The sequence below is a fragment of the Neopsephotus bourkii genome, unplaced genomic scaffold (genome assembly GCF_033783945.1).
Source record: "Neopsephotus bourkii isolate Nb327-2 ecotype Australia unplaced genomic scaffold, CSIRO-AGI_Nbou_v1 NB_53, whole genome shotgun sequence".
Lineage (NCBI taxonomy): Eukaryota > Metazoa > Chordata > Aves > Psittaciformes > Psittacidae > Neopsephotus > Neopsephotus bourkii.
The window spans coordinates 10,013,943-10,128,172 of record NW_026900570.1 but is presented as its reverse complement, the minus strand read 5'-3'; the positions used below and the strand labels follow the sequence as shown (position 1 = coordinate 10,128,172).

The 114,230-nt window shown below is 40.1% G+C and overlaps 1 protein-coding gene and 1 long non-coding RNA gene across 10 annotated transcripts; both read right to left on the bottom strand.

Moving 5' to 3' along the window:
* Positions 1-6,846: 6,846 nt before the first annotated feature.
* Positions 6,847-82,149, bottom strand: ARHGAP12 (Rho GTPase activating protein 12). 9 transcript variants are annotated; one of them, XM_061350282.1, is made up of 19 exons: positions 82,003-82,149; positions 76,269-77,017; positions 48,076-48,339; positions 44,502-44,642; positions 42,853-42,933; positions 34,397-34,522; positions 30,835-30,909; positions 28,316-28,377; positions 26,640-26,721; positions 24,947-25,069; positions 20,810-20,914; positions 19,920-20,018; positions 17,330-17,432; positions 16,188-16,307; positions 13,437-13,535; positions 11,276-11,353; positions 10,128-10,262; positions 9,750-9,852; positions 6,847-9,321 (listed from the first exon to the last, which is right to left on the bottom strand). In XM_061350282.1, exons 2-19 carry the CDS (start codon positions 76,929-76,931, stop codon positions 9,147-9,149), a joined length of 2,634 nt encoding a protein of 877 aa, XP_061206266.1. In that variant the 5' UTR covers positions 76,932-77,017; positions 82,003-82,149; the 3' UTR covers positions 6,847-9,146. The 9 variants fall into 9 exon arrangements, 7 of the variants coding, with proteins under 7 accessions (XP_061206266.1, XP_061206276.1, XP_061206286.1 ...); XM_061350292.1 differs by having other exon boundaries at positions 16,188-16,304; XM_061350302.1 differs by lacking the exon at positions 24,947-25,069.
* Positions 82,150-106,092: 23,943 nt separating this feature from the next.
* LOC133209646 (uncharacterized) lies at positions 106,093-109,284 on the bottom strand. The gene is made up of 2 exons (XR_009724714.1): positions 109,073-109,284; positions 106,093-107,753 (listed from the first exon to the last, which is right to left on the bottom strand). It is a non-coding gene; the product is annotated as an uncharacterized LOC133209646 (long non-coding RNA).
* Between the last annotated feature and the right edge of the window lie 4,946 nt (positions 109,285-114,230).

Sequence of the window (114,230 nt, the reverse complement as noted above, 5' to 3'; positions counted from 1 at the left end):
AGGAGCAGTAACTCAATCACTGTGACTCCACCATCTGCTCTGCCCTGGATTGTAATTTCCAGCTCTTCCAACTTCACCCAGAGTTCTGTGGCTTGACTGGAGAAACACTGTATGAATAAGGAGGGAATTGCTTCGCAGACCTTGAGCTATCTGTCAGGAAGGGGACTTGGGCATATCTTCCACTCAGCAATGCATTGAGGTAAATCATTACTAGTGTCCAAACTATCACTGCATGGTTTTACAATATTTTCTTCTCAGGGTTTAAATCACAGCTTTTCGGTAGTGTGCAGCCTTTTCATGGGTGTCTGGAAACAAAAGGAAATTCAGGCTTTGCCATGTTCTTCTCAGTGATGCAGCTGAACACCAGCTCAGGTGAAATAGTAATAGACAGGTATGTGCTTTTAATTTGTCAGACAAATCTGCTAGACTAACCCAAATCTGCTAGTATCTTCTTTTTTCTTTAACCTTGGTTTTTAATGTGCAGAGCCTTGATTTTTTGTACATAATTATAAGATGCTCAGAACCTCTCCAAGTTAAATAATTCATTGTCACAACAAGCTTTGTCTTGAAAATTATAATCAAGCTAAGTGTGTTCGCTACTTCCGTCTCGAAAAACCTGTTCCAGGTGCCACAACATAACTAACTGTCCTTCAAGTGTTGGCTTTCCTGCCCTGAGTAGAAATGTAATTCCAGCTTTTCCTTGTCTCCCTGGTGCACAGCTGGCAGGGCAGCTCTTGCACAGACAACCTGACTCATGGAAGCTATAGGTTAGGGCAGGACAGCATGGCAGCAGCCGTGGATACTACAGAGGCACAGAGGGATGGGGTAATGGCAGCAAGCCATGGAGGGAAACCCCAGGGTCTGCCCCAGTTGGTCGCACTGATCCTATCTGGGATGTTGCTTTGCAGGCTCTAGGGAGACAGCAGCAGGTTGTGCTGGGGCTGCTGTTTGTGGTGACAACTTCTGAAAGCAATTCTTCTTCTTCCCTCTCCAAAGTCTGTATTCTGGGGGTCAGCGCGGTCCCTTTGCAGTGCCCTGGGGACAGCCAGGGAGGCAGCTTCTAAGTCTTGCTTTAAGCTACATGGCCCTTGCACACAGCCCAGACCTGGAGCAGTGCTTTCTACCAGTGCTGTGGTCCCTGGCACTTCAGCAAAGCTTTTGTTCACACAGACAGCAAGAGTTGCAGTTACCTGGGTATTGATATCGCCCAAACCTGTCGTTCTGGAAAGGAGTAAGAGTAAACACCTCAGCTGCATAATCCTAATGTTGCTGCCCATGATGGTTTTCACTTTCCTCCCTGTTACTTAACTAAGGCCAGTTTTATTTGCCAGCACTTCTGAGCAGATGTGTAAATTTTGGAGCACTTTGAATTATCAGCTCTTAATCAGAGATTTTGCTTCTCCCGGCGGCGTGTCCCTGCAGATGTCAGGCAGATTGATCTGCACACCTCTCTCCCTCAAAACCCCACCAGGGCAGGCGTGGACTTCCATCCTGGGGCATAGTAGCTACAGCATTTGCCCTTGAGCCACTCTGCTTTGTCTAAAACAGGGCATAGGGGCCTACTTCCTGGCTAATTGCTTCGGGAAGCAAAACGTGCCTCCAATATTGCATAGCTTCAGGGCCTGTAAAGTCTCTAGTTCCATAAGTAGCTGGAAATCAGGGATTCAGGGGTGGATCCAGGGACACCCAGACCAGAGCTTCTGAGTCAGCCAGCAGTGGGAGTTCTGAGGACACAGCAGTGGGCTTGGATAAGCACATGAAGCAAAGGCTGGGGCTGACCTGGAGGGTAGGTATCAAAGAGTGAAGAAGTGAAGAGCATTCTGCAACTTATTTTTATTTAATAGGTGGATGCTGAAGGCTTCTCCTTGAGGGGACGTGAACTCACAGCTCCCTGTGCCACGCAGGAAGCAGCCGGCTGCTTGACATCCAAGGAAAGATTAGGAGGATTGAGTTTGCTTAGTCTGGAGAAGGGAGAAGTGAGACACAGTAACCTTTTATAGTTTAGTGGACTGCTATTGCCTACATACTGATGCAAGGAAAAGTAACTTGCAGAATGGGATATAAGCAATAGATAAGGACAGAGTACGGAAAAAGATGAAAGTAAACTGCAGCAAGGGCTACTTAGATGTGCAAAAAGAAAAACTTTCTGAGTGAGATGAAGATTACATGCTAGATAAGACTCTCTGGGAGACTCTACCCTCTCCATCAGCAGAGGTCTTTAAGAGCAGCCCAAACTGCTGTTGGGCCTGGGAGAAATACAGCTCTTTGTCTCAAAGCCCTGACTTCTCTCTCTGCAGTCACCTTTGGTGCCCATGCCTGTGGCCTGGGACTGCTGCATGCTGGCTGTGTCCAGGTAGGGATAGGCAGGAGTGCTGGGTGCTCTGCAGGCTGCCTTCTGGCACATTCTGCCTATTTATTCCCAGAGAGGCATCCATTGCTGGGCTGAGGGAGAAACTGCAGTGCTGGTGCCACATTCCATGGCAGGACTGTGCTGGTCGGGGCTGCCAGGGTTCATAGCTTTGAGGATTTCTTTGTATCTGGTGTGAAGCACTTACAAGACTGAAGCCTTGGTGGCTGCGAGCACCCAGCTGGTATTTCAGGCTGTGGTAAAGAAAGAGTAACTTTAACAGGGCTTTACTGAGTTCACGGTCACTAGTTGGGACTGTGGCAGTAGCTGGTACCACCACAGCCATCCCAGTCCCCAGGAATGCTCCAGCACAGTGAGGCTGCCAGTGCTGCAGTGGGTGATGAGACAGGCTTGCTCCATTGAGCAGCATCACATTAAGAGAGAAATGGGAATGAAGCTTTGGCCAGGAAAAGCGCTTTCGTTTGATATAGGTTGTGAATGGCCAAGTAGGAACAAGGAAACCAATGGCTAAATGGAAGGCTACGCGCCAGCTTCATTCATAGATCCTTTAAAACTGGAGAGGACCATTATAGTTGTGCTGTCTGGCCTGCAACATGCCACAAGCCTTAGCTCATAACTGAGTAAATTAGAAAGGCAGCAGGAAGGAAGGAAAGGCGCGAGTCCCCACCTCTGGCTTGCACAGCCCAGGCATCGCTTCTAAGACTTGATGATGGCAAAACGGAGTTTGCCTTGACAGCAACAGCAGCGCTCAACCTTTCATTGTGCAGCATTCTGCCCTCACGTGCTCAGGCTTTCCTTTTATCTCAGGGATGCAAAGAGCCCAGAACACATTAGGACAACCACCTGGGGAGTTAGTTGTGATATTTAAGAGCTAATGATGCTGCCCACTGTTCAATGTTTATAATAAACTGTCTTCTCCCCCTCTTAACTAAATGGTGTATACACAGGGTAAGAAGCTGTACCCACATTCACCCTGAGCACTTGGCTCGCTGGACACAGCTTCTGTAATCCACAAACAGGAAAGGTTGAGAGAAAGTTACTTGTTTTCATGCATTTAAATAGGGGAGGCTGGGAAGCTCAGGCAAGAGAAAGGGACAAGTATGATCCTAGCCTATAGCCGCAGTGTTTTAATGCAAACCTGAAGACAGTGCCATCTTCTTGGCAGGTGGCTCACAGCTCAGCCTACACAAGTGATACGGATGGTGGAGGCTGCATGGAATTACATTGCTTTCCCTTGCTCTCGTGCCAAATATAATACCTCATTGCTAGGCTTATATACATTGCTGCAACACACAAGAAGAATGGGCACTCTGGGAAGCGGGGGAGCAGCACTCAGCCAGCTTTGTTACCTTGAAAGGACCATTCTTTTATTCTTCTAGTTTGTGAGGGTTTTTTTCCTTTTTTAATTTCTTTTCCCCTATTTACATCACCATTTAGCGTTAACGCTGCTAACTGTGCCTTAATGAAGTGTCTATGGCAGAATGGCTGCTACCTCAGCCTCCGTAGGCGAAGCGGCACTCTGGGCAGAGCACAGCGCATTCCAGTCCCCAGGCTTCAGGCTGTTGTACAAATAAGGAAGTAAATGATCCAAGTCGGATTGACTTTCAGTGCAGCAGGAATAGCAGGTGGGTGGATGAGGAGAAAGGGAGACATTAATAGGAAAAGGAGTTTTCTCCTCAACACTTCAAAGAGACAACTTAGAGCAGGATTGGTATATTGATGAGAACAGTACCTCAGCTATGAACCAGCCATTACATAGCAGGGAACATGGTGGCACCCTTTGCTGTACATTATGCTTTAAGGGCATGCCAGAGGACCTCTTGCACAGCCATGTTTCCATTTTGTTTCACAGAAGCAAACACAAAGTTGAGCACGTCACATATGTTGGCAGAAGGCTTGCCAAAGCCAGCACCCACAGGGAAGATACTCATTTAGCCCCAGGGAGAGGACCCCTGCAGCAGGAAGGTGAACCCTCTTGGTAAAGAAAAGGCAGAGGGCACTGGCACATCAGTGGCCAGGTAACACACCAATCGGGCTTTGATTCAGCCATTGGGATTCAGCACATGATGAACAGGAGATTTATGTGAGGGCGGTGAGGCACTAGAACAGCCTGCACAAGATGTGGCTGCCCCATCCCTGGCAGTGTCCAAGGCCAGGCTGGACAGGGCTTTGAGCAACCTGGTGTAGTGGAAGATGTCCCTGCCCGTGGCAGGGAAGTTGGAGCTCCATGATCTTAAGGTCCTTTCCAACCCAACCCATTCTATGATTCTATGACAACTAGACAAGCTGATCAACATTTAACAGTTATCTTCCAGTGCCAGATATAAAAAATGACAACTTCTAATTATAGTTTTGTTTTGTGAGGACAGCTGTTTCTCAGACACTATGAATTTTCAAACTATTCTGAGCAGATCGATACCATACATGCAAATCTAAACTCGTTGTGGGGATAGTTTAGCTTTGGGTTTTATTTTTTCTGCACACTCCCACTGTTCAGCTTCATACATTTCTTTCTTCCTGTGTGCTGAGTTTGTAACAGACAAACTGGTGCTCCTCAGGACCTGGTTTTGATCTTGGGTGGGGCATCCAGTGCCACCAGCACAATGCTGCCAAACTGAGAACAAGTTTATTTTTGTATCACACAGATGCTAGTTGTGCATTCATGATTACATTGAAGCAACATACCTCTTGAACCCCATTAGCACTCAGGTGTTTCTGTCAACTGAACCTGAACAGAGAAGCACATCAGCTAGCACAGAAGCTGCTATGGAAAAGTCTAGAGAAGGGTGGGCATTGCTGTTTTGCAATGTCACTTGAACTCCACCTGTTTACAGAGCAACTTACCCCTATAAAACATAGCCAGGCCTTCATCTGCATTGTGTGAAGTGGAAAAGGAAGGGAAAAAAGAAAAAACCCAAACCCACTCTCTTGGCAGCCTGGCTTTTTCCCAGGTCTCTGGCTTAGATTCCTGCAGATTTTCTAAGTGAGTGTTTCTTTGCCATCTTGCTTGTCCATCACACCTGCTTTGTCTGCTTGCCTTCAGTGCTTTGCATTTACTTATTCCCACACTAAGGGGCCACTCTCCACTTCTGTAGCCAGCTACATTTCAGTGCAATAAGCTGCAAGATGGGCTTCTATGAGAAATAAACCCTGCATGTTCCAGTTTTCAGTTTGAGGTTGCTGAATGCAACACAGGATTTCTTCTTCTGAAAGATATTAGCGAAATTCCTTCACAAACGCAAATCCAGTTGTGGAAGTTGTAGGGAACTCTAATATTAGAGTGCTATTTAATTCTCAAGGCAGTAAAAAGGACCAAGGGGCCGGCTCGCCTCTGAATGTCTTTCATGTTGGTCTGTTACACAGTGTGATCTTGTTTTACAAGTGCTCTGTTTACAAGAATGCTGGGGGGGGGATGCTCATTTAAGTCCCACACTCACATAGGGCTACTTTTGTAAAGGTCTGATCCAGTCCTACCAGCTGCTTGCCCACAAAACTTTGCAATTGTGGAGGCTAATTAAGATTCTTCAGAGAAGCTCTCCTCTCCCCAGCGGCTGCAGAAGGCCTCATTAGACATGCTGTACCTCCCCCTTTGCCCAGCAGAATGCCCCACTGTGCTTGGTTTACATTATGCCTTATGAATTAACCAATTGATTCAGAAAATATCATTACTTTGGGGCTAAAAAAAGCTGTTCTTCACTACAGGGAAAAAGTCAGGCTCCGCACTGGAGTAAACTGATGCTGTTTCACCTACAAACTCCCTTCTCTCTCTCACTCTGCAAGCCAAGGACTCCCTTGCCAGGACAAAATGGGTTCAGTACAAAGGGAATTTATCATACCTTTCTGTGAAGATGGAAAGTCTGGGCCTAGGTGATCAGCGTGACCAATCCACTTGCACACAGGAAGCCTCACTTACATGCAACTCTGATTTAAAAAAAATAGTTTATACAAAATGACTCTATTTGCCTTATCCTTTTTGTGCCCATTTTTGTACTAACATTGTGTAGCTGATCTACAGAGATGAACACAGCTAGAAGAGAGTTGGCTGGCACTGATACATAACATTGGACCTCAGGAATCTTTGAGTGGTTATGGCTGCAAAAGTTTATATTTACTATACGTTGGTTTTAAAGCAGAACCAAACCTGATTTCAAACAAACTTGAGGAATATATAATTATGTTTCATTTAATACAAAGAGTTTTCCCCTCCTATCTTTGTGCAAAAATCTGGGTTTGAATTTTAAAAGACAGCTATTGCAGGAACAAGCAAGGTATTTTGAGTAGCAAATAAACCCAATGTGCTGATACACACAGTTTCAAGTTGGTCACAACAAGCATACCATCAGCTTGGACAGCCTCCTGTTCCTGACTGCCTCGAATGTTTAGCTACACCTTTCAACTAAAAAATACTCTCCCCTCCCCAAACTAAAAATGAGAACATTAAAACATGACAACTTCACTGCACAAAACCATACCATAAATTGTAGTAACAGAATGCTTTATTTGGGGGGAATACAAGGAAAAGTGTGACATCCTCATTATCAAATTGTTCTAAAAAGGCATTCTTTCTTTGAAAAACATAGCACTCATACAGAAAAGGTGACCTGTGGATAAGCCCTCTCATTCAGCAGTGGGAATTCTTTTTCATTTCACAGCTGAAGCTGGGATTTGAATAATCCGCAGCAACAGACTTCAGCTTTGCTGATACTTTCTGGTAGCCTGAGGCACACCTGCCACTCGGCACTGCTCCAGTTTGACAGCCTACCAGGAGCTGACAACGCAATGGGAGACAGAGCTTTCACAATTCTCACCCAGGTCGCTTTGCAACAAACCACAAGACTTCACCATTACCACAAGAAGACAGTGAGAAAGCCACAAGGTAACTCGTCTTCTCTTTAATCTCTGAAGACTTCTCATGCAAGCCCTACGCTCATGAAATTCTCATACCATTCAACTGGTTACACCTCAGTACTTCACTGCACATCCCCTCTGCTGTAAGACAGAACTGTGTTGTGAAAGGAATGCAACAGATCAAAGGCAAAATACAATTATTTCCCCAATGTACCTGCTTTCTGTACTTGGAACCTACTGTAAGCTGGGATATGTTTTAAAGAATTTATATCAATAAATTACTTCTGCCCTCTCTGAACCTTATGTTAGGATTTAAGTTGTTAAAGAAAGGGACTGGGAAGTTCCTAAACTGTCAGGCTACAAAATAAGCATTCATCTTTTAATCCAGCAATACAACCCTTTGTCACAAGTAGTATCCATGCCAAGCAGTAAGATAGATTGGTCTTACTGTTTAAAGGGGTTCATGTTGTCTGAAGCGGGAATGGCAAACTCTAAAAGAACTAATGGTTTTCTTTATTCAGGTTAGACATAACAAATATGTCAGATACAGCAGTTAGTCTAGAAAAATACATTTAAAAAAAATCTTCAGCAGACCATGCTCCCTGTAACAAAATCTTTCAAAACCAATTTTACAAATTATTCTACATTAATGTAAAAAGAAAATCTTAAATTTAGCATCGTGGAGTCCATCAAACATCTATCTATCAAAACATGAGTTTCACTATTTGTCAATGTTAAAATTCATAATACATTTCTCTAACATATCCTGTACATATTAAATAACCTAAAAGGCTCCTCTTGTAGTGCATTAACAATGTAGCAAGCACACTCAGTATTTCTCCAGTACCATTTGCATTACAGTTATTTGCCCGCAAATGTAATTAACATCTAAAAGTGCACACAGTTAGCCCCCTCCCTCCCTCCCCAAAACCTGTTTCCCTGCTGAAACCCAGACATCCACTGGTAACATTATGCTACTGTAGCTAATCTATCCATGATTAGAAATGTGTGACTAAAGTGTTCTTAAACTATACAGGACCTGAATTATATACAAGAATCAAAAGGAAAGCCTGTATTTACATCAAGAAACTTCCACTACCACAGCATTATACCAAGAACTCAACACTGTTACAGCCCGTATTTACTTAGGATTTTAGCTTTAAATCAGTGTAACACAAAACTAAGCTCAGGAAACACCCTGAAAAAAATGAACATGTTTATTAAATATGACTTCTATTATGCCACAAAACAAATATCCATTGCTGGATATTCTTACAAGTTCAGTGTTTGAAATAGTGTGCTGTTTTATAAAGAAACTAAGAAGTTTCAGAAAGTTTGCTGGGAAATAAAAGGAAGAAAAGAAAAATGGTGGGTGGGGGAAGACAGCAGATATCAAGTGAAGAATTAGATTTCAATAACTAAACCAAACTGTTAGCACAAGTTTAAGACAGTCACTGCATGCAGAAACCCTTTGGAAAGTGTTATGCAGATCTGAGTAGGTTGTAATACACAAGGTTAAGATGTAACTTTACTGAATTCTTCCATACCAGTTGGTAGGAATTTTCCATATAAAGTGGAAGAATTTTAAGATTAAATTCCAGATTATCCAGTTTGAGATTAATAGCTTTACTCTCCAAGAAATCCAGTGTATGAACCTATATTACATTTTTCCAATGCTACTGTAAAAAAGGCAAACTATAAACTTTTCTATTCACTTTTTACATTGAACTTTTCAAAGAAAACCAAAGTGATGTCTTTAATTCGCATTAAAGTGGTCAAACATTTCTCCTGTTTCTCCCCTCCCAAAAGTGCAAAAAACAAGTTGCTGCTTGGTCCACAAACATAATACATCATGTACAGCAAGAGATTTTCCTTCTGATGGAGTACTGCTGCCAATCCATCACTTCCACTTTCTACTCCAAGAAAAATGTCAGCGTCCAAAGATGGAATTCAATTCCAGCAGAATTAACTCTACAATCTGATTCTGGTATACTGTGTGGACTGCTATGTTACCAGTCTCTTTCTCTGGTTTTAATAAGGTTGGACCAAAAACTATTGCTACACTTTGATATGTCATTCGGTTCTTTTCTCCATTTTCTACAACTCTGAAAGAGAAAAAAAGATACATAAAGGGGGTTTATCAGTGCTAGTGTGAAAGGATAATAGAAAAAGACACAGTCTTAAGCAAATGAATATTTACAGTATTTATTTAAGGAGTAGTCTTGTTATCAGGACCTACAGCTGCTGTGATTTCCTCTATGGAAACGTTTTATTTTGAAATGCTATTCCTGATCCTCTCACAATCCCTCAAACACAAGGGCTTGGCAGTGAACACCACAACTATGACATTTTCTCTAAAGTCTGTTTGGGGCTCTGCAAGCTTGTATAAATACAGACTGATATACTGGTTTCATCAAATCAAATATAGGTAAGAAATATGCAGTAGGAACAGTCACTTAATACTTTTAATTGGACTAGTTAGCTTTAAGAGATGCTCCACAACACAAAGTCTTTCCTTCTATCTGCTACTTACCTCTTCAGATGTCTAAAGAGTACCTGCATAGTGTCCTGATTTGGTTTTGGCAACTGTTTGATTAAATCTTTAACAGCATGGACACGCTGCCTTGGTTCTTGCTCTGCAAAAGGATGAGGTGCAGAAACAAAAATTCATTTTTTTTGTTTAAAACTTCAGCATAAAATTTAACAGACGGAGAATAAAAGCAAAGGTTTTGCAGTGCTAATATGAGATAAAATACTGACACCTCCTGGCAGGACCGTGCACTACTGACAGGCAATTTTAGGGAAACCTGACACATGTTCATAACCAAAACATTCTTTTTACTGTTGAAAATTACATGTATTGAGAGGAACTTATATAGAAACCAAGCACACACAGGTTTTCCAGACTTACTAATTGCATTGACAAAGTCGTTGAAGTGATTGTAAGTGAACAGTGGCTCCGGCAATTCTCTGAAAAACATCTTTAGAGCTCCTGTGATGACATGTATGTCTTCCCATTTACTGTCATTCAAGTCTAACTTCTCATCTGAAAGAGAAAACATGAATAGTGTTAACGTTAACAATTTAGCTACAAAAAAGCTTTTTTACAAATAAACTGAAATACTCTTCTGTTCTTACAGTAGTGAAGACTCACAGTCCTGCTTCAGTGTAAAAGGGGATACAAAAGCTGAACCACTACAGACATAGATGGCCAAACTCTGCCTACTGCACTGCACGCAGCTCCCCTACACAAATGGCATTTTTCAGACGGGAACAGATGCTGCTGATGCAACACAAAATTTACTGTTAGATCCTGTTAATCAGGAAGTGAGAGGTCAGATTGTAGATGGGCTACTTCCTCTTCCTAATCGCAAGCTGCCTATTGATTCTCACCAAACACTGAAATACAGCCATATGAAAGGGTTTTATACAGAGTATGGCAGAGGAGCTAAACACCCACATACTAAAAAGGAGTAGCAAACCTTGCTACAAAGCATTAACTTAAAATTTTAATGCTAGCGGAGGTTTAATATGCTTACTGTTTTTCCAGTCACTTAAAAATAACCCCCTCCCTTCAAATTCAAATATTAGGAAGAAGTTCTTCACTGTGAGAGGGTGGTGAGGCACTGGAACAGGTTGCCCAGAGAAGCTGTGGCTGCCCCATCCCTGGCAGTGTTCAACATCAGGCTGGAAGCAGCTTTGAGCAACCTGGTCTAGTGAACGGTGTTCATGCCCACAGAAGGGGGTTGGAATTAGGTGGTCTTCAACATCCCTTCCAACTCAAACCATTCTGATTCGAGTTCTGTTAGCATCTTTGTTTAGAATTGTGTTCTAGAAATGCCTCTACGCTCCACAGAACACTAAACCTCCATGATGCAAGGTTTTTCAAATGATGTGTATTACACACTAAATTCTGCAATTCTGAAGTCATTTTAAAGATGACAATCACTCCTCATGAAAGACTGCAGTTACACATTAAGAAAACTTTTTCCTGAACTTTCTATGAACTTCAATAATCCAAAAGCATATGCAATTGTAATGTAGTTGAAGGAAACTTACCATGATTGACTGCAAATCTTAGCTTCTGTATCACTGCAAGATTGCCACTAACTCGGTATAAGCCATCAACATCTAATCCTAAAACAAAGGGATTAAATCTGTTTTAATACCTTGCCCATGCATGAACTCTGGAATCATTATGCTGCTTCTTTATAGGTGTACCCATTAAAATTAAAAGAAACCCATCTTGTAACAAAGAACTCTCAGTTCAACAACAAAAAAAATAAACTAGCTTTTTTAATGGGGAGGGCATATCAAAGGAGGTTTAGTTTGCCTGCACAGGTCTGGCAGCATGAAGCTCAAAGTAATTTCTAAACTTCCTACACAGTAGAACAGTAGTAATGAGGCAACAGCTCAAAGTTTCCACAATGAGACTAGGGGTCTCTAAGATGCTCTTGGTGGGTCGGGAGGGAGGATATGGGGCTCCAACATGCAAGAACCAAGTATTTTGTGGATGTTCAATTTTTTAATGTATGGTTAAGAAAAATCAAGTCATGCATAGAGAGCATCTCAAAGTTGCCAAGTGACGGGTCTGCATGGAAAAGTAATGATGTGCATGCATACTCATCAATACCCATCAGCCTACAAAATAAAATGGGTAGTCCTTTGCTTTTACAGTATTGCACACTCTACCAGAAAAGAAAACTGTGTCTGTGGTTGCTACTGCAGTTACTCAGAAGTGATTAGGAGGTAAAGAATTTAATTGAAACGCCACTTGAATGCAGCATGTGAGTCAGTGCCACTGAAAGGGTGAGTGTTGCCAGAATACCTGCAAGTCCCTGTAGCTCCTCAAGGAGTTGTCTGATGCAACACAGCACAGTTACCAGCACCATCTGACATATCCCTTTTCCCCATAATCCACTAGTCATTCCTTTACAGAAAGAACTGATTTGAAGTGTATTGGCAGTAGGAAGAAGAGTTGGAGAAGCAGGGGGGTAAAGCTGTTCATTTCTGTCAGCTTCCCCTCAGGTATTTAAAAAAGGAAAACTTCACCACTATCTTCACTGCAGTCCTGCCTTTAAAATAAAAAAGAAATAAAAAAAGAACAAAGCAAAATAACCCCTTTCTCACAAACTGCAGATCACAAATGGAATAAAACCTGCTGTTACAAACAAGGGGGCAGTCTGTTGAACTGGGGCATGGCAACAGAAGCAGTTATTTTTCCCTCCCAGGCCATAAGACAGCAGCATTGAGAAAGAGGACTACGGGCTACACAAAATCCTAAATGAAGTTCCCATGGAAGATGCCTTAAAATTCTCATGTAGTATTCCCCTGCAACACTTACCCTGATTCTCAAGACAATGTTTTCAGATTAAAAGACTGGTATATATCTGAATGATGATTATGGAGATTCCATAATCGCCTCTCAGTCATCTTTTCCAAGAGATAGGGCAATGACAACAGCAAGAAAGAAGCAAGAAAACCAGCACAGAGTACAGCCATGTCAGGAGCCATAACCAACATATTTTCAACAAAAATGTGGCAATGTCGCTTGTATCAGACAACCCCGAAAATCACATGTAAGCTTCGAACAATTTTCTCAGTTATTAAGTAGGAGTGACTTACTTTCAATAAAAGCAAACAAAAATTGAGTACATATGTGGATACTGATAATGTCCAGAATTGCACAAAACTTCACATAGCAATCGGTGTAACTGGCTGAAGGGCATCAAATCGATAGATTTGTCTTCTTCAGGGCATATACAGAACAGGAATACAACTTTTTCCTGTAAGTTTGTTTCAAGGAAGTTTTCATATAAACGACTGTTAGTGTGATTAAACCTTCCAAAAATGAATGGTTGTGTTCTGACAGTCTCTCTCTCTTTGCCATCTGGAAAAACACCTTGATGGGCTGAGCTCTTCTATTACTTCTTGTAATCCCTCTTTCCTTAGATCCTTGCTGCCAGGAGGCTGTCCTGCCTTCTCCTGAGCTTGAATTATACTGAAGAGGATCAAATTCTCCAAAATAAGATTTCCTTCCCTCCCTCAGTTTTGGATCACACAGACACCACCCCCCCCTTGTAAACTCATTGCTACCTACAGATGCAGATTTCAGATTATTTTTCCCAAATAAATCTACAGCATTTTAAGGATTGAAGCATTCAAAATTAGATCGTGTGGTTAGCAAGAGAGATTTGGAAACAAAAAACTTCAGCCATACCATGCTCCTCAACATGCTCAATGCACAGCTTCACGAACTTTGGCACCGTGCTGTTTTCTCTTTGACACAAGCTGGTGAGATTGGAACCAAACACTTGATCTGGAACCAAGTAAAGAGACTGATTTACAGTGGAACAGGACTCAAGTGACAGAACTAGTTCAGATTAAAACAAACCTCTACACAGGGCAAAGACTACTGGATACAATCGTCGCAGTATTAGAGTGAAAATAGGAAAGTTCTGAAAAGAGCTCCCAGCAGTTCCCAGCAAGAAAAAGCTCCCAGTAAGAAATAGTGTCAGCAGTTACACAAACATGAGCCTCTGAGTAAGGAACTTCTGCTACTGAAATTATTTTTATCCAGCAGAAGACACCTGTAAGAGTCATACAGTCATTACAGTAATAAGAAATATAATGGATTCAAAAGCCTTGTTACACTCCATTCCTGTTCCAAGTTCAAAATATATTTACTGTAACCTTTGTTCAAAATCTGAACAGAGACAATAAACTTTAACCAAAGAGAAAGCTGTTGGCATTGTTTGGTGGAAAACCCTGTAAAATTGCATCTTTCATTGCACCTGCTGTTTAACCCAGCATTACATATTTACTTCAACATAGTGTTTAACTAATGGAAGTTCTGACCTGGATTTGTAAATGACAGACCTTTGTATCAAAGAGCTCTGAATGGATGAAAGTATGACTATGCATAGGCAACCTGGCCTCAAGGTTGGAATGTCAACACAGATATTTATGGACAAAAGTAGCTTTGAGTCTTGTTTGCAAAACTACACAATCCAGTGGGAGTCTTTTCCATCATAAAGTAGAGCAAATGTAAAAATCAGCTTGGGCAGAGAACAGATTCTTGCAACATTTCAGTGTATTTCAGTAACATGTTAACTTCTCATGTTCACATTTTGTTATTACCAAAGTCCTTCCAAGACCCATTTCTATGGTTTTCATCAAAGAGGACCAAATAATAGATGGCCTCCCCTGTTCAGATGCATGAGACTGAAATAGCTCACATTCCTAAATGGAAGAAAGTTTTTACCTTATTTTAATAGGTTAAATAAGGTAGCAGGTAATAAGTGGCAGTCTTCACGGTATCTAGTAGATCTTACTTCAGAGCTTATGCAAGATAGAAACTGCTCTTGCATTTGCATCATGCATAGCATCTAGCCCATTTTTCAAGTTTAGTAATCCAAGTAGATTCATTAACAACACTTGCATCTGACTACTGCTTTGGGAAATGCAAGCAGCACACCAAACCAATTACACAGTATGAAAACTGGCACAATGGCATTATTAACTGTATGCGTACAAGGCTGGTGACCCAAAACACCTCAGTCCTGCTGTTGCTACTCCAGCAGAATCAGTAGCAAAGGACTGAAAAAGCCTACACAGTAGAAAGCAAGGCTAGCATGAAGCTACAGCAGATAAAGCAAGGCAGATTAGACAGCACAAGAAAATATTAGGTAGTAGCAAACTGATTTGCTACAGTTACTTCCGACTTTAAATTTCCACATAAGGAATCATACTTTTACCCCTCATTTTGAAGTAACCGTTGTAATTTTGTTTTTCCACAAAACTTCACCACAGTTACTTCTCTGCTTAGTGCATGCTGTTTCAAGTGGGGCTTTATTTCATTATTTTTTTCTGCTCAGACTGGGTTTGCCAAGTTTTATGTGTGCTAAGCTTTTTCTGCAGCAGCCACAAAAGTACAATGGGCTTCTAAATAAATACTTCTGAATGAATTTTTCATTCATATAGTAAATGTAAAACTGTACAGCACAGATTCAACTTTTAAAATTTATACCATGCTTTTAAATAAAAACAAACTCTTAATTCCTTAATGTCTTTATTTAAAAAATCCAATCATCAGCATGCATGTATACAAATTAAATTTGGCTTTGTGTTCACTGTTGCTTATGTCAGAAGTTGTCACTGAGCAATGACATGAATATTAAGCTGTAAGGCAGAGCAAAACAAAGTCTTGAAATAATACTTCCTTATCCAAAACAAAAATTCCATAATTTACAGTTAAATTATATTTGCAGATACACAAATATATCAAATGCCACATGCAACAGAAGCACAACTGTTAAAGTATGTAGCTAGGCAAATCACAGTAGGATTTGGTCTGATATTTGCCCACCAACACACTATTCTGCCCTAGTAGAGCACCACCTACAACTTCTGCCAAAGCATACAAATAAATAAATAAAGCTTTACAATGAGTACCAAGCCAGTAATTTACACAAATACATTAATTTAAACCTCTGCATACTGTTCTCTCAAAACTTTGACAAGTGTGACAAATGGAAATCAATTCTTTCATAAGTTTGATTCAAGAATATCTCTAAGACTCATTGTGAAACAATTAAAAAAAGGTATACATTCAGAAAAGGTTAGGGGAGAAAGATGTTCAAGTTAAGACTCTTTTACCCTCATCCTGGTTTGCCTAACTATTTCCTTTCTTATGAGATGGCACATTATTGTCCGGTTCCACTCAGACAAAAACATCCTTGTGAAGCAGGTGAGCACATTCAGCTTTGTACCCAAAGGACTGTGCTTTCCCTTGTATGGCCACGATTATCACAATAAAACACCAGTTCCACTATACATCCAAGATTTTCGTTAAACCAGCTATGTACATGTGTTTTACTCTAAAACTAGACCATTTTCAGCCCCATTCTACACTGACATTCCTAAATCCAGTTTTCCAATTTTTTTTCCTTTGTTAAAAAGGTTCATTTACCCTTAATGTAGCCTTTTTCACGGACAGCTTGTAAGGTAGGGCGCCGTGTAAGGAACTTCTTGAGCTTCGTTTTAGTCTTTTTCTGATCTGTGGAATCTATATTGCTAGGTGCTTTCACTGCTGAAAAGAGAAACACATTTAGCATGAATATCCAAAGAATCAACACTGCATTTATCTGCCAGGGAACCAACATCAAAAAATTAAGCTCAAAACTACATAAAAAACTCTATTCAAATTTGCAATACATCCACTTTTTTCCTTTTGGAACTCCAAGTAAATAGCAACCATTTTTCAAACCACCAAAAGACAAATCTCTCACAAAGAAACCTGAAAACCCAAGTGCTGCCTATGAAACTAAGTAAATGGTAGCTGACATCCGGAATTGATGTGGAATTTTTAAAACATAGCTGTTTCAAATCCAGTCCTGCCTTTCCTTAACTTAGCTATTTTGGAAGAAATAAACACTTTCTTGCAAACTACATATGAGGCCTGGAAGTAAAAGACGGAAAATGGTCTGATTAATATATTTCTGTGCATAGGAAGAAATTTCTGCAGGTAAGTTAAAGTAAGCTCTCAAACTCTGAAGGTGCAATTAAAAATGCTTAGCTTCTTTGAGTAAGCCAATATAACATCATGAGCAATTTAGCAAAACTGCAGTTCATGTTAATAGTGCAAACATTGTACATTACAGACATTATACCTCAGACAAAACCCAAGTAATCCTTTCACATGTTCCATTTTGGACATGCAAAAGGGCTGAACAATTCTTAATCAAAACCACAGAAGTCAGAAAACCCAAATGTCTGATTACTTCTGTGCACTTGACAACCCCTCAAAAATAATCTATTTCACCACTGCCTATTTTCTCCTATTTTTCATGAGTCTTGCAGTAGGAGCTAAAGACATGTGTACATTTTTTTCCTTTCTATTTCCTTTTTTTTTCATATGATTATTAAAACATGGAAGAAAACCTACCAAGTGGCATCAGGATCTAGAGTAAACCATACAAACCCCTGTCCCAAAACTGGAGTAATTTCATTTCTAGCTGTCTTTTTGAATTCTCTACTGACACATAATACTGAAGATGCAAAAAAATGAAAGTGGGCATTGCTAAAACAATTCATGGAAAATTTTCAACTCACAACGAAGTTTCTTAGAGTCTTTATTCTCTTTCTCTTTGTCTTGTTTTTCCACCCCTGGGGAATCTGGAATCTCATCTTCTAATGCTTCATCAGACTCCACTACCTATTAGATTTAAGGAGATGCAGAGTGATCAGTTTCTCAATTCACAAAATAGAGCATTAACAAACATTTCCTGTAGGCAGTTCTAAAATATATTTTTTACCCTATAATTCTATTCAGCTGATTCTTTCCTGAACTCTAGATGGCTAAAAATATCTTCAGAAATTATACCAATTCTCACTGGCAGAGTAAATAACTTTGACGAACACTATTTGATCATAGGACCAAAGTGAGGTTTTCTAGATACTGAACAACGTACAATCAGCCTTTTGAAATATCACTTAATTACATCAACCAATAAAAAACAGATTTTTTTTTTCCTAAATCCGGAGTTTGCTACAGAATCACCTGATTGGTAACAATCTAAAAAAACCCCCACAACATTTCTAGAGCATTTACGCTATTTCTGATCTCTGCAATTCAAATTTTCTTAATAGGAAATAGAACCACCAGCTGGAAAATTTCACCACTGTCAAGACATACAATGAATTCAGATACACTATCTATCACCTGAAATGTGTAATTGCTGTCAGCATACTGTCATTAGATGCAGTCAAGTGAAAATGTAGATCATATGGTAGTGTGGGGGCAGCTATCAGAGACTGTTAGAACTCCCCACCTGCAGGCTCATACCTGTGCTACACACATGACTGCAGGCATATCAGAAAATAGGAAAAGAAACTTATTCTGGTCTCACTGCAACATATTCCCTTCCAAAAACTGCATATTTCTTACTTCACTTCTTCTAAAGCAAACTTGACTTTATGCAGTTACAATAATCTGACTATGCAAGTGTCTTCTGTTACAAGGAAGACATTTTAAAGACAAGGCAAGGTTGTGTATTCCAGAGCACTGAACAAGCAGAAACATGACTTCATCAACTCATTCTCTGTTGCTTTTCAAATGCACTGGACAGCCTTTTTACACACTGAAGATCAATATATTCAACTGCCCAGTTAACATCCCCTCTAAGGATCCCTCTGCAGACGAGACCATTTGGACAGTGCTCTCTTAAGAGGCCTCAAAGCTTTTTCAGACTGATAAATTTCAAAATCATTCACTGCTTTGGAAAAAAAATAATCTGGAATCTAGTTTGCATCACAGAACAAGTCTAATCTAGTAACTTGGACCTCCTGTATGTAAAAAAGAGCAGCCACATCCTTCTCAGATAGCTATTCCCCTTGTACAGCATATTGCCACAAGCGCAGCCTGAAGGAACAGAGATCAGAATCTAATCTGTACATTCTTTTGAGGAAGATCTCATAACACTACAACTACTGTCTCTGTCCTGGAGAAGAGATTCATATCCCCTGTTACCACAAAGATCCCAAAATTAAAAGCTTGCTTCAGTCTGATAGGCTTTCCTACCCAAAGCTTCAGTGCTCCAGCTTATCAGATGGTCTGATAATGTACTTATTGAACATTTTCCTTGTCATCTTGGGTCTCTTGGCTATCAGCTTCCAGCAGCAATATCACTTCCTCCAGAGTGTTTACAAACTCTCCCTACTCCACCATTTACTTTCTCAACCTAACATGTAATGCCTCATTTTCATCTCAACATATCTCAACCTTTCTAACTTCATTTGTATTTAAGCAGGGAATAAGTGGCCTCAGTTGCCTTACACAGCACAGACAGCAGGAGGGTACTGCTGAGTCACTGCCTTGCCTGGTTATTAAGGGTCATGACATTTTCATACCAGGAAAAGGCAGAAGATTGGGAGCCTAAACCATGAGCACTCAAACAAACCAAAACATTCATATTAGCTGCCTGCGTTTGGGTGGAAAACACTATCAGAGCCAACAGAAACAAAGGTCACTACATCAAAAGCAACATAAATGCAGCATATGAGCAGTAACCAGGCTTGTGACTATAAAAATTAAGAATATACATGAAGCCAATTTGGTATGACACGAATATTTTTCTCCAAGATCTCCTCCTTCTGAATTTGAAGATGGTAAATCCTGTTTGGCAATATCAAAAGCAAATGCCTGAACAATTTTCTGTTGATTAAACAGTTGGCATTATACTGCCTGATAAGAAGAGATAATAGTGTTTTGCCAGGGCTTCTAATTTGCACTTCAGTGCAGCCTTATTAAGTGAACAGCAGTATTAAAAGCTGATTAATACATGTCATGAAGCACTCCCTTGGCCATCCTCCCCCCCCCCCCCCCTTTGTCAGAGAGAGAGAGGATCCTCCCTCTCTCTTTCAAGTCACTGAGACAGAACAAATATTTGGCCACAGAAGGAAACTCATTTCCAAGCTGGAGGTCAGCCCACATCTCCTGGTTCTTAATCCAGTGCACCATCCTTTTTCCTTTGACATTAATTATATTTCACTTGTCACCATCAGAAAGTCATATCCTCAACCCCCTGCTGCACTCAAGAAAATCAGAAAATTAAGATGTCTGCAAAGCACTAGGAGTTGTTACACAATTATTTTACTAATAACATTACCATTAAAATAGAGCCTTCACTGGTCAAACACATACCTGATTGTTGATGGTATAGTTAAGAACTTTATACCATTCATTAATAAAGCTGTCATTATCAGATTGAATTAAGAGCTCAGTTCCTTGGCGGGTTTTTAGCTTTAAAGAAATAAAAACAGAGGATCATCAGAATTAATAAATGCACTAGAATTCAAAAACTTAAATTACTTAAATCAAATTAAATTTCTCCCTGGCATAACTTTTAGGTAATATACAGCCACTCAAGAACACTTCTCAGTGAAAACAGTAACTAACAGTCTGCTTAAAATTTAAAAACATATCCAAAGCAGACATAATAAAAATGGACATTTCTTGCAGGTACTAAGATACATCTACATTTCAGCAGGAAGAAATGTAGACAACTCAAAAGTTTTTAGATAGATTATATATATATATATATACATACATACATTTATAGAGAGAGAGAGAAAGAGTGCCAGAAGGCGGGAGAGAGAGAGAAAGAGTGCCAGAAGGCGGGAGAGAGAGAGAAAGAGTGCCAGAAGGCGGGAGAGAGAGGGAGAGAGAGGGAGAGAGAGGGAGACGACAGAGGGAGACGACAGAGGGAGACGACAGAGGGAGAGAGAGGGAGAGAGAGGGAGAGAGAGGGAGAGAGAGGGAGAGAAGAGGGAGACAGAGGGAGACAGAGGGAGAGACGGGCAGGCAGAGAGAGAGAGAGAGAGGGCAGGCAGAGAGAGAGAGAGAGAGGGCAGGCAGAGAGAGAGAGAGGGGCAGAGAGAGAGAGAGAGAGACGGGCAGGCAGAGAGAGAGAGACGGGCAGGCAGAGAGAGAGAGACGGGCAGGCAGAGAGAGAGAGAGAGACGGGCAGGCAGAGAGAGAGAGAGAGACGGGCAGGCAGAGAGGCAATTCTGCATGTAAAGCACATAATTCACCTCAATAACATTCTTTTTGCTGGATTTGTCCTTTGAGGCCCAGTCAATGAGTGCTCCTTTGAGATCCACTGTAAATTCTGGCTTAGACTGATTGACACCAAACTTCTGGAAAAAAAGGCACAATGATGACAAACTTAAGCAAAGAAACCCCTAACAGGTACAGAAGTCTTGCAGTCCTCTAGTTATAACAGACATTATCTACAGTCCATACAACTTAACCCAAATACAATAAATACTTCACCACAAATCAACAGGCGTGATACCAGGAAAACAAAATCCAAACAGAAACCACAAAAAACACCCTTTAAGCATGCCTATTAAAACCTGCACAGCTTAAAGCCCTTAAAAATCCATGACATTATATGCCAAGTTGCAGCAAAGCTTTTTTTCTATCATGAATGGTAGAAGTCCATACAGCATTTGACTATAGCTTGACTTTAGTCAAGATAGTCCCAAGCTTTAAACAAAACTGGCTCATAAGTACCTGTACAAAACAACCCCATTCTGTCAGTTAATCAATGGTTCCATAGAAAGAAAAAAAAAAAAAAGAAAAAGAGGAAAAAAAAAAATCAAACCAGAAATAGTATCTTTGCTAGAGACGAACCACATCCCTCCTGCACTGGAAGAACACTTTCAGGTTTTACATTTTTGTAATATCTATATATTTTTTGCATGTATATGTTTTTCCGATAATGCTTTCCATGTTATTTCATACTTTTCTGTGGTTCTTCTACTGCAATACTGGAGCACAGCCTACCAAGTAAGCAGAACTCAATTTCAGTCTAGCTACTAAATGAAAAAGCACATAACTAAATAAAATAAAGCATCTAGCCCAGAAGTAACCCTTCAAACAATGTGGAGGAAGACACCTGGGAGCTATTTTTACCTATTACTTTTACATTTACACTAGGTATCACAAAGGATTTGTATTAGGGTTTCTACCTACACCGCAGAGCTCTGAAATCATTCCTCAAGGAAACCAGTGCAGTGACCCATACAAACAAAAAGCTGTAATTGTGAGTAAAATGAGTAAAACATGAAATGGGGAAAGCCTAAGTCACTTGGATGTAGGCACAGAAATGTAATGCTGTAGTTCTAGGGGAAGCTTGTAGCATCAGATCCACCAGAAAAGTTCTTTTATATTTCTTTAAAGTATCTTCGATGTGCAAATGCTGTTCATGTGACAGCTCTGGGGGACATGAGCCCCAGGACATGCTCCTTGCTGCAAACACAAGTTTCCAGCCTGTACAAGAACAGCCACATCCAAGGGGAGAAAAAACAGTTCAGAAAACAGAACTAATCTGCTGCTTCTGATTAAATTCCCAGCATGTATGTTAATTAATGCTAATTGTGCTTTAGAAAGGCTGTTTACCACTGGAAAATCTTCCTGTCTTGAGTCTAAGGGCAATTAAATGCTGAATGGAAAGTAGCATCTTAAGTTCTTTATTTTGCCCACAAAATATCAGAACTGGGTAATATTTCTAATTTACCTAATGCCAACTAGCACTTGGGGGGCCGGGGGATGGGGAAGAGATGAAAAAAAAAACAAATCCCACAAAACCAAAAACCAAACAACCACCACCAAAACCAAAACCCCACAACCTTCTGGCTTTCTAACTTAATTCTCAGATATCTCACCCAAGAACATTTCCTATTAATTATAGCAGAGCTTTTGAGAGGCCCAGCTCAGCAGTGGAGACACCACAGGAACAATCTCTGGGCCACTATGGCTCTTACAGTTGTAGGTGGCATTGCCTATTTAAGAGAGATTCACATAACTACTTCACATACAGCCAAAGCGCCCCAGCCACACACTTCCTGACAGCCTGGGTCAATCTTGCTGCATGTTGGGAAGAGGAAAAAAGATGAAAAATAAATAAATTTACAAAAGAATTAAATAACCCCCCCATGTTTCTAGAGTTTGGCACTGGAGAGAGTTGCGAGACTAGTGCCAAAATCAAGTCCTTTAAGTCCTCTGCAGGATCCAGGGAGATTCATTAAAAACATCACTCAGATGATGCTGAGAAGGACAGAAGACCTGCTACTGGTGAAATCAGCTAACAATGACCCCAAAAAAAAACATTAAATCTAACAGTAACTGCTGTTCTGAGCAAAAGGGAAGTCCTCCAACACATTAGCTTGTTGAATTCTCCACCTTACAGATCACAGAACTACCCCAAACACCTCTGCACCCTACCCATCTTTTTGGCCTGACTCCCTTCAGCATTTCAGAGAAGCACAGAACAAACAAGAAACTAAAAGCTAAATTCTTCAGAACGGAAAACATCTTCTTTAGCTCCTTCACACAAACAGAGCCCAAGTTTCTGTGCCAGATCCAAGGATGGGGAAACTCACACTAATAATCCAGACTCTCTGTAAAGCTTCTCTGAGATACCAATATGCTCATCACAAACTTAATTTCTTTATTCAAGGAAAATCTAAGCTTAGCATGCCTGCTGTCCTATAAACTTTCCTGTAAAGGTTCTTTTTTGCTCCTGAAAGAAAGATGTATGAAACAAGATGCCAGCAGCCAGGAGCAAGTCCCGTAAAGGGCTGCTGAGACACTGCATACAAAGGTTAGCTAAAGGCCATCAAACCCTCCTGAAGCAAGCAGATTCTGTTGAGAGCAGCAAAAGGAAAACCTTTCGCTTTGGCAGTGTCTGCTTTCTCCAAACAAGAGTGAGCTACAAAGTCAACACTAGTCAGGTTAATTTTAGGTCTCAGTGAGTACACCTTACTGGATTTCTCTTCTGAGCTGTCTGGGAAGTTTGAAAAGGGCAGCAGAGTGAGACAGAAAGAAGGAAAAGTCTATACATGGTGCTGCCAGCTGCCCTAGATACAAAGCTGTCCTATCACTGTTTGCTGTATTTTATGAAGCCCTGCAGCTTAAATTTGGTAATCGCTCTTGCAACTCATTCATATCGAGAAGCACCTTCTTTGAAACAGTCAAAAATCAATTTTTTTGTGAAAATGGATATTAAAAAAAATATATCTATATTTCCTTACAGAAAGTAGCCCTGTAAAGGTGACCGAACTGTGTATAAATTGTCTGGTTTAGGCTTCCACATACATAGCAATGAATTTGACAAAGAAAAGGCAGTTGCATCACTTTTAGCACAAGGTTAACTGAATAAACATACAATTACTTCCCTTGCAAGAAAAAAAAATAAAGTACTGGTCATCAAAACAGTCATTCTGGAAGTCTTGGGAACCATAACTAAACTCAAAACACACAGCTCTCCCACCACTCTTCAGGAAATACAAGCCAAGACACCAACATAGTTTTAAACATCACCAACACACTAAAATCCTCAAAAAGTTAAATTATTGAAACACTGCTTTTAATATCTTCAGCATATGATTTTTTTCCCATGAAATCTTTAGTTTGATTCTGACAAGAGTGCCCAAAAAGCACTATTAAAAACCAGACAACTGGTGAAGCCTGTTTGTTTCTTCTAACACTAGTATCATGATCTGAATTCCTCCTCATCCACCTTGAGCAACAAGCTACCATATTAGCTGCTAACGTTTTTATCAGTTTCTGATAAGTAGCACTTCCATGCTTGGCCTCTACATTTCAAAACATGACTAACAACAGACACTTAAATTATTTACAAAGAGTCCTACAAAGTTACATCAGCTTTCTGTTTATGGCATACAGCCAGAACATCCTGAAGCTCTTTTCCTTTCAGCTTTTTATGCATAACATTTACATTTTTTAGATATTCAAATTATAGCTAGAATTAACAACATGTACATCATTGTATCAAAAGGATCATGTGCACCAAATTAGTTGTGTTAGAAAGAATTAGACATAAATATCTGTTAAAAACCCGACCATATCATACTCTTTATTAGTCAAGTCACTAGTAGCTCAAATAGAAGGCAAATTTGGGATTATAAATCTGGCACTGATGAACCAGATACTCTTTCTGCTTTGTTCCATTAGAACAATTACACAATCATTCCACTACACTTATGTTAATCTGCATCTTGGATGACTTCAAACAGCAAACAGGATACGCAAGTTGTTATAGAAAATGACAAAACATGAACCTTGGAAAAATTCAAATTGACTTTGAAGATTAGTGGCAAATAGCCTTACAGTAACAAGAGGCATGCAACAAGAACACATACAGTGATAGCTGAAACTTGGTCAGAGTTTACATAGGTGACAGCAGGTCGACGACTGAGAGCATTTTTCCAAGAAGAAAGCAGCGAGAGCAAGAGCTCAGGAATTGAGCTCCCTTGGCAAAATGACTTGATGAGAAAAAGGAAAAGAAGTGATGAAGTCACAAAACAATGCACAAAAATAAAGAAGATATGGTTATACCAATCACTAGACAAATGCTAACCACATTCTTCTCTTAAGATGAAGGAATGTGATGCTTACCACATGTCAAACTGTTAAGACTTGACAAAATATTGACACAGATCAATGTTTGAGGTGAAGTGGAATTTTTGAGACCTACTGCCCCCCCCCAGAAAAAAAGGTCCTATACAGACAGCAAGAAGAGTGTGTGCTAGATATATAATTATGTATTTCCAAAGCCAACTGCAAGTATGCAGGTTTACAACAAAAATCCTTGAAAGAGATTCTCCTTTAGTATATCCAGCTTCACTGTATTCTGTCCATATTGTCGACATTTTTCTGACCCTCCTCCAGTTCTCCACAGTACTTATGCCTATAAAACTGAAGTACGTTTTGGACCCACAGCTATGAAAGTAAATAGCAGAAGTCATCAAGTCAGTTTCCTACCAGACAGTTTAATTTACCTTATCTCACACCTTTGATCTTTATTCTTTTTCCTTCCCTTCTCTTTTCCTTCTGCTTGGCCATTTTGCCCAACTTCACTCTTTCATTCTCTTCTACCCCAAATGTTACCCATCCTCATCCATGTTTTTCCCAACCACCCCTTCTACAGCAACAGTAAGGAAAAAAAAATTTGTTTACAGCTCTGAAATAGACTCAATGCTTTAGAGAAAAAATTGTCAATCCCAATTTACTAACCAAAAAGAAGCACAGCAGGAAAAAGTGAGCCAAGTAGAAAGACCAGCAAAGCAAAGCAGGATAGCATATATAAGTAAGATGCAATTTTGCTGGAATTCACATGATAATACACTGGAATAATGAATACCAATTTTGATCTCTCCAATTATTATAGAAGATCAACACAGTTTAAAGTCAGACCTCCAAAATTAAGCAAGCAGTAGATAAAGAGCCATTTCTATACCTATTAATGTATAAATAGCTGGATAAATATAGCGCATTTAGTTATAGAGCTATTAAACTAGAGGTGATATAAAAATTGAACAGTCATTATCTTCAGTGTGATGCTTCCCTTGAGAGTTTCATTAGGCACCAAAATAGATACAAAATACTTGTCAAGCACTACGCAGACATAAAACAAAGGAATCCACCAAGGCAAAGACTAAGACAATAATATTAGATTATTCAAATAGTCTAATGCAACCAGGCAAGTGTCAGGCTGTTTTCTTCATTATATGTACTACGTTCAAAATTACCTGGAGTGTATGAAAAGAATTAAAAAATAAAAAATGCAAGAACAGTGAAAAAAATGTTTTAGACAAAAATACTAGTGAGGAACAGAAATATTCATCTTGGAGCAAAAACTTAAAACTTACAGGGCTTCTTCTCATTGTACATCATAACTGTTACATTAAACTTTTTCCTTGATAACTTACACTTATTTTTTCTAAATTATGCATGCATATCAATATTTATGCCCTATAAATAAAAGGACTTCATTTTATTGTATTTTATGTGCTTAACACTTAAATGAGGATGGAGACTTGCTCCTGTGCTTACCCAGCCAGTTCCGCTTCCTTGGGTTTTAGTGAACAGCAGTGATGAACCTTGTAACACTGCCCATGATGACATCCAATTCTTTCTGTTAATATTGGTAAATAAAAATAAGATAAATTGACTTTGAAAGTAGATATTTAAACTGTCAATCACTGTTCCCCAGCTGACCTGTATGTTAATATACTTAGCCACATATACAGTCATTTGTGCCATCAGTAAGTCTTAATTGCTATTATATTTGTAGAAGAGACACGTGTTACCAGTCCCAGCCTGACCATCAAAGTCTAAATCAAACAAAGCTAATTAGTAGTGGAAGCCGTTCAGAAGGAGAAACATACAATTACAATTTCAAAGCGGCTAATCTGGAATGCTCAGCCTACTGTGTACTTAGTAAATTATGCTAAAGTACTGCATAATTCTAAAACTGATTGTTCACATCTAGCTGGGATGCAAGTGTCCCACATTTATGGAATAAGCTCATTTACACTGGCAATAAAATATTTGCTAAACATCAAAAATTTGCAGAAAGAACAAACAAGCTGTTCCAGATGTATGAGTATTTGATTTTATGCCTGAGTACCTGTCCTCCTGAGGTTAAAAACATAAGTCTTGACAAGCTCTGACAATTTCCATTGCCCAAACATGAATTATTATTCAACAGGTCTAAAAGTGACAGGATGGTCATGTTGCATCTTTCTGTACAGCAGCGCAGTAATCCAGATCAGCGATTCCAACAGATGCAACATAAATGGTGAGAGCATACTGTACCAGCAGCAGCTTGCATGAGCCACTGTCTACCCTTTCCTAACAAGCTCTTAGAAGCAGCAATGAGAAACCAAGCTGGTGGTCAGATGTGCTGCCCAGCTGCACTGGCCTAGGTCAAGGGTGTCTGGAGTATCAGCTAGGTGTCAACTATTAAAGCCTCAGGGAAAGTGCTTCATATATGGGAAACACTGAACTAGATAAATGTAACACAGTATTAGATCCAAAATATTAAATCTTTAAAAAGTAAAAAACCTAAATTAAATCTGAGGATATGCCACTCTTGCACAGTATTTAACATCGACTCTGCAAAATACCTCAAATCTAAGTTAGACATCATTCCTTGATTATATGTTACAATATATAATGTAAATGCCTGCCTGTGAAGCAGAGAAAGGAAAAGTCAGAAATAAGGTCACCCATCACCTATAGGGAGACCCAGACTGGTCAATACATTCTGCTTTAAACCTTTCACAAGCAGAGTGAAGGGAGAACTAGAGAGTATGTGACACGCACACTCCTTGAAAATCAAAGGAGATCAAATGAGAGCCCCTCCTACACTGATTCTATCCAAGGAACAAGACAAGCTATCACCTATACAGATCTTCTCTTCAATAAATCAGTCAATCCCATTTTTAAAAGCTGCCTCTCACCAGTATACCTTCATGAAATCATTACCCTGTGTTGAACCCTGGCATACATGAGACTTTGGCCTTCTGAAGTCCCATTATCTTTTGCTCACCAGGAGAGACACATACTTTGGGATAAGGAAACATTATGCCCTACAGGAAAACCTTTAAGGCAAATTAAGACAAAAAGTAAGAAACTGCAAGACCCAGTATGCTAACCTAATACAGAAGTCAGATACCTTACACAAACCCTTATGCGCACATGTATTTCTAGAAGTCCAGACTTACCGAACTTTCTTCCCATTTTCTGTAATTTTTGTCACATTCAATAGCCCATACTTCTCTTGACCCTGTAAGGTAAGAGTAAGACATGGCAAATATAAAAGAAAATCTGGCAATAAGACGTCTTTGTCTGTTATAACTTCAAGACATTGTCTTACGTATATTTAAATATGCAGACATTAGCAAAATTCCTCTGGGGAAGCACCATTACCATTCAGAGGGTAAAAAGCTTTCCTTCAAGGCCTAGTTTATTTGGACAAGCCTAACTAAATCATCTGTGATACTAGACAGTGGAAATTTCACAACATAAATTATACTGATTTGTGTAATAGCACATTTATGTTTGTGTCTTTCACTGAAAAAGGAGATGGCTGACAAATAAACAGCCCAAATTATCTGACAAAATTCTTCCAAGTTATTTTAACATAATTGCATGCTTAAAATAAAACATGGTTGAAATGCATAAAAATATTAACATATTCATTTTAAAAACAGATGAGTGAAATGTTTCTCTGATCTCCTATGTTTTTCTATCCCCAAGTAAAATGCTAGAATTTTAAACTACTTCATTATGTCCTGTTGATGAAAATCATTTATATTGGTGTGCCTCTGTACAAATTCAGTGATCAGCCAGTGAACAGTGGTAAAAGACAACTGACGAACAAGGTGGTTATTTGCCAGTTTCAGATATTGAAAAATCATCAATTTATACATTTGTGGCTCTGAAGATGAGGTAACAAATTCTATCATTTGCTCCTGTCACCTCAGCCTTGCCATACCAACGAATAGTGTTGAAAGAATATTAAGTTATTTTCCAATCAATTCATTTTCAGTAACAGCTTGTAACAGAACTCCCAATTTAAGAACTAAGCCATTACTTGAAACAATCAACTAGGGAAAGGAGCTAAATTAGTTTTATCATAACAAAAATGTCCTCAATTCTAGATCCAATGAAAATAGAAGATACATTCTCTTCAGCATTCTCCTCAATCTTAAATTTAACTGGATCATAACTACAGAATACAATATCAAAGAGCATTTTTTCTGGAATCCTGTGACAAGATTCTTACCAAAGACATAGATCTGGTTTTCATGAACTTTAAGAGTTTTGCCCACATGTTTCAAGCACAACACAAAATACAAAAAAGACAAACATGCTTCAAGGATAATAGTGTTAACTGGTGATTCAGGTGTTATTTCACTCCAGTAGTAACTGCTGCACTTACTTCATCTAGTATCTCCACTGGGCTGTCATACTTTCCCAAAGCCAGCAATATATATATGTATATCATTTTCCCAAAATGATACTTTTAATAGAAGAAATTAGTCACTTTCGTCCCCCACACCCCAAAAACCCCTAGCCTATTCTTTTTATTACTTTATCTGTGATCCATACAGATCACCACTAACAATCCTATGCACTGCAGCCTTCCAACAACCTTTGGCTTTAGTAAGTGGAACAGCCTGTCACCATCTTTCACAGTGACTGAGCAACCCACGCCACTTTCTCAAATAAATTACGGTTTTAATAAATTACTCATGATGGAAACTGTGGGAATGCTCCAATAAAGAATTATGCAGAAAAAGTATCATAATGCCCTACTTCGCAGCGACACTAGGGGGTACTAATGGGAAAATTACTGTAATCCGGGAAATAGAAGTAGAGAGCAAGTTAAGGATCAAAAAGACACAACAATTCACCAGCTTGCTTTGTAGTATTTAAATCCCAGGGGACAGCTAAAGAAAACACAGATTTTTTTTTTTTCTATTATCAAAAGCAGCAGTGATTTCTTCTGAAAAAAATACTATTTTAATAATTCCAAGGTCTGAACCATATTTAAAGAGATTAGAATATATGCAGCAATAATTGCTTGTGTATAAGCCTATCAACTATGCTTGCTTAATAAACAATGTTTGTTTTATTGTGGAAAACTGTTTGAAGTGCTGTAAAGATGGATTAGCATGAATAAGCCAGACAAAGATTCCTCTGCGTGCAGAGTAAGCATGAAACGGAAGTTGTGCCTTTAATGCCCTGAGCTACCTACTAAAGGGTTGCTAAAATTGATCAAGGCACATATTTCAATGCTACTGTAGCATTGTACAGTTCCAAATTTTGAAACATAAGAGAAAAATAGAGATATCAAGTCCTAGAAACTATTACTGATTACTGACAGTGAGAGATTCTATAGAAATGGGGAGTTTATTTCTGCTTTGACCTTCCAAGTCACTAGATGAGAAAACATGGCTGTTGGAAGAAGCAAACTGAGTTCTAAATAATGTGACACAACTTTATCCTACAATGAATTTTTACTTAATTTCCTATCACCAAGCTGTATCTAAACCAAAGACATTTTTTCTGAAAGCACAGTTGGATGCAATGCATTCCTTTTAAAACGGAAAGCCTTCAAATAGCTTTATCCCATTATTTTTCTCAATACTGAGCAGGCTTACCCTCAATTCTCTGATCATGAATAGCCTAGTTTCTACAACACCTACTTATCTATTGAAACACTTTGCACACTGACCGTGGCTTGATGCTTTGGTGAAGAAGGAGAGGTCTCATTTTCAGGAAAACTGGCCTTAGAAGCAGTTGATGATTCCTGTAAAATCCAAATAGGCAACATAAGTTATTGTCTTTCTTACAATTATTTTTTTAACCCCAAAGATATTTCTCTTTATACGCACTCACATATTACAATAATAACATACTACTTTTATCAAGCATTTGTTGTATTCTTAGATAGTTGTATTATAAACCTGCTTACTAAACAGTGGTTTTATGCATTAATGTAAGATGATTACCTTTATTAAGGGGCAGATTTTTTTATGCCGTTGCTAGCAAATTACAAAAAACATAGCTAATACTAACTTAATACAGGGCACCATACAAGAAATACTAAAAAAACCCAAGAAATTTTAAAAGTAGATTATATTTCTGTGTGGTTAGTAAATAAGATTAGTACAACAAATTGATTTATATGTAGAAAAACATATACCAGCTCTATTAATTTTTGTGAGTCATGACCATTAATTTCCTTATGATTAAGCACTGAACATTTCTAGAGACTCAGGTATTTCTTTTAAACTAGACTAACTACAGACCAAAAAAAAAAAAAAAAAGGCACTAAGTCTCTGAAAACTAGGAAAAATTGCCCATCTGGAACAAAAAAAGGCACATGCATTTCCTCTCAAGTAACAATTGCTTTGCACAAATACACCGCTTGAAAATCTGGTAAAGAATTTAAAGTAGAATAAAAACATTACTTGTTCTCTGTTACTGTTAAAACATTTCTCTCCCTCTTTCTTTTAAATTCCCTTTGTAGCTATCCCAAATTCAGTTGCTTTTCCATCATTACATGACACTGCACATCCATGCTTCAACATACACTTTTAAATCTCCCTACAGGAGTGGCCCAATAGTTCCTTTTAGTAGCATAATAACAAGAGAACATTAGCAGTCCTAAGAACAGCCTAAATGCTTCATATGTCTGTAATAATTTAAAAAGTTCAAATTAAGGAAATCAACATTGTCCTCCCAGGAAGGATTTTTTCTTTTCAAAATTTTTAGCTGACAGCTATGTACAGCCACAGCCAATAAAGAGTTAACAAGTACACTTGGTATCATCAAATTCTCACCAGCAATGGAAGCTCATAGTTTTACCCTGACACATTTCAAGCACTCTTTTGACTGGCCTGTTTTCACAGAACAGTGTTCATTTTCCAGGAAAAATAAACAAGTAAATCTAAACAAAATAGCTTTCCTAGGAGCCAGCTAAAAAACTAACTTGGGGCTGATGTACCTATCCTGAGAACCATGCTTGTTTTTCGTTCTGTCTCATTCTCAATTTGAGACAGCTTTCATACACTGAGCAGCTCTGAAACAAGAAGTCGAGTATTTCTGGTCATGAATTATTCCCTTTCCACATACTAATTTAAAGCAGGATGTATAACAGTGTGCCTGTCAGTGGTAATAAAACAGGTGTATCAACGCACTAAACAAATCCTATCTTCCCACAGAACACCAGTTTATTGTTCCACTACACATTTTTATTAGTTTTTCAAAGCATTAACATTATGCTGTTATATGAACTATATATAGTCTCTTTACCATTCAAAAAAAATGCATGCTGCAACTTTAAGCTACTGACTTAGAATTAACAAATATGGCTCATATATAAGTTTGCTTTGGTTATTACACTAGGCATTTCTACACTTCCATGTTTGCTTCACTAGGTTTAAGGTGTCAGTGTCTGAACATTGAGTCTTGGAGAAAAGTAAACCAACATAATCAGTGTTTTAAAAGACCTTCTTCATTCACTGCAGCACTACATAAAGGTCATTCCCGAACAGAAGTAAACTTAATGCCAAAAAATAAAAAGGTAAGTCTTTAGAAGTGAGGCCAAAACTTTAAGCCATCTCCAAAATAGAATTGTTCATTCTCTTTCTTACTTACTCCTCATACCTATGAAGAGTGAACTGCACCAGGCTGGAAGTGTTCACCCAGCTTTGATTTATCAGGACTCCTCCATCTAGACTGTCTCTCATGCAATATCACAACACACTTGATACAGGATACATAAGGAGGAGGAGGGAGGGGAAAGGAGCTGTATGGGGTTCTCAGAATCACTCAAGTTAAACTAATTTGTACAGGTGCAAAGCCCAAGACAAGCATGGTCCACTGCTCCTCAACATCATATCTGATATCTTCTAAACAGCTCAAAAGCTTAAGATCAAATCCAGTAAATCTCATTCTAGGAATTAAGTCAGCTCATGACAACCCGCTCTCCTATACTCTACTTCAGCAAGGAAAGCCACTGAAACAGGCCAGAAGCAACAGGTCAAGCAAGTAATATCCTGGGCAGATCCATTTTCATTACAAGTACTGTGTTTTGCCCATTTAAGTTTTCTTTGACATCTGCGATTATACTGTTCAACTTCTAGGCTTTTCTTCATACTCCCAAATCTACATTCATCCCATTTTCCCCTGTATCTTTAGAAAAGGGGAGCTGCAATGCTGTTTCCTGGTATCTCATTCTGAGTAGTCTGTGATATGATTTCAGTATTACAAAGTATTTGTTTCCAAGAAACTTGGGATGGATTGCTGAGAAGTCACAGAAGCCAGCAAGTTACCACCCTACAATAACCCATCTCAGGTCCTCCCCACTCACCTCACATTGACCCTCCCCACCCCCACGATGAATGTCTCTGCAGAAGCAGGAACAGCTGGGACAAAAATCAAACTGGAGAGAAACAGGCAGAGAGAAAGCAAGGGAGAGGCTCTGTCTTCTTGTTGGCCTAAACAGTATCTATTACTGTGCAGACTATCAAGAACATGCCCTAAGAACGGGCAGAAAGCAGCTTTTGTTTTTACTAACCAACAGCTCTTTTCAGACTAAACTCCCAGCTCAGCTCTGGACAGGACCAAAGCCAAGTGTTTCAGCACTTTCTGTACTCTTGTCTGTCCTTCAAAAACAATATTATAACTCTGCTGTAACCACACAGAGCTTTTCTTCTTAAGATATTACAGTGGAGGTCAATGAAACGGTCATTAATGGGATAAATCCAGTATGTAAAACTAATACTTACATCTTTTAGGCATAGTTTTTAGCTTAGCAAGTGCAACTTTTATTTCAATTCTATGAATATTTCAGTTATTCATCTGCAATCTTTCAAGTGTATTCCTACTTGGTGTTTCCTATAATTGAAACATCGAGGCATGACATTTCAACATACTTTAGATGAGCACCTCACCCACATCCATAACTCTTGAATTCAAATACTAATTACACTCCATAGCCTAAACTTAATTAGGAAATTCCAAATTATAAGTAAAACAGCTGTACGCACCAAACCCTGGACTAACACCACTTAACATACTTGAAGAATAACAAGAAAAGAGCTACTATTCACAAAGTAATAGTAGCAAAGTTGTTGAACAGCACTTGATTGCAGTGAATATTATACATAATGATACAACAGAAGGAAAATTGTATTTCAGAAATTCATGCATACTTATTGCTGTTACATTAAATATTTCACACATCAAAAGCAGTTGGTATTCCAGGATGCTGTTTAACTTGCTCCTACCTTATCATTGGTATCCAACACAATTGTGCTGTGCCTCCATTTTGTTAAAACTATTGGTTCTTGTAGCCTCCTGTCCAGACTCCTACTCTTTATTATATCTCTTTGCTGCTGTGGTGAAGCATTATACTAAATAAGAGAAAAAAGAAAAATCAAACTATAAGTAGAATCTAATTCACATAAATACGACTTGAACATACCATTCATACATCTTAACACTGCAAACTTTCAGATTCGTGATGTCATTCAAGGCTGTGAAAATGGCCTTGGTTTGAAGGCCACTGAATTTTGCATTTAGTCTTCAAGAACTGTTCTTTCTGCTGTAGTCCTCTCCAATGCAGTAACCAAGACTGGCTTATTGGGATAATACTGTCCACTGGCAGATGGAAGTTTGATTTCTTGTGTGACAGCTTACTGCTGGATTTGAAACCAACCAGTGTATTAAGAACTACCAAGGAGTTAGAATAAATAAAAGATTTTAATACTCATTCTTCCTGTTGCACTGACAGTACCATACGACCTGTCTAGCTCTTGTGCAAGAAAAGGAAAACCCTACTATCCTGCAGCTAGGTGTTTAGGTCAAGTTTAAGACTCAGCAGAGCTGTAATAGCCAAGGAGAGAACGGATTTATCATAACATAGGTTTTCTAATAACAGAGGAGCATACAAAGCACAGGCTGAGAAAATGTGAAGGAGGTCACAAGAAGGCCCCAGCATTTGATTAGATACCAGCATTGCAGCACACTTAGCAGCATTGCCATTCTAAATTATATACAATTACAATGAATTACACAATAAAAGAATTAATTTTTAACAACTCTTTGCTAACAAAGTTTAATACTAAAAGTACAAACAAGAAAAGCCAGTATCAGTATATGGCTTTTTCAAGTCATCACAAATTCTTTCTACTCGGTAACAGAAAACTAAAATCTGCACAAAAAGAGAAACAAAAGGCAGCATTTGCAGAGGCATGTAAAGGACGAGAATCCACTGGGTGAGAAGTAACAAAGGGAAGTCAAGTGTCCTTTTTACTTAAAAAGGTTAAAGCAACAAATCTTCGCAAACACACTGAACTCCACAGTTTTGTTGCTGATTCCTACCATATGCTCAGAGCCTCAGGTCTTTAAAGACAACCCTAGCCTATACCTACACATGCCAACAAAGCACGGCAAGGTTTAACCTGATTAACAAAAAAGCTAAACTTAAGCTAATTTGCAGAACACAGTTATGTTTATTGCCCAAATAAAGAACCAGCATTACTACCATGGCAGTAGTACACTTGTACTACTAACTAACTATGCTTGTGTTAGGCTTGTACTTTGCTGTGAACAAAGTTAATGCTCCAGTACATCAATAGGATGCTGAAAAGGTAAGTAACTTTAGCATTTCATTGAATTATTTCAATATGCAGAAGAGAAGTAAAATAGTCCTAGGTGAATGAATCAAGCAGTACTGAGAATAAAACCTGGTAGTTCTTATATATACAGAAATGTATTGGTTACCACTGCAGAAATTCACTTCTGAGATTGTATTGACTTTGTATTGGGCTCAGCACATCTACACCCACATGACAACTGCTTCCTTACAGTGGTGAGGATTAGTAGCTCTCTCTTTGTCCCCTTCTTACATCAAAAGCAGAACCATCATTCATGCTGCAAGCAATCTAATACTAGCTTACTTTCTTGTTACAGAAACATTCACTCTGCAGATGCTCCTACAACTCAAAACTGGCAGAAACCTAAGCAATATGCAGCAGAACTGCCCACTGGTATTGCAATTTTCAGTGAAACTGTATCTGAATCAGAGAAGGTTGCCACAGTGTTCTTGCAGCAGTTCTAACATATTTAAGTGGACCTTTAAAACCTATTTCTTGCTATGAAATAGAACCACTTAGTTCAGAAATAGACTGACACTTTAGTGACACCAGTGAATATTATTTATGAAAATCCTCTATGCACTTTTCATTTGAGTAACTGGAGGAACTGAAGTTTAAATAGTCAAAGACTGTTGTCTTGAATTTAAATTATGTTAAGAGTTAGGATATTGACACAGGCCTAATTACAGGTGATCGCTATTTAAAAGGTGCCTGTGATACCACCACAAGCTGTCAGTGAACTTATCTAATAGGCAACCCCATCTTGAAGGGGAAAAGACCTATAAAGTAATACAAAATTCTAGTTTTACGAAGCATATTTAAGAAGAAAGCAAAGCAACAGTGTAAGGGGCTAATTAACAAAGCACTGCTAACAACTCAGGAGCACTGAGATATATATATCTTAGCAGTTTAAATAATTTGCATTGGCAATATAGTTAGTAAACTGATGAGTCTTTAAAGGGAACATTTGACATTTTTGCCCCATTTTTCACCACAGAGGTGAATCTTTCACTCGGGTGTTTATGAGGGGTTTTGGGGGGATTTGGTTTTATTCATTACAAACTGTATTAAGCGGGGGTGAAATACAGATACTGTTGCAGGCTCCGCATTATCCAACTGAACTAGCCATCCTCTAGATCAGGTAGAGTCTGCTGGCTAATGAGAAGCAGCCAGTACCAGTAGCGCAGCCAAGTCAGATGACTCCACCTCTGCTACTCCTCGGCCTGTCGCCACCCAATCATCTTGGTTCAAAAAGCCTTTCAGAACAGTTTCAAATCAGGTTGACTTATTGATACTCTATATGACTCCACCTGCAGAGCTGTTGCCTCTGCTACAGGCATTTGCAATATTTCCCACTGTTTATCAGTAACGATAAACAACTAGGTTGGGCTCTTCTTCCCTCACACAAAGATCTTGTTTTCCATAACTCTGAGCAGGCTTTCTGTGCCTAAGCCTTGGTGTCATCCTGAAAACAGAGATCAGGCAAGGGCTGTACAATGCAATAAAACCGACCCGTTCAAGATTACCCACTGCCTGATAGAGCAACCTCTACTACACCACGTACCTTAACATCACATCTGCTACACCATGAACATTAACAGCACCTTCTAAGGGTATGGTGTTGTTTTCTTAATTCTAAAGCTTTTGATACTGCAGCACAAAACTCCAAACATACACACTACCACTCCTTGAAAATCCTCCACAAACTCAAATTTGTCCCATTACATGAACCCATTACTGCCACATCCCTTCAGTTTGTTTCCTATTTCACTGGGAGCATCTCCTGTCAGGGAGGGAGGACACAAGCCAGTTGTTCATACCCTGACTGTATACATCAAGTTACAGAGAATTCTTGGTACAACAGCTCTTGGTGTAGGGTAAGGACACCAGTGGGATAAATTTAGGTTACACAGGGTTATTTTCATTGCTGAATTTGTCCAATGCCTTCACCAGCTACTTAAATCTTTCTTTGTCTTGGTATAAAATTTTCTAACCCTCTCAACTGGCCGAGTGATTTATATTTAATTTTAACCTCATTTCTGAATGGCTCAAGGCTCTGTCCTAGCCCAATTGTGTCTGAAATAAATGTAACAGCCCCAAGTTATTTGTAGCAGCTGTCCCCATTTTTGCAGAGATGACACAGATCTGTCAGCTTTAAGAAACAGAAAAAGATTCTTCTTGGTTTGCATTAACAACATCCTCAACCAGATGAAAGGAAATGGGTGGGTGAAGGGAGAAAAGAGTGGGAAGCAATAGATACACAGTGAAAGTTTGTAAAAAGCATTTTACGCTCTTGCGATCAAAGACCAAAAGAGCAGCATTTAAAAATACTCTGGTACCCTAGTACCTTTAGCACCTTGTACACTCTAACATATTATTTGCAGCTGTCCCAACAAACTGCTTGAAATCAAAAGATTTAGAAGGGAAAAAAAAAATTTACATGTTCCTTCAAAACAAAACCACTCTTTAGTGCTACTGCTGTTACTGGCTTTGAATAAACTTACTTGGTGCTGTGATGGACCTAACACCGATGTTACAGCTTCTGCTTTTCTTACCAACTAAATCCATAACACTTTTCTTACACCTACATAAACAAACAACATCAATAAAACAGTAATTTCTGTCTTTCTAAGGACTTCATTCCCCTTTTTCTCTACGGAAAGAAAATTCCTCATTCTCTGCCACGGGATGTCTGCTGGCAGCAGCTGGAGAAGTCAGCTGCGCTGAAGGAACAGATCCTAAACAGAACGCATGCAGAATGAGGAGACCACTGGGACAAGCAGGTTTGTCATATCACTAGCACTTTTGTCCTTAAAAACCATCTAGATCCTCACATTGGCTGAAACTGTCTCAACTTTCACCAAGCAATCCCAAAGTTTATGACAAAAATGTGAACAGGATTCACTATTGCTAATGATACTATTTAGTGCATAGACTTACAGTGGATATGAATGCCAACACACAGTATGTTACCTCCAAACCAAGTAGCGCAGCTCAGAACAAGACAAATTTACTGTAAGACAACTTGGCCCCATTTACATGTTTTCATCTTTATTTTCTTTTCCCATTTGATTGTATGATATCTTCCTGGTATTATCTGCATCATGTTTTCATGTTTTATTGAGATTTTTTATATAGCATGTTCTGTTTGATAGCATTCAGGTCTCCAGCAGGAAGATCATTCACCTGAATATCAGAACTGAGGCCCTGAGGTCATACTTAATATTGATAGTGCAGAGCAAATTAACAGACTGCAAGTCTATTAGGACTGCCAAAAATTAAGCTCTTCTATCTTTCTCTGTAGATACAGCAAGGAGAGCTAATGCCACAGGAACTTCTGAGAAGAGAAAGTGTAATTGCAATATAACACTATTTAAATATTAACACCAAAACTATGGGTTCAGTCCAGAGGCTTAGAATATATGCATTTTCTTTCAAACTCTCCTCTTCAATCAGAGAGCTCAGCCCAGTGATGGCCAAACATCATGCTAGATATCAGCCTAGGAACACATTTTGAAAAACTGAGATACTTAATTTCTATTTTTTATTAGCTTGTCCTCTTTATCTCCCCTTTGAGCTATTTCATTCAATACTTATTACATAGTTTTCCTCACTTTTTTGGTCATCTTGATATATTACCTTCTTTAGATGTTAGAGAGGTCTCATTCCTGAGATCAATTTAACTTTCTTCCCACCCCTTAATAAGGATTCCTCATTCGTTTAAATTATACAACTCTCATTAGAAAAAAGTAGGTTTCTAGAATAGGGTTGTAGCCTTTCTCAACATGACTTAGGTATTATTAATTCACTAAACAGGAAATAAATATATTTTATCATAGTAATCTATGCAGGAATGAACTTCTATTTGCTATTTTTTTTCTTTTTTACATAATTGGCAATAACCAACAACTGAATGTAGCAGAATGCACAGACATAGGAGAAAACTCAAAGTCTTTTGCAAGATATAGTACAAATTATGGTTAAAGCTTATTATCCATTTTAAAGAATAATTCAGTATGTTGTTCTCTGTGTCACACTCCTTATGAGCCTTAATAGGCTTTCCAGCAGTTGTTAAAGCTATTCCATCTGAGACATTATTTTTAGGCAGAAGCATTCAGCTATCCCTAGATGTTACTTAAATATACATGACTAGAGAGTTTTCTATGAGACTGTCTACAATAATTTGTTTTGCAACAGTGCCCAATGCCCAGTATATCACCTCACCATTTTTAACACACGTTCAGGAATACCAGAAATGTTTTTCCAAAGCATGTTTATATTTACAGTTAATGCTGCTACAATAAAAAACATTAATGTTTTAGTATTAGCTCAGTTAACATGCTACTTCAAATTTTTAGTTCTAACAAAGTCTAAATTATTAAGAATCATCTAACAAAATTATTATCTTCTTTTTCCGGTTTAGCAGCACTGCACAACCATGCTATTCCATCACTTCATTTCACAACAAGTTTTGGAAGGCAATTTGAACTAAATCACTGGGGAGCAAACTGACCAAAAGTAAGAGTTTTTCTCTAACATCCTCTCTTAGACTCAGCTGGTAACTCAGCATCATGCAGCCATTTGCTTACCTACCTCACACACCACCCCTCCTCCATGCAGGGTGGGGAGGAGAATTAAAAGAATGTAAAACCCCACGGATTGAGGTAAGAGCTGTTTAGTATCTAAAGTACAAACTACTACTACTACTACTACTAATAATAATAGAAATGACATGGAGAGAGAATATAGAACTAAAAGAGGAAAGGAAAAACCCCAATAAACACAAGTGATGCACAATACAATTGCTTACCACCGGCCAGCCGACACCCAGCCTGACTTGAGCAGCCCAACCTAAGCAGCTATCTGCCCTTCTGAGTGACTCTCCTCGGTTTATATACTGGGCATGGCGTGCTGTGGTATGGAATACCCCTTTGGCTAGTTTGGGTCAGGTGTCCTGTCTCTGCTTCCTCCCACCTTCCTGTGCCCCTCCTCACTGGCAGAGCATGAGACTGAAAAGTCCTTGATCAGGGTAAGCATTACTTAGCAACAATTAAAACACTGGTGTGTTATCAGCATTGCTCTCAGACTAAAGTCAAAACACAGCACTGCATCAGCTGCTGGGGGGGGGAAACCCCAAACCAACACAAAACCCCAAACAACAAAACCAACACCGCCCCCCCCCAAAAAAAAAAAAAGAAAAAAACCCCAACAAAACAAACAAAAAACACAAACCACAAAACTGCTACATCTGAAACCAGGACACTTAGTAACTTCATTTTCATTTAAACAAGAGCTGAAGTCTTCCTGCAGTTTTCTTTCACCACTCATGAGTTTTCAATACAGATTATTTTTTCTTAATAACTTTTCTGTGGTCTACATTGTCTTTTCAATTCACTTGTTCCTAAGGACTTTTGGAACCAGCTTCAGCAAGATTTGAGACACTAATCTTCAATCATGCTTCAGTTAGAACTGCAACAGTTCTGCTGGATGTCCTTCAGATACAGATACTTTTATTAATGTTGTATTTGTTGCCACAGAAGATTTACTCCTTTCAAGAAGTACATTCTGTCCAAATAGCTCATGAGTAGCAATTTTCAATGAAAATTTGTAACAGCAATATGTGATGATTTTCATATAAGCAAGAACTAAATCAGAACTCCAAAACAGATGTTATGCTTCATTCTGTAAGTAGCTATTAATACAGTGGAGCTCAGATGTTTGTTTAGAACTACTGTTTAGTTAGAATTTCATGTACTAACACACAAATACTAGACCCCCCCAATGCCTTTATGCTAATATGCCTCAAGTAGCAGTTCTGGATTACCTTTATGTCTTGCTGTAATTTGCTGTTTAGTTCAAGTCCAATCTATTTTCATGGAAAGCAACTTCACAGTCAAAATTTTCTGCATTGCAGAAGTCACAGAATGAAGTAGCCAAAACATTATTCCCCAAAATTAACTGCAGTTATACAGACAGAACAAACAATTGCTTCCGGTAAAACCTGGTCTAGCAGATTTTTCAGACTTTTTAATCTAATAGCTAATCAATAAGTAAGGAGCTTTTAAAACCAATAGTTATAGACTAAATTGTTAGGTTTATGTATCTTACAAAAGTATCTTACAAAACTTGTTACTTAACACATCAGATGAACACAGGAGAATTCACAAACCTAACTCAACTCTTCAGTGACTCCAATACAAATTCTCTTACTGACATAATAAAACAGTCTAGCATACAGCTTCATTCATAAATTTCAATTGTAAGTATTTTCTCAAAAATATTATAAAAGCACTGTCTATTGAGATGGATCCTTTCTAAGTGAAAGCCACTTAGGACACCAACTCTTGGACTGAAGGAGCAGTAATTGAGAAACATGCTCTTTTGTATACTTTGACACACATTGTGCATGAAGCTTTCTTAACAGCCATCTTACTACGTAGGATTGAACTAACACCCTAGTGACCGGAAAGACATACACAGTTACATCATTATGAAAAACATCCAGTAGTTTTTCAAAGTCAAAATGAGAACTAAACCGTATTAGGTACATCCTCACATACTACGTGTCCCTAGCTCTTATTTTCCTACAAATTCCTGGTTTACTTACATAATTAATAAACACGAGAACACATTTCTGGTGAAACTGTGTCATCCTCAAAAATACCACAAAACTCTACTGAAAGTTTTGGTTTTCAACACCTGTCTGTATAAACATAAATAAAAATAGACTACAGTTTCTCAGGAACATTTTGTATAAAAAAAAATAATAATCTTTTTTCCTACAGAACTTTATTTATCACAGCAAGATCACATACATCATTTTGCAGCCTTGCACGAAAAGCTCAGTTCAGCAAAGATAAGATCTTCTTTGACATCTGAATATTTACATACATCCATTTTTCATGGTCCTTGAGAGTATTTTCTTCTCTCTTGATCAGAAATTCCACAAATAATGCAAGAAATAACCAAGTGCAATATGTAAGACCTCTTCTTGTGAATAACTCACATTAAAGGCCCTATAGAGCATTTACTGAAGAGGAGCTGAAAGTCCCAAGTTGTCAAAGTTCTTTTTTTAAGTCACTCACCTTAGGTAATTCCCATTCTGATCGGGAACCATCAGCACTGTAGTAGTACGGTCTACCTTGTTCATCTGCATGCTTTATCCACTGTAGAAAAAAAAGAAGAAAATGTACAACAGGAAATGTAATCAGGATGACAGTCGTAACACAGTAAGTATCTGACACTTGGGATTTAAAGTTAATTTTCAATGAAGTGCCATCCACTTCAGCAGCATCTAGTCCACAACCTCCATTAGCTAACCAAGGCTAGTTAGCAGTGACAGCAACACAATTTTCAGCTTCCTGAATTGGTTTCACTAATACTTTATAACTCTTCAGAAAATAGTCCTGCAGTATCACCCAAGAGATTGTGATAAATAGGTATTTTTGAAGATGCCATATCTCACTCTTACACAGAGGCACAATCTTTGCATCAGATCTGCATAAGGATTTTATGCATCAAATTACAGAATTACAAGAAGCTCAGCCAGCAACTGCTGATAATTTAAGAAAATTTAAGTTGTTCACTTTGTGAACAACTCAATTTTTAATATATCAACAGGAACATGAGATACAGTTCCTAGATACATCATGAAAAAGATATTTACTTAAGCTCTATATGCAGCTCCCACAATTAGAGAGTTAAAACTATGAAAACTGTGACTAGTTATGCAGAAAGGGAAAAACTGTAATGAGCAAACATCTACAAGAAGACTACACAAAAATATGCATAGAAACACAACAAGGCTGTTGGGTCATGCAGATTTCACAAGACTGTCTTCCAATAAGCTGTGATGGGAAACACTTTTCTATCAATCCCAGTGCAATTTAAAAAAAGAAAAGTTTGCATGCTTGCTAAAACATAGGAAAGTGCAGTAGATTAAGCAGGATAAGATTCCCAAATGGACATAAAACTCAGTTCTTTAAAGACTTCAAAACAAACGTGCATACATCAATTGCAGAAGAGGTGGTGCTATAATACAATAAACTACTGTTACCGTGACCACTTTTTGAAGTGAAAAAACAAAACAAAATGCAACTTTGGTGAACAGTTACAAAAAAACTGACTGCTTACAAATATAAACAAGGAGTCACCTATCCTATGCTAAACAGATTTTTATGCCATACCGAAAATCGCACTAAGTTGTCAGCGGCAATTAGACAATTAGAACAGAACATAAATCTGCTGATACAGCTGTAGTTCGATTAAGAAGTTTGCCTACATCTGAAAGCAGTACTGAAAATCTTTGGTAAAGGATGAAACTGATAAAGCAGTATTATTTTCAGCTCGAAACCATCCTAACTGCGAGGCCTATGTAGACAAGAACAATTTTTTATAAGACAGTAAGAAAAACATTATATTGATATGAAGTTCATTCCTGAAGTGTAACTAAGAAGATGAGGGAGGGCAGGAATTTAAAAAAAAAAATATATATACATAATATGTTCACTTAATGTAATCTAATACCCAGCCGAAAATAAGAAAACTTTTTCCAAGCAGTAAAGAACATACATTAAAAAAAAAAAAGCCAGTTCAATTGCTAAAGTTTCATGCATTTTTAAAAAAAACAAGAGGATACTGCTGAGGTATGCACTTCTGGAAAAGAAATCTGTATTTCTAACAGTGAATTAGTGGAAAAGATTTAGAACACATGATGAGAAGAAGGAAATAGTACCTTTTCATTAGTATAGTCATTGGTATATAAGGTTTGACCATGTTCATCCAACTCTTCTGACCAACCCTTTGGAGGAGAACCATACTGACTATCTGACTGGCTGTAACAAGAACTGTGGTCGTTTTCTTCTGATGAAAGATGCTACAAGTAGTTGGAAACATACAAGGCAATTTTGAGAATGAAAGTGCTTAAAATCTGAAAGATCAAAGGTTATTTGACTAGAAAGAGAATAGTAATAAATTCAGGGAGTTCACATTTTTATACCTTACATCAGGGAGCAAGAGATGCATTTTTACAGTACAGAAATATTTGATAATTGCTGGGCAATTCAAAGTATTTTCAGAACAACTGATTTATACTGATATAATTTTTAATTCTATACCAGATTTCAGCTACTCAATTTTAAACTCTGATCTCAATTTTATTCCCACAAATTTGCATTACTGAATGAAGAGACTTGGCTTTAGTAATCTGGATTGCCTCAAAAATCTTGGGAGACATGCTACCTTGGTTTTCCACCAACATCATAACTTTATACCAAAACCCTTTTCTTCCATTCCCAAACAGTATCTGGCAACACAATAATCATTAAGGACAACTTGAAACTCCAATTGCACCTTTGTAGAGGCCAGTATTTATACAACAGGTTTTGTACAACAGGGACTGTAGTGATAGGACAAGGGGTAATGGTCTTAAACTTACACAGGGGAAGTTCAGATTAGATTCAAGGAAGTTCTTTACTGTGGGGGTGGTGAGGCACTGGAACAGGCTGCCCAAGGAAGTTGTAATGCTCCATCCCTGGCAGTGCTCAAGACCAGGTTGGACGAGACCTTCAGCAACACTGCCTAGTGTAAGGCATCCCTGCCCATGCCCAGGGGTTAGAACTAGATGATCTTACGGTCCTTTCCAACCCAAACCATTCTATAATTCTCTGAATGCCTCCTGAAATATTACAAATTTCCACTTGCTCTCGTCCATCTAACTCTGATGCATGTCACAACAAGCAATGCAAAAGCAAGGCTTTCTACCAGGCACAGCTAGCTGAGGTTTAAGATTATTTTCTGAAAGTAGAAGTGAATTATAATATAAGGAACAACTTTGGTGTGTAGAGTAGAAAAGATTTTTGCACAGACATGTCAAACAATTTGTTTCCTTGTACACCTTGTTCATCTCCTTGCTGACATTGTAGTATTATTCAAAGCATCAATTCCATGCACCAAAGAGAAAAAAAGCCACACAAAAAACAAACAAAAAAATCAATCCCCCTGCATTCACTTCCCAAAACAATATCTATGCCACAGAGTCCTGAGGAATTCTGTGCACATTGACTTTCACGCTATCTTGGATCCTTGGCTGGTAGAAGGCATAACATTTCAGATAGAACACATCCTGCTATTCAGAAATCACAGTACTTAAATTTCGAAGTTATGGTATTGATGTATGAGTACAAGTTGGAGGGATCATCTGCAGAGGAGGAAGATTTACTGGAAGTCCTTCCATGAAAAGGAGGAAGAATGATAACAACAGAAAGCCAGTTACTACAAGGAGAGTAACTACTCAAAAAAGCAATCACCTTATCCATACTAAAAACAGGAGTCTTATCCAGCAAAAGGACAGCCAGTGATAAATTAACAGACCATCGTCAGAGATACCAAAGTAACAGCCACAAACATTTTATCAGTTTACCTGTGGCAAGAGAATTTGGCTGCTCAAATACTTGCAGATGTAAGGGCTGCTATGAAGGGCATTGCCAAAGGCAATAAAAGGGTCCCTTTTTCCTTTCTCTCCTGTTTCTGGCACTACCATTCCAGAGGTAAACACCTACAACAGAGCTTCCAGCAATCTAAAATCTTTGAGCATTCCACAATTAAATTTTAAAACTAAATACTACAATAGGCTCCAGAGGAAATTGACCTAAACTATTCATATTTGAAAAAGTATGTAAAAGTGAAACATGTAGAAGATTTCTTGATGTTTGCTTTTTCTTTCAATCAGAAAACTGATTAACCTAAGTACTGTTTAAACACAAGAGCACAATTTTAAGCATATTTGAATAGTTATATCCATCTCCCAGCTATTCCTTTGCTTTATCTGAACCACTGTAGTTCAGATAAAACACACCAATCAATGCCTGGCTCTCCCTAGCAACTGGCTGCACTGAATATATCTGCACCTCAAATATTAGCCGAAATATGCTTTTAACATAAATAACTTCATGGTACACTTCAACTCTCTTAAGCAAGGTCTGTGGCAAAGCTTTGCCCAAAGGCTTTGCAAAAGGTTTGCATAATTAAAAAAAAAACCCAAAACATTGATACATCTACAGAATATGTCCATGGCCTGAACATAATATAATCAAAAGCTTCTATGGCTAATTTCCAAAAGCTGGGGTGGATATCCTCCCCCCCACCAGCATTTGCTACCTTGGACCTAGACACTTGGCTAGGCAGAGCTTCTAGCACAGTAATTTTAATGATCTTGTCTTCTGTTCTCTAGGGGGTCATTCACAGAATGAAGAAAGGCATTTTCTCAGAGTTAACACAATTTGACAACAAAATATTGCTCCTTTAACTGCCCTTTCTCCCAGTTTGGTCTACAGCTATCCAAGGCAGAAATCACTGACAAGTGAATAAATTCAAATCTCCTAAGCAAATGGTCAAATAAAAAGCTACAACAAGGTATCCAATTAAACCTATTTTATATTCATTATTATTCCACCTTTTTAATAATTCATTAAATAGAATTTGAGTTTGAAGTCATATTTAAAAAATGTTTTAAAAGCATTATAGAACATATTATTAAAATATGTATAAATCTAAGTACAAAAATAAAAATCAATCTATTTTATTTTGATAGAAGCTTCAATTATGTCTTTTTTTATATGTAGGAGAAAAGTGCTGTCAAACTCTATTAAGTCTGGTTTTTACTCCAGAACTCTCAAGTTCTCTACATCTATCTTGATCTCTAAATCCATCTTAATTCCCCTCTACAAAAATACTTTCCTCTAAGAAAAATATGTCATACTTAACTGTCACAGCAATAACCCAGTAGTAGCCAACACCTGTATATCCTTGCCTTTGTTTTACCATTTATTTGACTGGTCTTGATAAAAAATAAATAATTTCCCCTTGCCTTTTTCAACATGTCCCTATAAATCCTGCTCTAGAAGCACTGTCACATTTCCCCTCCTCCCCCCCAAAATGTGCCAAATACATTGGGAAAGAGAACACATTCTCTGTCAGAGAAGTTACAAAGGTTGTCTTATTCTACTGTCATTTATAGTCCTATTAAGTTTCAAAATATATTAGTTTTCCTTTGTTTTCCATTACCTTTAAAGGAAAAGCTGCAGTACCTGTTTACTACTTATTACTCTCTTAAACAGCTCATGTACTCATTCTTGCACACAAAAGCAATTAAAGAGCTAAACTGTTTACAACTTCATACCAAGACACATGACCAAGAAGACAAATGAACACATTCCTTCACACCCCAAAACTCAGCAGTCCCAAATTCCACAGCAAAACAGCATTCACGTGCATTACAATCTCACTGCTTGTGGTCTCAGAACAACTACCTCATGATCTGCATGGCTCTGGGTATCCCCTTTATTAATGCTTGCATCTCGGCCCCACCGTGGAGGTTTCCAGGTTCGTTCCTGTGATCCTCTGTTGTAGTAATAACAGCGTCCAGTTGTATCTTTATGGGTTTCCCATTCCCCATTTATTTGGACCGGAGCACTTGTAGGTAGTGGTGGAAGTGCAGACTGAGATATTTTCAGTTCTTGTAAATTAGCATAAACTGGTGAATCAGGCCTCCCTTGGCTTGGTGGAGTAGTTGGCTATTGAGAGAAAATATGTATTGTTAAAGAGCAAACAATTTTAGAATGCTCCCTTACAAATCAGAATATACTACAGTAGTAAAACAAACCAACAAACTCCCTTTTTTGTTGTTAGGTACAAAAGCACAAAGGACAGCCACGAGATGCTGGGGCATGAAAAACATTCAATTATTAACTGTAAGGTAGATATCACAAGACATTTATTTATTACTGAAACAATTTTTCATCATCTCTCAAGATGACAGCTGATTACTGTGTCTTACAGTGGACTTGAAATACACTGGAATCATTGTTTAAAAAAATTATATGCTTGCCTTGTTGAAAAACTTCAGCTTTACAATGCAAATATTGCTCAGGAACCGTAAACAATGTGATCTTGTTCAAGACAAGACACAGTGTTTCTGAGATGCCACTTCTTAGCCAAAGATAACACGCTTGTAAGGTGGGCTGATGCCAGCCTCATGAAGTTTAACCATGCCAAGTGCAAGGTCCTACACCTGGGTCGAAGCAATCCCAGGCACAGCTACAGGTTGGGCAAAGAAGAGATTCGGAGCAGCCCTACAGAGAAGGACTTGGGGGTGCTGGTCGATGAGAAAATGAACATGAGCCGGCTTCAGTGTGCACTCACAGCCCAGAAAGCCAACCATATCCTGGGCTACATCAAAAGGAGCATGACCAGCAGGTCGAAGGCTGCCCCTCTACTTTGCTCTTGTGAGACCTCATCTGGGGTATTGTGTGCAGTTCTGGGGTCCTCAACATAATAAGGACATGGATCTGTTGGAACAAGTCCAGAGGAGGGCCACGAGGATGATCAGGGGATTAGAGCACCTCCAGTATGAAGTTGGGGCTGTTCAGCCTGGAGAAGAAAAGGCTGCGTGGAGACCTCATAGCAGCCTTCCAGTATCTGAAGGGGGCTTACAAGGATGCTGGGGAGGGACTCTTCATTAGGGACTGTAGTGACAGGACAAGGGGTAATGGGTTCAAATTTAAACAGGAGAAGTTTAGATTGGATATAAGGAGGAAATTCTTTCCTGTTAGGGTGGTGAGGCACTGAACTGGGTTACCCAGGGAGGTTGTGAATGCTCCATCCCTGGCAGTGTTCAAGGCCAGGCTGGACAGAGCCTTGGGTGGCATGGTTTAGTGTGAGGTGTCCCTGTCCATGGCAGGAGGGTTGGAACGAGATGATCTTAAGGTCCTTTCCAACCCCTAACTATTCTAGGATTCTATGGTTCTCCAACCTTTCCCCCTCACTTCTAGTACAGATGCAGAATGTAAAGCAGCACTTCTTCTCAGCAAGACCTAAGTAGACGGTTCAGCTGGAAAGATGAGCACAGTGGTGGGACCGTGGAAAACACCTGGATGGTTTACCTGTAAGCTTTTCCAAACAGATGCTTGTTTAAAAATATTTTAGGCAATGGCACCGATTGTTCTGATTACCACTCCTCTAACAGAAGTGGGCAATCGTTTTCACTTAATTTTATCTATATGCATCCAAGCAGAACAACAAATAATAAAGACACCAATGACAATTTCTTGTTAATAAATAGTTTGCTAACATAGAGGCCGGCAGAAAGCATAGTTAAAAGTCCATGGCACTCACTGAAACCATGAGTACTTTCAAATAAGCCACTAATATGTTTAAGAGACAGATATACTTTCAGATGTTCAGTTTTTGAAGCATAATACACATATACAAAACACACCATGCAGAATTGCAAGAGATCATGAAAGCAGCTTATTATTAAACCAAATTGAATAATTTCCTGGTAATGCACTGCCATCTCTATTTTAGGCCATATTATTTAGGCACTCTAAAGGAAGGAACTGTAGTTTATACCATCCCTTCCCCCTGCTTGGTTTTAATTCAGCAGCTTTGCTGCAGGCAAGTCCTTGTGCCTCTTGTTGCATTTTTCACAGGAAAAAAAATAACGTATTGCATTACATAAAAGATCTTTTATAATGTACTTTTAAACATTAAAATCAAAAGCTGCTAATCTAGGCCACATCTATTCATAAATTAGACCAGGGTTTGCTCAGGCAAGGCAGCATACCATACCACACAATCAGATATAAACTGATTGCACCAGAGCTAGAACCAAATATGGGCAATATCCCCAACCAAAAGGGGAAACAGCTAGAGGGGAACTTAATAAGATTAAAACAGGCACAGACTTGTTTTCTATGCCTTTGAAAGAGAAAACCCAGCTTACTAGATATAGCAAGTACAGTACGTTTAAGGCAAACCACAAAGGAAAACAAGAAAGCTTCAGCGCTGACAAAATCATAGAGCCAAAACCAATTAGTATCCTCCTCTACCTCATTTAAAGAAATAAAAACCTGTTACAAAGCTTGATGAGCAGTAAAAGACTGTTTTTCTACTACCCAAGCCTTCTCCCCCTCACCCCTCCCTGGTTTTTTTTTTGATGAGGGTAGAATGGCTGCCCTTGAGAGAATTCTACTATGAACAAAACATGATTTCACTGTCTTTGAGGATGAATAACAATTTCCCGGGAAGCAAGGAAAGTTACTTTGAGGTCTCCCCATTCGGGATCACAGTTTCTGCCTTGGTTGCCTGATCACAGAATCATAAAAAGGTTTGAGTTATAAGGGACCTTAAAGATCATGCAGTTCCAACCCCCTGCCATAGGCAGGGACACCTCCCGCTAGACCAAGCTGCTCAAAGCCCCATCGAACCTGGCTTGGACACTGCCAGGGATGGGGCAGCCACAGCTTCTCAGGGCAGCCCTTTCCAGTGCCTCACCACCCTCACAGTAAAGATTTTCTTCTTAATATCTAATCTAAATCTACCCCCTTTCAGTTTAAAGCCATTCCCCTTTGTCCCATCAGCCTGCAGAACTGCATTTCCCACACAAATCATCCTACCATTAAACCACTGGGCTTGTAATTTGAATCTACAACATACACCTGCACTGGGGAATGCACAAAGCCTCAAGTTCTTCCTCTATTTCAAGGAAGTGTCAAAAGCAGCTCCATCAAGAGCCTGGCTGCTGCAGCAGGAAGCTGGTGGTTTGCACAACACTCCTGTTCTCCTAAAGCTGCTCTTCCCCAAAAGACAGTAAGAATGCTTTGCTATCTGGCCTACATCTGCCAATTGTTTTTTTAAGACAGACAATGAGGTGCCATTATTAAAATCTGTGTATTGATAAGTGTTTTCCAAATAGAAAGCCTATGAAAAAGAATACTCAATACAGTTCTTTGAACATTTTCTTAAACCTTAAACACATAGGAATATGGCTCAGAGGTTTCACACTGTGTTTTTCAACGCTTTCAGCATTATAACCAGAACAACTTCAGATAAAACTGCAGGACATGTATGTACTAAGCCAATACTGGAAGCCCACAGCCAAGATACTACCATGATAACTCATACTAATTAAGTTTTAAACAATAATATGTGATGAGGGGTTTTCTTCTGAATGCTTTTTACTTCCAAACTCAATATACTGATTTGTGGTTTTCAAGAGAAAGCCAGAACTTTTGTCCTCAACAGCAAAGAAGACAGCTAACTGTCCTGCCAACCGAGCCTCCAGCTACTCAATCCCTGTTGCTCTCTCTTCTGACAGACTTTTCAGGGAGAATTACAGTATGTCCGAAAGGCACCTGTAGGTTACTGCTTTCAGCAAAGCATAAAAAAATGCATAGCCATTTATCTACAACACCCATTTTAGCTCATAAGTACATCTTTGAGGGATACAACTTTCTTATCAGGCACAGTTTTAAATAACCACAGCGCACACAGTAATACTTCCTCATACCTCAAGCTGCACAACTAAGTTACATTATTGTGTCTATAATCATGCTCAGTTCAAAAGCACCCAACCTTATCAAGGCTAATTTTGAAGAATTTCTCATTTACAGATGAGGAAACCAGCTTTTAGAAAGCTCAAAGTTTCCTGAAATTAACTTCGGTGTACTTTTTACATCAGTGTTGGCAGGAAGGTCAGTAGTCTCTCCCCCAACCTGAGAAGGAGAACCCTGCAAAGGCAGGTCACACCAGATGTCCCTGTAGAGCTCCCAGGCCCTGCAATGCCTCACTGTTTCATTTCAAATGTCTGTTTTAAATTCAAGACTTTGCTCTGCAAAACCCTTTAATAGTTTCAAGCCAAAAGCATTGAACTACATTCCTTTCATTTACCAAACACATTACTCATTACCAAGGTATAAATCCGAGTATGTAAAGCATTATCTATACCAAAGTAGCTTCTGACTACTTCCATGGCTGTTTTCCCAAAACCAGACATATGCAGTTAAGGGAAACTTAAATATATGCTAATCACTAAACAGCTATTATGCACATAAGGATTTTCATCTAGAACTTCATTCCCTGAGTTTTGTTTTGCACTAACAAGCTCCGGATGCTCATAAACATGGAAATAAATCTACTAAAAGAGACTCTGTCTTCTTACTATCAGAATCACAAGAACACATCCTTCAACATGCCTATGCATGCGCACATAAAATGCCTTATACTCATAACATTTCAACATTCATTTGTTATTTGATATGCTTTTCAGACTTTTTCATGTTGCTTTCTCCTGCTAAGAACAGGGAAGGGCTCTTACTAAAAGTGATAAACTAGAAAGAAATACTTCTATGGTGTTGCAACTTGAATGAAAATTGTACAGGCATCAAGCATTATGACAGCTTTATTAACGTAAGGACCTCTTTCTGAGCTCAACAATGTCCTGTATTAACACTTTAGTAACCTGCCCTATTTAAGTTCACTCTCACAGAAAAGTTTGCTAGCTCTAAATCCTTGCAAATCGACCAGGAAAAGTTTCCTGCAGGCAGGGCAAAGTTTTCTGGATGAACACACAGCATTCTTCAAATAGGGACTGTACACACAGCTTTTTCAGAAGCTAGTTTCTACACTGGCACAGGAGGAAACAGGTACGTGCCTTTAAATAAAACAGCCTGTTAATCATTCATGAATGAACAGTCAACGTTTTCAACAAAGGCTGCAAATACTCTATCAGGCCTCTTAACACTTGAGCTCAGTGCAATGAAAAGCAAACTTAGGATACTTCACAAGGCACTTTTCACCATCAAAATGCATATCAGCTTCTCAGAGGATACCTTAAATTTCACTGTTACCTTACACAAATTGCCTTTTCCAGATGGCAGTATTTGTTTAAGCATTCAAAACCAAAGCAAACTTTAAAAAGGTTCAGCACATTGAACATTTTGTTCTGGGAGAAACAAAGACAACAGATCTCTTCCCTATCCACCACCTAAAAATGACTTTGGTTTAGTTTCATGCAATGAGAACATACTGCATTGAGGATGCCAGCAATTAAAAGACAGAAAACAAAGTTTCCTTGAAACTGACAATTACTTTTTCCTTTTACAGCACTTAAATCCAAGACAAAAAATTCTGTTTAAGGGACTGCAGTGCTAGCCTGCAAAACATCACCTACCACCTCCTTCACAAAAAAATTGCTTTAGTTGTTGTGCCTCTGTTTGCAGCTTTTCTTAGTGTAATGAATTTGAAATTAAAAGCTTCCATTACAGTAGCAGCCTTTGGATTGCTGAAACTAGCTGCTAAAAATGGGGAAAGAAAAAGAAAAAAAAAAAAAAACAACAAAAAAACCACCACCACAAATCTCATCTTAATACTCTTATGTACAAGAAACAGATTGTCCACATACATGTGAAGGAACAGAATTACACCGAAGGAAAAGGAGGGAACACTAGCTCTTTGCACCAGCAAACCTAAGAAAGGCATACAGGCACATCCCACAGCATCCCAAGACGGAATGAAGCATCCCAGTTCCCTCAACAACCAAGCTTCTTGCCAAGGAATTGGCACTGTCCTTTTAGGAAGGCCTGGGACTTCAATACCAGCTTTATTCAACAGGAATGATCTAAAAGAAACCTCAAAAAATCTACAGTTTCATTTTCACTAAGTGACAGCTTCAAGTGGAAGAATTAGCTCATCCCCTCCTTCCTCTTTCTGCTGCTGGCTTATGTTTTTACAAATATGTTCTGAACCCTACTTTCTTTCTAACATATTCAGGCACATTTAAAATATTCTGTAATATCCAAATATCCATGAGAGGGATTTTTCAGCAAGTCCTCTACTACCTCAAAGGTGAAGACAGCAACTAATTTAACAAGCCAAACTGAAACAGGAACCCAAACAAGTTTTTATGCACTAACCTTTTCCAGCCTTAACTGGATAACTCACTAAGCCTAAGGAGTACATAAAAAAATGACAGTGAATATTATATACCTGTTAATATTTGATTATAAATGTCAGACAAGCCATAAATATTATTTAGCTGCACCAAAGTTCTCATATTCAGTTGTTATATCATTACAAAGTGAGAACTAAAAAAAAGGCATTGCAAAGCAATGCAGAATTTAAAACATCCTGTACAAATCATTCAAATACGGTTTCATAAAGGCTGTTCACCAGTTAAGTATTTAAAATGCCACATTTAAAAATTAAGCAGACACATTCAAAATAACTTTTTTTAAATGGCTAGCTAGTAACTTTGTTACATTGAAAACAGTAAAATTAGGCATCTGATCTAGTTTTTTAGTTCTAACTTCAGTCAGTTTTTACTTAGACTGAATTACAGGCTGAGCTATTACTTCTATTTCTGGATACATTTGCATATAATTCTTTTAAATATAAATACATCTATTAATACTTTGTTTTATGAAACAAAGAGTCTTCGTACATAGGACATCGTGTTCTGCCAGAACGCGCTTGTGTTATTTCAGCCATTTAAGTTCCCTTCTGCTCCAGCTCTCCTGTAACACAGGCAAAAAATAAGATTCCCAGAGTTGCCAAAAATATAAATGTTTATCTGGTGATACTGTAAACACTATCAATTTAAAAAAAAAAAAAAGACAAAAATTCTAGATGTGTAGCAAAAAGCCTCAAACTAAATACATTCCCTATTCTTGGCAGCCCAAAGGGAGTGAGTTTAATTACTTTCATACTCATCAAGACAATGATTTACTAAATGACACTGCAAAAATCCTATAGCATGGAAAGCCAAGAGGTGGCTTCCCTGATCACATTCACGAGCTCTTATGAACAGAAGGGGAAAGTGGCTGTGGCAGCAGGGCTCTCTGGTACGCCTTTGCCTGCTACAGAGGGGAGTAACTGGCTGGGTCTCTGAGGAGCAGAGATCATCCATCGTAAGTGACCGATCAAAGAAAACTGACGGAAAACCTTTTTTCCCCTGTACAGTCTACAGATTTCCCATTCACACTTTTGCAGTGCTCATGACCATCTCAGTGAGCAAAACTATGGCATATGAACTTAAGCAGTTTATAGCAAGAAAAGAAAGTATATGATTGATTGAAGAATTGTACCAGTAATGTCAAGTATTTTAAAAAGTGGAAATAAGATCTTACAATGGGATCCTTTGTAAAACATGCACAAAGATGACAGTGTTTACCGTACTTGTACTTTGCCACTTGCACAATCTAGCTTCTCTCTTCCATAAAAAAGCTTTTGTCCAAGGATACAGACAAAGCTGCTTTTCCTATAGTAGAAAATCTAAATACCATATGAAACACTTTACTTCATAAATGCTCACACAGCAAGCTTACTTCAATTAGGTAAAAGTGGCCAAATTTAATAATATTGAAAAGTCAGCCAGTAAAAGTCCTTCACTCCTTTTTAACCCTGTCCACCATGAAAGCTATCGATATGTTCAACATACAGAAATTTAGCCGACATCTTGAACAACCTGGACATGTCATGCAGTAGTAGATTTACACATTTATATTTTTTCTCCATCTTCAGTATGAAGCTGATTCTGTAATAAAGGATGTTTCAACAATACTAGTGAAAACACCAAGTTTATTCTGTATTTTAGTTTAACTGTTGTCAATTCTTGACCTCTGGGGAATGCACAGTACATGTTCAAATGCAGATTTATGAAGAACAAAGCTGTTGGAATTGTTATGTCTCTCAGTGATTATTTTCTATAAAAAACTAAGTACACTAAGAAAACATCAGAAAAACCTAGGTTGCTTTCCCCAGTAGAAAACTGTCCTGTAATATGCCAACAATTACTGCTTTTAAGAACAGCAGTATCACAAAAGCATAAGTCCCTTTTTGGAAGTGTGGCAGCAGAATAACCAATACAGGAGGGCTAGAGACCCCTCACTTAATGAGCCATTCACTATTTTAAAGTATAGCTAAACATCTCATTTGCTTCATAAAGGACAAAGTTTTTAAGACAGATTGTTAGCATCTTCTGTGCTCTCACCATTACAGCACCATAGCACATCTAAAACACTAGCTCCTATGAAGCGTAAGTGGGAGGTAAAACAGTGCTACTTGAACTCCTAATAACTTAAGGGTCAAGAAGAAGTTTCCATTAGCATAAGTCACTTCAAACCGAATAGCCATTTTTCCTACACTTTGCATTTTCTAAAGTACAGGTCCCACAGCATGTAAGCATACTTGGTGAGGGTCCAGTGCTTACACAAAGCAGTGCAAATCTGGGCAATCATGGAAAGTGCAGATGGGGAAGTAAGCATCACCTCTGATAAGATTCCCAAGCTACACAAGTTACTGGATTTGTATTACCAGGCAAGCTCAAAAGCCTAAAAAAACCCAACTTGAGTTCCATTTGATCAAACAGAACGTAATCGAATTACTACTGTGCAAGTTAGCAAAAAATGATACTCAGTAGAGCAAAAATTGTAATATCCTAGTCTTTGAAAGAGAAGGAAAAATCCAGAGCCATTAAGAATTTAAAACCTATATATGTGCATATTAGTGGCTCACTTTATAAAGTTGAGGGGGGTAAATAGAGAAAAGAACAATTTGCAAGAGAAAGTTCTAAAATACAGCAGTCATCAACTCTGCATTCTGTCAGAAAGGTTATTTAATTCCAAACACTTGACAAGAAAATGCATAACTCCCACACCATTTACAGCTGTTGTCCTTTTACTCTGCTGTAAAAGCAGATTTCACTTGTGTGAAACTCCGCTTCACTAAATGTTGCTTGTGGCAGCAAATTCTGCAAGCATTTGTTATGCTAGTATTTCTTTGTTAGGTAACAGAATAATTCCAAAATATCTTCTTGAGCTTATGAACTGCAACACTTAACGGATTTTAACAACATATACAGCTGCAGAGCTTTACCAGCATTCTAACAGTATGCACAAAACTAAAGTATCGTCACGCTTACTGGTATACTGGAAGTATAATATGGAATAAATAAAGGTGGCAAACTCTCATGAATAACACAGCTAAGTGGCCTAGGAAGAAACCACAGTATAGTATGAAATCGGATATTAGAATAATTTCTGTTGGCTTGCCTTACCAATTTATTAGTAAGGATATATACCCCTGTGCAACTGCTAGGCTCTATCCTTTCCTGAGAATCCACCATGCACTACATTACCCGCCTCATCTGCTTCTCAGAGCTTTCCCCTAGTTTATTACTGCGCTACTAGAATGTCCCACTTGGGAATAAACAGGCAACCCCTTCAGAAAGCAGCCAGTGTAGCTACTGACATAACCTTCCATAAACATTATATTAAAAACCTGAGAAACAAATCTCAATACTGCCCAGTTTATAACCGGAAAGCAACATCTGAAAAGTACATTCTAGGGATCCTGACTGGCCACAAAATTCAAAATACACAATTTTGGCTCTATACCTCTACAAATAAAAAAATCAAATTATATGCCCAAAGTCTGGAAAAATTATGACTAAATCTGTCCAAGAGTAATTTATTTATACTCTAAACCAAAACCAGACCTAAGGTAGGGAAACACAAATGTTGGGATGTTCTTAAGTCTGTTTCCATATTTCAAAATTTCAAGAATATTTTTCAACAGCTATCCTTTTTAACACATCATAATAAAAATCTATCTTTTTTGCTCTTTTCCTTTTGGAAAAACTGATTTGCTCATCTTAGCAGAAAGGAAAGCCAAAAGTAATCTTCCATATTAAATGAGTTAGTTACCCTAACTCCCCATGCACACAAGGGAAGAATTCCCTTTGTGCATAAAGGCAGAAGCCACACTGACACTTCTGCTTACACGAGAAGCCCAGCAAATGCTTTTGCTAACTCTGTTCATATCACCAAATTAATGAAGCACACAGTTCAAAGGACTTGGCCAACACTCAATGTTTATAAAACAAGAACTGCCACAAATTTATTTCAGAAAATAAAAGACTACAGATACAGTTTTAAGATGTAGCTAAGCTGGTCTGCTGGCCACCCACTACTAATGGGAACAACCCCATCTCCTTCCCCCCTACCTCTGGTGCTGATGTGACCCTGTAGCAGCTTATGAAAACAAAAACAAAAACAAAAAACACCTAGAATAGCAGTAAATTAACCCCATTGAGATTTTAAAACAAAGAAAAAAAAACAAACAAAAAAACCCCAAACAAACAAACAAAAAAATCCACCATATTTAGACCCTTTAGGTGTTTGCAGGTAGCTGTAAGGTTAGTCAGAAATGCCTTTAAAGTGTCTGACAGGAGACAGAGAAGAAGGACCTTAAGACCTGTTAGCTCTGAAGGAGGTTTAGCTGCTTCACTAAACCCCGTAGGTGGCTGGGAGGAAGGAATTATCTTCAAGCATAGAATCACAGAATGGTTAGGTTGGAAAACCTTAAACAGACTCCAGAAAATAGAGAACTTTCCTAGCAGGCTTAAGTGAAGGTTAATCAAGAACTTTCAATTGCACTTTTGGCATTCTTGCTTCTGTCCCTGTGCAGTGAGAAAGAGCCACGTTGGGATTTCTCTCTGGGTATATTACTCTCACAAGGTTTTATATAGTTGCACACATTTGTAACCCTCATCCTGAAAGGCAGCACACTCACATCTGAAGTTAGAAACAAAGAGAGCAAACTACTAAAAATGTGCAGTTAGAAGTTGTTTTATTGTACAAGTATGAATGAACATCTAGAATGTTCAACTGAAGTCCCTTTTCCTAAGAAAAATCAAGAGCCTATATGAACAAATATAGTACCACAGGGATCCAAGCATTAAAGAACATACCTAAAGTAGAAGAGGCCTCATGCCATTGTCAGAGGAAGAAATAAGGACCCAAAGTAGCTCAGACAAGGAATAACAAAGATTTTTAAGCTGATTAAGGACAGCTCTTCCGGTCACCTCAGAGTACAGAACACAGTAGTATGAGTAAGAATGAAGAGAGAACTACAGATCTGCTCACTAGCTTAAGTCCTCCACTTGTAGTGGGGAAAAAAAAATAAAAAAAAAAAATCTCTAAAGAAAGTGTTTTTGTTCGTATTTTGAGAAAAACCTATTTTAACAGAAAATATCACACACAATAATTTATACATGCAGCATAAAATAAAGTCTTTTTCTCGCAGTCACCCAAGCCCTTCCAACCACAGGGAAAAGGGTATCACATACTGACGATTCATGTGCCTGTAAGACAAAACCTGATGATAAGCTTTACTTGTTATGACTGTCTCAGGCAACAAGTAAACCAAGGCACTTGCACATACTAGTGTTGCTCACTGACCAGTGAGGCATTCACCCAGTCTGGCAATGCTAAAGGTCTTCCACCAGTTTGCGTGAACAAGCCCAACAAAATGCCTATTACACTGTCATCTAATGAACTACCTCACAGAATTAGACAGAAAAGATACTCTCACCACAGCTGTCATCAAATGAGATGGAATGGAAAGCGTAGTGAAGCAAAGAACTAGTATATAGTCTTAAATACGCTGGACTGCTGTCTGTCAATTCTCATTTTATTTTATTTTTTAAGAAGAACAGTACATTGTCCAGAGTACTTACAGTCATAGCCACTTCTTGCAAAATTTAAAAAAAAAAATAAATTACTAATACTAATTTTTAATAGAAAAACCTAGGTCAGGCATAACGGGAATATCTTAATTTAAGCAAGAAAAGATGCTATGTTTTCCTCTCCTCTGCAAGCCTTCAGAGTATATCAATATCCAAAATAAGTTACAGCCCAGAAGTTACAAAACATTCAGAAACACACCAGTAATGAAAGGGAGAAACACCACCACCCTATCACTTAGGGAAGAAAAGGCAGCTGAGGACAATTTTCTTCAGCCTGTAGCAAAAATGACATGGATAAAGAAGTTTCCACCAGCTCTAGACATGCTTCTGATTTCAGACATTCTCACAGATACGAGAGATGAGTTCCGGAGAATCAAGCACCTCAAATTTCAGAAAAATAAGGACATGCACCCATTCACTCACAGTCATGTCAATCCCACAGTGGCTCCTGTCCTGTTCTCTTAACATGGTTAGCCCAAAATTTTAGTAAGATGCAAATCAAACCAGACAGGAAACACATACACAGTGCCTTACTTTGTGGGATTAATACCTGCTCTGAAAAACCTATATAAGTTCCATAATGACAAACCCACTTCTGTGTTTAGAGATAACCACAAAGGCAATAAAATCATATGTATACCAAGCAGCTTTCCAGTACAGATTTTAAGTCATCTGAAACAATATCCTGAAATGAGCCTGATGACTGGAAAGTCTTCCTTGACTGTGAATTATCACTTCACTGCCCTCGGAAATGGAGTGGGCAAGTCAATTCCCAGCTATAACTTGCAGGAAAAAAGACCCCAAATGTTACTATTTAGATGGCAAACTCCACACATTTAATGAAGGGCAGTTTTATTGAGACCTGTGGCCATTTCCCCTGGTTTGCTTTCACAGCTGCAGCACTGACAGGAAACTTCAAGTCACTTCTCTTGCCTGAGAAGTTACAAATAAGCAAATGACAAAACAAGCTGCATTTTGTAATACAAAGTACAGGTCTTGTAAACTAAGTGAACTGGGCATAGGAGCTTTTGCTCAGCACTAAGCTTCTGAGTAACTGTAGTGTAATCTAAGCTTCAATATTCATCCGTTTGAAAGCAGTTAGTTGAAACTGTTGCAGTTCAAATATGATCTCAATGTGGCCACTAGGATAAAAAGAAACTCAGTAGATCGCATGCTACCATAATGGATAGAGAACCACAAAATAGCATCAGTGCACACAGCCTCACATATATCTATCGTATCTTCAATGAAAGAATTGATGAAGGAACCATAGCAGTGTCATATGGTCTAGAAATGCACTTTTAAGTGCATGCTAGGGTATTCAAATGATAATCTGCTCCTCAGCAACAGACTAAGCCTATCTCCAGAAGCTTGGCAGAGCCACCCACCCTCAAGAGCCAAAACTAAATCTGAGCATCTTGCGTCCTCCAACAATCTTCCTTAAATGTAACAGCTCCAAGGTGTCACACAAAAAATTATTGTATTACATTTGCTGGTGTTACAAAAGAGGTGTCAGAACAGGTTCTAATTGTCCCTTATGCCCTAACATGAACTACTGAGCAATTCAAGTAAAATAAATAAATAAAACCAAATCAAACCTTAATTTTCAACTGAAGACAAAGGATTCAAATATATGACAAAGGAAAAAAATCGGTTAAAAAACCCACTGAAAGTATCTCCACTTCCAGGCTTGTACGACTACTGTTGGATAGAAAGCCATAGTGGATCAGTGGTCAAGCACCATGAGAATCAAGAGGTTAAAGGCCCTCTCCATAGACAAACTACCTGATTTTAAATACGAAATTAGGTATTTCAAGAATTAGCGTCTCATCAGCTTTTCAGTAACCAAATCAAAATACATTTTTTATTTTCTGCCTCTTCCAATCTACTTAATAGGAAGCAGCTCCACTTCAGTGCTTCTAACTGTACAGTGGAAGGAAAACTGAACCGAACGAAAGTTAAACAGTACAGCATATCAGCCAAGCTTCCCATAACACAGATCGGGATATTATTATTTTTAAACACCCATTTTAGGGAGGTTATATTGAGGTGAAAACATTTATAGATTGGATAGATCACTATAAATTGGACTGACAGTTAACATGGTACACAGGCACATTTCCTCTGTTTCACCATACTTTTTTCTACTAGTTTTGGTACATATCAGACTATGAAGTCACCACAATTATCCCTGACTGCTGCAGCCAAGTCCTTTGATAACTAATGAAGAAAAGGAAATCAACTTTTCCTGCTACTGAACTTTTCACATCCTATGTTGAAAATTCTCAATTAAAGGCCTGGAAAGATCTGTTCAACGTAAAATGCCGTGTTTGCTGTAGAAGCAAACTGTGTAAGTAACAGTGCCCACATACACAAACTACCTTATTCCAGCTTTCTGCAACAATTTCATTCCTTCAGACAAGCATCAACAACAAACTGTAATTACCCGTTTAACAGAAATCACTGCTTGTTTGCAGTCCTTCTCAAACACAGCTTTCCTAGGATGAAAGACATCTTATGTGAGGAGTTAAAACACAAAAGGTACAGCTTGCCACAAATAAGGGGGGAGAGCAAGTATTTTGGTGTTTCAGGTACAGCCTCCATCTCCAAAAGCCTGCTGTCACAGTTCCAGACAGGGCCTGCTAAAGACGCACTTAACATAAAGATGGCATCTGGTCCTCCCACATATGGTACTACATTCAAACTAGAGCCATTCTTACTACAAGAAGAGCTGCTGGATTAAGACTGTAAAAAATGCTCTTGAAGTCAGGCTCCAGGAGTGAGATAAGACTCTTAGATGTAAGAGAAAAATGAGTGAAAGAGGCTGGAAATGAACCAGACCCTGCAATAAACACAGGAAGCTGCGTTCTTCTCTACATGCGTGCCCGCACACACTGCCCATGCTGTCTGCCTAGTACCAAGGTGGGAAGTGGGGAAACAGCAATCCTTCCCACTTCTTCCATGATTGTAAGACATTCACAGATTATTAAAAGCAGTAAAATAAATGTACATACTTGAATGGGCTTTCTGCCATGCAACACCATTTTTTCACTGCTGACAACCAAAAATTAAAATTGCTGTAATTCCTAGATATCAGACATCCATCCCAATTTATCAGTGAAATGAAGAAGTTATTAAACTGCCACTAAAAAAAATAAATTAATCCTGTCTCTAAAGCAAAAGGTGGAGAGGAAAAAGAAAACGACAGACTCGGGTATCTGCCACTAGCCCCCTCTGGAACTTGCTGCTTACGGTCTGAATGAGAGAGACCACATTAACCCCCGTGCACTGTGTACCTCAGAATCCATGTTACAAAACACATTCTAAAATACTGGGGTTGAGGGGTAATTTAAAAAATAAAAAAGTAAAAAAAAAAAAAAAATAACATCACAAAAGTTGTTTGGGTTTTTCTTTTTTGACCGAAGTTTTACAAAATCATCTGACAGATATAAAACTGACAAAATTAAGAGAGCACATTAAAATGGTTAATTATACAGGTACTTTTGCTGCTAGAAATCTATTTTATATAGCACATTTGAATTTAAAATTATAACAAAAAATTCACATAAGAAAACTTTCATTAGGAAAATACACAGATAAGTACCAGCACTTAGTATACAGGAATGAATTTATAGTACTCATTATATAGTGTGAGGGAGTTTTGAAAATGCTGTCATACTTCATTAAGAGAAACGTTATGCTACTTCAAAACTACTAAAATATTCCAGGCTTTTTTGGCTATCCTATGCAGTAAAGCAAACCTATTAGCAGCAGGTTACAGCTGAGCTGGCAAGAACTTGCTAATAGCTTCAGGCTGATTAAGCAACATTCAGTAAGCAGTGCCCTGAGCTCGCTACGGCCCTCCCCCATGCAGCTGAATTACAATTCCGTGCTCAGCACTCAGCGGATCAGCTGGAGCCACCAGCCTTTAGAGAATATTCTCATTCAAACTACAAGTATAACAAAGTATTGCAGCACCATCTGACAAGCTACTGGGGAGGAGGAAAATTAAAAAATGCTTTTAATGACACGTAAGCATTAAAAGTCCCTATGCTGAAGTCTATAGCAAGGTTCAGCACATAAAGCTGTTCTTGAAAGCTGACAGAAAGCAGCTGCTCAACTGCAGAAAACAGGTTGAATGGAAGCTGAACTTCCTGGGAGTCTCAAAGAAAAACATACACTGGGGGAAAAGGCGTGCTATTTTTCTACTATGGTCATCAGTAAATCATGCACCTCTAGATGTATGTTGCATTTGTTTGACTATTTAGCTAAAGCAGACTATCACAAACTAGTGACAGTTAAACCACTACTATTTCTGGGGGAAAAAAAAAAAAAAAGCTTGTCACAATAATTTGCCACGAATAAAGCAAGCAGAAAAACAAGCGTATTTAAAACTAAAGTATGTAAGAATACTTTGCCATCAATTTCTATGCTGTTTTCTAGAGACATTTCCATTGAGCTTCTATTAAAAGGTGCAGGCATTGTAGGAGCTCCAGGTTTCAGGTCTCACATGGTCTGTACAGTTACACTGCTGGAAGCTGACCAGCCCACTGCCCAGATAGCTTTCTGCAACACCACTGTCAATAAATAGCTCATTCTGCTTGATGACTGTTAAGACTTTGTTGTTCAGTCACATCTCGTACAACAGCTGTATTAAAAATACTTACTGGAAAAACTAAAAAATTTGAATACCTGAACAGGTTTTAATAACATTACTCAAAATGTTTTTGTGTTCACAACTAAGTACGTAGGGTGATTAACTACATCTTCTAAGTAACACTTACTGGAAGTATTAAGAGCTGTGCTTTTTGGACTGCCACTGAAATGGGGGATTAGAGGATGGGCAAGCAATATGGCACTCACAGTACAGCAATCGTAAAACCTGCAACAAAGCCTCAAGGTACAATGAGCCTCACAGCCATCATTCTCTCAGAAGGAATACAGGGTAAGCGTTACAGGAAGATATTAAACTGATAAACTCTGCTAAAACCACATGGGTATACTGTACATTTTAACACAGAGTCATCTGTATTGAGCAAAACCTGACATTTTAGACCAGCTTTTGCAAAAGGCAGCACAAAGCTTTTGGCCATGTTGGCATATCATAACAAAATGGATCTAGTAGCTGGAAGAAGTTACAAATATTAATTAAAAAAAAAAAAAAAAGGCCCTTGTCCTAAAGCATGCCTCTATTGAGATGCTTAGTGTAAGAAATTAATATGAAAAGATCCTGCAGCTTGAAAAGTATTTGGAACAAGAAGCTGTTTGGTATGTTTTGATAGATTGCTTCTGTAGGCTTTTCTCCACGTAAGTATCAAGCATCACCGAAGCCATTTTCGCATACATAAACATGATTTCAACTAACAAGTAATCTTTTAAATATATGTTAAGCTCTTATTTAATTCACCATTAAAATAGATTATTTACAATTTTGTTATTTTAACAACAAAACTCATATTAACCTGGCAAGTTTCAAACAGAGTGGTGAACAGATCAGACTTCCCCATCTTTAAAAAACATGAGTCCCTGTAGTGGATTATCCTTTACTAAATCTGCATTCAGATCCAGTATTTTCTCACGTTTAATGTGTAACACTGCATGTAATTAGTAGGCTCCATGACAGACAGCAAGATTTTGTATGAGGTGCAAGACAAAGTCACCCTACAACAACTTCGAGCAGACTGCAATTTCATTTTGAAAGGAGTCTTTGCTATTTTACAATACTGCATTTCTTTGACATCCTTGATGTCTCCCAGTATGTTGAAATGGGATATTCACCAGCCTGACTGGAGCAAACAAACCTTAGAGCAAAAAGCAAAAGAGGGAAAAACAAATGTGTGGCATTAAAATGAATGTATTTGTTTTATCAACATTTTTTATGTGTTTTGTGCTTGTAAACCCCTCTTACTAGGAAAAAAACTTTCTGATTCTGTCACTTAGGAAATGAAGGTCCCAGCTCCACTGGAAAAGTATTCTAAGATCAAATTCCCGTTATAAGTTGGGCTCTTAACCGGTCCGGAAGCTGTCTATGTATTGTCACATCCACTATACCTATCTACTCAGCTGTTTAGTTTGTGTGTTAAAATTTCCAAATAACCCATAAAATTCCCACATATATTAACATCCACCATTTACATTGGAGGGAGAGACATGAAGAATTAAGACAAAATGTCACAAATACTTCTAAATTCAGAAGACACTGCCTCTCATGATACATATGCTTCAGCACACCACCATCAGAATTTGAGGTTTTGTTAGGGCTGCTTGAACCCCCTCAAACTCATGTATTTTAATGACTAAGACAAAGAACATCTACTACTACATTATGCATCATGGGTTTTTTTCCCTGGTAATGAAGGATAAAGGAGAAATCCAAATCTCATGCCAGACAAGATATACACACAGCAATTTAATTCAAGACTTTGGGTTTAAATTCTGGTTTAAAAAGCATAATAAGATGAACAGAAAACATTAGTAGCTTCCATATTTATACAAGAGTTATTTCAACTTTTGAGCAAAGTGGAAATATTGCCTTTAGTAGCTCTTCAAGACCACACACACAAAAAAAAACAAACAAAAAAAACCCTGAAAGTAATTATGTCATGGTGCTTCTAAGGTCTTTTTTAATTCTCAACTTTTATCTGAGCTGCAATAGGCTGCAATAGGCTGCAATCACTCCAGTTTTAATATCAGGATTCCATTTTGCAGAAGCGTACCAAATACTAGGATGAATGTTTTTAGAAACAGACCCAACCCCCCCAATTCAAAAGTGCTCTTAAAAAAAAGAAAAAAAATTAACTTCTTAAATTATTCTTTTAAATGCTAAAAGTATACAACTGTACTGTTAACGACAGCCTTAAAACCCCAGAAATACTCAGCAATAGGCTACACATACTGCTTCCAGCAGAACTAAGCAAAGCAGTAAAATTCTCACAGGAATATCAAACAGGTTGCATCTTTCCCCTCCCTCTTCCCCTCCCCCAACTAAAAATAGATATATTTGTCCTCTGACTGTATTTCTAGCCTGTTTCTCTCTACTTGGAGACAGTTCGTTGGCATTCAGTTTCAGGGCAGAAAGCATGAAACACTCAGCCATGCATTTCTGCACCCTTTCTTCCCATTTATTTCCCTTACACTGGCAAGAATTGCTTTCATTTTTAAGAACAACTATTTCTGCAATTCAGTATCCAGAATTAATAGGTCTACTTCTGTCACTTAATGCACTTTAACATTAAAACAGATGTTAAAATAAAGTAAGTTTGTAACTATCACTTTGATAAAAATAGGTATTAAACAAGTTTGGGGTTTTTCAGATGACTTAAGACAAAAGCCAGGTTAAGGTTTTACATATAGGTGGAAGGGATATAAATCAATAAATATAATTGAGCACAAGCACATACCCAAGTTCTGCTCAACCAATGGTTACTATAGGAACTTTGGAGTAGGAAAAGGCAAAAAAGGATTAATAGTTTTTATACATACTATTAACAAAAAGTAAACAAGCTTAAAGGAAAATTTGCACCTTGGTACATCACAACCCACAGCTTGCTCTAGGAACAAGTCATCTCAAACCCGGAAAAAGAACTGAGAGAGGTCTTTCCTTGTGAGAGCAGCATGGAAGAACAAGCAAAAATCTCTTAAAATTTTACTTCCCCCACCCTAAATCTCCTCCCATCTCAGGCGATCACATGAACATAACCCTTCAACGCTGGCAAAGGCAAGAGGAAGGAAAGCAGGCAAAGCTGAAGGCTGTAGCTTGCTACTGTGAAGGCTGCTGTGGATAGCAGATTAGGATCTCCCACAGGCACGAGCACAAGCAAGAAGCTGAGCTCAGCGAGTGAAATGAGCAATGAGTGAAGGGTCTGAAGGACTAGGAGGGCCACACTGCATCTTCTCTAAGAGTTCTGGCTCCACCTCCCAACTTAAAGCAAGGCAGCCACAGAGCCCAGCTGTGAAACCATGCCTGGGAGGAAGCAATTAAGTCCTCTAGCATAGCTTCTAGGCATGAGCACTAAGGTGTAACACACATCATGGTATGGAAAGTTCAGGGCCTTGGGGTAGCATGAAGATGCTATTAAAAGTTAGAATGCAGCACCTCAGAGGGAGAATAAGGACAAAGTCACAGCCAGGATAAAGGGACTCGTTTGGAGGATTTAACACACACACATACACACACACACACACACACACACACACACACACACACACACAAAAGTAAAAACACACACACAAAACAACACCACACTACCCACACAATAAACCCACTAGATGATCTTTAAGGTCCCTTTCAAACCCAAACCATTCTATGACATGCATAGTGTCAAGCATGTTGACAGACCACAAGCAGGCAGGAAAGCACCTTTATCCAAGTTCAACAGGAAAAGCAGTCAAACCAAAGTCACTCAAGAACCTTAGTGTCACAACACTGTACCACAGGGTAAAATTTCTTTTAAATACTTAAAGAGCAAACAATGATAATGTGCAACATGATACAAAGCTTCTGTTGTAGCATGAATCATTTCTAAACAATATCCTGGCAATCTGCTAAACTGTCTAGAAAGTAAATGTGTATGCAACACTACTAGAGTAGTTAACACTCAGTTGAGAGTCCAGAAAGTTTGTTAACAGCATTTTTGTGTTTATCAGACATAATATTACAATATTTATTTACATTAGCAAATTTGTTGCACAAGTCCCATCACATGGTTAGCACTAAATAGGCACGTGTGTCCTTCTATCCAGCAGATTTGCAGACTTTGCACTAGACTATTTATGACTACTCAAGTTGCAATAACGGCTATTGACCGTACTGGCTATTGACAGACTTCATCCCAAAACCACTTAAGACAACACCGTTCCATCTAAGTGCTGTACTGACAATAAATTTGTCAAGCCAGGTGGCAACTAGAGCAAAGTGATTCAACTGAATGATAATCTACAAAGGCACAAGATGGCAAGCGCGTACGCTAGACAGAGCCGGAAAACACAGAACTCTGCTCTTCGGCACTGCATCAAAACAGAACACAGGAAAGTTACTCAATTTAACTGGATGAACCAAAGATTATCCAGATACACCAAGCAAAGCATTAAAAAAAGGAAACAACACTATGTTAATTAAATTCAGAAATTAATATGTAATTTGAGATTTAAGATAGGAGCCAGTAAGTTCTAATGATTAATTTGATTACAAATAGAACGTGAAGCCATATAATGCAACATTAAAACTTAACATAGGCAATAAGCTCAAGTCATTCAGACAGCTCAACTTTTAGTTTTCATTTACAAAACTTCTAGCAGACAGAGAATTAGAATTAACTGAAATATATACTCCAAACACCTATGCCAGTCTTCAGAGCATCACTGTACAGAAGCACTAAGTCTCTGTCGAAAGACTTCATAAAAATAAAGGCAGGAGAAGCAGATAAAAACTAGGGGAGGAATTAAGGTTATTTTACTTCTCAACAAGCTCTCAGTCATTTCAGCATCTTAATTACAACAGTAACTTAAAAATCAGGAGTCTTCTGCATGCAGTACTAAATGTGCATCCACTAGCATGTAAGGTTTGTGCAAAGCCTTCACACAGGAATTATTCCATGTCTCTGCTCATACTTTTCATCTCTTCTATGCTACTTTGAGCACTATTACCTCCTTTTCAAGACAAGAGGCCAGCAACCGCACGCTACTTAAAAATACAGAAATACAATGGGCTTGAAGCTCTGCATTTTTGTTTTGCTCCATTTCCTACTAATATCCTCTATTCTTGATTGATTCTCTGCATTAACCTGGCACTTTCACAAAACAATCAACTAAAAAGTTACTGTCTATCCCAAGAACTAGCTCAGAAGCCGTATTAAGATAAATTAAAAATTGATAAATGTAATCTAACACTATATTGCCCAATTACTCACCATCACGAAGCTTTTTGAATATCACCAATTCTTATTATCTTGAGAGATCATTTTGTCCAAAAAATACTGTCCTTTAGTATTGGAACAAACCCCCACATAAGGGCAAAACCCATTTCTCTCGGGTTTTTAAATCAAACGTATCTGGTGAGGCACGTCAGAGAATTATCAGCTGTTTGGGTGCTAGATACACATAGATTTTGCTTTCATTTTTTAAGAACAAATGTCTACTATTCCAGAGAAAGCTGCCTAAAAAAACCAACAAAACAAAGTGTTCTGCATTTTATTCTACCGAGTCATACGTTCCCTACTGTTTCGTCACACTGCTGTGAAACAAATGATACTTTCTTTAGAATTCTACAAAAGAACAGCGCATTTATTCCATAGGCAAGCACTGCAGTGTTAAACAACTGCCTAGATAGTAACTAAGTAAAGACATACCAAATGCAATTGTTTGTATTCAGAGCTATGTGCAAGAACAAGATATGATCAAATATTCTCAAATTTATTATTACAAAGCAATTTAAGTTTGTTCTATGTCTGGAGGTTCCAGACTTAAAACCAACAAAAGCACTGCCAATACAGAACAAGCAAGCCCCAGTATCTCCAGCTGCTTTCAGTTTAGGCAGCAGTCAGACAAAACACCCATTCCTTTTCCAACTGCTGCTCTTCCATTTAAGCATTCACTCCACCATCCCTAAAGATTCTGCTAAGGGTGGTATTTTATACTACTTCAGAAGAAAATGCAGGTGGAACAGCAGACCTCAAAAATCATATTGCACATTAGAAATTATATTTTTCTAGATGAAAAGAAAGAATAAACAATTCCATATTATGACTGTTATTCCTTAAGAACTAAGCTTGAGCTTTGCTTGAGATAGTAAGAGGTTCTACCAGGATGAAAGACACAGGTTCGTTGGGCAAATGAATGAAAAGGAAAGGGGGGGGGGGGGGGGGGGATACGAAAAAAAAAAAAGAAAAAAGAAAAGAAAGCATGAAATTTTTTATAATAGAAGCAATGTAAAAGCCATTTATTTTAGAAGTTTAATGTTTGACCAGCAAGAAGGCAGTCTAACACTAATGATTTGGCACCAGTCCTTCACCTAAGTGATAGTGTCAAGAGCACCAAGACCTCCACAAGACATGCTCTCACATCTTCTACAGAAAGGCAAAGTAAAAAGAGTTTACTCAGTTAAGGTTATAGCAATCCCACAGAAACTACAGAGGTAAAGGCAGAAAGATCTCTCTGCAAGATCTCTACTCCTCAATTAATCAAAGCAAAACACCCGTCCTAGCGATAATCCCCTTTAGTGCTTCACAGTTTATGCAATAGTCAATTACTAAAGAGGATGAAAGATAGAACAATCTTTGCAAATAGGTCACTGTCTATATTTATGATGATTCAAACTAGCCTGCTATTAAAAGTAACTTTTCATAAGCATAAATAGTAACATTAAAACAGTTCATGTATTTTATTCTTAAACACATTCCCTGTCTGCAATGACAGAACAAGTTACACTCAACAGAAACAAAGTTACTTCACATAGGTGAAATACATTAGCATTGCTGAAAGCTGATTTCAATTTCTGTCTGTAACAACTTCATTCCAAAGCACCATATTTTGTAAAGGTGACACCTAACCATTCTTGATGTGATCTCTGAACTTACCCAAATCTTGCTCCATCTGTACACCTTCTTTCTCAAAACTCAGATTTTACCTGCAAACACTGCCCAAAGCTCCTTTTCAAGACCACTTTTAATGTCTTCCACTTTTGCTTCAACTTTTCTTTCCTGTTCACGTAACTCTTAACGCCCAGCTGAGCACTCCTGAACATTCAATTCCAATTCTACATGCAGTTACTGTCTCCACCAGAGACTGAAATTCAGTTAAATTGGACCTTGTTTCCTCTCAAGCCCTACTTTCCCTAATTACCTCCAACCTTCCTACAGTTCAAGTCCATAAACTGTCACCTGATTCTTACAATGCCTTACGCACAAGAGCTGCACCCAGTAGTTGGAATAGTTTTGCGTTAAATGTCAACAATACTCATTACTCAGTCCTGACCTTTCCCTTGACCAGATCATTTGTTTACATCTTCACTCACAAATTCTTCATCTCACACTGTCACATTTTTCCTTTCATATAATATTTCAGCTGCTACAAAAATTCTTCCTTTATGCAGCACTTTGAAAGCTCTGGATCTTCCAGTATTTCCACAGACAGTGAGCCTGAGCCAGAGATTGTACAGCTGCAGAACCTGCACTTCATTACCGGAAAGGAGAAGGAAGATAATCTTCAGAGAATAAATAATGTAACTTCCTCGTATAAGTACCTCATCACAGAAAAACTTCATCTCATATATTTCTATTCAGGATACTGAAAATACACTGAAGGTTGGGCTAAGGCTGAATACTAGCAGCTCTAAACCCCCCTTCCCAAAATCACATACACAAAGACATTATTATTAACGTTATCCTAGCTGCTAATCTTACAAATTTAAGGGAAAACACCTGTAGCTTAGAGTTTATTATAATGCAGAGTGCATAAACTGATCTCCACAGCAGGCAGGGGAGGGAGAACCACAGTCAGCCTTGTGAAGTGAAATCCTTTTTATGCGTGAAAGCCAGGAACTTGATGTTCTCGCTACAGACTAAGAGCAATAAAAAACAGCTTTCTGAGCCATTAATTTCTGCACAGCTGATTTCTACTAAACAATGCTCATTATTGAAAGAATTCTAAAAAGCCCACAAGGCTGTTCCAGTGAGAAGGCTAGCACTCCAAATATCTAGACTGAGCTAACGGTGACATCAGTGCTACTACAGCTCTAATCCCTATGGTTACTAAATGTCAAACATTCTCATTGTATTTAAAGAGCCTATGATTGTGCACGATGGCATTAAGTTACTTCACAGTTTTAAAATCAGACAACTGCAAGGCACAGTGAGCACCCGCACTCTTGTCACCCAAGACCACAATAATGGCAAATTATTCAGTGACATCAGCCAAACTGCCATGCTTTTTCCACAGCCAAAATGTAGCATTTTTAGGACCTGAAATTTTTAAGCACTGTGAAAACTCCCATCTTCAGACCTTCCATAACCCAGTGAAGCCTACAGATATGTGCATGGCTGTCCCACACAAATACAAACTTATTTGTGAACTGTAGCAATGAGTCAAATATATTTGTGAGGGTGGGAGGAAAGAGAAAAGTGAAGAGTACATGTGACTGTGACAGCAGTCACAAAGTCCAGTGGAAACTGAGCAGCAAGCCATCTAGTTCTTCCTGTTTGACAAAAGACACCCATGTAACATTAATTTCATCTGCTTTACAGAAGGAGATGCATTAACCTATAGTGAACACAACAGAAGGAATCATCTTAACATACAATATAAACTCTAGTGTGGTGAACTGTTTAAAGTAGGATATATTCTAAACATTTCCTAGTATTTTCATGCTTTCCATGGCAATTGATTAGTATGGCATAGATGGACTACTACACATGCTACTGAAAAAAAGAAACCCTAATAATGATTTTATCCTTTCAAGTTTCAAGTGGCTCATATCTACTACAGTGAGATAAGACACTACTGTACAGAAGATGCAAGAAAATTGATTAATCTTTATACTGCATAAGAAACAAATTATAAAAATAAATTCAGTAATCCTATTTATTCCTTAGTATTTGGGAGTGTTGTTAAAATTGACATAAAAATACAAATAGTAGACACATGAGAGAGTCAGCGTTCAACACTGTCCCACACAACATCCTTGTCTCTAAATTGGAAAGACATCAATTTGATAGGTGGACCACTCGGTGGGTAACGAGCTAGCTGGATGGCCATACACAGAGTTGTGGTCAATGGCTCCGTGTCCAGCTGGAGACCTGTAACAAGTGGTGTCCCTCAGGGATCAGTGTTGGGGCCGGTCTTGTTCAACCTCTTTGTCAATGACATGGACAGTGGGATTGAGCTGTGACTAAGCTGTGTGGTTCAGTTAATATGCTGGAGGGAAGGAATGCCATCCAGAGGGACCTTGACACGCTCATAAGGTGGGCTGATGTCAACCTCATGAAGTTTAACCACGACAAGTGCAAGGTCCTACACCTGAGTCGGAGCAATCCCAGGCACAGCTACAGGTTGGGCAGGGAAGAGATTCAGAGCAGCCCTGCGGGGAAGGACTTGGGGGTGCTGGTCGATGAGAAAATGAATATGAGCCAGCTTCAGTGTGCGCTTGCAGCCCAGAAAGCCAACTGTATCCTGGGCTGCATCAAAAGGAGCGTGACCAGCAGGTCAAAGGAGGTGATCCTGCCCTTCTACTCTGCTCTCATGGGAGTATCGTGTACAGTTCTGGTGTCCTCAACATAAAAAGGACATGGAACTGATGGAACAAGTCCAGAGGAGGGCCACGAGAATGATCAGGGGACTGGAGCACCTCCCGTATAAAGATAGGCTGAGAAAGTTGGGACTGTTCAGCCTGAAGAAGAAAAGGCTGTATAGAGACCTCATAGCAGCCTTCCAGTATCTGAAGGGGGCCTCTAAGGATGCTGGGGAGGGACTCTTCATTAGGGACTGTAGTGGTAGGACAAGGGGTAATGGGTTCAAATTTAAACAGGGGAAGTTCAGGTTGGATATAAGGAAGAAATTCTTTCCTGTTAGGGTGGTGAGGCACTGGAATAGGTTGCCCAGGGAAGCTGTGAATGCTCCATCCCTGGCAGCATTCAAAGCCAGGCGGGATAGAGCCTTGGGTGGCATGGTTTAGTGTGAGGTGTCCCTGTCCATGGCAGGGGAGTTGGAACTAGATGATCTTAAGGTCCTTTCCAACTCTAACTATTCTATGGTTTTATTCTATGATTCTATGAAGTCCCATAGCTAAAGAAACTCTGAATTTCCAGAATAAGGCCAAGAGTAGAGCAGAATATCGAAAAAACTACTGATTCTGAGTATTTCAATAAAAATACATGAGCTCATACAATTCAAGACTACGTAAATCACCCAATCAATACTGTATCTTTAAGATCTTCCCACAATCACTCATTAACTAAGCAGCCTTGTCTTAATTGTGCCTTATAAGCAAAGTACTGATTCACAGGTCTCCATGATATGTTTTATTTCTAAAGTTAGCATCAACTTTTATTTGAATATCACACTCGAGTGAGTGCCTTTGACACTCTGAATACATGCTGCAAGTGGGATTTTACTATAAGGATCAGTTTGTACCCAAGCAACAACAGTTTCACATTACAGAGTAAAAAAGTTCAAGGCTAGGGAGCTTTTAACCTTAGAATTTAACTAATTTAGTATCTCCCTAGACAAAGATGGCAAGTGGGGGTGTCTCAGTGGGGGACATTATCTGTATACAGACACACAGTACTATTATGTGTATGTACACATACATTACTGGTTCAAGAACCAACCTGGATTACAATAGACTAATTACCAGAAATGACCTGATTATCTAAGGCAGAGTGCTAATCTTTCATTGGGGGTGGGGAGGCCTGTAAAAGAACAAGAAAAAAAATTAAAGAAGTGAGAGAAATCTCCTTACTATGTAAAAGGGCCATCAATGCTCAGTTTGAGCCTAACGTGGGAGTACATCATTCCTGAGATTTTTCCATATTAATTAACAAACTCACATGTTTTGAGTTTTAATCCAGAGTAAAATCATGAGAAGCAGCACTGGCAAGGCTGACTGATTATAAGAAGAGTTTACAAATAAAATACCCAAGCCAGAAATTAAACTCCATATAAATCTTAAGTACCATTTTTAAACTATTAAACCTACTAATACACCAATTTACAACTCTCAAGCTATCTATACACATATGTACAAAAAGATGACAATAACTAGCACTATTATCTCAACAAGCAGAAAGTGAGGAGTTATAGAAGTAGGCTCCCTTCCTCTGGAAAAAAAAAATATAACCCAAATTCAGTGCCATCTCAAAACAATAAAGAATGAACAAAAGTATTTCTGTAACATTCAATCACAGGATAACGTAAACAGAATTAATCTCCAAGCAAAGTATTTCTGCAAGAAATAGTTACGAACATCAACTATTTAGACTTTTTATAACCAGTTCATGCTGATAAGAAATTTTTACTTAAACTGATTTTATTAGGAATAATTCTGAAAACAGTAGCAAGCAATTATGGCAATAAGGACACAAAAGGAAAACAAAAAAAAACACACACACACAAATTTGCAGGGACTATTTTGGCTTTTCAGCTTACCTGCACTTGCTCTGTGGAGCTACTACTGAGTTCATCTCCAGACTCTGAATCTTGGTGAATTTTTTCTGAGCCTTCTCCTGCTGAATCACAAGACTGTTCATGCAAAAAGCTGGTCTTCTCTATTTCCAAAAACTCTGGACATGGGAAATGACCCATGGAGATGGTTCTAAACTGATTAGAAACCTTGGGAGACTGCAACTCATTGTTAGGTTTTCCATTGTTTTGGGTAAGGTCCAGACTCAAACCAGGAGTTTGACTATTGTTTGGTCCCAGATTTTGATTGGCATCTCGAACTAAGCAAGACACTTGAACTGGAGAAGATTTTCCAAAACTAGAAAGCTCTGGTGACTTATTCACATTTTCTGTTGATCTCTGTAATCCATGTGTCAACTTCAAAGTGTTATTTGGCAGAATGCTTGCCTGTTTAACTGGTGGCATCAGTGCTTTCCGTGGTATTTCCTTCACATACTGTGCTGGCACATAAAAGGGTTTGGAATTTTCATCTCTTTTGACTTGCCACCAATCATCATTAGTCTTTTTCACCAAGATGTATTTCTCCCCTTGCTTAATCACAATTTTCTTGTCCTTGGCCTCATACTCATAGTCGTACTCCACTTCAATGTACAACTGTCCTGGAAGGATCTTCCCACCTTTATCAGCCATTTCTATTTGACAAGATTTCACCTTCTCAGGCAAAAGGTAAGCCACATTCTGTTTCTGAAGCGTTATTTTGCTGTTAACAATCAGAGCTGTAAGAAAAAAAAAAGAAAAACACATACCTATATATGTAATAAAGTAATTGTTTAAGAGCCCTTTAGATGAAAATAATTTAAAAAATAAACCTGTAACCTTGGCTATTCAATTTAGGCCAACATGGGACTAATTAATCAATGGGAATTGCAAGATTTTCAGATACTTTTCTCATCAATGAAACAGAAAGTCAGTAGAACAATTCAGTCACTGATTTAACCCTCCTTTTCACACATTTTTCCTGCTATCCAGTGGCTCATTAAGCCTGTTTCTGCTACTAAATAAGGTTGATTGATCATCAGGGGCCTTGAGGGGGGGGTTGACTAGTCTGAGTATATCTCCTACTTACCCACAGGCTTAATTTCCACACAGAACTGTGTTACTACTTTGGTTTTAATCAAAATATTCACAAGAAGAGTATTATTACTTGCTTATTTTGATTCTTCTTTCAATTAATTAAAGAGTCCCTTCAGAGTGCTCAGAATTCCATGCAAAATCCTTTAAATCTTCCTCCAGTGCTACACCACAATAATCAGGTTTAGCACAGGCTGACAGTCTTTGGCCCAGGTGCACGTGCTGCACACCCTATAGGGCCTGCTAACCTTCACCGAGCCAGAGAAGGTACCTGACCCACGTTGTCAGAGGCTGCAGATCATGTTGCCTCTGCATCTAGCTGTTGTCTACTAAATAGGTGGTATAATAACTTTCTAATTTATTTCTTTAAATTGCTAGTATAACACAGACACAGAATTTTATCTATAACCATAGTAGCATGAGATAAAAGAACTCAATGCTTCCAAGATACTTTGGTTTCAGTGATTTAAATACTGCATATTTACTTTGCTCTTAAATGAGCTTTTGGGGGTATTTACCTTACAGAAAACCTGAATTAACCAAGACTTTAAGGGCTACAACAGAAGCACACACCCAAAAAAAAAAAAGAAACAGAACTATGAACCAAACCAAAATTGATTAATAAATACTACATTAACATTTTGAAATACAATTTAAGCATTTTATAATCCAGACAACCACCACTGTATCTGCACCTGTGGACTACAAATTCTCTCTAACCATACATCAATGTCCCAATTCATGAGTGTGTAAGCGCTAGTCTTGCCAACTTACACTAAACACAACAGTACATTACCATGAAAGATAGGATTTCTTGATCTTGAAAAAGCATGCAAGTAAAGGGAAAAATCTCTAGCATTCAAACAGAACCTGGGAGAATTCAAGTAAAATGCTGCCACATTTAATCTATTATAAAGATCAACAATTTTTTTTTTAATGCATGTTTCATGAATGAGAAAAAAAATATGTAGGAACTTGCAGCTCTGCAAGTTAAGACTTTGTGATGAGATCTGTAGCATTTACCCTGCCACAGAGTGGAACTAATGCAATTCCATGCAGGCACACACATGCAAGTGAACTCAGCTACCCTCAACAGGGCTAGGGACAGAAACCACAACAAAAAAGGACTTCTGGGGAGAGCTGAAGCAGAAAGCCTAACAGTTTTTCAGTTTTTCCTTCACTATTTCTGCTCTTTGGTTTGAGTCTTATAAAAAAAAAAAAAAATGCATTTCCTACATAACTTGTTAGAAAAAGAAGCTAAAGAGCTCAAGTATGATGCCAAGACAGAAGTCCTCATCTTAAAACTGTCTCTCTCCCACAGTCTCATCTTCTTTTCCTTCCAAGAAGCATTTCCTACAGGTAACTTGAAAGCTACCCTCATTTACAAGATTCTAAATGCAATCACAAGGTCAGACTTACAATTTTATCAAGGACTTGTCAGGAGGAATGATGATACCACATTCAACAAAGCTGACAGTAGGAAGACAAAGCAGCAGAAAAGAATTCTGGTGCTCCTTTCTGGTGTTTACTCCCTCTGTCATGAAATGGCACATCAAAATTCACAGCATTATAGTCTATTTACAGCCTCAGTACAAAACAACTTGCTTGCCTACTGTTCTACATAAATAGGTATTTTAAGCATAGCCCTGCAGTTGTTTAGCAATTGTCACAGAAGGTAAACATGAACAAATGGCAGCTATTCCCACTCTCTTCCTAGTTTTGGAACCTCTGCCATGCGAATGTTATTTTTTTCCTTGTTACTAAAGCGGACTCCTTCCAACAAGTCTTCAAAAGCTGCTACCAGCCCCTTTCACAGCTTCAAGGTCATATACGGGAAAAATGTAAGCGTTTCCAAGTTTCAGTATACCTCTAAGGTTTGCTACCTTGGAAGCTGAAATGTAGGACCCATTTACACTCTTTTTTTTCCTTCTCCCATACAGAAACCAAAAAGAGCAAAAGCCTGTGGTTTCCCACAGGGATACCAAGTGTTTAAAAGCTTGGCTTTTTCATTTCTCTTTTGCCAATTCCATATAACTATTTGTTGAGAATGCATGTTTAACATAGCTTTAAGACAGATTCTGTAAATTGCATTTTATGCTTAAAAAAAAAACAAACAGAATTTTGATAAATACAAGTCAAATAACAGTAGATACAAAAAAATGCCTCTATCCACTTCTGAAGTCAGTTTTGCAACCTCATCCCTTTCCAAAACAAAATGAAAGAATGAAACAACAAAAATAAGCTGCATGATTTTTGTTCTTTCATCCAAGCTGCAAAATTATCAAGTCAATAGCAAACATTTGGTAATGTTGAGCATACGATCAAAAAGAGACAGGCTGTGTTCTGTATTTGGCCTGAACACTAAAACAGTTTTGTAAACAGATCACATCATCAGGATCAAGCAAGGCTGTAATTCCCTGCCTCAGCAGAGAGAACCAAAGATACCTATGGTATAGGTGGGAAACCTTTCTCAGCAAGTCAACATTAACCCTGCAGGTCTGCAAATAGCTACCCCTGCCTTGATTCCACAGATCCAAACCTATTAAGTTTTAGTTGGTTTGAATTCTTTTAATTCAGCCATTGTGCTACAGAAGGTAGACTGCCTGTACCCTAAGCACAGCCCACAGGGCAGCTAATTGTGATGTCCTCCAGCAGCACATCACCGCCTGGCAGCACTCACCTGAACTGCATAGCCATATGCTGAACTGACCCTAAAACGGTCTTCCAGAAGCATGTCCCTAGCACATACAAGCATCGAATCACAAGTATGGCCAAAGGTGATACAGAACCACAGAGTAGTTACAGCTGGAAAGGATCATCTAGTTCCAGCCCCCTGCCATGGACACCTTCCTCTAGACCAGGTTGCTCAAAGACCCGTCCAACCTGGCCTTGAACACTGCCAGGGATGGGGCAGCCACAGCTTCTCTGGGCTACCTGTGCCAGTGTCTCACCACCCTCATAGTAAAATATTTCTTCCTAATAGCTAATCTAATACATACATGTCATATTAGATAAAATCACCCCTAGCTTCAACTTCAACATTATCCTAGAACTCAAGACCAAAAATAGGCATCAGGAGGCACACAATAAGTGCTTGGTATCTCTGTTTTGAAACTATCAGAAACTGTTATCTTCTGATCTAGAACCAGGTAACTGAGACTTGAGATGTACTAAAAAGGCATTTTGCTATTTCTTTTATTTTCTTCTCAGAAAAATCCTTACCATGGCTATAAAATTGTTACTTGTTTTATAATACAAACAGATGATAAGATACTAAAAATGCCACCAAGGATATTAACCAATCGCCTTAAAATTCTTCGTGTGACCTTGTTCACGGTGTCCTACAAAGCAGCAGCAGTTGACTTGTGTAATCTTTTTCCATTTTCAGCATCAAACTTCACCCACCACTGAAATGAACCCTTCCGCAGTGCTGATACAGAAATAAACTCTATTACAGAAGCTAAATGAGGATAAATTCTTAACAGTTCAGGCCAGATGAGACACCCTGACTGCAGCTCACTGCGTTCTGTGATTCTGCTTCTCCCTGGGCAGTCTTAGGGGCTCGAGCTGCACTGCATGACCACTAACTGAGAGAGTGGTCCCACCATAACCTTGCCAAAATTCGACTTTGTTCCTACCTTCCTGCATGAGGAGCACCCCTCTTCATTCATCACAACTAACTTCTCAGCTAATACTTTCACGCAGACAACCAACCCTCACCGCTGTCTGCAAATCATGCATCTAAAGCATGCAAAAGTTGTGTAAAAATAGATGCAAATGCAAACAACAGATAGAGACAAAGCGCAACGCCTCAGCTTAATACTTTACTGCTTCCTCAGAAATTACTAACACGGGTTAGAAATCGAGCACCAGTTCCAAATAAACTGGCTTCCCCCGGATCACACGTCCTTTAAAAATTAAAGGCATAATAAGTAACCACTTAATAATTGCCTATGACTCAGAGCACTGAACAAGCTATGCCTTTCAAACACAGCTGTCGGGACAACTTCTCCAGCCACCGCCGCAGCTCCCGCACCTTGTCGCGCCCTCGGCACATCACCACCCCACCTGCTCCCCGCTGCGGGCTTCTACCGAGTCCTGGGCTCCACGGAGGGCAGCAAACCCGTGCCACCCACCGCAGCCAAACCTCCCCACGATAACCCACGGCTGCCCCCCCACCGGTCACCGGGGCCGCCCGGGGAAGGCCGCGCCGCCCCCCTTTGTTCCCCACCGGCCCCACAGGTGAGCGGCGCTGCGCACACACGGCAGGTCGGGCGGCGCGGCCCGGCCCCGGCAGCGCCCAGGTGCAGACCTGCCTCCCGGCGCCGCCGCCAGCCCGGCGCTCCCGACGGCGACTGTGGAGCGAAACCGCCGCGGGGGGCGTCGCGGGGCGGCACCGCCCAGACCCCCACCAGAGGCGCGGCGCGAGGGACGATCCCCGGGAGAGGGCGGGCGGGCAGTGCTGGGGTGGGGTGGGCCAGGGCCGCTGGGAGCCGGCGAGGTCGTGCCCTCCGCAGAGACTCCCTGTGCTGCCCGATTGTCCCAGCGCCGCCGCCGCCACGCTCCTCCCCGCGCCCGCCGACTTCCTCCTCCCCGCCGCGGAGCCAAGAGACACGGCACTGCCCCTCACCTGCTCCGACGCCCCAGCCAGGCCCGGGGCCCGCTCCAGTTCGCGCTTGCTGCTGCGACTGCTCCCACTCCCCGCCCGCCCCGCGCCGAGTGTCAGCTCCGGGGCACGGCGGCGTCACCGCTCCCCCGTCACGTGCCGGGGGCGGGGCGCGACGGAGGTGGGGGGTGTGGCAGGGGGAGGCGGGCGCCGCTCACACCGAGCCCCGCCGGTCCGGTCCGCCCCGCCCCGCGCAGCGCTGCTGCCGCGGTGGGTGGTGTACCCGGGGCTGATGGTGCTTAGCGGCCCCTGAGGCTGCTATGGGGAAAGGATCGGCGGGTGGCTGAGCCCCGGCCCCTCGCCGGCTCCAGAGTTGAGTTTTGGGGCCCCAGGCAGCGCTGGGCATGGCGGGGGTCGGGGGCTGGTGCTGCCGCCCTCTCACCGAAACAAGAGCTCAAGGAGAGGCTAGTGCTGGTCCTGGCCCCCAGAGAGCGGGTTGCTCATAATTTCAGGTCGGTGAGCGTGACCCAGGTTAGTCGTCTGTTGTGCTGTCCGTCTTTGTTAGAGCCTGCTAAAGTAATCCAGTGCCAGAGTGATAAGATCACTTTCTAATTCACATGGTAATGTGGAATATCTAGGCCTTTCTGCCGTAATAAAAAGAACAGATGGAAAGCAAAAACCACAACACTTTCTCGTTGCAAACGGGGGTTTGAGTGTTGAATAGTTGAAAACTGAAGAAACCACAATTCCTAAATAGTCTGACCAAAAAGAAACAGTAAGAGATAGTCCTATCCGGCTGTTCTAATTTGCTTGCTATCTCATATTAGTAAAAGTAGCCAAGAATCCAGTTTAGACATACTTATGTGGCCTTCACAGCATTTCCGCATTGTAAGTAATCTTTCTCTTTTAAAAAACAAAAATGGTATCTAGTCCTCGTAGTTGCAAAGATAATTTTGAATGCATAAAGTAACTGTAACTGATAGAGTGGTATCTGAATGAATCTGCAAACATCCTGACACAATGGCGCTGAGATGTGTAAACTGTCCGTGCTCCATTAATCTAATCAAGACTAATGTTGGTCCTAACTCTTTCTTTGATTATTTTAACACACAGAAGAAGGAAGAAGACGGTAAAATCCTCAAAAAGTGGGAAGAACAGGTTTGCTGAAGGGAAAGAAAGGCAATGGAAAGAGACCTGAGGAGTGCAAGGAACAGAAAGAGAGAAACGAAACTGAGACTCTATTTGAGGAAGGGATAGAAATTGATAGATGCTGAACACGTGGACACATTCATATTGAATGATATTTGCAACATCAGTATTTCCTTGATGGCTTGTATTAGGAGGCATATGACAACATGCAAGACAAGTACTAAACACTGCAAATGCCTTAAAGCTTTGCTTCGGTGTGTCTTAGCCTGAATAGGTTATGAAAATACCCCCTCAACACCAAGATAGTTAGACCTTGGGCTGTCTGTCCACAAAACACATTATTAAAATTCTGTTGATGTGGTGAGGCTGATACCCCTGTCACACCTTTGTGTTCAGCAGCTTTTCACAGTCAGGAAAAATAGACCAGAGGCTAGTATTTCTGTTATAAGCGAATTCTCTATATAGCTCTCCACTATTTATCATTGAAAGGCAAAAGAAACATGTGAAAGGACAGTAGTTTTATAGTCATACTTATTATTTTGTAAATTATATGTATGGGGAAAAGAGATAAATTGAAGGTATGGGTTTTGTCTAACAGAATTTAGCTCTATGCCCGATTTTGTGGTAGAAGATAGTATATTTGGGACACTTGGGTATTTCTAAGCAAGCTGACTGCATTTTACCTACTGACATGCCTGAGGTATACATAAAACCATCTTAAAAATCAGTCATAGTAACCACACTGTAATTATCCTTCCTCACTGCCAAGGCTTCACTGGAGTGCTGCAGGACATGGCATTAGTGATTCAGACTGAGGCACTCTTCCTTCTGAGTCAGTGTTGAACCAATGGGCCCACATAATATCAACATGCATAATAGAGAAGTAGGTGCCAGAAGATATGTAATGTTGAGTCCCTGCCCAAATGCAGTCATGAAAGATTCCTCATTACAAATAAACTGTCCAGCCCAAGTTCCAATTTTAGCATCTGTTGCATATTCTGCCTGTGGAAGATTTCTCTACCATTTCACTGGAGTAGAAAGCGCTAGAGTTTACAACCCTTACTCACCATGACTTGGTTTTCCTGGAGATGTAGGATGACTGTCACACTGACAACTCAGATGGGACCATATGTTATATGGAAAGATCTAGTACATGTAGTAACCTCACAAATTTCATGTTGAAAGTATTGCCAACTACAATTGCTTTATGTGGTATTTGTGAACTATGGTAGAAACTACAGGACTCTTAAGTCATGTATCTATTGTGTTTGAACGCTTTATATCATAACTCACATGCACACACACATCAGTCTCTGTAAGCTGATTCCTTATGAAAAGCCAGTGTTTGGACTGTGTCCGTCTGTCCTGTTACGCCTAACTTTCAAAACCTTTGTCCAGATTTAACTATGTTTGCCAAAAGGGAGTTGTCTCCAAGTAATTAAGCTCCCACAAGTTTTCTGAAAGTAGGCAGCTGTATAGAGGGGCAGGAAAAGCCACTTAGGAAACTGACAGTGAAAATAACACGGCTGTGGAGAAAAGCTTGACCCAATACTTACAGTCTGTCAGAAAACACAAATCCACGGAAAACAAGTTTCATAGTTCTGAAAATCCAGTCTTGGAAGAATCCATTTTTGGTGTTTGAATTAGACATAGAAAGGATGCTTCCTTTCTGTAGATACAAAGTTCTGAAATACCAAGGTCATGGGTATAAATTCTGAGCCTATTAAATTTGAATGGCAAACTCCCATTTTACTTTTTTGCTATTTTTTTTTCCCAAGGCCTCTATTTCAAACCTCTAAAAGTTCAGCTGTCCCTTGTTTTGTGCCTCAATTGCAGTAATTCTAGATGCACGTCATGTTTTAATGTAATTTGAAATGTGTATCTGAGCTTGGACATTGCTGTCCTGTTACTCATAATACCAGGACTGATGTTAGGTAACCAACAGAAATGTGCTGCTTAAAGCAGGATCGGCATTAAATCCGGGTTGTTTATTCACTGTTTGCCACACACCCCACCCCCACCCCCCCTTACCAAACGGACTAATCTCATTATGAACTATGTTGATTCTTTCTTTCGGAAATGACTGAGAAGGTAAATACAAAAAGCTCTCTCACATCTCACAGGCAGATACTGCAGATACCTTGCTCATTTTGCTGTTTCCTTGTGTCTTCATTATTTCAGAGGCTTTGTCTCTCTGTTTGGTCTTACATAACTTCAGTAGTGATATGCACTAGAGAAACCTAAACTTAGTCAAAGAAATGCACTTAATTAAGCAAATGGTTCTGATATATTGGTTCTAGAAAATATTTTTGGTTTACTACTTACAAGTGTATTTTATAAATTGGTTCAAATTGCCTTGATACCTGGCGTATCTCCTGTCTAATCTGCTCCTACTCTCAGTTTTATGACAGCTTCTAGCCTCTCACCTCTGTCTAAAAATACTTTTCCCACCTACACATCTAAACACAATCAATTCCTCCTTTCTGTTCTTTCTCGCTACTACAAAAGCACTTTGAGAAAAGTGCAGATACTGTGGGCTTTCTGCATGAACTTGTCAGTTTACACCCCATCTCCTGAATCAAGTAACAGATGAGCCACCTTTATTTATATAACTGTTCACTATAAGGCAAGTCAATTGACAAGGGAACAATGAAAATAAAGAACAGAGAAATAGGAACCCAGATTTCTCAGAAGTTCAGCGAAGAACTTCTTTCACCATGACACTGCAAAGGAATGTTCTCTGCCCTAAGGAGGAACTTTTATTCACAGTTCTGAGAAGATTATTTGGTTTACGTGAAAAAAGCAGAGAGGAATTTGTAAGGTTTTGCTATCTTGCCAGCAGATTATTTTTGTAAATCCTATTAGCCAGAATGGCCTGGCGTCAGTGCATGGTTTTTTACTCCTCTCTGTTCATTTGCCACATGGTCACTGTGGTGGTGTTCAGTATTTATCTCTCCCTGAGATCATCCAACAGAATCTGTGACAAAAATTCGACTGTGCTTATTGTTTGTATTATCGGTCTCAGTTTGCAGGCAAAGAACCATTTTTTACAACTATCTGATTGTCAGTATTACTAACGAACAAAGCGAGGTTTGTTTTGGCCCAACTGATCCTTTAATTCTGCTCTTGCCAAGACCAGGCTCACTACTTACCTGAGTAGTTAAACTGTTTATCACATTTGTCTTCTTAAGAATAGCATTCCAAACTGTGTCTCTTCTGTGTTGAGCATGAAAATACACCTCTGAGTCACAGCACAGAATTAAAAGCAGAGAAAGGTATTTCTGACAGGATTGCTAAAGCAGACAGTGGGTGAAGGAGGACATTTCTTTGTTCTACCTTGACTTAAGACCTTTGGCTAAGCTAAATCTTAGTCAGCTCTGCACTAATCATGTCTTGATCTAGCCATAGTATGAGCTAACAAGCAAAATATAGAGAAAGTACAATCAATCCTTTAAATAGTAGTTATCACTTTTGTGGGACAAACCCATAATGAAAGACACTGATATTCAAAAAGCACAATGTAAATGTGCATTTGTACCTTGGAGAATTAAGGATAGTCCTGCACCGATGTCTTTTATTTCTAAGTAGGTTATTTTTTGTCTAATGAAAAGAGGGAATTGTGTTTATGAACCACTGATAAGCTGAATCAAAATAAAGATATTACAGAAATAAAATCTTGTATGTTAAATGTTTTATTTGTATTGAAGTTCTTTTTATTATTGCACAAAATTCAGACTTCGAGGAGACACACAAGGGAGTTTCAGGTTCCCCAAATGACACAAATTCAGAACTCGCTCCAGTGCAAGGGCCTGGCATGGCCCAGCAAGCAGCACACTCCCTTCTGGGTGCTCTGGAACTGGAAGTTCAAACTTGTACTGCACATCGCTAATCCCACAGAGGCTTCTCAAGGTCCAGTGAAGTTCCCAGTGGATGGTCAAAGTGGAGTTATACCGCGCTGTCCAGTATATACTGAATGCTGTTTCTGAGGAACAGCAGAAATCCATAGACCAGATGGGATTCAATCTCAGCTTAACGGGCATATTGTAAAGCCAGGGGAGTGGGTTTGGTATCTACTAGTCTGTACATCAAAGTTAGGTGTCTAAACTCCCATGAGAATCAGTGGGGTTGTATTTGTTACCATCAAAGGAGTCTGGAGAATAATTAGTCTCATCCTAAAGTAGGTGCCTGTATGTGATCAGAACAACTGCACTCTAAAGTCTGTTGATGTAGCTAAACAGTGGAAATCATTGCTACTGGAACTGGTGAATGGCAAAATTTTGCCATGTTCAAAAATAATTACACAGAGAAAAAATATTAATTAAAATTTTAAATTTCAGCTGTCTGAAGTGAATTTAGTCCTACCTGTCCTCAGAAAAATATACATGTATGTGTTATATTTCAGATTTTCTCTGAAATCTTTTGTTCCATAAACAAGATATTTTCTTTTAAAGATGTTTCTTGGTCACCATGGGGTTGGTCTTGAAGAAAACTGCTAGAGCAGGCGAGCAGTCCTGATGGAAGAGGTTTCACTCTATGGATCCCAGTGACACAGAAAAATATTTCATCTGGTAACTGTGATGTTCAACTCAGTAAACATTCTTTCAAATCACAGTCCAAGGCTATGGCTGTGCTGGTAAACAAATGAGGCCACCCACAGTGTTCAATTGTTAGCATGCTCCCTGGCATGGTTTTGGTCTAACTGCATCTTTCCATGTTCAAGCAGTTTGAGAAATAACACAGACCAGAGACTGTGGAAAGGGAATCAGGCATTTTGGATGTACCTACCCTGTTTCTGAGGGTGAAAGAGTTTAGCTGATGGATGGTGCCAGCTCACCAGTTCCAAAGGACATCCATAGCCTGTTTTCTTTACTAGCACAGACACAGCTGCATCATCCAGGGCTGTTTGTGTGACTGGGCAAACTGCTGCTGCACGAAATGCTGTATGTGCAGGGTGTCTTTCCTGTTCAAGCTGTGAAGATACGTAAGTTGGAAATTAGGAGGTGCTTTCTACACATGAGAGAAATGAGAACTTGAATAGCCAATAGTAGGAAAGAAAAAAATACTTTTCTATCATTTAGCATGGAAGAGACTATTTGAAATATTTGAACAGGGCGCTCCATCTTTTGTGAGGTCTCTAACCATTTCCATGCTCTCTAGTTGATCACAACAAAGGTGAAGAGGGATTTTGATTTCTCTCTGAAAACATGTCATGGGAAACACCAACAGAAGCTAAACCAAATGGATGCAAAATGGCTTTTTTATTGCTATTTACTTTAAAAGCTCTTTGTCATCAGGAGGGTGGAGATTTTGAATTACTTCAGAGAGTGCACTAGAATCAGGAAAAATCATAACTCCTTTAAAGATGCTGTTAGATACATTTAGAGAAAAGATTTGACTTTGTTGCTTATGTCAAAGGAAGAAGAATGTGAAGGGCCCTGAATTCTCTGTGGCTGTGCCTACACCAGTGAGTTCAGCAGGCCCAAGCAGCCCTCAGATGGTGAGGCCCCACAGCCATAGAGCTCTGACTGTTCAAAATCCGGAATTTGTATGTAGACTACCCGTTGGGAAAGGTCTAATTGCAGGACACACATGGGAGATGGCAAGCTAGCGTCTGCCCCAAACCATGGGAAGGACTGTTCTAACAATTTCACAGTATTGATGATCAAGTTCTAGTGCTGTGACCATGTTTAATTTACTAGAGCAGATGCCACTTTTTATTCTTCCTACTTCAGTTCCTCTGTTGATTATATCCCCTGCACCAAATCTTTTCTATTTAATTCTGCTTCGTAACAGAGAAAACAAAACTGTGCCAACAGCTACTGCAGAAAGAATCAGGTAGAAGGTTATGACATTTACATGACATGCTGTGTTTCTTTCTTTCAGTTCTGTGCTTTGCTTCTGACAAAAACATTATTTCAAGTCCCTGAGTGGGCTGGTATGAAGGAAACTATGTGCTGGCTCAGAGCTCTTAGTAATTTCAGCATATCATAGCCATCCCCAAGGAGTCACTGGAGTTCAGAGACCAAACCCTTTCCAATCCTGTTGCTCCTTCTTCAAATAAAGATATCTTCAGAAACTCAAGCCCACATTTGGTCTTATGTTTGCTTTCCTGCAAGTTTCTCTGCTGTTTTCCTTGCTCTTCCTGTTTGCCTAATCATCTTCCATTGAAAAAGGAGAATAAACCCTTGCGAAGTATTTCATTGCTCTAAGGCTGGCATAGCAATAATGTTGTAGGTAATGCAGTCAGTGCTGCTGTTAGTTCTGCTGCCTCAGCTGTTTCTAGCCAGGAAGGAGTCACTCAAGTTTTTCACTAGAGAACAAACCATGAGAGAAACTAATCAAAAGCAATTGGCCAGGTCTTTGTGTCTTTTAAATAGTGAAAATGATGTGTCATTAGAAATAATGGAAATTTGTACTGTTTTAGCTGGACCAGCATGGGTTTACACCCCAAGCTGACGTGAAGGATCCTGTGGCACATGTTGGGTAGATTGCAGCTTGTCTTTACAATTGCTCCTTTTTTTTATAAAGGGGGTAAGAAAGAGGATGTTAGCTGTGACTCTACATTGCACCTCTTCACCATAGCTGTTGTCCAGTGCCTTTACCCACAACCTCAGCCACTCACTGTGCTGGAATGCCCTAAAGCATTCAAATAAACTTCTTACCTGTACCACTGTCATTAGGCCAATCCCCAGACTCTCTTATTTTCATCAAAATCATTGATTCATGTAGTCACAGACTCCATTTGGAAAGTCAGGTTTCAACTTAATAAATGCTAAACATCTTAATGAAAATATTGATGGCAAATACAAAGATTTTTGAAAGGGGGAAAGTCTCGTTTGAACCTTGTGAAATAAAACCATGGATATATTAGCAGGTTCTAATTAGCTTATTTTGTAATTGTAAAGTCTAGAAGCCTTGTACATACTAGGTCGTGGCTTTGGCAGCACATGATATGTATGATCCATCCACTGTTTTACATAACTGAGATCATGATCTCTTCCTGCAGAGTGGGAAGAAAAATGGTGCAGCACCTGTCTGCTCTAGTGACAGAGTGAACACTGTGTAGGATGCTGGTTTCGGTCAGGATGAAACTATGTCCTGCAAGGGAGGGGCCCCAGAGCTCCTGCAACCAGCTGAGCCAAGATAAAAGCTGTCAACGCTAAGGCAGCTTCACAAGGAAGTAGTAAGCAGAGCTGTAAGAATCTATTATACTACTGATAAAAGAATACCTAGAAGGTGCTTCCAATTACAAAATAATAGCTATACCTTAGGGATGAATAAACTCCAAAGCCAAGTGAGAGGTGTTCATTGGCTCAGAGTTCTGTTATCATTATGTTTGCAACTAATGAAAGGGGAGTGAGAGTTCTCAAGCTTCCTGCTGAGACAAAAAAGCAAAGGGGGGAGGAGGAATTAAAACCAGGGCCTGACTTGGGTCAAAACAAATTTAAATGTGCTAAGTTTTAGAGTAAAACAAAGAGCTTGTAGTTTAGTGCAAATGAAGCAGAAACTGGATTTAAAGTCATGTTTACCATCTCTTCTAGATTAGCATCCTTACCATGAGACAGTCACTCTAATGTGGGCCACTTTCAGTCCCTCTGCCTGGCACAGTCTTAGTGTGTGGAAAATATATGAGTAGTCATTTCAACAAAGGATGTGAATGTTTCTCAGCCTGGAGCACTCCTCAAGGATGGAAGATATCTGAAGCTCAGTCCAGATTTAATTATTAATGCTAAATGGAACAGCAGCAACAAGATTGTAGGCACCCCAGAATATTCAATGGCATGGCAGTTAGCAATGAAGAACTAAGAAAGAAGTGGTGGAGGGGGCTTAAATCCCCTCAAGCAGACACTGAACCTGCGTTTTTCATGCTGAGAGTGAATGTTCAAAGAGAGACAGCCCCTTCCCCCAGCTCCGTGATGGGAATACAGTGACATCGCTCTTCCTTTGCTCTCCCTAGGCAGCATGGTTCAAACGAATTCAGATCAAACCTATGAAGTTTTTGAATGAATGAGACTCTATTTGTTTTTTTCCAGTGAATTTACTATTTACTGGAAAATATATCATCCATTCCTACTCTTGGTTGATGGAAATTGTTTAGTGCATCAATAACCACAAGTTATCACTAAAAGAAACACAGTGTCTGTAGGCATCTTGTCTCTTGGTCAGAAAATAAAGCACATGACAATTGCTTCTGAGCAGGTCTCTCGAATTGCAGCTTTCTGTGCTAGTCCCTCTGGCACTGAATGATAATGCTGGCATTCACCTCCCTGCATCAGCTTTGTCATAGTAGAACAGTAAAATAAACACGGAGCTGGTGATCTGGACCACGTACTCCATGCAAGCCACAAACTGAATGTCTCATTAGGTGCTGAACGAATAATAATTCAAAAATAGGCATGAAACAGGTTGTGGTGGAGGCTGACAAGCTGTCTTGCCCGCAGAAGTTAGAACAGGTCTGCTGATACAGTGGCAAGTAAATAATAAACAGTTACAAGTTTCTAACATATAAAGCCTGTAACTGTTGCCCTTGCAATTACGTGATTAGAATCTCAATCAAATACCCATCCAAAACAGTTATCTTACTCATCCCTTCTAGTTTCCATCTTGGAAAAGGGCAAGGGAGACATCAAAATGAAAAAATTGACTTCTCTCATGAGAGTAGCTCAGTATTTTTCTGCATGAGTGGTCATTACCCATTCTTCCCACTTTATTATGCCTTTTTTTATCAGATTGAAAATGAATTATCTTTGGAAGAGACTAGCACAAAGAAACACTGTAAGAGAAATATAACATCCCAGCAAGGAGAAAGTAGATTAACAGTTTCTGAAGTTTCTTTTATAAAAACAAAAGAAAAAAGAAGGGAACATTCATTCAGTGATACTGAAATGTTGCAGAGTAGAAACTGAGAAAGATTTTCACACAAATTGGAACACGGAACTTGTTGCCAAAGTCTTTCATTCAGGCCAAGAGTATAGCAAGACGAGAAAACAAAGGGAGCTTTACGCAGGTAGCGGTGGAAAGGCAGCAGTTATAAATGAGCAGGTTTTACAGCATGGGCCAGACTTTTGTACTTCCCCCAGTGAATAGGAAACCAGGGCAGGTTGTCGCATTTGCTATTCCTCCAGAAGAGCTTGACATTTTTGACTTGCAGGGACGAGATGCTGGCACAAGCAGAGCTGTGAGCTGAGAGCATAGGTCTGTGTGTTGCTTTCTGTAACACCGGTTTTTGAGACATTTGAAACTGACAAATGCAAGTAAGTTTATTGCACAAAATCATCACTTCTAGACACAAACCTGCTAAATTCCCAAGGAAATCTACTTTATAGACTCCAGGTTAGCCAACCTGTGTTGTTCTTTCTTGTTCCCTCATTTATTCTGGAGAAGCACAAGAAAGCTAAATGGTTTCCATTTGCTGTGACAAAATCAAACTTCACATAATTTTGATGGTTTAAAAAGTGAGCAGGATGATTCACAGTGAATCACAAGATAAAAAATCCTCATAAGTATTTTCAGGAGCTATCAAATAGCCATCAGCAAGATAGTATCAGGATTTTGTCCCTGTCTTTTTAAGATGCATGTTCTATGCTCACCACTTTTTGCCTGCAGTATTACAGACAACAGTCATGTTTAGGTCATGCTTCAGACATGCCTTGGCACCCTGTATGTGACCAGCAGTGTCACCTGACATGGCAGGACAGTAGCTGGGTCACCTTTGAGCCCTAAGGCGGTGAATAAAAACACATTTCCACCACTGGAAAACTTAAGAAACAAAGGGAATGTGCAACCCATCTCTATATCTTAAATCCCCTCCTCAAGCAATTATAGATGAATTATGCACTCTTTCCCTCTCCTGTGTATGCACTTTCTAGCTGGCTAGATTTTAGTAATCTATTATTCATCGGCTTGCTCTCTCTTCCCTGCATTTCCCCTCTCACAGTCGACCGGGATTTGGCAGGGCTGCTCCTGCTCTCCCATTATGGGTTATTGCCATCTGCTGGAAAACTAGGCTGGACTGCCCTAGAAACTCATCCCAGTTCCTGGAAGTCATCAGGCCCCTTAAACTAAGTGACTGAGCTGTGCACTGGGGTTCGCTGCAGCTCAAGTTGCATCTTTGGAGGCATTGGGGGAACCCCAAAACCAGCCACCATGCAGCAGCAACAGGATTATTGCATAGAAATATGCTGTCATGCCATTGGTAGGCTTCCTTTTAAATACAGATGTTTTCAGGTTATTGTATTAGATATGCAGGCAGAGTTTCTTCTCCCAAGGGCTAATGAATCCCAAACACAAGTGAGGAGGCTCACATTTAAAAATCCCTTAAGCAAGCAGATGTTTTAGGAGCAGTAAGACCTTCAACGCCTTGAAAAACAAAACCCACTCTGGAAATAGGGATTCACTCTGATTTCAGGAACTCCTGAGCCATTCTGCAGCCTCTGATGAATCACTTAACAGTCCTGCTGGGTCAAATGTGGGGGAAAAAACTCCTATGGTACTTTGTAGGATCCCAGGCAGATGACTATCAATATGCTCTTATAAAAGAAGCTTTGATGCTTTTGTATCATGTGTCATTATGTTTAGGCTCAACTGCTATCACTGTCAAAGGAAAAATAATTAATCTCTTAATGGGAGATGAAATGACAGTTCCAGTTTTCTGTGGTACGTTTTATTCCTGACTATACATTGCAGTCATTTAATGTTCCCCAGATGGGTGCTTTTATAGAAATATTCAGATTACTTTTTATAGTTCTAAATATTCTACTTCTTTATTTACAGCTTCAAATAACTTTTTAATTGGCTTGTCAGATAGCAAAAGGCTAAGTAAGGTACTCAAGGGGGATAATAATCTTGACCAAGGAAAATGCAATGTAGAGGGGAGACAGTTACATTTACTAGACAAGCCTATGGTGTATCACAAAGATTTAGTTCGTATTATAGACATAATTGCAAATCAATTCCAAATAACTCCCTAAAAGAGGGCATATCTGAGAAGTCAAACACTTGTTCTGGGACTTTTTTAATTAAAATCACATGTTTAAATATTTTCATTTTAGTAATCTGAACATTTGGCTTGGTGTGAGCGCTGGGAAGTTCAGCAAAATCACTAGACCACAGACAGTGCTCAGATTAACTTCTTAGGCTGAGAAAGCAGGACAGTTATTTGTCTCCAGACAAATTGTCTGACAAGATGATGTGCTGATGGCTCTCTCTGTAAATTCTGCTATTTTTCATTCTGTGATTGAACAGAAAGAGAAAGACAAATGACCTTGTTAAAATCAGTGCTCCCCAAAGTAAAAGTAGCCTTTGATTTAGTCAAGATCTTCCCTAGTTACCTGGCATTTACATGTGAAGGCTGCCATTTATTGTACATCAATTTTTGAGCAGCAGAAAGAGAAACAGGAAAAGGATCTGTGGAGGCTGCAAGGCCTTCTCACACCAGTCTTTCATCACATGCATTTCTTCCACAGATCCATTCTTGTTAATTAAATTTAATCTTGTTAATAATAAGTTTCAGATTATTATGATCTAATTATCCAGCTGTGTGCTGGGGAGTATATAATGAGGAAAGTGTAGTACTCAGTTTTGCTCACATTCACAACCTATACTGCTGTGAGCAAGTAATAGATCTAACACATTAAAAATGTGGCTTCTGTGCTGGAGAATTAATACTAGATAAAAGAAAAAAGTGGTACAGGGAGAGAAGAAGATGCTGTGGGAAGTGAGCAGCCTTGCTGCTGCAACCACAGTGTGTGACGAAGAAACTCATGGCAAAGTGCTGGAGCTGTGGGAGGGCACTACACTTCCTCACTGCCCTCTTCAAGGAATCTATAGCTTTAGGACCACAGAAAATACTGCAGTTGAATGTCAGTGTTGGTCGTACTGCTTGATTTGGGGGATGCTTCACTGGAGTGTTTTATTGGCTTTTAGCAAGAATTAATCAAGTAATGTGCCAAGAGCACACCAAGCCTATCCTGCTGGTGGTCCATGTAGGGGTGATTTCTTGTCTTTTTTTTTAGTTACTGATTTTAGGACTGCTTTAGGGTAGGAGGTAAGGGAATGTAATCTGTGCAGCTGATTCTCACAGTTATATTTGTCTTCATTTGATTTAGGGGCTGGCTTGGCTGATGCAGAACTCTGTGACAGGAGGGTTTCTCTCTCTCTCCCTGCCCACTGACCTATAGGGTGCCTTCCCTGGCAGCCCTTACCACATCAGGGAATGGTTCTCTCTTCCCACGTGATGCCCAGGGCTGGGTGGATGGTGGGTGCTCTTCAAGCCTCTTCCCAAACCCTAAGGGAAAGCCTCTTCCCAAACACCAACAGGAACCTGACCAGAAGCCAGAGCAGGATGTGCTCAAGCCCACTGCCCCATGCTGCTTACACCCAGGAGGGTGCAGAGAAAGGCTTGGCTGGGAGGGCTGGGTACACCAGAGGAGGCTGAAATGGGACCAGTTTCCATGAGCAGAAATGCTGGGCATCACCTGTCACGGGTTTCTGTACCTCTGACCCAGGAGACCACACAAGTTTCCATTCACTCCTCAATATGCGAGACTTAACAGCGTGAGGCTGCAGGACAAGGGTTTAAGACAGTGAAGACCTATTTTTTTACAGGCTTCCATTTCAAAACTTGTAAGGTTTTATATAGCAGGGTAGAGTTTTTCTGTCAAGACTAATCCAGGGCAATGCCACGCCATAATCTCCTAATTATACTATGCAGTAGGATCAGTCTTTCTAATCTCTAATTATATCTTTGCTTGGAAAATGTTTTGTCTCACTTCTGTCTCTTCTATACAATCTCCACCTGCCAGAAGGATCCTCAGAGCTGCTAGTAGTAATTAACAGGTAGATCTCAGCAGTTTCTCGGAAGGAAATTGCAAATTGTCCTCTAAAAGTAATCCAGTCACCTTAAAACTGTTCATAAATATAACCCAGAAAGTTATTTCTAGGAAAAAAAAAACAACCAAACAAATCCATGATTAAGTGTTAGTGACAATTCTCCCCACTGCAGAGGGGACCTAGCTCTTAAATCCGCTCTTCCAGTTTGCACCACTGAAAACCACTCACCTCCAGGCACTCACAGCTACTCCAAAAGAAACCTCACCCACTAAGGAGCGTTTAGCCAAGGAGCAGTGATTACCCCACTGTTCAGGAAGTCATCCCGGAACAAGACATGATTTATTGGTCAATTAGACACAGCCGCAACATTTTGGGTCAACGTGACAGCCTTACAGAGCCTTGTCATTCACCCAGCACAATGGGGGCACAGCTGCTTTCTGAGGGAGGGCTTGGCTGGTATCCTTCTCTCCAGCTTCTCTCCATGACCCTCTCTCCTTTATCCTCACAAAGGCTTTTATTCACATGATTTTCTGGGTTTCTTCATGGAGGGGAGAAGAACTGGAGGAACAACTGTCTCTCCCAAGGCGTTTGGCCAATATATATTGGCATATATGTCTGCCTAAAAGCCCCTGGGCCAGCCCACTCCAGGGAAGTTTCCACTGATCCTAAATGGCAGATATAGGCTTAAATTTCCTTTATTTTACCATCTTTTCCACCTGCTATGTGAAGTATTATTGGTAAAATATAAATTTGGATGTGTAGGAACAGATCTATGTATAGACCCTCTCCTTATTTTTGTTATTATAAATGCAAGGAAAAAAAACCCACAACATTTTGCTTTGGGTCAGATGGGATGGTTTATGCAGACAAAGCTTTTTCAACCTAAAGAAACACCTGCAAAATTTACTTATTGCCCACTCCTTTGATCTTTGTTTCTTTTATTAACATTTTGGTTCAGCTGATGAACTGAAAAGATAATGACTAATTTTCTCAGCTAGTTCATAACGCTGGGATGGGGCTGCCTCCCTGTTCAGAATAATAATGGCAGTGCAGGGATTGGTTTAATGACCTGTGAAAGGTCTGCAGTGACAATAGTACCTGATCCTTCTTAAGTCCTGTATGGTTTTCACAAAATGAAAGAAATCAGTGGTCTGCAGATCCAGCCCTACCATTCTAGCAGCTGGTAGAAGCTGCCTGATAATACTGCATCAGGATTCAGAGATTTAATAACAACTGCTATGTGGAAAAGATGCAGAATGAATCTCCCATTATTCAAAGTGGAAGCAGTACATATTGTAAGAGGACCATTAAAGGGTGAAAGGTTAAAAAAGCTGATCCAGTATGGTACCAGTAGGGCTTGGGGACAGATCTGAAAGCAGCATTAGTTCAAAATGCTTTAGAAAAACAGAAACAGACCATGAAGAGTTTGGGGTATAGAGGTGGGAGGCATTTGGTGAGAAAAACCAAGTTAGGTTTCTTGGAAATCAAAAAGAAGGAGCCGCAGTGGAGCTAATGAGGAAACTGGGAGCTCAGTGTTCCTTGTCTCTCCTCCCTCTGACAGGCACAGGGTGCTGAGCTGTCTGCACAGTCACTAAGCTCCCTCTTTTATTAACTAAGTGCCTTAGCACATTAAAAACAGTGTGATTTAAATTTTAGCCTCAGCTGAGTTTGTTCCTGTGTTGTTCAGTAGGCAGTTAGTCCATCCTTTCCCTTTTGGAGGTGACCATGAAAATGCAACAATGCTCACCATGACTGAGAAAACCCAAACACTGGAAAAGCCCAAGTTGGGTCCCCAAACCAAACAAATCTGGCAGTGCCACAGTGATACTGGAGAGAACAAACAGAGTGGCATCAGACAGGAAGGGCTGTCCTTCCAGATGTCTTTTACAAGGGCAAATGTTCATGAGAAGTGACTCATGAGTTTAGTCATTGCAAACATATCTCAGATCTGTGACAGGTATTTTGGATACCCACAGCCAAACTGCATAATCTGATGGTTTCAGTGGAATGTATTGTTGAGCCACAGGCACCAAGGCAGGCACGGATCCTTTTATTCACACATCTCCGATGGCATGGGCAAGTTTGAGATCTCTTCCCCAAACTGGTAGGCAGCAGACAAGGGCTGCTGGCAATTGTAAAACTGGCATGCTTGCATCCAAGAGCAGGAAAACATGATTTTGTAAAGCTCTCAGGCTTTAAGTCCCTTCGGCAGAGCACAAGACTCGTGGTGCTTTCCACGCGCCGTGCTCTATGTTTGTAGGACAGGTGAGGAGGTCCTTTCCCAAGTGCCATCAGAGAGAAACAGTCACTATCAGTCTTGTGTGAGCAATACCCACATAAGCTGGTGGCGTCTGTGGCGGAGGGAAGTGTTGCTCCAGCACTGCCATCACTGTGTCACTGCTCTTTAATGGGTCAGCCTCTTGCATGTCCACTCTTCACTCTCTGTGGAATGCAAGAAACTCATGAGGGAGGATGGCAGCTCTTGAAGCTTGTAAAGACTTCAAGGAAAGAAAGGTAAACAGGAAGACATGTCACAGAGGAACTGCCATCTCTTTGGAGGCAGGGTTGCAATAGTTACTCTAAGATGCAAACAGCCCCTCTGCTTGATGCTACAAAATGAATTAATACTGCTGTCCTGGTTTTGGCTGGGATAGTTAATTTCCTTCCTATTAGCTGGTGCAGTGCTTTGTTTTGGCTTCAGTCTGAGAACAACGCTGATAACACACCAATGTTTTAGTTGTTGCTAAGTAATGCTTACCCTGATCAAGGACTTTTCAGTCTCATGCTCTGCCAATGAGCAGGGGCACAAGAAGCTGAGAGGAAGCAGAGACAGGACACCTGACCCAAACTAGCCAAAGGGGTATTCCATACCACAGCACGTCATGCCCAGTATATAAACTGAGGGGAGTCATCCAGAAGGGCAGATTGCTGCTTAGGTTGGGCTGGGTATCCGTCAGTGAGTTGTGAGTAATTTTATTGTGCATCACTTGTGTTTATTGTTTTTCTCCCTTTCCCCTTTTGGTTTTTCTACTCTCCCCTGTTGTTATTTCCATTAGTAGTAGTAGTAGTAGTATACTGTACTTTAGTTATTAAACTGTTCTTATCTAAACCTGTGGGTTTTACATTCTTTTAATTCTTCTCCCCACTCCTGGGGAGGGGGGAAGGAAGAGTGTGAGCGAATTGCTGTGTGGTGCTGAGTTACCAGCTGGGCTTAAACGACAACTGCCTAGGACAGTTTGTACAAGCAGAGCAGGATTTCTGGCACAACAATTGCCCTAAAACTCTGGAATATCTAATTACCATCACAACCCTCTCATTGCATGACTGATACTTGGTATATGACACTGTATTAGTTATGTGGTTATGTGTTTCAGTTCGGAAGTTGCAACTAATTACTGTTGTCCTGACAAGTGCTTCTGTGCTTCCTTCTGTTCACACACACACAGGGTTAGTAGGAACATATCAAAGACCTATTCAAGACAGTCATTCAAGAAGTATAAAATTGCAATGAATCTTAGGCAGGTGGTTGCAACAAAAGGCTGAGGGCCAGCTGGAAGTACATCCCCGTGTCACAGTGCGAGAATGAAATTCATACATGCTTTTGTCAGGTAAGAAGAGCAGATTTCAGCACCCTGACTAGTTAACCTTGCACCTTCCCTGGCATCACACTCGCCTTGGAGGCTTACCTAATGAAATATGACTATGAATAATAGTCCTTCCAACCAGCTAATTTGATCACTTTTAAAGAGGAACAGCAACAGAGGCTCCTTCAGGAAGGAGCGTGGCAGCTGGTACACGCCCGCATGCAGCAGCTCAGTGATGGCCAGAGATGTCAGCACTCTGCTCTGAGTCACTGTTCCTGGCAGCACCCCACTGTCACAGGCTCCTCCATGCTGAATACTGCCTCACACACCCCTGGAGTTACCCAGCCGTCAGGCAACTAAGGTTATGGACCTCTTGATGCTGTGGTCACTGTCAGCAACAGCAAGGAGCACTACTCAAGAGGTGCCTGAAAAGCAAACAGCATTCCTGTCGAGTACCTGGTACTTGTTGAGTCTGGCACATGCCTGTTTTGCTGCAGGAATGGTGATGTGTGCCATAGCCTCGCTACTTGAGACCCAAACCTCCCATTTAGTCTAAACATGTCCACAGCTGCCCATGGCATCCACCAATATCCTGCTTCAGGTTCATGCCAGGAATGCTGCTCACAGCCACCAAGGTCATGAGTCACTGTGAGTGAGCAGGCTGGCTCCCTTCAAAGCACAGTACCAGCTCCTGAGGTTTGGGGGTTGTGTTGTTTTCCTTTTAGTATTCCTTTTCCTGTGGACAAAGGCCTGCTCCCCTTGCAAGGGGACAGAGGGAGGACCAGGGCACAGCTCAGCTAATGCAGCTGAACAGGCTGTACAGGCAGAGGCAAGATGTTGTATAAATCTGTTTCAGGGCAGTTTAAGGGGCAGAGTAACAGCAAGGTGCTTTAGTCGGAACATAGCCCTACCACCCCCTTCCCTCCATCAGCCTCTTAGTTGTTAACATTAATTATTTAATGCTTAATTAATAATTGATATTCTACCTCTGCAGGTAACAGACTGTGAGACTTTCAGAAAATCATTCTGTACCCCCATGTGCGATCTTTACAAAGGAAAGAAGTCTGACCTCCTTTAAGTGTTTCATAAACTAAGAGCAATAAGAATGATTTTCCCTGTCTCAAGAAAGACTTTCCCAATATTTGTTTCTGCTTTTCATCTTTAAAAAATAATTCAAAATGCTAGCAGTAAGAATTGCCATTGTAGAAACAAATGGTACATAGTCTCCAACTTGTGACAGTCTGGGGTAATCTCACTGACAGTATTGCACATGCATTAGTACACACATAAAATACAAATAATATTTGAGGAGAACATATTCCATGTCACTCCCCCACAAGAATATTTCCGAGGATAAGAGAGACCTGCAGCTGTCTGGAAAGTATTAGTTGCATTGCAGCCAATATGAAGTGACATATATTTTTCCAAGTAAATCTGAGTACAGGACAAGATCTTGCACTTTACTGATGCTCTGGGGATACTTGTGCAGAAAGTGAGATGACAGCAAGCAGCTTCCTACACCATCTGCCCTGGTGCAGAAGTGGCAGCACCCACTGATGTTATCTGACAGCAAAGTGCCTGAACCACTGGCTGCCCCTTTGCTCTGATGTCATGAGCAGCCAGTGCGTTGCTGCTGCGAGCAACACCGTATGATCAGCCACAGTGTTAGAATCATAGAATCACAGAATAGTTTGGGTTGGAAGAGACCTTACAGATCATCCAGTTCCAACCCCCCTGACACGGGCAGGGACACCTCCCACTAGACCAGATTGCTCAAAGCCCCATGAGCCTGGCCTTGAACACTGCCATGGATGGAGCTGCTACGGCTTCTCTGGGCAACCTGTTCCAGTGCCTCATCACCCTCATAGTAAATAATTTCTTATGAATATCTAATCTAAATCTATTCTCTTTCAATTTAAAGTCATTCTCCTTTTCCTATCACTACATGCCTCTGTAAAAAGTCCCTCTCCAGATTTTATGTAGGCCCCCCTTTAGGTACTGGAAGACTGTCATAAGGTCTCCCCTGAGCCTTCTCTTCTCCAGGCTGAAAAAGACCAACTCTCTCATACTCCGAACCTCTAATAATCTTTATGGCCCTCCTCTGCACTCCCTCAAGCAGGCCCATGTCCCTCTTGTACTGGGGGCCCCAGAGCTGAATGCAGTACTCCAGGTGGGGTCTCATGAGAGCAGAGTGGAAGAGAATCCCCTCCTTCAACCTGCTGGCCATGCTGCATTTGATGCATCAAAAGGATGACGCTCTGCATTTTCAGGGTGCTGTGTGCTCCTTAACGAATGTTCACTACGCTCCATGGAGTGGGCAGCAAGTTCACAGCAAGGAGCCCACAGCACAGGACTCAGGCTCTGCTTAAGAAGCAGCTGTATTAAATAAACCATGAGCTTGTCTGACACTTGGCACCAGGCCTGATACACATGGAGCTGGTTTATGCAGCTAATGCCCTCCTGGGGCAGAGTAGCTGCTCCTTGCCCTCTGGCCAGAGGGATGCTCACTTGCAGCTGCTCTGCTCTTTGGAGCAGGATGAACTCTAGATGCAGCCTCCCAAGCACTGGTGGGGCTGCCACTGACCTCAGGCTGTGTGGGTTTGGGCTGCACACACAGCACGGAACAGCCCTGCCTAACCCCACACTCACAGCGTAAACTGAATTAGGTCATTTCAGCTGGAGAGCATCCACAAGGCTGCCTCTGTATCAAAGGATCAGCAGAACATTAAGTGTCTTGGGGAATAAGAAATCCAAACATACATACATATCTACATGCATACATTCACACATGTATGTGTAAATACATATGGTGGGGTTTTTTGTATATATGTATATACTTGAATATATATTATATAATATATATATGCCTAAATACTGCGGACATCGGATAGTGATGTGAGTAGCCTGAAGTTTTTGGTCTATTAGGCAGTAGGCAGCCTGTATCTGACTTTAATGAGTGTCTGTTAATACATGTGTACTAAATGAATGCTGAGTCAAATACAAATGATCATATCAGTAATATATTCAGCAGATAAACCAAACTCCTCAGCTAAATACACCACTCTCCTCTAGCTGGCATTTTCACCCTCCAAGCCTAGAAAACAATCCTGCTACAATCATCACAGATTACTAGCTAGAAACAGGGACTGGAGTCACAGGGATGATTTAGGCTGCAGTTACACCCTGTTACTTATTTAACTTTTCAGCTAGCATTTATAACACCTCAGTTACACAGGGGACCTAGAAGAAGCAGGAACCTCCCTGCAAGATGAAAAGCCAGTACAGGGAGTGGAGCCTGCCCCAGGCAGCTGTTGGCAAAACTGATGGGGAGGGCAGAGCGCAGGCCCACTTCCGTGAGGGCTTAAACAGTCTTTGAAAATATTCTTTCTAATCTCATCTTAAAAAAATAAAAAAAACCAACCACACACACACAAAAAAAAACCCACACCAAAACCAACCCCCCCCCCAAAGAAAAAAAAAACCCAATGTGAGTTTTTTTTAGTTCTTTGAAGGTATACAGGAAGTGGGAGTAGGGAATCCTCTCTGTAGACCGATATATGAATCATGACTTTCTCTTTTGGTTCATTAAGGTGTTGGGTTTGGTTTTCATTGCTGCTACTTTCACCCACTGGTTCAGTGGTTAAAATAGTCAGCCAAGATGTGGGAAGCCCTGATCCAGCGCCTACCAATGCCTAGGGGCAGCTGCAGGTTCTTGCTGCCCTCTCACCTCCACATGTGAAAACTCTCCCTTTTTTTGTACCGAGTCCATAAACACTTCTTGGGTCAAATCAGCAAGAGCCTCTGGCCTCAGGTCACTGTGTATCAGCAAAGGTCAAAAAGGCCTTTCCCATCCTCACGCCAATAATTATTGAATATCAAATGCCAAAACATTCCCTGCAGCACATTCACTGCCACCAAGACTTCTTAATCTGAGTGAACAAGTTGTCAGCACCTCCCTTTTCCCTGGCTGCAGTGGCCTGGCAGGTGACAGACATGTAGGGACTTTAATGACTGGGGGTGTGGAAAAGCAGGAGGCAACAGAACTAGATCCTTACAGGGTCAGGGCAGGTTGCTGTGACTACATGTAAATGCTGGGTTACGGTGTTGTCTGAGGCTTCTCTTAGATATGTGTGGTGGTGTGTAATCTTCTGCACTGCTATAAAGATACAACAGGGATTAAAATTAAAGGCAGCCTCATTAATCTTTTCTGAGGTCTGTATTAGTTCAGAATTTCCCAGTAGATGCTGAATTTTGTTTTGATGATCCTATCAATGACATTGCCTGTTGTTAGCAGCAGTACCAGGCAAACTCTTTCAGCTTTGCTCTGTTAAGAGGCCTTAACATGTGCTAATACAATAAAATATATGCTTAAGGTGAAAGTCTTTTCCTGAAATAGCATTCAGGAAAGTAGGAGCAGGGAAGAAACGGAATGGAGGAAAGAAAAGCTAGGTACACATTTGGTCTTTTCCAGACCAACACAACACCCACTTCTCTGAAGAAGTCCCTTGAGACTCCCCCAACCACAGGAGATCTTTTGTCTTTGACATTCTTTTGGGGCACATTTGTTTTGCCTGCTCTTAGGGTTGTACTTTCCTATTTCTGCTCTCACCATATAAAATTGCAAACTCTTTACAGCAATGCACTTGACCAGCTTACCTCGAAGCAAAGCACCATGGATCCCATCCTTAACCACATGGCAGACTGCTCCTTCCCACTGATGTCATCTCCTGAATTTCTAAGGATTAAAGCAACAAGGGACCTGAACAGCAGGGAGGTACACTTCAACCAGCAGAATCCAGTAACAGCAGAAGTATTTTTGCTGCATTAAATCCCTGGCAACACCATAGCTATATATTTTCCTGATAGTTATCTCCTTTCCCAGGGTGCTCTCTGGGTGCAGCACAGGGAAACACGTTTCACCAAGTCAGCGCCAACCTGTGCCAACTCACACTTTTACTCAGCAGCAACAAGCATCTCTTCCAGCAATCAGACCTTGGTATCACCCACAGTAAAACGGAGATACAACACACCCTGTGCTGCTGTCTGGGATGGGACGGTGCATATTTCCTCTCTCCTCCTTGAGCCTTGTGTTCCAGCTTTCCCCCGGATCCTGGAGGAACAATCCTTGCCTTGTTCCCGCTCAGTGACCTAGCACTGGCATTAACACGCATGAGCGGCTGCATCAGCTGCACAGGGAAAAAATGCCAGGGCTGCAGCCAGGCATAAGTGGCCACTTGCACCCAGCCACAGCCATCCACTGGGATGGATGGACATTTAACATAACCCAGGGAAGACGCTGGAAAAAAACCACCAACCCAGCCTGGGTTTTGAGCAGGATAAAGAGGTTGTTCTATGGGGCTTCTTGGGTGGAAAGGGCATCTGCAGGGAAAGCCTTGCACCACATTGCTGTGGGGCTGTGAGGAGGAGGACTACATAGAAGTAGGGGTCAAATAGGTGATATTTAGAGCATCAAAGCCCTCAGGTGACTTGTCCTCCAGCTGCAAGCTTGATTTCAATAACAATAAAAAATATAGGCCTTTTGCTGGGTGCTGCCAAGAGCTTCAGCCCTGCCCTAGGCTGCATGCTCCAGGGACACCTCCCATGCCCGGAATGGGACCTCAGTGCCATCTGGGGGAGCATGTTAAGGCTACCAAAGCATATTACACTGATCACCAACTGAGGAGCTGATGGTAACAGTTTCTAGCCCCTATCTGGGGAGCGCTGGCAGGCCCCAGGGAAGGAACCCTTTGCCTTCTGCCATTTTCTCAGTGATGGCTGTGCTCTCCAGCACTTCCAAAGGGCCAAATTTTTTTTTAGCTGCTGAAGAGATGATGCCAAAGATTGAAACTCTGGAAATTTTTTAGAAATACTGTTTCCAGCCATATGTAGTTTCTTGCAGACCTGAAAAAGGCAGGCAGCTGCAGCTGGATCTGACGTTCTGCTCTGGCTGGAGGCTCAGGGTGGTTCTCAGCTTGCCTTGCTGGAAAGCCCTAAGGGAAAGCAAGGGAGGCAACAGCATCCACCCACTGCTTCATTTGACTGTCCCAGCATCACCATTTTCAAGTGCTAGCAGGATGCCGCTATTATGCATGATGAAGAAACACTGACCCAAATGCTCTCAGAGCTGTACAGGGGAGCTGGAAGCAGAGAGAAGAGCAGTCTTGTAATGCAGGCCAGGTTTTCTGCAGGCCTCCTGGTTCAGAGGTGACTTGTGCCTGAGAAAATCGCTGATAAGAACAACATGTTGGTGCCAACCTCCATAAAGGAGTCTTTAGGTATCAGAATGCACTTACAGAAAGTTATAATTTCTGTCTATATCACTTCACCTTAACCCTTAGGCACATTCTGGGAATGCCTTTAGCCCCCAAGAGCTGCCATGGGCAGTGTTTCAGACCCCTGCCTGGCTTCTTGTCTAGCAGAGTGAGGGCTGCAAATACATGCTCCCAGGTCCCCTTCTCTGGGGTTCATGCCCTGGTCTGCCTGTGACGCCTGCAACCCACTGGAGTGTGACAGCAGTGCATGGCCAGCAAAAAGGACTCTCAAGACACCATTTTCATCCACGTCATTCTCTTTCACGAGCTTCCATAGCAGATACAACTGTCAAAAGATTTTGTTCCTATCCATTGTTTTCTGTATCAAAGTAGTAAACTCAGAATTGGTTACAGAAAAAAGGGTATTGGCTACATGGTAATTTAAATTATCTGCTCCTCCTTATTACAGTTTTGGTGGAGTTTTGTTGGCATTTGAAGAAAAAAAACATAAAAAATTCTGTTGCTATAGTTACCAAGATGAGTTTCCAGCCATGAGATTATGATCAATAAGATATGCCAGATGTGGCTCCAAGAGCTTTCATTAAGAAAAAATAAACAAGTGTAATGAGAATCTTTAGAATAATTCTAGGGGACATGAATGAGAGGCTTTTAAATAACTAATCTGATGAAAAGAAAAAAGCAACTAGCACACATGAGATTTTATCCCAAGCTCACACATGCAGCAAAATAGGCATTCAGAAACATGCAGCACATACAGCTAAACACAAGCAAAAGGGGAACCCTCTGCTGCTGGTCCTTCCTCTCATGCAGAACTGCTGATGTGCAGAACATAACCCTGGGGCAAGTCATAATAATGAAGTCTGAATTCCTTGTCCTTGCAAAATCTCTCCTTCTTTACAAGTTGCCTCAAAGAGCTCAGTGTCTTGTTCCCTGCAGAGTATCTACCCATGTGTATTATAAATTCAAAAGAAAGATGCATTTGCTCTTGAGCCTAATGAAAGCCCATCAGCTACGCATCCAGCAAAAGGGGACAAAAGCAGCAGAGGAGAAGAGAGAGGAACGCCAGAGCTAGGTCTTGCCTGAGGGCCAGAAGCTCCCTTCACAGTAGCACGGCAGAGTGCTGGAAGGCTCTGGTCACTCTTCAGCCTTCAACAGCCTTTAGAGTCTCTCTGCTGTGGATCTGCTTGTCTGTTGGAGCTCCTTCATTTAACAGTTCCCAAATACCTCTGGGGCTGGTTCTCTGCAGCTTTTACACGTGGCCAAACTCTGCCCAAAGAGCACGACAAAGCCTAACTGCACCATTTTCCTCTCTGGCAGCCTGATCTCTACCAGCTTTGTTAGCCAAGCATACAAAACAAGGATCCTCTTCTTCATCTCCACACGTACTTACACTCCTGCATGCAGGTGTGGATGCAGGTCTCCTCCACTGACAGCTCCTGCACAGGTTTCAGTTAGAGCTGGGTGAAGAGTAGAAGGAAAATTTTCATTAAAACTGACTCACACATTTATGCTTATTTTTATGTGCTTTGGCTCTTTTTTATGCATATTATCTCATTTCCAGGTTCCTAGCTCATTTTCACCAGTATGTCTCCAGGTTAATAAACTCACTCCAAGCTACGTGGATGCTTTGAGTCAAATTCAAACAGCCTGCATTTCTGATTAGCCCATAACAGGCAAGGTAGTTGTTTGTGGCCATACTGTCATTGAATTATCCTGTGCTGTAACTGGATGCCACTCTTTGTCACCATGGGAATGAAACATTAATTTAATGCTATCTGCATTTATTAGAGAGCAAGCCCATTGTACAGGCTGCCAAGGGAAACTGACAGTCCTCTACAATAATGAGCGTGGGGGGAAAAAATCCATTTCTCATCAGGAATGACTCTTCCCGCCTCTCCGGTGCTTCTCAAGTGTCTGTAGATCAATGGAGACAAGTCAGCTGGAAATAAGAGAAAAATACAAAAATGTCTCAAAGCTTCACCAAAGAATGGATTTGATAATGATTCACCCACTGCACAGGTCTGACTTTTTGCATCTTATATCACTATTTTGCAGTTCAAATGAAGATATTGAATTTTGTGACATTTCCATGTACCTCCCTGCAAAAAAATATGCTTAAATGAAAGAGTAGAAAATGCCTAGGAGAATATTTTTGTACTTATTCAGAAATACACAGCTTTTCACAATATTTTTATGTCATTATTCAATTACATGCAGCTCAATGGAATAGAAATTTTATAGTCACCGCTTTACATATCATGATATAGAAGGATGCACAGAGGATCTGTACTTGTCTGTGACAAATGGCTCTTGCTCTGCATGATCAGCTGTATCCTGGGCAGCATCAAAAGGAGTGTGACCAGCAGGTTGGAGGAGGTAATCCTCCCTTTCTGCTCTCGTGAGACCTCACTTGGAGTATTGTGTGCAGTTCTGGTGTCCTCAACATAAAAAGGACATGGAACTGTTGGAACAAGTCCAGAGGAGGGCCATGAGGGTGTTCAGGGGGCTGGAGCACCTCCTGTATGAAGATAGGCTGTAAAGGCTGGGGCTGTTCAGCCTGGAGAAGAGAAGGCTGCGTGGAGACCTCATAGCAGCCTTCCAGTATCTGAAGGGGGCCTATAGGGATGCTGGGGAGGGACTCTTCATTAGGGATTGTAGTGATAGGACAAGGGGTAATGGGTTAAAACTTAAACAGGGGAAATTTAGGTTGGATATAAGGAGGAAATTTTTTCCTGTTATGGTGGTGAGGCACTGGAATAGGTTACCCAGGGAAGTTGTGAATGCTCCATCTCTGGCAGTGTTCAAGGCCGGGTTGGATGGGGCTTTGAGCAACCTGGTTGAGTGGCGGGGGTTGGAACTAGATGATATTAAGGTCCTTTTCAACCCTTACCATTCTGTGATTCTATGATTCTATGGTGGCAGTGGAGCTGATTGTGTGTTTAGCATAAGTATGAATTCCACAGTTTTTACTTAAGTGACTTCATGAAGGTTACACATCAGGGAGTCCTCAGTGGCACTGCACCTGAAGGAAATCCATCCGGTTTCTCCTTACAGGTAGGCAGGTGGCTGTACAAGGACAGGCTCTGAGCCTCTGCACTGAGCTCTGCAACAAAGGACATCAGGGCTCCAGAGGGCACAAAGCTCTGTACAGGCCAAAAACACAAGGAAAAGGCTAATGGCCCACTGAGGTACACCAGGAGAGCAGGAACAGCCGGCCCAGAGCCATTAGTGTTCTTACGTACTTGGCTTTTCTGTTACCCGTGGAAGTGTCCCCTCCAAGATCAGAGATGGGGAAGAGGTCTGTGGGGTGGGAAGGGCCTGTACAGAACACAAACACGTTTAAAGGAAGAAAACCACACGGCAGCTTGAAGGAAGCCAGCAAAGCTCCAGCCCTCTGAGGAGATAGCTACCTGCAGCCCGGCAGCCGCCTGCCCTGCTAGGTGGTCGGTGCGAGGAACCGCAGCTCTCTGGCGGGGCAGAGGGGCACAGGAGCACAAAAGGCAACGCGCCGCGCACAGAGCCCCGAACTGCTCAGCGCCAACGGCGCGGTCGCCCATGGAGGTGACTGAGGCCGTGGGTCCACACAACGGCCCCTGGCGGGACCCTGACCCCGAGCCCGCTCGCTAGCACACGGTGCCCCCTAGCGGCGTCTGCCCGCCTTGGCGGCCCGTGAGGAGGGGACGGAAGCTCTCCCCGGCAGCGGGGCGCTCACAGCGCAGCCGGCTGCTCCCTCTGCGTCTGCCACAGCGCTGCAGGGTTAGAATTGCGGATCGAAGGCAGAAAGGAGGCGCAGACCAAGGGAGAGAGCAGGGGCTTGATGATCCGTCAGCTTCAACCACTGGATTCCTTCTCCCCCAGCAGCCCTGCCCTCTGTGTCACATCCGTGAGGTCCAGAGTTAATGAAGCACCCACAGAAGGGGTTTGCTTGGGGCAGGTTGGCTTCTGGTTGTTAATAACTAGCTCTGCGTACCTTAAATAGTTATTTAACCCCAGCTGAACAATCCTGGTTTTACCGCCCCAAGTAGTGACACAGCAAGCGTGGCTCACCCTTTTTCATGGCCTTGTAGGGTCACCAGGCCTTGAACCCTGCCAGGGCTGGGGCATCCACAGCTTCTCTGGGCAACCTGTGCCAGTGTCTCACCACCCTTACAGTAAAGAATTTCTTTCTTATGTTGAACCTTAGCCTACCCTCTTCCAGTTTAAAGCCATTGTCCTGTCACTGCATGCCCTTGTAAATAATCCCTTCCCAGATTTCTTGTAGTCTCCCTTTAGGCACTGGAAGCTGCTCTAAGGTATCCCCAGGGCCTTCTCCAGGCTGAACAACCTCAACTCCCTCAGCCTGTCTTCACAGGAGAAGTTCTCCAGCCCCGCTGATCATCTTCATGGCCCTGCTCTGGAATCCCTCAAGCAGGCCCACTTCCCTCTTGTGTTGAGGGCCCCAGACCAGAACACCATACTCCCAGCAGGGTCTCATGAGAGCAGAGTAGAGGGGGATAGTCACCTCCCTCGACCTGCTGGTCATGCTTCTTTCGACACAACCCAGCATACAGTTGGTTGGCAAATCCCCAGTACAAATCAGGCCCTTGAAACCAGGCTGCTGCACATGGCTGACACTAAAACAGGCCCTGCAGTAAGCTGTGGTTGAAACCAGCTTTCCTAAGCAGCAGATTAAGATCTGTCATGGTTTCTTGCAGTAAAAGCATTTAAAGGATCATTTACACCCCCTCAGAAAAGAATGGGCACAAAATACTCTGCAAATACCTGTTAATAGGATGCTGATTGATCACATAAAACACCTGCCTTGGCAGCACAACTCCCAGGGGCTGGTCGGAACTGGCCATGTTGATGGAGGTGATAAACTGGCAGGGTAACATCACTTTGCTGAGCTAATTTACTTTTTAACAAACTTTTTCAATTGGCTGAAAGTTTTTTTGGCTGAGAAAAGCCAAATCAGGCATCCACTGAACAGCAAGTGGCTTCTTAGGTATCTCTCACATGGTGCTATCAGCTGTGAAGCTATGTCTCCAACTGCAGGACACAATTTGTATTGACTTACAATTGACATGGGCTCCCAGGTACTTGTTACTCACCAAGACACACGTGAAAATAGCTGAAACACACACCTGGGGGCACCTCTGAGTCATTTCCACACCCAGGTTTGTGGATTAGAAATGTAAAGAATGTGGGCAATGCTATTCTCCTTACTTGCTGGAGGTGTGTATCAACATTTCCTATGCACCTTAGGTGAAGATGGCTTACCGGCAGAGCTGCTTTCTGCAATACTGCTGTGCCTAAACTGCATAGAGCACAACAGACCCTGCAGAAGTACACTGCTGAAAGGTAAACTTGCAAGGCACTCAGGGTGCATACGCCACACTATGCTGTACAACACTCCTTTTTTTCCACCTTTAGATATTAGCCTCTTGTTTTTCTTTTCAAAAGTAGGCTAAATATGCTCCATTACAGTAGTCTCATTTGTATGTATTTTTCTTCTTCAGGTAGCTCTCCCTCTTCCCAGTACACTGGATAGCTTAGCTGACTGAGACCCTCTGCACCTTCAGCTTTCATAATGAAATACAAAAAGGAGTCAGCTCCTGGAAAGAAGTACAGCAGTCCCCATTCTGACTTCAGCTTATTCTGGAGTACAACTGTTAAACAAAGCCAAACCAAAACCAGTAAGAAATGTACAGACGTAGCTTCAGAGAGTAGAGTTGGGTGTGTTGGCAGGGGTTTGGGGGTTTATTTTTCAGTTTGTTGGGTTTTTTTGGAAAGCATCTGAATACTAAGCCAGAGATCAGTGATCTGGAAACAGAACAGCTGATTTTAGTGAAAGAGGAAATCTCTCCTTTAACAAAAAGAATGCCTGTGACTACACCCTTTGCCAAGGGAGAATTCTTTCAAGCATGTCACTTACTGTATCCCAGATAGATAGGGTGGAAGTTGATGCTTAAATAATAAAGAAGAAACAAAAAATATAACCAAGAGACACCATTAAAAATGGCTATGAAGTTGGCATATTTAAGAACTACACAAAGTATACACAGGAGACTGAAGCGGTTCAAATTCTCATATACTGTGGCTACCATCAAGTTTTAGCATTTCTATAGGCATCAACTGTTGGGTTTCTTGGTTTTCTGTTTGGTTTGGGGTTTTGTTTGTATGTTTTTTCTATCATGAACAGTCTTCTGAAAGCTAAGACTTAAATATCAATATTGCCTTGTAACAAACACTGGAGTAAGAGGTTAGATACATCAAGTGATCACCGTTTACAGAGGTAACTGGTTGTGAAACCTATCAAGCGAACAGTATTATATGGAGACAATTTGATGAGATGTGGAGACTGCATAAATGCACAAAGTTCAAAGATTTTTCTTCTCTTTATTTAAACACAAATACATTTACAGCATGCAGGTAAGTTAAAACTATATGGCGTCTTCCCCAAACCAATTGTTTTAATGCATCTTTAAGTGTACAGAAGTTAAATCGTATTACACAGGTAGACTTGTCCTCATGTCAAATTTAGAGTTACACAAAGTAGTAAGTCGGCATTTAAATTATGTAAATAATTTAGTTGTTCACCAGAAATAAATATTATTTCACCAAGTTACTACCCTAAACCATCTTTTAAAAAATATGATCTAGAGGAACATAAAAATAAGAACCATTCAAAGACTGCAAGTTGAAACAGCAGTGTTGAACATTTTCTGTATAGACTGAAGATTTTCATTTACAAAAAAGCAGTAATTGTCCTGTCCAGCTGACCTATGACAGCCAAACCAGAAAACAAAAAAAGTTGTGAAGTTGTGTTTTTTTTCTTATTTCTTTTTCTTTTTTTACATTAAGAGGCAGTTCTTGGTAAACTTTGTAAGAGGTTTAAAATAAAAAAAAAAGTTTAAATACAAAAAGGTGACGTACACTATGCTACAGGCTAGTTACCATTTAAGTTACTTTTTAAACACAGCAATTTTCAGCACCAAAATCCATGATAATTACCTACAGGAAAGAAACCCCCATTCACAGCCATGACAAAAAAAAAAAAAATCTTGCTTCATCTGAATGTATGTTAAAGAAAGTGGGGTTTTTTGTTTTTATGATTGCATATTAACAAACAAAGGCCTGAAAACCTGTAGTTAATACTGAGGAAGATAACGTACAGTGCTGTTTCCATTATGAGTCATTTAATTCAAAATAGTTGCTATTCCTTTTTTTTTTTCCTCCTTAGTATGCTGTCTTTAATTGTGCTCTAAAACCACTGCAAGTTTGGAGTGCTTGGCAGCCTTAATGAACAAAACAGTCTTAAAAGCTGAAAATTCCAAAATAGTGAGATTTCCGACTGACACACTCAACCTTTAAAAATCAAACTATTAAAAATTCGGACTACTGTAGACATAGAAAAAAGTGGTTCAAGATCTAAAATCTGACTACACTCCATCGTAATATAAATATTTTGTCTGTCTGTAATATAAAAGTTGAAAGTGATTTGCTGCCTGAACAGTCAGTCTCTACTGTTCCCACAATAACTGGTGAATTCCCAGCAAAGAATTTAAGCCAGAACACCAAGTGGTATCGACTGGTTCTGAAAAGCTCATCAAAAGCTTTCAGTAACACCAAGTTCCTTCTTTCTCAAAGACCTGGCAACTAATTTCTACCGGAAGGCAGCTGTTCTAAACATAGTAGTGGCTAAACCCTATCAATAAGTTACGCAAATTATAAAATTTTAACCCCCCAGTTCAGCTCAGTGGGAGTACTGGAGCTCAAAACAAAAAACCAACCATGCTTCCTGTTGTTAGCCACTTTACAGGACTTTATTGCGAAGAGAAGAAAAATATTCAACAACTACTACTTTGGACATTTCATATACCTACTTACAAATGGATTACAAAACAATTCAGGGTAGCACTTTATTTATTATCTTTTTTAAACACATGTGCCTGGGATTTCCAGATACATCAGTTTTAAAAAGTTGTATCCTTTGTTAGTGGATCTGAATTCATCGGCCAGTTGCTGAAAAAAAATAGTTTCAATTGAAAGTTAAAATTTTAGTCAAAAATTCCAGTACAGTGTATGTAGTGGAATATCAAGTTAGATTTTAGATGGTGCTCATTTCGCTATCGTAAAGCAGCAAAAGGGAACCATAACAGATACAGATAAATGGACAGACAGGCTCATCAGAATGAAGCAGAATGTTTTCACCCCACAAGACTGTACTGTGTGCAAAAATCAGGAACAGGACAGCTGGGATAATCCACTGCCAAAGTCTTTATAGTAAACTTAGGTTTACCCTTCTTACTGTACAATATTTAATTCTAAATAACCCAATAAACGGGCATTTAATGAGATAACAGTTAAACAGCCTAGTTCATATTGAACTCTATAGTTCTGTGGTGTAGCCATCACAATGCCTTATGGCAGTTGT

Bases quoted from the DNA above. Each gene is read 5' to 3' on its own strand.
- ARHGAP12 (XM_061350282.1), bottom strand. From the start codon at position 76,931: ATGGCTGATAAAGGTGGGAAGATCCTTCCAGGACAGTTGTACATTGAA. The intron at 42,934-44,501 runs GTACTATTTCCT...TTTTTTCTACAG, and splicing joins ATGACTATACTAATGAAAAG to TGGATAAAGCATGCAGATGA. The intron at 9,322-9,749 runs GTAAGTAGCAGA...TTTCTCTTTCAG, and splicing joins CTCTTTAGACATCTGAAGAG to AGTTGTAGAAAATGGAGAAA.